This window comes from Oryza glaberrima, chromosome 9, assembly GCF_000147395.1.
Source record: "Oryza glaberrima chromosome 9, OglaRS2, whole genome shotgun sequence".
In the NCBI taxonomy this organism is placed as follows: Eukaryota; Viridiplantae; Streptophyta; class Magnoliopsida; order Poales; family Poaceae; genus Oryza; species Oryza glaberrima.
This window is the reverse complement of record NC_068334.1, coordinates 6574169-6713708: the sequence shown is the minus strand read 5'-3', so window position 1 is coordinate 6713708 and position 139540 is coordinate 6574169. Positions and strand designations below refer to the sequence as shown.

Below are 139540 nucleotides of genomic sequence, written 5' to 3'. Positions count from 1 at the left end.
AATTCCGATATACTTGGTGGAACAGCGTGCAGCATATAAAAATAATTCAATAATAAGCTAAAAAAATTTCGTCGGAATATATCCATGTGTGGTCTTGTTTTAAAGATTTAATTGCAACGAATTTAATGGTGCAATCATATCATGATTTGGATAAATAATTTAAGAGAAAAAATAGTTTAATGTGGTTTTGCATGTATGCGTTATGCTGACATCAGCACCCGATTTTTCTCTCTCCTCATCGGGCGCCCGATCCTGAGTTGCCTCAAAAATAAACTCATGAAGTTATCTGAAGGGTTGTTTGGGAAACAGGGACTTATTCTACATCAGATGTTTGGACACTATTTTGAAGTATTAAATATAGACTAATTATAAAACACATTGTATAACATTAGACTAATTCGCGAGACGAATTTTTTGAGCCTAAATGCGCCATGAATTAATAATATGATACTACATTAAACTTTTGATAATTATGGATTAATTAGGTTTGAAAAATTCGTCTCGCAGATTAGCTTTTATTTATAAAATTAGTTTTTTATTAGTCTATACTTAGTACTCTAAATTACGTCCAAATATCCGATGTAACCGGTACTAAAAATTTTAGCCCCGTATAAACACCCTCGTCGAAGGGTAGAGCATCGATTAACTTTCTTTCCTGTACTCCAGCACCATTACAAACTAAAGTTGATCGAGTACTACTAGTCACTATAGTACACTACTTTGTTGATCCATTAGTGATTGATGTAATATTCAAGCAAATCATTAATTAGTACTGATGCATCTTATGTGTGTGCGTGAGAAATTAAATCTCTCAACGAATGTTTGTATATGCAGGCGCATGCTGAGCTACCTAGTACTGGAATCTGAACATGCTGCTCCTTTTCTTTCTTTGATTCTAGAATACTGCTCATCTAGTTGTAACAGAAAAGTTTGCAATAACTGAAATACAATAAAAGTTGGTAGATATCATCGATAGTCAGCTGATCAATGAAGGGGATACTAAAATTTCCCAGATTTTTTTTTGAATTAATGGGTTTCTTTTGTGTGTGTGGTTAATTTCCCAGAGTACTGCTGGCTTAGTAGTACCAAATTTAATTTACTGACTACTCCAGAAAGATCAACACTAAACATACTCTAGATCAATTAGCTAGGTATACATCAAACCATATAATAATACCACTACTTTAACAAAACTGGCATAAATACATTTTTTGTAAGGCAAACCAGACGTGCCTCAAATCACTTTTGCATGATACTAGGTGACAACCACAAAAAAAAAATTCAGTGTTTGCTTGTGAAAACATTTTCACCTGTATAACAGGTATACACCTATATGGCACAGTGTATGTGTATGAACTGTTGTGTTTTTTTCTTCAAAAAGGAAAAAAGAACTGTTGTGCTTTGCTTTTCCATTTCATAAAAAAATCTAAAAAGAAAATACTCGTAGATAACCGTATTTAGGTATTCTTATATCGGTAACAACTACTCCCTCTGTTTTAGGCTATAAGACGTTTCAAACTGTTTTAAGTTTGACCAAGTTTATAGAAAAAAGTAGTAACATTTTTAACCCAAGACAAATTTATTATGAAAATACATTCAATTATTGATTTGATGAAACTAATTTATTTATTATAAATATTATTATATTTATCTATAAACTTAGTTAATCTTGAAACAGTTTGATTTTGACCAAAATCAAAACATCTTATAACCTGAAACGAAGGGAGTAGACAACATATTTTGCATTCAATATATATTACTCCATCCGTTCCAAACATAAGTAATTTTTGCATAGTGTCAAGTTAAATATTTTTAACTTTAACTATTAATGGCAAAAAAATAAAAAAGATCAATCATGTAAAATTGATATTACTAGATCTATCATTAAACAAACTATCATGTAACTCTTTTTATTTAAAACATTTTATTTTTATAGAAATTGTTGGTTAAAGTAGTATGTCCAAGTTAAAAATTACTTATATTTTGAGATGGAGTATTTTGAGATGGAGGGAGGAGGTCACTTCTATTTTCTTGTAGGCCTCAACATTCCAACGTCGCAAAGCATGCACGATGGGCAATCATCAAGGACAGGGACCTTGGATCCACCATGCAATGTGCCATGCACCTTTTGACCTTTAATTTGCATGCATGATTGCCAAGCAAATCCCCATATAGAGTTTCATCCGAAATAGTTTAACCAGTGGGTGAAATCATATGCCTACGACTAATTACCATAAATAAAAAATAATTTAACATAGCTTGTAAAGTCATGTACCGATAATCCAATAGCTCTGACACCACGTCAAAGGTGATTATCCTCGGTTCCTCACAGTAAGTGATTTTTGCAGAACTTTATAAGATTCAATTTAGTTTCTCTGGGAAATTGGAAAAAAAATATAAGAGAGTGTGTGTTTAGAGACATGCCTAATCTAGAAGAAAAAACAACAATGGCGTTATATGGGGCCTAATTGTTTTCCCAATTTGTGATCTCGGACTTGCTTCCACGCAAGCAGGGTATGGTTAGGTGGGTTTTTCCGTTTTCACAAAATTCTTCCAAAATTAAACTATGTAAGTTGGTTAGTAGTATACTAGATTATGTGAACTAAAGTCATTTTTATGGGAGACGCAGATCAGGGCCCTACTGATAAACTATTCTTGGAATATGTGTCCCCCCTGATTAATTATAAGAGCAAGTGAGATTATTTTAGTAGCAGGTGCAGCTAAGATATAGCCAAATCTGCTTGAAAAAACCGTGCTTTCAGCAACCTTTCTGGTTCAACACATGATTAAAATAGAGAATGCATACTAATTTAACTTTTCTAGTAGGAAGATTTCTAAACATGACTTATTCTGTCATTAATGGAACGGATTAAATTGCTTCTTTTTCATGATGCTTACAAAGCAAAAGGTCAGGTAAAGACATTTATTGGTGCGTCACAAAATACAGAGTTAACTTACCAGTTACCAGCAAATTGCCATAAAGAACATTGAACACTGAATTGACCAGTTTTTTTACAGGTGAACATTTACTTAAAGCATGCCAAAAAGTGTACTACTTGCTTAACATAACACCTAACATAAACATGCAGCCCCATTGTTTAGCTTATTCGAGAAATAAGCGAAACAACATATTTGCAGACTAAAAATAATTTGTTAATAAAATTTTTATATATGTGTTCTTAATGATCTAAAATCAAGGTTGAAAAATAAACTTCGATGAAAAAAAAATCCCAAAATCAACTCCAAATTTAAGTATAAAAATTCAAATTTTGGTTGATAAACATAAGCATAAGCGAAAAGATAAGTCCGATGGTAACATTGTTTTCACTAAGGGTTATCAGCTCCAACAACTCTTATCTAAACTCCTCAGCAAAATCGGGGAAAGGCTGAAAGAACCACTTAAACTCAGACAGATTAACACATTTCTATCATCGTATTTCCAAACTAAAATCCAACTACTGCTCATAAGTTCCTATCACCTTTATTATTAGTGGTGGAGTTTGAGCTAACTTTTTAAAGGGACCAACACTTAAAAGGAGAATGAAATACATAATATTTATGGGACCATTTTACAGTGTCTCCATAATCCTTTGTCCCAATTCAACTTGGCCTTTATACATTTTATTTTTTTTTTCACAATGCACAATTGTTTCATATACTTGTAAAATGGTTGCAACTAATCCAACAACTTCACTTCAATGCCTGCACCATATCTTCTGCAACTTTTAAGCCACTTCTGCTGCCATTTGTCTCCTTCCTGTGACTGAAGTTCTTGAACTGAAATAAAGAAAAAGAAAGTGTTAAAGATACAAACAAAAATACTCCTACTCCTAGGCTACTACTCCAAGTAGTAGTAACAGTAAAAGTAGAAAAATAAAAAAAGAGAGGAAGAAGTTAAAGCTTGAGCTGAACATTTGGGGCATTGTGCCAACTCTGACTGCCTGCCTGAGACTGACTGACTGGTTAATTGCTCTCTGTGATGGTATGGGCGGCTGTGATTTTGCCAGGGTCGTTGATCAATCACCGTCCGATTGTATGGTGTGTGTGATTAGTCCAAGGTAGTCAAGCTGGGCAGGAGTGAGTTGAGGCTTGTACAAAAAAAAAAGGGTTTTTAAATTGTTCCTCCCTTGTCCAAAGTGAAAAGGGGAGGGGGAGGGACCACTTTGAAAGAAAAAAAAGAGCAGCTCAGCAAGCAATGGCATTTTGCATAAAGGCCCCTGGAGGAATAATTGGGGATACACCCCCAAGTGTGTATTTATTTGGAAAGGACTCTACTTTGGATGAAATGTGCATAGGTTTAGCATACATTACATCTTTTTTTTAATATATGACGCCGTCGAGTATTTATAAACGTTCGTCTTATTCAATTTTTTTGTGCAAATATAAAAAACTTAAATCATGCTTAAAGAACATTTGATGACAAATCAAGTCACAATAAAATAAATACTTCCTCCGTTTCATATTATAAGATTTTCTAGCATTACCCACATTATTTTTTGTGTGCCTAGATTCATTAATATCTATATGAATGTGGACAATGCTAGAAAGTCTTATAACCTGAAACGGAGGGAGTAATACTTATATTATTTTTTGAATAAGATGAATTTTCAAACGTATCTTAAAAATCAACGGCACCATATATTAAAAAGGGTGGGAGTATTGGTTATGCTCAACAGAACATGCGGAAATAACTTATAATTTATCCATTCTATTTGGGAATTTAAACTTTTGTTTCTATGAGAACCATATAAAATTATTGCAAGCTAAACAATGCTAAATTGCTCAGTTGATCAGGAGTTACCCATGGGCCATGAGTAAGTTATAATCCATATTTCATATCATGCAATGATCTAAGTTAATTAATAATATAACATAAATTGGGAGCTCGGTTGGAACACATGATTTCCAAAACATAAGGATTAAAAAAGCATAAAACTTGCTTGACACCTCAAATTCTATGGATGAAAAATAGAGAAAAACCATGAATCAAAAGAGAGAGAAATTTTTTTTTCTAAGAGATTGGACCTCATGTTTAAAAAAATCCTCCAAAATCCCTATGCTTGAGGCAATCTTAAGGAATTTCATAGGATTTTGGAACAAGTATTCCATTGTTTCACATAAACATGTACGTAAAAAAAATTCATAGAATTTGAACCCTATATAATTCATCCAAAATTGCTTTGCTCCAAATTAGCCCTAAAAGAAAAAAACACTAGCACATAACTACAGATAATGTTAGATAAAAGATTATGTTGGCGAGAAAAGTCACATTTACAGCTACTAGCAATATATTTGTACATCACAATGGACCATAAAGCCGAGGATAGAGCCAATGCCCAGGAGTGTGAATCGAGCAAAAGGTTCCAATCCAACCGTTTGTTTTAACCAACTATTTCTATTTAGTTTTCTATCACTCAATAATTTTCATGGTCTTCTTCCGTGGAGACGTGTTACACACCTAAGGGAAGGAAGACGAATACGCTTTTTCAGCACGAGAGAAATGACCCTTGTGCTATCATCATTCCTTCCACTTGGATGGACCAGAAAATCCAAATGAGGAAAATGACAAGGGCTATACTGCAAATCTGCTCACCTCCTACCTAGAGAGACAGAGAGAGAGAGAGTCCCTCAGCTTTGCTGCGTTGTTCTTACTTCTTCCCATGGAGTACAAAAGGCAACAAGCAGAAAACGTTGCGTTCACACCACCACCACCAAGGAGGCCAGGACAGCAAGACCAGGCCTGGGCTGTAGCTAGCTGGCTAGCTTGTAGAGAAAGAGAGAGAAACACTGGAGCTTTAGAGAGAGAGAGAGAGAGAGAGAGAGAGAGAGAGAGAGAGCAAGAAGAGCTGAAGAGGAGGAGGAAGAGCTAGCTATCCTATGGTGCTAGCTGTAGCTAGCTCCGACGACTGAGGTGAGGAGACGCAATGGCGGGGAGATGCGCCGGCGGCGGCGAGGGCATGCTGGCGCGGCTGCGGAGGGCGGCAGCCAGGCGGATCGGGCTCTCCTGCGCCTCCTTCTTCTCCCACGCCGCCACCTCCCCTTCCCCGCCTCCCAAGACCGTATGCATTCTCTCTCTACATTTCATAGAATTTCTTTTCTTTTCTAACGGTTCAGATATAATTTAGCAGCAATTTGTTCTTAAGAAAGAGTCCAGCTACCCAAAATGCCTCATTTTTTTTTCTGCATTTTGGGGTGTTTCTTCCCAGTTGGTAGATGTTCAAGATACACTAAGAAGGGAAAAAAATGAGGCTGTTTTTTTTCTTTTCTGTGGTTAATTAAGTTTTGGGATTTTGTTTTCACCATCAATGTATCGGTTTCTGGTTGTTCTTGGCTTTCAGTTTCTTGCTATGTTTTGGGACTGGGCATTTTTTGTCTCTCTACTACCATCTGCAGGTGATTTTCAAGTTCCTTTCCTTCTAGCAGTAAAACTCAATGAGCTGTCACTGCCTGTCCTTTTCACCTCCCACATTGCAACCCTGCTTGATTCTCTCCTTCCATTTCAGATGTTGTTTCATCAAAAGCAAAAAAGAAAAAAAAAGGTCTCCCATTGCCACAACTCCTTGCATTTTTTTCCAAAAGAGAAAAATCTCCTCCCCTACTGGCCTGCTGCATTGCTGTTTTGCATTTTCCAACAGAAAGATATGTCCTGGTTTGTTTTGGTGATCTTGGCCTACAAAATTTTGTGGTTAAAGTTACATACGTTTGAACATTTAAACTTTGCTTCTCCTTTTTTATACTTTTCTTTTGGGCATTCTAGAAATGAGTATCTTGCATGCCCTTCTATTTATCTGTATTCTGTACTGAAGTTCCAACCAGAATGAGGTGTGTACTCCTTTTGCATTTCCCCCCTTTTCTTGAGTTTGCGTTGTGAACAGTGTGCTAACAGTGGCTGTGTGTGGCCTACCTGGTTTATTTGATACTGATCATTCATTTATTGGAATTATTGTTCTAGGAGTAGCTCTCATCCATCCCATCTTGTACTAGTATCCTGAGAAAAAAGAATTGCAATAGGGGGGGGGGGGGTACCATTCTTGTGGTTCGGTCCATGTTTATGGTCCCTTCATTTTTCTCCCAGAGATCTACTTTGGATCTACAATTCTAGACATATATAGTAGTAGTAGTAGTTTGATGTTAAAAGCTGTGAACAAGTTGTATTTTGGGTTTATTTATACTTGAGATATTTTTTTTTTGTTGTTGTTTCAGTTGTTGGTGAAAGTTGTGCATTCTCTCTGGTCTTCGTACATTTTCCACGTAGACCGTCTGTTGATGGTTGTTGCGAATTGGGCACATATTTCCACGGAGCTTTTATGTCTTCCCTTTTCCTCAATTTTTTTTTTAAAAAAATGGGCACTTATATTTCTTTATCCTCCCGAAGTTGTGTTTTCTTGGAATTGGTTATCATCTTTACATATTGTCCACTTATCGGTGCATTGTACTACCTTGCTAACAAACTCTAGATTAATATCTTTCTTCAGTAACTTAACTGTTATTAGTGTTAATGTGTAGGCACTAGGCAGTACTGTTACTGTATGAGATCAGTGTGTGGGGACTGAATTGTGTGTCTAGATTTTCTCGCTTAACAGTTACCAAACATTGTCGACGCCCATGTGCATTTTATCATATCATTGATAGGTAAATAGGAGGGGAAAGTACCAAAATACACTGGAGGAGACAATCTTGTTTTTCATTTACTTTTTCTGATGTAGAAGCAGATTATTCTACTAGTCAAGAACAGTAGGTATTTTGCCTATTAGCTGTATTGCAATGTAGTAACAGATTGTGGTGTGTATGCAGATCTCATGCTCAGCACTGAATGCGCCTGCAGACAGCACTGATGAAGACCAGGAAAAGCTGGAGGAGCCCACTAGCACAAGAATGGCTGACAAGGTGCCATCCCTATGTCCATTTTCCTCCTTTTCATGTTCTGGACCACAACTGCATGGATCCACTATGGAGTTTTCTATATGTAAATGTGCTTCTCTAACCAAGTAGTATAATTATGTTTATATTTAACCTCCTATTAACTTGAGAATAAATCAGAGTTATGCTTGACTGCCATCAGGAATTAACAACTGAGCAAGAAGACAGGCTAAAAAGAAGAATTGGGTTAAGCGGTTGATTGCAATAGGAAATATTATTGTTTATATAGATTCCTCAGCGTTGAAGGTTGTTGATGCTCTAGATGATTACCTCTGAAATAACCTATTCTGGTTAGCCAAAGTGTATTGTCAAATGTTGAATCATGATGATCTAGCCAATGTGGTTAGCGTTTTGCCATTTCCACGACTACATGTTTTGTTTTGAAGAAAAAACAGTGACGCTATTGTAAGCATTTTCTTAAAAGAGTATGTACCAATTTATTTAGTGAAAATGATGGGTTGCATGGCCATCCACTAGCATCTACCATTGGGCCATATAAGCGTTATGTTTTTTTGTTAGTTTCAATAAGTTGGGAGCTTTAGTACTTTTTGGTGGCAATTGGTGAACAATTATGTGGTCTCCCAGATAACATGATAATTGTTTCCCTAGTGCCACATAAAGGTACAAACAATAACAGGTAAATACCTTACGACACATTGCAACCAACATGTCAATGCATCAGTATTACAGAAATCTTGAGGAAGACATATTCTTTTTTTATTTGTCTAACAGAGAATTTGGAATGTCGGGGCTATTGGCCATGCATATTATGCGTGATGCCTTCTGCATGAATTAATTCATATGTAAGTCATGATGCATATAAATATAATCAGCTTGTTTGTTTCAGTAGTACAAGAATAGTTCTGCAAAGATTGAAATGTAGTTTGTGAAGATTAGCTTCGATTGGATGCATGTTTTTGGAATTTTTTTTGTTTGCTAACAGACCATGAAAAATTCATACAATGAATAATTAAAAAACAAAATACGTCCGCGTCGTAATAATCGATGAATAGTTCTCTGTCCAGGAATTCGCTCTGTAATGAGTAGTTTCCATTGTTTTATAATAAGTGTAGTGATTCTTTTATGGTAAGTTATTTGATATGCGATTTTACTTTATACTCTCATCTGATGTGTATTCTGATAAATAATACCATTAATTGTAATATTTTATTCAATTCATTTGCAGAATCTCTGTGCAATATGTCTGGAGCCCCTCAGCACCGGCAGCGTTGATATTGACAATGGTGACAGGCCAGCAATCTTCACATCACAATGCTCCCACTCCTTCCACTTCCTATGCATCGCCTCCAACATTCGGCACGGCAATGTTACATGTCCCATCTGCCGTGCACAGTGGTCTCAGCTGCCGCGTGACTTGAAGGTGCCACCATTGCTGCAGAACAACCAGTCTGACCCAATCCTCCGCATCCTTGATGACAACATCGCGACATCTCGCTTCAACAGAAGGTCATCCATCCGTGCTGCCCGGTACAACGACGATGATCCGGTTGAGCCTTACACCTTGACCGAGCATGTGGATCCATGCCTTCGCTTCGCTCTGATCCCATCCCCAGTGGCGGCTCACCATCATGCTCTCGGACATTACCCTTGTGGCCGTGTGATGCCACTGCAGCAGCATTGCCAGTACAGCAGCTCCTCCATGCTCTCACCGCCACAGATTGCTTCACCAAGTGGGCAGAGGCGCGCTTACCTCTCCGTCAGTCTCGCGCCACAGCCAGCCATGGACCTAGTTCTGGTTGCCAGCCCTAATGGGCCACATCTCAGGCTCCTGAAGCAGGCAATGGCGCTGGCTGTCTTCTCCATGCGCGCAATTGACCGGTTAGCCATTGTCACAAATGCCACCACTGCAACCCGCGCCTTCCCCTTGCGCCGAATGTCATCCCATGGAAAGCGAATGGCATTGCAGGTCATTGAACACCTCTGCTGTGTTGGTGGTACTGATCCTGTAGGGGCATTGCAGAAGGGCCTGAAGATACTAGAGGACCGGGCGCACCAGAACCCAAGCAGTTGCATTCTTCACCTGTCAGACCATCCAATCCGAAGCTGTTTCGGGGTCGACATGAACCGTTTCAACATCCCGGTTCACCAGTTCCATGTCGGCCTCGGTTTCGGGGTGCAGAATGGCTTTGTGATGCACGAGTTTGAGGAGCTCTTAGCGCGGTTGCTTGGCGGTGTCATAAGCGACACCCAGCTCAGGATTGGCGAGCACGGTGGAGTGGTGAGGCTAGGTGAGCTGAGGGGTGGCGAAGAGAGGAGGATCCCGCTTGACCTGGTGTCGGACTGCGGCTTCATACTTGTTGGCTATAGCTATCTGGAAGGTGGAAGGGAGGATCAGTTCAGGACAGGCGAAGTCGCTGTCGGTTTCGAAGAGAAAGGCAATAACCGGTACTGCGGGGTCAGGGATGCCGGTGGTCTGAGTATCGGCGGTGAGAGGAGGAGCAGCTGCTGCGCTGAGAGATGGGACTACCTTGATCCGTTCATGGCGCGGCGATGGGCGAAGCATTTCAATGTGTATAGGGCCTGAGTTAAAAAGAGGGGGAGCTTGGGGCTTTGAAGTGATCAGCTCAGCAAGTCTGGTTTACCAGTTTGACAGCATATGATTCTTGTTGGTTCTTAATTTTTTTTTTCCTCTCTTAACATTCCTGCAAGCATCTCATGATCATCAGAGGAAATGTTTGCTTTTTTGGCTTTTGTTGTGGATCAGGGATCCATTTGTAAGATGTCTGGTTTTGCATCAGATGTGTGCAATGTGCACAAGGCTTTCTGTTGTTCTCAATCTGTATGTGTGAATCGGACTGTGAACAAAACTCAGCACAAAGAACGAAATATGGCTGCATTGGAGTGAGTTATTTTAAAAAGAAAGTGACATGCTGTTTTTCAAAGAAATTTAACAAATATGATGCGTTATACTAGCAATTTGCAGGTTTACTGGTCTCTGATATTTCATTGTAATTATTGAGCTGTCATTTCTTAAATTTGATTCATATTTTTTTAAGAGGTTTGGTTTCATATTTTCGTGCTCCCTTGTACTCTTACAAAACATTGATGGGTTAATCAATCATCTTAATCGAGTTGCCCGGGCGATGGACGATCGACTCCTTTGGATTCCGGATTAGAAGGCAGTTATCATAATTTGAGGAATCAATTACTCAAAATTACATAGAGAATTGTGGCATGGAAAAAGGTTAAAAAAAAAGAGGTGCCACGTTATATTATTTTGGATTTAAAAGAACGTATGGTCATAAAACTTTGCGCCCATAGCACCTGAGGCTCAGTGCCACATGATGCAAACATGCAGTTGTTTTTTCCCTACGTAGACAACAAAACATATAGGATTTCTGAAATTTACTCTAACAAAAATATGGGTCTCGACTCTCGAGTCACAAAGTACAATACAATTCAGTTCAAGCGGCCAGGACATTAATAAAATTGAAGTTACAATCAGGGCCCAAACTGCTGTCAGAAATGCAGATCAGAACTCCGAAATCAATCTACAATGAATAGTTGGTGATGGTAATCTGCTAACCATCAGTTATGTGCTTTCAAAGCCAAATATTCGGAAAACACCTGCAAAAAAAACAATAACCGGTAAGAGGGTTAATTGAAGCTATTTTTATAATTAATACCACTTCCATTTTGGTTTAACTTTCTCTCTTGTTGTGTACTGAGCAGTTGCAGAATTATATACTATAAATGAAACGCAAGTCTGAAACAAGTGTATCTGAAGAAAATGAATTCACTATCTTGTAGCAAGTCAAATGCCAAGCTAGACATTTCTTTCATTTGGCCGAACTAAAATGAGTGAGCAGCAGCAATTGTACCTTCATCAGCCTGGTACTTGTTCTTGTCGTCTCCTGCGTAAGCCAGGAGGTTGTACTTGGGGTTCCATTCAACACTATTCATAGCTGCCTTGCATGGAATCTGATGAATCGATCGTCCAGTTTGAACATTGGCCTGATCGAAGGATAGAAATGTAAAAGAATTATTATTTTTGGTAACAGCTAGCTTAGGATCATATTAGAATTACAGTATGTTGAACTACTCACAATGTCAATGAAGGGATCTTCGCTAGCATATGCAAGAAACTCTCCAGTATGATTGAAGCTAACTGTTCTTACAGGCCACCTGGAAAAAGAACAAAAAGAAAAGATGAAGAAAGTACATGTTTCTAAGCATCTTGCAACTGAAGGTATACTCTAATTAATCTTTGTTTCTTTGAATGACTATTTCCAATATGAGGTGTAGAGAAAATAGCAAAATTAGCTAAACATAACTTTTTGTCCAAATATTCATGGCTATATTTTAGATACATTGGAGAGAAATAAAAAGGTATGGTTTAAAAGCAGCGAAACATACTCGAGTTTGGTAAAGGTTTTAATGCAAAGGAGCTCTTTGACATCCCAAAGACTGACAAGTGAATCTGCACTTCCAACAGCAAAATACCTGGCATCAACACATTCTGTAAGTATCCTTGTCAAAATCATTTTAAGCTCCAGTTAGGGCTCAAAGAAACAAAATATTCAGCAGATAATTGAGAACAAATGTACAATACTTTGGCATAGCTACACTAATGCATGAAACATGTTTGTATACCACTATATCCATGCGAACAAGAACATGATACTTTTCCACAATAAATTTTGTTGAGGTTCATGTAGCAGCTCAAATCTCCAAACATTAACATGAAGACTTGCAATGGTGTATAGCAAACAATCCATTCTTTTACATGGAGTAGAAGGCAACAAGTGGCAAACTATTTTGCACCCTTTCTTTTACATGCTAGTAAAGGTGCCTGTTAGTTGCAACGGGAGCTGGGGGAAGGACGTGCTATTCAGTTTTTCTATCCCAGTTTTTTACCAGTGGGGCGTTTTTATATGTGGGTCCACTTCTTTTGGAGGGCTGTTTTTTTTTTCTGCGGGTAAACGAAACTTCACTCCTGATAGGAAGCATGCACAGACGAACGAAACTTGCCTTTCAGAGTAGTAGAGAAACACTGAATTCAGTGTCCCATTTATATTTAGGCATGGGTCATCATAGAATCACTTATGGCTAGGTGCTATCACAGGTGAGATTCACTTAAAGGTAGCTTGGACAGAAAGTTCTTTTTTTTACATATACCAGTATCACTATCAACTGTCAAAAGACCGAGATAGAATACAACATTAGTAATACCCAAAATATAATATGTCAAATAACTTCACTCATGCCTATGCTTTATATTACCTTGAAATAAAAAAAATCGTTAACTACATAAAACAACTAGCATCAGTATAAGGCATTAAGAGAATTAGAGTTCAAAGCGAAGTCAAACAGCATACAGAGAACCTAATGATTATAGCATAAAGTTCAAAAAATAATGTAGTTACAATGAAATGTCATTGGCTGAGATGTGAGTTGAAGTTGAACAAATGAGCGAAGACAGAAAAAATCATCACCTATCAAGGGGATCCATTCCAATGCAATAACAACCCGCTGTATGAGCATTCAATTTGCCAACCACATGAAGGGTGTCATCAAGGGAAGGATCACCAAATACCTCAACATTTCCTACATAAACAGCAAACAATGTAATTACACTGATACCAACTGGTGTGATATTGAAACTTAAAACAACATATGGGTTTTGTATCTTACCAAGTCCAGTAGTGATGAAGAATAAATCTCCAGTTTTGTTCCATGCAATCTCATTTATCTGAGGAACAACAAATCAATAATTTACTTCAGAAAAGTTAACTGATCTGAGGAGCTATATGATTCATTTTTATCAGTAGCAGGTGTACGGGCATTTAGCTAGTTGAAATAGAAAATTTACAAAACTGCAACATAAGTAATGCAGCAAATGAAATCAAAGTACATCGAACAGTTAGGTAATTCACACTCAGTAGTCAGTACTAATTCAAATACCAGCAGGCAATTTTCCTGTTCCAGACAAAGATGCACATGCTGCCGACTTATGCCCACTCTACTTTTTCTCAAAAGGTATATGACTATATGTGCATGTTCATTCAGAGCAGCGAAAGATTCCAAAAGGAAGAAGAAAATTGCTAGAAGAATGTTTCAACAATTCAAACCTTCAAGTGGAAAGTACCTCATAATTAAACTTAAATTTGTGAAGGGCTTTTAGCTTCCGAACATCCACTATTGTCAACTCATCCTCCTGCAAATCATAGTGACAGCTGTTACTACACTTGTACAATTTTATTAAACTAGAACTCACAAAGTAAACACATTGGTGTACGCGGGACCTTGCGAACTAACTTGTAAACTTTATAAAAATAGGTTTACTACAATTATTATAAAATTTACACACCACTCCCCAGTCCCCATGCTCAATAACACTTTACTAACTTTGCATAGCAAAAAAAGTAAATAATTCCATCTAATTTAGGATCAATATGTATATATTCAAGTGTGTCCATACTGAGCTATGTTGTATTGATACTTATACAGAGAGCATGTCAAACACAAGAATGAACATTGCAATTTAGATGCTAATTTGCCAAATAACTCATCACTCAATCTAATATAAATCAGATTATAGTTACACATTTCTCTTTGGAAAGAATTTTATAAATTCCTTTCAAAATATTGTAACCCTCTTCTGGCATGATATATGCAAATTAAAACCAGTTCCTTAGTCATAAATGACTACCGTTCTTGAAGTTAACAGGGATAACAGCCTAGGCAATACATACCTTGTTTCCAACAGCTATTTGAGTACCACCATGTTTATAAGTGATATTGATGTTTTCTCCACTAAGTTCGACGACTTGACATTTTCCACCTGGAAAAGAACACGTCAAACAGTTTGAGAAATAGCGGGTCAAATAAATAATATAATTTTAAAAGGCAAACTGCAGGCCCAAATCTTGTAGAGTTATAAATAGAGAATCAAAAGTATGATGTACAATCCTATGAAAAAAATCGAAGTACAACTAAAAAAATTCTGAAACTAACTTTCAGGTAGAGTCACTACACAAAAGAATAAGACATCTTGTCTGGTAACAACAAGTTCATTGTAAATGGAACATAGGGATTGAACAAAGTGACGAAAAGGGATTCATCAATTTCAGAGAGAAGCTGAGAATGCTGAACACAACTGTGGATATCTTAGTTCTTTAACCTTCAAAGATGAAGGGAACCACTTACTCCGTGCATCCCAGAGGCGAATTGACTTGTCAGCAGCTGCTGTAGCAACTGTATCAGGATGCTTCGGATCCCAGCAGAGCTGATCTACACAATCTGTGTGGCCTTTCAATTCAATGTCTTTAACCTTGGACTGTGCAATATAAAAACCCTAATCAGCACAGTACTGACTTGGTACTTCCAGGGAAATAGAAACCATCTGGGGTTTTTTTCCCCTCCTACGTTCCAACCAAAAATGTCTTAGTGTTCTCAAAACAATATAATTTAGCTTAGAATTTATTTTCCTCAAAAGCGCAGGAGGGCTGTGCTTCCTTTCATTAAGAAGAAGAAATAAGTACAACTGAGGGATCCAAAAGAACCCCTAGCTAAGAAATCATTCACAATTTCACATTAAATAGCTCAAACATATGTCTCAGAGACACAGGCTATGGTATGCTTAAGTGTGATTACTGTCTGAGTTTCTATAATTTTAAATTATACAGCGGGAGATATTTCCAATTAATCATTATGCTTATCTTTCAAATTTATAGAAATGTTCATAAAAAAAGGGTGACAGTTATTCATAGTGAATGACAATAAATGCGTTTATCTAATAATTCCATAATAACAATGAAGGTTATTTTGTTTGCAATCAGGAAAGGAGAGAATGTTTACATGGCCATGGGGATCGATACTCCATACACGTGCAGTATGATCAATAGAGCCTGAAGCAAGCTTCGTGCCTAGGCAGTTCCATGCTACAGAGTGCACCTAACAGTAAAACAAAAGATCAGAATTATACAAAATTTAAGGCTGATTATGTATGTAAGATAGATAAAAAGGAAGGCAAAAAGCGACAGAACCAGTTAAATGCTGCACCTCCATGTGTGGAAGGATTATTTAGAAAAACAAGAAACAGAATTCAAGAAAGAAACAGAGAAATATCGTTGTACTATGAATCTTTCTGCAAGTAAGATTTTTTTTTTTCCCTTTGAATTCTTCCCCTCATAGGAGTAGCAACTTTACAAAGTCAGACAAGAAGTCCCTTTTCGTGAAACCAAATTCCTTCAAAAATTAGGAGTAATTATGACCAGGAATCATATTTGACAATGCGCTCATTCACCAGCTCCCAGAAGGAAAGCAACCAACCAAAGCTTCATTCAATCTCAACATGGCTTAGCCCTAGAGCAAAAGAATCAGCATATATACGGCATGAACGCGAGGAATCAATCACTATATCCTGCTCTAGAATTAGAAACAAAACCGTACGTGTGAACCAAAGATGGATGCATTTTCGTCCTAATTTTTGCTTGTAAACATCCGGATTTTAGGGCTTCCCCCTCGCAGGACTTTTGAGGGTTTAGGACCTCATGAGAAAAAAACTTATCCCCGCGTAGGATTGGTGAGGGGGGAATCGAAAAGGTTACCTTCTTCTTGTGGCCGAAATACTCCCTCGACACCAGGTTCTTCAGGTTCATCCCCGGCGTCGAGCTTCCGCCACCGCCGCCCCGCCGTCTGTCGTCTTCTTTCCCCTCCATTGTCCCCGCGGACTGGGGCACGGGTCTGGTTGTGCTATTCCCCACTCACCGCGTCACGAGGCGCAAGGCGGCGGTGGCGGTGGCGGTGGCGGCGGGCGCGAGACGGAGGAGGGAGAGCCGGGGACGGCGTCGGCGGGGGAGAGGAGAGGGTTTTCGCAGAAACGTCCTTCTACTTTTTTGTTTATTCATGCTACAAGTTCATGCGTTATCCTTAGCATGGAGCCATGGACACATCCTTTGGTTTTTGTTTAATTGGATCCATGCCATTGTAAATATACCGATAAATGTTATTACAATTCGTCTTTTTTAATTGTGACATTGAAATTTTATAAAATTAGAACCGTGCCACTATAGTAATATTTTCCATCCATCTTCGTCTTCTTAGATTCATCTTTCCCCTCTTTTTTTTTTCTCATCTCTATCCACCACCTCTGCGGAGGGGACAGCCGCTGCGGCTGTTGGCAACTTTTTGTGACAAGTCAACAAGCACGATCGCAGCACCTAAACGCCTTGTGGTGATATGGAGTCGCCAACCACCTCGATCTAGCCAAACGGCCAAATCAATATGGTTTTGTAGAAAAACAGCTAAACCAGCTAGCGAAGCCGATTTAGAGATCAAAATCAGCCTCTAAGCCGATTTAGATCGATATGAGGATAACTAACCCGTCTCGTGGGCAAAACGGAAGGCTTTCAGGACAAACCTACAAAGAGGTGTCGCACTCTCGCAGCGGCGGCGGACGGTTTACGGCGCAAACCGACAAAGATGGATTAAAACTAGGGTAAAATAGAAAACATGGTAAAAGAACAATTCAAGTAAATTGTATTCGGGGGTTTTACAATGAACCGGCCTTGTCCCTTAAATAGGGGTTGGTCTTGCCCTCTACAGGCCCTTCTCCACGTCCAACTCGGGATAGAAACCAAAGGAAACACGAAACCTACCTTCCCGAGTAAGGAAACCCAAGACCCGATGAAAACAAACTCGGACTCGGACCCTGACGGTCTGACCGCCCACATACCTGCGGTCAGACCGGCCCTACTAGACGGTCAGACCGCCCACACGCCTGTGGTCTGACCGGCCCTGTGAAGGAAACCCGTCACTTTCCAAACTTTGACAATTTTCCTCTATTTCGTCCATAGGTGCCAAATTTGGGTGTAAACACATGCCCCCCTGCCTTTTTGGTGAACATACGTGAATCTAAAAGCATAGAACATGTTATCTCAGGGCGATAATCCAATTACCGGCCATAGGACTTCCTAAGCATCTTGCCAAATGCTCGGGAAATATTTCTTCAAGTATTTCCCATTAATTGCTCTCTGAAAACACCGTCTTGAAGTGTCTTCATCTCCTTCAAAGTCTTCAAACGCTTGTCGATGACGTCTTCAAAATTGCTTCCCATTAAGGTCTTGTAATCTTCAACCGACAAGTCGTCTTGCTTGAAATACCGAAGAGAGCCAAGATTTACCCCAACTGGCAAAACGGCAATTTCAACAATGTTTTATTACTCGACTCGGCTTATCCATTAGCCTGAGCATAGTAAAGAGAAGAACTCATCAACTTAATAGCATAAGATTCGGCAAAACTTCTCACTCCGTACAAGTAATATTCTCGAGCGGCACGGCTTCGGCCCACTTAGTGAAGTAATCCATTGCAACTAGCACGAACCAATGCCCTTTTGATGACGAAGGATAAATTTGACCAATGAAATCCAAAGCCCAACCTCAGAACGACCATAGTTTAATGATAGGATTCAACACAGCGGTAGGCGCTAATTGAACATTGCCGATCCGTTAACAAGCTTCACTCCCTCTATAACATTTGAAACAATCATCAATTATTTTCGGCCAATGAAACCACACTCTCCTAAGCAACCAATTTATCTTACAGGCTGATTGATGAATTTCACAAATCCCTTCATGTACTACTCTCCTAGCAACTTTGGACTGATCATTATCTAAGTAATACTCCATCTATTTTTCGGCGATATAGTATTTGAGCGCTTGCCGCCGAATCTTCCGATCAACCTTAAGTGTAGGATCTTTCAAATATCTAATCAAAGGAATTCTCTAAGCTATTTCTAACTCATAGGCACAAATGTCCGAATTCACAATTAATACAGCCTTTTAATCAATTGTAACGTGCCCCTAGCTCTCTGCCCGCTATCGGTCAGACCGGCCACGCAATGCCGGTCAGACCACCCTGTCTGTCCGGTCAGACCGGCCATGTAGAGCCGGTCCGACCGGCCGTGCAATGCCGGTCAGACCATCCCTAGTCTATGACTTTGCCAATTTCGTCCAAACTTTTGAAATCAAGCATCGGCCTTTAGTATATAATTTTTCTTCACATAATAGCCAGATGCTTGGTGTATCAAATTATTGGACCAAAATTCCTTCTCTCTAGACATATGAAAAATTATAACATTCAACTAATATGTCTAGATGAATACTAATTCAATTGGCTTTTGAAACAATAATCATCATGGCATCACAACACTTAGCCAATTGAAGTATGATCAATAATAAATCACCAAAGTCACATGTGTCACATGCATAGATTCCAATAAACTAAAAATGTAAGTAATCGGCTTAAGCATGTATGCAAAATATTAACAATGCCAATGTTCCTAAATACAATAACTCTAGAACAAATCATGACACTGACCATTGACATTAGCCGAATTACTAATAGGCAAAACTTTCATGGTGCAATAAATATGAAATCTATATCTTATATGGTGATCCATAAAAACACATATGATTTGGCTTTAAATAAATATCAAAGAGTCATGAGCCAAATCATACTTCAAACAAATTATATGCCAACCTACCAATTCTACTACCTAGAACTGGCATTTGCAACATGTATGTATAATATCAATTTGATAAGCAAAAACACACATGTGCTAGATAGCAAGTAATGTTCTAACATGGCATAGGCATATAATATAACATTGAACACAATAAACCCATACCTTGCCTTAGCATCCAACAAACGGCGGCTCAAAGATGTGATGTTGTATCCATCGCCGTTCATCTTCTCTTGGTTCCCTCATAAACATAATAATGTCTTGCCCCCTAAGCAAAATCGGCTTTCTCGACTGCACGATTTCGAAGGCAAGACGAACACTGCACCAACATCCACAGCATCATGTGAAGGAGACTTATCTCTAATGACCGATGATTCTTCTCTCATGAAATTGGATTTAATACTACTATGGGAAATCACCGGTCTCTTAACTTTTACTTCTTTAGGTCTGCACACTCGCTTAGGTGTCATTTGAGGATCTAAATTGTTACATGTTTTGTTCTCCACATTTTCGGTCTACTTTTCCTTTTGACCTATGGCCTAAAGACGTTGTAGCCTCCTCTTTTGAGAGCGAGATAGGCCAGAAGGTATCCACTTCGGCTGTGGTTGTTTTCCAGGAGCTAAGCAATGATTCTTCATATTTTTGGTCGAAGTGGAAGCTCCTATGTTGTTCTCAATTTTCCCACTCTTCTCCAATGCTCCCCGATCAGACCGGCCTCTAGGCCCGGTCGGACCGGCCACAAGCCATCGGTCAGACCGGCCAGTAAGGTCGGTCAGACCGGTCGGAGACTAGCGATTAGACCGGCCAGCTGTCTCGGTTAGACCACCAATGTTGACAGTCATGGCGTTGACTTCGATCTCCTTTGCTGAATCGGAGGTTACCTTTGGTGAAACTACAACTTGAGGTAGCGAGATGTTTCCTTTCACGACGCCTTGATCGGTCCTAATGTATTGTGTAGTAATATTGTTGAACCCGTTCCCGCTCGTCATAGTTGATGAAGAAATTCCTTGATTAAATCCGGTCATATAGCTTATAGCCAAAAATCGTTGACAGAACAGATTAATATACGGTCTTAGTTTTCCTTGTAATGCTACTGTACTTAGCAAAAGATTGGAGAAATTGAACCTTCACAGAAATAACCGATACAGTAGGAATCGGCTTTGTTGTTGTTTTTTTCTTTTTTTGTTTTTATGTGAACAGAAGTAGATCGGCTTGGATAGCCTGATCTTTTTTTAGCACGTGCACAGTACCAGCTTTGATCAATCAAATCTTTCTGTTGCCGTGTGAAGCAAAAAGGAAACAACGTTGCTAATCCGGCTGCTGCTCCCTGTGTGAACACAGTTTAACGTCTAGCCGTGACCGAACAGAACAATTAAGCTTGAAGACAAAACCAATGTCGGCGACAATAATAATTACAGTGTAAGTTAATTCTGGCTGTTTAGCCGAAACTAATTCGATGATTCGACGAAAGAGTAATTATTAGATTAAACGAAATTCGGCCCTAGTATGGCCGATTAGATCGTTCCCCAGCGGAGTCGTCAAAAATCGTGTTGGTAACTTTTTGTGATAAGTCGACAATTACGATCGCAGCACCTAAACACCTTGCGGTGATATGGAGTCGCCAACTACCTCGATCTAGCCAAACGGCCAAATCAAGATGTGTTTTGTAGAAAACAGCTAAACCGGCTAGCGGAGCCGATTTAGAGATCAAAAATCAGCCTCTAAGCCGATTTAGATCGATATGAGGATAACTAACCCATATCGTAGGCAAAACGGAAGGTTTTCAGGACAAACCTACAAAGAGGTGTCGCACTCTCGCAGCGGCGGCGGACAGTTTACGGCGCAAACCGACAAAGATGGATTAAAACTAGGATAAAATAGAAAACATAGTAAAAGAACGATTCAAGTAAATTGTATTCGGGGGTTTTATAATGAACCGGCCTTGTCCCTTAAATAGAGGTTGGTCTTGCCCTCTACGGGCCCTTCTCCACGTCTAACTCGGGATAGAAACCAAAGGAAACACGAAACCTACCTTCCCGAGCAAAGAAACCCGAGACCTGATGAAAACAAACTCGGACTCGAACCCTGACGGTCTGACCGCCCACATACCTGCGGTCAGACCGGCCCTACTAGCCGGTCAGACCACCCACACACCTGTGGTCTGACCGGCCCTTTGAAGGAAACCCGTCACTTTTCAAACTTTAGCAATTTTCCTCTATTTCGTTTATAGGTGTCAAATTTGGGTGTAAACAACGGCCATCTCCTACTCCCCCCACAACCACAGGGAGCTGCTGCGAGAAGCAACAATCATCATCTATCACCAGCAACAAGTTGGCAGATACGTAGATCAGGGCACATTAATCGTCACCAGATCAGGTAAACAAAAACAACAGAGAGGAGGGGTGAGGGATCATGTCGGCTACAAGAGAAGGGAAGAACCAAATATTTTTCTCCTTTCCTCTTTCTCCAACGACGGGATATGTTCTAGCCTTAGCTCGTCGTTGTCGTAGACAATGTTGAGATTATAGGCATATAATGATTTAATATATTCCATAAATAAATCATGGCATTGCAGATGTAGACTAGCATTAACGCATCATTAGATCTACACATGTAAACTAAGCAGTAAAACATGAACAGATCAAATATGCGCAACATATTGAACACGTACCGAGGTGGTAGAAAGACCGGCTGCTCGGCAGGAACTTTTCGCGGTTGCGAGCGTTGACGAAGTCGCGAAGCATGCGAGCGGAGAGGAAGGCGAGCCGTCGCTAACGAACAGGGAGCAGTCGCACGAAGCGCTTCCCAAAAACCTTATTGCCGCCTTCTCCCGGTGCAGGACGTCGAAGGCAGAGGTTCCGGAGACCTGCTCTCCCGATCGCCGGTGCACGCCGGCGAGCGGGATGGAGGAGTCTACGAGCGACGGCGCAGTACAGAGTAGGAGGCAAACCCTAGATTGATTTCGCGTGTGTTGCGTGAAGACGGCGGGTCGGTTTATATAGAGAAGGGTCGCTTGATCAGGGCGCCCGCACGATCTCCACTGCGCGTAACTGAACCGGATAAGTCGCGCGTAACTTATCCGGACTCCACGCCGTTTTCACGCACCGGATTTTTCGAAATGTTTCCAAAACAAAACAAATCCAAATCCCGCAGCAAAACAAAACTGCAAAAGGAGGTTGCATCTGCGCAAGGATGAGGAGCCAATTTTGCGGACCATTCGACACGTATGTCGTACACGAGCGCCACCTGCCCTGCCCGGCGAGGCAAGCGAGCGCGCGCATGTGTTTCCCCTCTTCTCTCCACCACACATGCTTCAAGTGGCTAGGAGGGCATCCTCCCTTTTAAGGAGGTCCCCCTCTCCTAGAATAAGCAAGGTGGTACTAAACTCCACATGCATGCCATCCCATGAGGTGGGCTTTTGTGATTTTCCAAAAATTAATCTTCGAGTGGGCTAAGGCCCATCCATTAATTCCAACAGACACAACCAACGTCGCCGATGCCAACGCCGATAGGCGGCAAGTTGAGGTTAAACTGAAATGTGAGCTGACACGACAGTGAGGCGGTGGCGTCCGTGCAGTCCTCATCAACCATCGACGCCGACAACCCGCAATCATTGTGGCAGTCACCATCAAGGATCTACGATGGCGAAAGCCGTGGAAGGAGCACCAGTCGCGGCCTGGTGCCGAATGACTCAACGGTGGAGCTAAGGCTGGTGGTGGCTGGCCTAGCTAGCGATGGCAGCGGAGTAGGGTGGGTAGGTGAGGTGGTGGTGGTGGTGCTGATGGTGGTGGAGCTGAGGCTGGGCGTGAGGGAGGGAGAGAGTGAAGTTGGTCTTGGCCTTGGGACCCGGAGCGCCCGTGCTGCCACATCGTAGGCCCGCGCAGCGTCGTAGGCCTATGTGTCTTCCTCGGCGGAGTCATAGGTTTCCAGCCACACCCGCACCTTCTTCACTGGGTCACAGATCACCGCCACGTACCGCCCCCATGGCCACTTCTGCACCCCGCGAAACCGCGCGCACCTCCCGCCGGTGGTGGAGAGAGATGAGGAAAGAAAAAAAAGAGGATGGAGAAAGAAGATGAATCTGATGAGTGGGTCCCATTTGCAGATGAGGAAGAAGCCGGAGGTGGATGGAAAATATGATGATAGTGGCACGGTTCTAATTTTGTAAAATTTTAATGGCACAGCTACGAATAGACGAATTATAGTGGTATTTATTTGAATCGGCATATTTACAGTGGCATGGATCATATTAACCCTTTGTTTTTTCAAAGCAAGAACCAAACATGAGAAATATCTGAAAATGGTTGGACCAAGAATTGTCATAGTCCACCTTAATTAGTACAGGTGGGGACTTTAAGCATTAGGCAAAAATAAAAGCCACAAACTATATACAACTCCATGATGTAGATACATGTACAAAACACTACAAGCACTGGACACTAGTACCTAAAAAACATGTTAATGCATTTTTTGAAATATTTTAACTAAGTTAAAGTTGTTTGGAGGTGTAGCCTTAATATGTTTCTTGGTGACATGCTGATACCTGGCATGCGTCATTACGATGTCTTTGCAAAGTCATCAAATCATCTTGACCATGACCTCATGTTCTACCAAACCACTATCAGGGACCTTCCAAAACTGAACTGCAAGTCCACAATAAGAGCTAGCTACGCCTCCCACAACTTTAACCATTTACTGAAAAAAAGAGATGGCATAGTAGAAACAGAAGCTAGGCTATGTTGGAACCTGTGGGTTCCTAACCCACCTCTCTTGCACGAAAAATGAGGTAGTTCATTAATACATGATTAATTAAATACTAGTGATTTTTTAAAATAATAGATTAATATTTTTTTTAAAAAAAACTTTCATATATAACATTGTTAAAAAGCACACCGTTTAGCGGTTCGGGAAACCGTGGAAAACGAAAAAGTAGAAGTTGGGAAATGGGATGTTTGAACACGGCCTAATCCAAGTTTGAGTTGCTCATGGTAAGGGCAATAGTAGTGCGCCATAGTTTTTTTTTTTATTGCTGGTCCTCACATACCACGTAGACTAAGAACCATATTTGCTACATGCTCCATAGTGCAGGTCACTTGTGGTGGGTCTCAGCACTATCTCTCCTTCACTTTTCATCCCCTCTCCTTCATTTTTCATCACTTTGCATGTTTGCCTTTTCCAGTTTTCCCTAGCATAGAGGAAGCAAGGTGGTAGCGCCGGATTGTCTCTGGCGACGGAGCCAAGCAGAGCGGTGGCGGCATGGCCGAAGCAGCGACGGCGGCTCCACCTCTCCTCCTCCTCCGACCGGTGGCCCAAGCGGGGGACAGCGCGGCAGGAGCTCACTGGCGCGAGGGGGGGATGGTGCAGCGGGAGCTCAGCGGGGTTGATCTGGCGGCGCGGTCGAAGATGTGACAGCGCCGGTGGAGCTCCACCTCTCCTCTTCCTCCTCCGACCGGCAGCCCAAGCAGGGGAGGGCGCGGCAAGAGCTCGCCGGCGCGTGAGGGGGGGGACGGCCCGGCCCTCTCCGTCGAGCTGCCGTTGCTGTGGTACTCAGTGGCACGGAACGGCGACGACAACGAGGTTAGGTCATCAGATCCACCTCCTCTTCTTCCTTCTCCGCGCCGCCGCCCCGACAAGCTCGCCAGATCTAGCCTTGGGTTCGCTGGATCTAGCGAGCGGCACCACTTTGGGGGCAATGCACTTGCTCGGGGTGGTAGCCTCATCGGCGACCGGCGCCACCTTGAATAAGATGTGGGGGCGCGCATTGGGACACAGCATCTCTCAATGCGCCACGCCACCCGTGCCTTCAACTTCTAACGAAGAATGAGTGACTTGTTTTGACCCCGCAGTCTTGACTTGAAAACGCCATGCACGCAGCTGGGGAGGAATCTCCTACGTGGACGGTTGGGGCAGAACGACACATCAGTACACTGTGAACGCCCTTACAGCTCAACCCCCCCCCCTCCCAAATAGGAAACTACTGCTTCCCCCTCTTATAGTTTTTTCTAATTAAGAAATTTTTTTCTCGATTCCCGTTAGTACGCTTTTTAAACTGTTAAACAGTGTATTTTGTGTGAAAACTTTCTATATAGAAGTTGCTTTAAAAATATCAAACAAACTCATTTTTCAAATTTATAATAATTAAAAATAAATTAATCACACTTTAATGGTTTTCTCGTTTTGCATGTCCTAACTTAATATTCATCTTCATTAGATTCAAACAGGACTTGTCCTCTTTGCAACAGCTCGGATTTAGATTTTTCTTTAGGGCTGGGTATTTCTGTTTTTATATATCTATGGATTTAGATCTACCATCTACCATCACATTGATAATATTTGAATAAATTATTTTATACCCATTTTATGTGTAATTTAAAATTTTATATTACTATAATCTAACCTATAAAATTCAAATTTACCGTGGATCCAAGATCTAGAGTTGTACCAAATAGGACCTTAAAGAAAGAAAATGTAGGAATTTTAGGTATGGGAAATAAATCCTATGAAAGTCCTTTTGAAACAAATGGGTTGATCCCTACCCAAATCCTTAAAAATTTCTATGTAATAATATACTCTAGAGGAATGTTGAAGAAAAATAAATGTGGTTTTACCTCTTGTTTTCTTCTTATTGTGGCTAGAGTTCATGCATTTTTATGGAGAGAATCCCTTATACACCGCTCTAAATTGGCCAGTTCCCTTATATGCTACTCAAAATTGGCTTCTTACTTTTATGCTACTGGTTCAAGTTTTTCATCCTTTTATGTCACTCCCAGCACGGTAGCGTTTGTTGACGGTAAGTTAGATGTTAGTTTTTTTTCGTAAATGACCAATATGCCCTCTCAACTAAATAATATGTAAACTTCAAAAATTCATAACTAATTTATTTTAAATCCTTTTTGAGTGAACAAAATTTTGTCAGAACTAGTGAAAAATTTGCTTTGTATTAAAAATATTGTTGGAAATATGCATGTTTCATGCTTATATTGAAAATTCATTTGTGATGGTGATGACTAAAATTGTACTTGATTATAAAAAAAAATCAATTTTCATATGTTGTATCTAGTAGCTATCTTGGTACTAAAATGCTATACATATATCAACCAATTTCTCTATCAAATGAAAAATACCTATCATTGGTTGTATACCAATTCTCAAGGGCAAATGCATCTTTTTACTATGAAGTTAACGGTCAACTAGCGGTGGAGTGACAACAATGGTATAAAAGAGAGGACAAACTTAAAACGGTGGCATAGAAGGGAGGAGCCAATTTGAAGTGGCATATAAGTGATTCTCTCGTTTTTATGTGTCAATCAAATTACAATTATGAAAAATTATTTTGCTATGAAATTCCATGGAAATGCAACGGTCATGACATTTTATCCTCCATTCTTTTCTATCTATATGTTTCAATAATATTATGTTTCAAAGGAACCCCCCTAATCATTGCCTTTATGATGTGAGAAACTATAGGGTGTTATGAGAAATCTTTTGTTCTAATTTGAAGTTTTGAACGGGCACCAGAGTTTGCAACATTCAAATATTTATGAAGTAGAGTTTATTTTGTCACATAACTAAATTTTTAATTAAGTGTAGATAGGCCAACGACCTCTAAATCAACATGATGCCTATTGTTTTTTTTCTAATCCTTCGATAAAACTATCTTTATTTATATAAATATGCTATAGGACTATATAAAGTAGGCTCTTAGCTAAATTTAACTCTTATTGCGTAACCATCACCATTGACATGTCCGGGATCGATGATAGGGTTATTGGCATACTAAGAGTAGGATCAATGTTACCATCCATTGTATAACGCTCCGCTTTTCGTGAGACGTTAAAAACTAGTTTGAGAAAAATCCTATATGCGAAAATTCCGTTCTCTGTGTGAGAGTCTAAGTCGTGCCGTGGATCTCAATTCAAATCCGTCCTTGTTCCCTGTTATCGCCATCAAAAATCATCCACCTCAAGATTTCAACTTCCGAAATCAAACATCGGAATTCAATCCCGTCCTTGAACTCCTTGCCAATATTTCTCCCGATTCCGAGAATGTCAAATCCGTCCTTGAAATCCTCCCTGTCCATCGATTGATCTATCCACTTATCTAACCTATCTATCTATCTATCCATCTACCTATCTGTCTACCTATCGATCTACCTACCCAGCTGTCTATCTATCTATTGATCTATCTAACTACCTTTGAATCCTTGCCAAATATTTTCCCTGACTCCAAAAATAACCAAATTCCCATTTTGAATTCATTCTCCAAATCCAAATCTCTCTAAATCAATCTTTCAGAAAAAAGTCTATTTTGCCTCCCTCTGGTTTGTGGACCGTTTTCCTCCTCGGCCCATCCCCTCTCGGCTGCTCCTCCTCCTCCTCCCCTCGCTCGTGCGTTGCACACAGCCGAGCCGAGAGAGAGCGCCGCACTCGCTCTCTTCTCTTAGCTCGTCCTCTCTCTCTCCGTTTCTCTCTCCCGTCGAAGCTCCCCCCACCGGCGCCGGTTCCCGCCGCCGCCTTTTCGAATTTCGCTGCGCCCTCGCGTCGCGCGCGCGCTCGCTCGTGCATGTCCGACTGCCCGGTCGCCGCCGCGTCAGCCCTGGCCGCTTGCGCCGCGCAGCAGCCCATGCCGCCCTGCCACTCGCTCCACCTGTGCGCGCGTGCATCCAAGACATGGAGGCAGAGCCTCGGCTCCCCTCTCTCACGCGCTCTCCCTCCTCCCTCTGCTCGCCCAAATCGGCAAGGAGCCGAGCTCCTTTCCCCTCCCCTTTTGCTTTTTCCCTCTCAGCCCGGCCGCCTGTGACCACCTCCTGCCGCTCCTTGACCGCAAGCGCCGCGCCAGCCGAGCTCCCTTGACCACCTAAGTCGGTTTCCTCCCCCAAAACCGACTTCCCGTGCCTATAAAACCACAGCCGAGCTCCTCCTCTCAACCCCTCTCGCTTCACTCTCCACGCCGCCATTGTCGCCCTTGCCCTGCAGTCGCCCTCGCCGTCCATCGCCAAAGCACCAGGGAGACCGGTGCGTGCGAAGGACGCGAGAAGAGGACTCCGGGCACCATCATCTTCCCCTTCCCCGGCCCGAGGCCGGAGAGCTCGCTCCCGCGCCGTCGGTCACCCATCACAGCACCCATCTCGACTCGGTAGTGCCTCTCTCCGTTCTACCTTCTCGCTCGCCCTCTCCCTCTTTTGGCTCGCACGGTAGCTTGGTAGCCCTCCCGAACGCGTGTAGACGAAGCCCCAATTCCTGCCGCCGCTTGGCATGGTCTCGCCGCCATTGCCGCCCGTTCCGGGGAGCCGCTGCTCGTTGCCGGCCTCCCTCGAGGCCCCTCCGTCCCATCTGGCACCGGAAATGAATTCCTTGCACCCCGGAGATACTCTCGCCACCTTGAATCGACCTCTCATCGCCCCGCCGCGATTTCCCCTTTTGCTCGCCGCCGGCCGCCGCCGTCGCAATCCGCCGCCCTTGACCTCTGGCAGCGAAATCCGAGCCGTTGGCTCGCCTCCTCTCGTGTCTATCTTCGCTCCAGTGGTCTCCCCTCCTTCCGCCGTGCCTCGCGCCGCTCCGCCGACGCGCGCCGCCGCCCGCTGTCCATCCGGCCGGCCTTCGTCTTCCTCCTCTCGCCATCCGACGCGGCCGCCACGTAAGCGCCACGTCGGCTAGGCCGAGTCAACCCGTCGGCCTCCCTCCCCCATCCCGGTGCGCGCGGTCCACGGTGCGCCAGCCGCCGACGCGTGGGCCCGCCTCTTCCCGGTCCATCCGGCGCATGCGGCATGAGCCGAGCCCACTAACCCTAGCACCGCACCCCGCGTGCACTCCCTCCCCCACCGTGAACCAGGCCACCGCCAAGTGGCCCCCGTCCTAGGACCCCCACGCGATGGATCCGGTCCACCAGACCGCCTCTCTCTCCCCACCCAAGCCCTAATGGGCCAATCTCCTTTGGGCCATGCCTCACGCTCGGCCTAAAAAGTCTATATTTCCTCCCTCCACCAAATCAATTCTCATACACAAAAGTCCATCTTTCCCCCTTTTTGGCCCCACATATCAATGAGTAATTAAAGAATATTCTTGGGAATATTCTTTTCCATAAATTCAATAGATCATTTCTTTATTCCAAAAATTCCATAAACCATTTCTCCTATTCCAGAAATTCCAATTAAGCTTCCGAAATTCATATCTTCTCAACCGCTCATCCGATTGACTCTGTTCCACTTCCAATAATTCCGTAAAATTGAGATCTATTTAATGGCACTATTATTTAGTCTAAATAGGGTCTTTTTCTTGGTCTTTTGTCTAGGTTTTCGATTGTTTGCGTATAGTTGCGGTTACTGGATTTTCGTCGATCGTGGATTTCTCGAAGATTCGTGAAGCTCAGTGAAGACCTTGAGCAAGGCAAGTCACCCTTTGATCAATTGCTCCTATAATTGAAAAATCATTATTATTTTGTTTGCAACTTGCATTATTAGAATCACACACTTAACTTGCTTGGCCTCGGTTTGCATGCTAAACCGACGGACCTACCAAGTAGTCGCACTACTTCCTGTAGGCTGACATACCCAGATCCCTTGTTGCTCCACCATTGTGGTACTTTGGTATCCGTGCTCTCTGAGCACGTACACCAATTATCCCACATACACCGTTGTTTGTCGAAAATTTGGGAAATGGGTTTGAGAAGCCTTGAAAACCCGACATGTTGTGTCGGTGTGTTTGAAAATAAAATGAATTGTGAAAACTCGTGATGCGGGGGTTGTGCCTATGTGGCACTGTCCTGTATTCGCATATAAGGACCAATTCCTATGGGAAACTCATCGAACATAATCAAAGTGCAACCACAAGGTGGAATGGGACACCCTGGCTAAGTAACTAGTCGGTTCAGGGAAACATCGCATGCCAATAGTTGGGAACGCCGAGGCGGGGTCGAACAAACCGGGTTCCTGGTAAGGCAAGGACGAGAAGCTTGCTCACTTACCGATCAAGGTGGTTGGAGTTGATTTGTGAATGCCTAAAATGGCCTATATTTATGTGAGGATTTGATCCTTCTATATGGCATGAGGTAACCCTGGGTCGGCTTGGGAAAGGCTTTGCCGCGAACCTCTGACACCGGCCAGTGTCTGGGGTAAGTTCGTGTCTTCTGGGTAAAGTGTACCCCTCTGCAGAGGTTAACTAACTGTTCGAACAGCCGTGCCTACGGTCATGGGCGGATGTGAGGTGGTTCCCGTTGCGTAGATTTGATTGCCTGTGCTTTGTGAAAAGTTGTTGTGGTGTGGGAATCGTTACCAGAATTAGCCTATGTGGCAGATGGATGACCTGAGTTGTCACGCCTGGAATTTCTATCCAAAACTCCAAACGCTTACATGTGTGTTAAACCCTCGTCCAGGAATCAGCCGAGGCACATAATAACAAATTGATAATATAGTACGAATAAACAGCTATTTAATATTCGCAAATAATAAATTATTACAGAGGTAGATAGTTCCTCTCAAAGAATAAAATTCTACGCAGCGGAAAAATAAAACAAACTACGGAACAGCTATGGCGACTCCACTTCACAGGCAACTCAACCCGGACCAAGCCTAATCCTCCAGACCATCACCTTCACTGAAGTACTCCTCCTCTGATGAATGAATATTGCAAGAATGAGCATATGACATACTCAACAAGCCACACAGCAAATATGCAAGTGCACAGGATAACAAAAGATGGCATAAGCCACACAGCAAATATGCAAGTGCACAGGATAACAAAAGATGGCATAATAAAGCTCATTTGCATAAACAACATTTAACAAACATTTAAGAGTAGTAAAACAGTAGAGTAATTAATCATCAATTTTAATCAACACTGAACAGCACACCCATACTGCTCAGGCCCAACCATTCTGAACAACCAACCCTGGTTGTACCAAACAAACCTCCATACCAGGAGTATACCACTCCAAACCAGGAGTCAAATTAATTATCACAATTACCATTAATGAATAGTGTAAGACTAATCACGAAAAACATTGTTAAACTCACCCAAAACCGCGGGCACGGCTATTTGAATAGTTTTACTCTGATCAGAGGCGTACCACTGTACCCACAAGACATAATCCCACAACATGTCACCATGCGCCTCAGTACCACCACGGTACCTTGGAAAGGAACTGTGACATTACCCCTCGCACAACACAACTCACCACAGTGCACCGTTCTTGGATCATAATCTCCCCCTCAAAACCAGAGGCAATGGACTCCCCAGCGACCCCCACGGACTTCTCGCCGCTTCACAGTCTGGCACACCATAATGAATCATGCTATACAAAAGATAAAGCCGTTGCCCATGCTGGCTTGTGGTTGGCACGGTAATTGTTTCACAACAGTAGCTCGCGAACCGGTCCTTAATTGTCATGAGCACAACCATCAAAACCATATGCTCACAACCCACCTTTAATCAGGTTTTAGTTATCAATTAATTAACATAACAAAATTAACCATCGTGAGCTTCCATTAAATATAACCATAATTAATAATGTAGTATGATTCATCCCATTAATGAGCTAATGTTTCTAAGCATGGCTAAGCAATTATACATATAGCATCTAGCTGAACCAATCCAATATATAAGGTCCAAGCTAATCAATTTATTACCCATAGGAAAATAAAGTCATCTTCGGCCATGAATTAATTGGGAAAGGTTCTCCACCCGATGACATTCGAAAATAATGCATAAGTTGAAATAAAACAATAGCTTTAAACGGGTTCAACATGCTCAAAGGGTTGTTTGGGATCTGTGTGACTTGCCTTGAGCTTCCGCAAACACTTCTGAACCTTCCTCAACGAAAACGCTCTCCTCCGGAACGTCGAAAACTAAAGCAAATAAATAAAATCAATAAAACAGTACAAAAACAAGCATAAACAGTACATGTGGATATTTTTAATATGTAGATCTCAATTTTAGAAAAATTTAGCAACTTGAACCACTCGAATCGGAGTTACGATGAATTAGTTATGAATTTCCGAAGTTTTAATCGATTTGCATCTAAACAAAAATAAAAAAAAACTGGAAAAAGGAATTATGACGTCATGCTGACGTCATCATCGCCGGCATGACACGGGCGACAACCTCGCCGGCGATAGAGAGGTCGGCCGGGCTATCCAAGGGCACCTACGCGTAGAGGACGACGACGCGAACTCACCGGTACTAGCAAATGCGACAGACGATGATGAATGGCGGCCGACGGCGAGCTCTAGCGGCAGCACAGCTCGGGTCGTCGGCGACGGCGGCTCTCCGGTGACCGGCGACGGCGGCGAGGGGGCGGCCGAGGTTCCCCACCTCCGTGCGCACCTAATGGCGGCGACGGGAAGCGGCGGCGATGGCTAATGCGACGACGCGGCGCGGCTGGACGTCGGCCGCCGGCGGCGGCGGCTTGGACGGCGTGGCGGCGGTGCTACGGGGGACGAGAAGGCTCGGGAGTTGGGGCAAACGAAAGAGGGCGACTAGGGGGTGCTATTTATAGGCTTGGATCAGAGAGATCGGACTCCAACCGAGAGGAATCGAAGCCAGAAAATCTTCGGGTTAGTTTGGAAAGATAAACTCAAAATGAACTCGATTTGGTTTATCCGGGCGAAAATGGCCTCCGAAACCTTAGGTGAAAGGAAAAGGATAAGGAGGAGATGATTTCTCCTCAACTAATCGGACTGGGGGGCGACCAATAGAGGCGGATTTGGCGGAGGGAGGCGGCAGCTCGGGCTCGGCTTGGGTGGCCGGCCGGCTGGAGGTAGGGGATGGCCCCAACATGTGGGCCCCACATGTCGGCGGCTAGGGGAGAGGAGGGGCGGGCGGGTCGGCTGGGCCGACTTGGGCCGCTCGGCGCGCGCGAGGAGAGAGGGATGTTGGGCCGAATACGGCCCAACGGCTTAGGGGAGGATTTCTAAAACTTTTCCAATTAAAATAATTCGCGAAATGATGTTTCATTTATTAAAAATACTTCCCTTGCTCAAATAATTCCCAGAAAAATCTAGAAAATAGATAAACAAGCAAAGTATTTAATGAAATTTTATCTAGCTCAATTTTATGTTGAAATTTTTCCTAGATTATTAGAGTTTAACTTGTAGGCTTTTAAAGTAATTTCTAAAAATGATTTAAAATATGGATTATTAACTTAGGTGATTTTTAGGGCGTGACATGAGTGGTCGGAAACGAATCTGTGTGATTCGGGATATCTGCGGGCATCATAGACTAGGCTTCCTGAGTGAAAGCGGATTGTTGTGCTGCTGGGCAGCTGGACTCTGGGAGTCCGAGAAAATGAAAAAGACTCTGGGAGCCGATTAATCAAGTGAAATGGCTCTGGGAGCCGATAAGTAATGATCTGACCCGAGAGGTCGGTACATTACCATTTGAATTGTTGAAAAGCATCTCTTAAGTCGAATCGAGACGCAAGTCTCTTTTCGATCCAAACTCAAAAAGAAATAAATCACTTAGTGACTTCAAAAATGATTTCAAACAAAGAATTTGCAAAACAACCTTGCCTCTCTTCCAAGCTTGCATTAAACACCTAAATTCCCGTGACTTGCTGAGTACGAAAGTACTCACCCTTGCTCTATATAAATATATATATATAGTTCCTCTGCCTTGAAGTGAAGATGAAGTGAAGTGAAGATTAGGGTTTCGTCCTGGTCCCCAGCCGTCGCCCGTGGTGTTGGGTGTTAGACCGTTGGTTTCGCTGCTGCTGCTGTTGTTGGTGTTTCCTCGTCCGCATCGTCGGTTGCATTCTCAGGCTATTCTGAGTTGCAACCTAAGTTAAGGTAAATAAGTCCTCTATTTATTTTAAGGATTGCAATGATTCATATTTGTCACCGTGGGTACCAGCGCTGTGTCCTGGGACTAGTACTGAGATCGCGGTTTCGTAGGAAGCGGTTTGCGCCATTTTCCCTATGACATGCTCCTGTCAGGTGCCGTTGTACGGCGGTACCAGATTGGGGTGTGACACATTGATGGCTGAAAATTTTGCCATATCATCTAGTGGGCTATGGTATGTAGTTGTAGCTTGCTTTTTGCTCCTTGGGCAGGCCAAAATTTGCATGCACAGACAGCTTGTTGTCCTCTCTGTTGGAAATTTGTTCATAATTCGGTATATTTTAATCCAAAATATTAAGACAATAAACATGACATTTACAATTTGAGTAGATCTAGTGACAGTGCTAGATGTGTACAACATGAGCGTGCTTAATATAAAATAAGCACCAACATAGATAAGGCAACGCCCAATAACATTGCGATTGACAGTAGTAGAAAATTAAGAACGAACGGTAATAGTAAATCATTATACCTCGAGAACGGCCCTCCGCTGGAGTTTGAGGTAGTATTGCCTCCGTTGGTGTTGATGGGAGCCTCCTTCTCCTTGTCTCCAGTGTTATTGTTGTCGCCGATGTTCGACATATTGGCGAAGACGATGCAGAGGAAGACGAACAAAAGCAGTCACGCATAGCGCTCCCTAAAAACTTGATCGCCTGCCTACCCGTGCAGGTTCTCAAGCAGACGGAGTTCCGGAGGCACCTGCTCGTTCCGATCACCCGTGCGTACGGGATGAACAGAACCGAGGAAATAGAGAGACAACGTAGGAACATAAGGAGAGTAGGAACAGCAGCAGGAGGAAGACTCGATCTTTGAGAGCCTCTGCCTTGCGTTATATATAAAGAGAGATCTCCATTACCACACAAATAAATCTCATTTGTTGTGAAGATTACCACAAAATAAATCTCATTTGTTGCGAAGATTACCACACGATGAATCTCTCATTTGTTGTGGAGGTTACAACAAATAAATCTCTCATTTGTTGTGGATGTTACAACACAATGAATCTCTCATTTGTTGTGGAGGTTACAACAAATAAATCTCTCATTTGTTGTGGAGGTTACAACACAATGAATTTGATTTGTTAATAGTGACTTTATTCTCGTCTGTTACAAAATGGAAGAGCAACAAGCAGGCTCGGCTCGGCCGGCCGTCTCGCCTTGCCACGCCCACAGCCGAGGCCAACTTGGCGCGCGCGCGCATGTGGCAGTCCAACCATCACCTCAACCGGTCAATAGGGAATCTCCAATATCACCCTATTTAAGTTGAGGTTCTTCCACCTAAATTTTCAAGGCAGTATTATTGTCTCTAACATTACTTGTGGGCTCTTGAGATTTTAATTGAATTAAATTGGGCCTACCCCATTTATTCCAAGACTCTCACCATTCATCTTGAACATCTAGAACCCCAATCGTTGTGCGCAAGCAAGGGTCTAGCACAATTGCAACAACTTCATCTAGTCTTGGAGGTTGGGAAACAAATCCTCTATTGTAGAGCTAATACTGCACAGGTGTTGTAGCGATCAAATCAAGCCATCCGATTAGATTAAGCGGCTCTGATTCCGTCCTTAAACACTGAAAATATTTTTGATAATTTGGAAACTAACAAACTGATTTTAAGGAGGAAAGGTCAAGATCACCTTGATGGAGGGAAAATCACGAATCCTCCAGAGTACTTGGCGCCAAAATAATACAGGTTCTCCTTTTGCTTTCTTCCTCCTTGGGACTTGGTGCCAAAAGGAGATACAGAGGTTTCACTTTGCCTTGTTCTGTCCAGAAACTTTGATGATCAGATAAAGTAAGCCATCAGTCTCCAACGAACAGGTATGTATGCCATGTCTTGTACTCTTTTTGTGATCATGTCCTCACAAAAAAACCAAAAGCATTGTTGTGTGATTCTTATGATTGGAGTGGATACACTCTACACTCGTGTAGCGCTAAACAGAGTATACATACAGATCTGAGGCCTTATGGCGAACGACTCAAACTCCAACCATCATAATTCAAATAGGTGCGATCAATTTCATTCAGGTCAACATAGTTTTATCATCTACATTTTTTCTTTTCTCTGACTATGTTGTTGATCTCATTACTGAATAGGATCTTAATAATGACCACATAGCAATCCATATTTAACACTGTATTTCTTTGTTGTAAAAAAAAAGAGTTGATCCCTGTTTCTTTTTACAGCACAAATATGATTCCTAGTTGGATTCCTCAATTTGGCATGAAATTTAAATCTACAAAAGAGGCATGGGAATTTTGGACTTATTGTGGAGGTCGTACTGGTTTTGATGTTAGGATAAATTATGAAAATAAGAGTAAAGTTGATGGAGTAATTACTTCTGCAAGATATGTTTGTTCCAATGAGGGATACCGGGCAATAGACAAAAGAGATCACAACACCAAGCGTCCTCGTGCTGAAACAAGAACAGGTTGCAAAGCTCGGATCCGAATCACAGTAGATAGAGAAGTGGGCGATTATTCAGTATATGATTTAGTTCTTGAACATAACCATGAACTTCAATTGCCTTCAACATGCCATTTGATGCCATCACAAAGAAAAATATCGTAATTGCAAGCATTTGAAATTGAAACAATGGATGATTCGGGCATTGGACCAAAAGCTGCACATGAGCTTGCTAGTCGGCAAGTTGGTGGTTCAGTAAACCTTGGTTATACACGTCGTGATCTCAAGAACCATTTACGAACCAAGCGTCAAAGGGAGTTGATGTATGGCGAAGCCGGAAGTATGTTGAAGTACTTTCAGGACAAAGTTGCAGAGAACACTTCATTTCATTATGCCCTTCAGTTGGATTGTGAAGAACAAATAACAAATATTTTTTGGGCTGATGCTAAGATGATAATCGACTATGCTCAGTTTGGAGATGTTGTTACTTTTGGCACAACATTTGGACAAACAAAGAATACAGGCCCTTTGGTGTCTTTGTTGGATTCAACCATTTTAGAGAGACATTCATTTTTGGAGCCGCTCTTTTGTATGATGAAACATAGGGTGATGGCATGGAGCAGAACATATTTGATACTACCTGGAATTTTGGGTTCAATGCAAATTTGGATGGGAGATAGCTAGATGCATGGGTATCAAATTGAGAATAACAAATCAGGCCATTGAACATTTACTTTTGAGAACATCCATTCATTTTTTTTTCAATGCCACAGAAAATTTATGCTATGCATTCTTCTGTCAGTTTCTGTCAGTGTTTAGTACTGAACTATTTGCACACATGCAGTTACCTTTGTACATGTTTCCATCAGAGCATTGTGTTTAATCTTCCTGAAACCTTTTCATCAGAGCACTATTTTGTAGAGGGTGTAAATGAACGATGCAACTTTTTTAGTGTTACACTTTGGAATAAGTGTAGGCTTCACAGTGAGGCGATGCTCTGCTTATGATATTTGTAGAAGATGTGAAATGGCAGGCATATCGTTAGATGAACAGCACAGGACATATGTATAAACAGAGTCCAAAGCTTTCATGGCCTTAGCCATGTAACTGTCAAGTAAGTGGTGGGCAGATTGAGCAGGATCAGAGCCATCCAATGTAATCTGATGACTTGATTTGATCGCTACAGCACCTGTGCAATATTAACTGTACAGTAGACGATCCGTTTCCTGGAGGTTGCGTACAACCGGAATTAGTATAGTCGCCTGCTCAAGATATCTCTCCTTAAGTTCTTTGTTTCAATATGGTACTTGCTCTAAGAGGCGTAATAATTTTAAGGATACCTAAATAGTTGCAATATCTATACTTAGTGAAATTAGTAACTTTCAATATATAATAATAATATAGATATAATCATTTTTATGCATTAATTCATGGCACATTAAGTTCTAACACCTAAAAAACAAGGAGGAATATATACTCCTATGTAATAAAATAATAGAGTTATCATAGTCGAGTGTATCCATAGCATAGCGAAAATCCACCGTATTGCGGTTTTGGTGCTAGTGTCAACAGTGTACTCAAGACTATTATATTCTTGTAACTTTAAGTGATCTATAGACATGTCAGCATGATGGTGATAATAAGATAATCGATACATGCAACACGTTTAAAGATTACATATGGCTATGTCACTTATCTTATTTGGTTGATTTTGTAAAATAAGCTACAAAGAACATAAAATTTATATGGATGTTATATCTTGGAAAGGCTCTATCTAAGAATGGGTTTTCCGAGAAAGCATGTGACAATAGTTATAGTTAATTATCATGCATAACACGAGTTGGTAATGGTAAAGGATGTCGACTAAAGTTATATACTTAAATTTTAAACTTTTGGTTAGTTACCGACGAGTCTATTTCACAACTATGGAATCCAACAAATATATTTGATTATGTTCAATCATAGCAAATCATGTCATCTGTCACACATTAGCTAATAACAAAAAGAAATTTCACCTAACTCACAGCACAAAAATTCGCTAGCCGTGCAAGATCATTTCTACTTTTCCTTACTTTTATTTCTCGTTCAGGGCGACCGGCCGAAACGTGAAATTTGCATATCAATCATTTGTCATTGTCTATATATAGATCCAATTCTGATGACATTGTGTGGTCCACTCAAGCACGTTTCCATCTCCCTTGATGCAATTCACTAAACACAAAATTCTTTTCCTACTTGTGCTGCTAACAAACAAAGTTTACTAGTAACAAATAGCCAAATCAACGGTGAGGAGAGCACACCATCTCTCACTGAATAGACACCTGTCATCCATACACCCATCTAGCTAATTAACAGCTTAATCACTTGATAAACAACTCACTCTGTTTCAACATCTAGTGCTTCACGTGATATCAATGTGACATTACACCTGTCTATTCTCAGCCCTCCAACCTAATAAACCCCGAAATACCCCTCCATGATTGATCCTTGATCCATAATCACTCACTTAAGATTCTAATAAACAGCTGGCAGGTTTCTAGTTTATTTTCTAGATTCTACAATTACAACATCTCAAGATCTGGATTGTTTAAGAGGATTTTTAGCAACCGAAGATTAGAAGTTGCAGCTGCGAAAAGCTCCTCCAAACATACCCAAAGTTTTCCAAGAAAATTCTTAAGGGCATTATGGTCATTCGACACACACATAGTACCATCTCTGTGGAAGCCCAGAAAGTGCTCTATAAATTCAGACAAAAATCGTCCTCTGTACCGCACACATCATCCCAGGGACAACCAAAGAAAAAGAAAAAAAAAAGAGAAAAAAAAGAGGGAACTTTTCACGGCCGCTGAAGCCTCTGACACTCCACTGTAGTGTGTCAGTACTCCGGCCACCTCTCTCGGCCGTTGCTCTCCCATGGCGATGATGGCGATGGGCGCGGCGTCCTGGGCCCCGATCCCGGCGCCGGCGAGGGCGGCGGCCGCATTCTATCCCGGCCGCGATCTTGCGGCGGCGAGGCGGCGGCGTGGGGCGGCGGCGGCGGTGGCGGCGGTGGCGGCGAGGAGGCCGTTCGTGTTCACTCCGCGGGCCGTGTCGGACTCCCGGAGCTCGCAGACGTGCCTCGATCCGGACGCTAGCACGGTACGCCGCGATCTCGCCGCCGGTGCCCAAAAAAATTCTACTCTTCCAGCTCTCGCTTTTTTCTTTGCGTTCACGTGGGGGAAAAGGTCGGATCCTTTTGGGTTGGGAAAATCGAAGGGTCGTTCTTGGGATTCGATGTGTTTGCCGTTATTTAACTCTACCCATTTGGATGAACAAAATGTGTTTGATATGTTTCTTGTGGGGATTCCTGCGAGTGCGAAGTGTTTGTTTTTTTAGAGTGTTTTGGTGTCGATTTCTCGGTGATTCTATCAGCTGTTGCGTTCAGTACACTCTCTGTGATTCAAGAAACGGTGGAAAGATGATGGTGACAGTATCTCTAGTTTAGTTGTTGGATGAAATATTGACATATCTTTAACGGTGGAAAGGTGATTGTTAGTGAGAACCCCGTAATAATTAATTAGTGGAGGATCTATCGTGGTCCATGGCTTGAATGTAATAATTGGCTCCAGATCTGTTGTAGTACTTTTGAGTTTATAATTTATTAGATTCTGTGGTAGAACTAGAAGTACCGAACTTGGAACTCAAGAGCATTTCATCTGTTATCTATATATAGTCTGATGATGATTTGTATTATTATTTTTACATCCGATTTTATTCCTGCAGAGTGTTCTTGGGATCATCCTTGGAGGTGGCGCTGGGACAAGGCTGTATCCGCTGACAAAGAAGAGGGCGAAGCCGGCGGTGCCGTTGGGTGCCAATTACAGGCTCATAGATATCCCGGTCAGCAACTGTCTGAACAGCAATGTGTCGAAGATCTATGTCCTGACGCAGTTCAACTCCGCGTCGCTCAATCGTCACCTCTCGAGGGCCTATGGAAACAACATTAGTGGTTACAAGAACGAGGGGTTCGTTGAAGTTCTTGCTGCGCAGCAGAGCCCAGAGAATCCTAACTGGTTTCAGGTATCTTGGTTAATCTGTATGAACTTGCCAAATATCTAGAGTAGTACTGTATTAGTTTGAATTGACTCGGTAAGTGGTAATTTTTGTACTATGCAGGTACTGGATGTTTCTGCTTCTGTGTATTATTGGTCTCGTTTAGCTGCAAAGATGCATGAATGCCAGTTAAAGTTTATACTTTAAAGGGTACAAAGAAAAGAAGGGGATAAATAATTAATATGAACATACACCCTGTTTTACGGAACAAAAAAAATATTAGGGTTAATGTTCTCCTGGTGATTCACTCTTCCATATTTTCTCACATTGATAGTTAAGTGAAACTGTTCACTAGTTTAGATGTTCCAATGATTTCTTTGGAATTGCAAACTAGAGTTAACATTGATAGATGAGCTCTTAGGTTATCAACTTTCATGTTATATGGTTTCTGTATGACAATACCTTAAGGACGCTGCCTAATTTATTTTGTTTCTTTCTGTCTCAGGGTACTGCAGATGCTGTGCGACAATACCTGTGGCTATTTGAGGAACACAATGTTATGGAGTTTCTCATTTTGGCTGGAGATCACCTGTACCGTATGGACTACCAAAAGTTCATTCAAGCCCACAGAGAAACAGATGCTGATATAACCGTTGCTGCGCTGCCCATGGATGAACAACGTGCTACAGCATTTGGCCTTATGAAGATTGATGATGAAGGGAGGATCATTGAATTTGCAGAAAAGCCAAAAGGAGAGAAGTTGAAATCAATGATGGTAATTGATGAGTCATCCGTTGAGACCATATGCAACCTGATCTGTTGAAGCATACATTTCAGTGATTGTCTGCATGTTTTGATCTTGCAGGTTGACACTACCATACTTGGCCTTGATACTGAGAGGGCAAAGGAATTGCCTTACATTGCTAGTATGGGAATCTATGTTTTTAGCAAAGATGTGATGCTTAAGCTTCTCCATGAAAATTTCCCTGCTGCAAATGACTTCGGAAGCGAGGTTATTCCTGGAGCAACAGAAATTGGAATGAGGGTACGCTATGCTCTTGAAACTTGTAGCATGTAGGGAATTTTTATCCTTCTCTCAGTTCATGCTGTAGGTTTTGTGAATTTTGGTATGTAAACTGCAGTTACATCATTTACTGTGAAATGTTACTTTACTTGATTTTTACTTTGAATGTTTGCTTATGCTGCTAATGTATTTGATAGGTTCAAGCTTACTTATATGATGGTTACTGGGAAGATATTGGTACTATAGAGGCATTCTACAATGCCAACTTGGGGATAACCAAGAAACCTGTGCCAGATTTTAGGTAAGGTTTACATTTTGCACTATGAAAACAAGTTACTTTTAAAAGGGTGCATTTCTGCTGAATTTTCTTCCTATTTTTGAGCAAACATTATTGTGTGCAGCTTCTATGACCGTTCTGCCCCAATTTATACGCAACCTCGATACTTGCCTCCATCAAAAGTTCTTGATGCTGATGTGACAGACAGTGTTATTGGTGAAGGTTGTGTTATTAGAGTAAGTATCCTTTTCAGATGAATTATCATAGCGTTCTATGATCTGTGGATAGTATTAGATCATAACATATTAGCACCTTGAGTTATTACTTGTTAGTCGAACATTTCTTTTTCATTGCTTCAAAACAGAGACCCTAAATTTGTTGACATGCCTTTCCCCCTTTATTTTGGCTAGCATTGCACAATCAACCATTCTGTGGTTGGACTCCGGTCCTGTATATCTGAAGGCGCAGTGATAGAGGACTCTCTGCTAATGGGTGCAGACTATTATGAGGTAAAATAAAACAAAACTATACTATATTATGGTGTATTGGTGTTGTGGGAACTTATTGCGCTTTTTGTTCAGACGGAGATGGACAAGAAAGCCCTTTCTGAGACTGGTGGCATTCCCATTGGTATTGGAAAGAATGCACACATCAGAAAAGCAATAATTGACAAGAATGCTCGTATTGGAGAAAATGTTAAGGTATTTCATATATATTTTTACTTTTGGTTGTCAATCAGATCAAGTGTGCCTTCTGTATTAACTGATCAACTATTCATTACTTGAAAGAAAAGAGAGGGACAAGCATATTTGTTTGAATACAAACATGGTACTTTCTCATGCTTTTTGTTAAAGGTGGCCTTTTGCAAATGTGCATCTTGCATCACTGGTTTGAAAGCCCTTTATCATTAAAAAATACTAATGTCATCATACTTTTTCCCCCTAAATTATCTTTCTTTTCAAATGCTGTCTTTTCTTGCCATGAGTTTTTGCCTTGTTGAGTATGGATCTTTAATTATTTACTTACTAAGCACAAACTGATAAATCCAGGCAACCCATATGGATCGATTTACATATTGTTTCTCTCACTTTTCCAGAGATGACCAGTTGATACGGAACTGAACAAAATGATGTGCAATGTTTATTGCATTAATTAATGATCAATCTTATATGATCTGTTGCTTGTACAGATAATCAATGTCGACAATATCCAAGAAGCTTCAAGGGAGACAGATGGATACTTCATCAAAAGTGGCATTGTCACTGTGATCAAGGACGCCTTAATCCCTAGCGGAACAGTCATATAAAGGCAACATTCACCAATCACCACTGTACATAAGGTTCTCTCAAATTCTCATATTTATTCTATTTAGAGCATTTGGACATTACCAATTCACCATGAAATGGGAAGCTTCTTTTTTTCCCTCTTACAAACAATTTCTACCAAAATTGGATCGACTGCCTTGCTTAATGCTAGAATTTGCTTAGTAGCTCGTAAGCCTCATATTTATGCTTAAATGACTGATTCTTTTGTTCTGTAATGCAGGTTGGGCCTTGCAGCATATGGTGATCTGATCTCCAGTGCACATCAAGCAATCAACTTTTAACGCCGTGGTTTATTCCATGCTGCCAGTTCACCAAGCTCTACATCAACTTGCAAGGATATCATAAAAAAAATAAAAATAAAAAAAAACAGGTGCCACTTAAAGGCACCATTTTACTGTTACTAGTATGAGCAACCGCTCTAGAGCCTAGAGGTGTTGTAAGTCCGAAAACCGTGTCTGAAATGTGGGTATTTTGATGTGTATAATCTTTATCCTTTTGCATGATCAGATTTAAATAACCTGAGCTTACTTTCTAGGGGCAATTGCAAATTTACCACTGCTTTGAATCGTTATTGCAAAACTGCCACTAAAAAATTGCACAAATGCCACTAGAACTGTCATTCAAGTGGTATCCTTGCAAAATTGAAAAAACCGGTGGCAAATTTGCAAATGCCCCTTTCGTGTCATGGATTTTGTCCTTGAGATTCACATATCTCAAACCAAAATGCTACAGAAGCAACCTAGATCTAAGGGATCGCCTGAATATGATGGTGTGATTTAGAGGTTTAAGTGTGATTCTGCAGTCACAGATTTTGGTATCTTGGTGCATGATGCTGTTGACCATTAGCATGCACTTCAGAAATCAGAATTTATATTTTCCAATGTGTGATTTGATCTGGCAGGAACTATTCATGCCTATATTGAAAATAGAAACATCAAGATGGATATGCAAAATAACACAATACTGAATTTCTACAGTTGAGCTATCTGTCAAATGAACATTTGATTGTAAATCATTTTATAGTTTGTTTCGCTAAGCCCTCACTTTGTTGGATCAAATTTACAGATGTTGAAAGCAGCTAACATGTAGGAATGACATGTCTTGATTATTGGCTAGGAAGCCACTGCAATTTGTACTTATTCGTATCCACTAGCTGGTCATATGCACGGCTGTGCAGTGTTTACTGACATGAATGGTAGGGTTCTTCACTTCTTCCCCTCAAAACAAAATAAAAATGAATAGCTGGGTTTTGTTCATATCACAAACAGAACAGAACAGCAAACAAAACAGCCTACCTAAGATCAGTAACCACTACTCACTCATGATTCTGATCCAATTCTACTAGATGGACTGATGTCATATGATGAACCCAATGACTAACTGACAAAAATTTCTTGTCTGATGAAGGTAACTTTCAGTTGAGATTGAACAGAGGGAGCTCTGCATAGAAGGGAGCCGACATCACCTTCAGCACATCCTTCACTGACGACATCGAGCTTATCGCCGCCTTCAGGATCTCCCTCGAGCATCCGGGCTTCACAATGTTCCTCACCTGGGATATCAGTTTGACAAGCTTCAACTACAGGTACTGAATTTTTTTTAGCTTTTATGAAGTTAACAGATTCAGATTTTGTTGACAAACCTTCTCCAAGTAGTCTTGCAGTAGCTTAATGTCACCCAGGTAGTCTTGGTCTTCAACAGTCAGTGTGATTGGCTTAACATCTGCTCCAGATCCATCAAATTGAATGCCCCCTGGAGTTCTGTAGAAATCATCTAACAGGAAGCTCGAGGCTTTCTCTCTCAGGAGCCTAGAGTAATGAGAGAAACAAGAATTAGTTTATAGTTTTCCTCTGCCTTATAATCTGAAGAGTCACTGTAAAAGATCAATGATATTAACACAAAAAATGATGCATTTATGTGTCTACATATTATGCAGAGTTAATCTAAACTAATTCTATATCATCTTACTGTTGCCTCATTAACTAAAAACTTTTGTGGCAATATTATTAACATTTTACCGGAGGAATCAACACATGATTTTTTATGACAAGCCGCTGAATGAGATTCATGGATGTCATTGTTCAGTCTTTTGCCTGAAGCAGCAAATTAATAGTTTTAAGGCTGTTAACTATGGACTTACGCATAAGCCTTCCCTTGCAGGTCAACTGGAGAAGGATGGATAACTGGCTTTCCAGTAGGAACAGCTCCAGGACTGCGTGAGTGCCTCTTCACACTCATCATTGCCTGGTAAGATTTAGAAACAGTGTATCACGTCACAAACTCGAACATTTAAAATGAGCATAATTAATGAAAACAATACAGTCAACTAAAAAGCATACTGTTAGAGGAACGGCAGCGCATCGCCATTTGTTTGTTGGTTCCTTCATATTTGTTGCAAAAGCCATGTAGCCATTCAGCCCAGCTGCTAGTATGTGCATGCAGATATGACCAAGAACCTGCATTCTTCAAGGTTTAGAGCCTATGGCATGTATATATATTTTTTATTTGTGACGAACATAGTTCAGGTTTACTACTTACATAGGCATAATCACAATCGAAGTTTGATGGTAGGGATCCCCGCGCTTGATACCCGAAGAAGTGGCAAACTGAGCTGAATTTCCTTCCAATGTATTTCCCCTCTTTCTGAGAATCAAGCACAATCAAATACAAAAAAGAACTGAATACTGAAATGGCACATAAAGCTCAAGTTTTAACTGAACTTACCATTCGCTTGTTCATTTCTGCTTCTACTAAATGAGCTAAGAGTTGCTCAGTATCAATCTGAAAATTTCAATGAAAAGTTTGACATCAAAAATTGTATTTTCATGAATAACTGAGTGTTGAGCATTCCAGAAAGCACAAACCTGGGATAATTGTGCTGAGTTATCGGAGTCTTGATGTAGTAGCAACTAAAACAAAAAGTTTTAAATCTTCAGACCACAATTTTTATTAATAAAGTAAACTATGTTAGTAATTTAATACACCAATACCTCTCTTCTTATGAAAGGAGGCAAGTAATTATACAAGGCAGTAGCCCATGGAGAAAGTTGAGATGGAATGTTGTTCTCAGGAACTTTATTGCTGTGGAGAATATTAATTTCCTACAATATGCATAAAGGAAACCAATAAGATTTCATAGAAATGAGATCTGTCGCTGCATTATATTGTAGTAACAAGTATAAACCTGAATAAGTGCAAACATTTCTGGAATGCTTTCGATTAGTCCCTCCGAAATAAGTAATACACCATGGTACTTCTCTGAAAAATTATATCCAATATATTAGATTGTCACAAAGTTACCTCATGTTTCTATTTAATTGATCTATGCACAATTCAGTCTTTAGTGAGAATTCATCAACTCAAAACAGCCAATGAATTGTAGAGACCTTGTGCTGCCCTTGCTTGCACTCCATCACATATCTTGCTTATAATTTCCTTCAAAGTGAGCTTGGAAAATGCCACTTCTTCCCCTAAAATAACCTGCATGCGAAAATGTACAATTATAAAAATAATTCTACAACTGTTCACTTATGCTAGATTTTACGATGCATTTGATCAAGGCGACAAGGCAGACCATATTTGGTTGTGATTGAAGTGCACACTCCAAGGCAACATGAGATGCTTTCCAACCCATCACACGGACAAAATGGTAGTACTGCAGGGAAATTATATAAATTAGATAAATAATAAGTGATCCTAATATGCCCAATTTATTATGATAGACTATAATAGAATTTACCTTCCCAGCTGAGATTGCATCGAGGCAAACATTACTTATAAGTTGGGAATTCACCTGAAAAGACATTTTCATAGAAGACATTTACATTAAAAAAAAACATGTCATGATGTAACTTTGTATCCTTTATTTAATTTTTTGGGGGAATCATACACTTGTATCCTTCATTTAATTTATTTTTGGGGGAACTGTAAATACTGTCTTAGCTTTAAATTGGAATTTTATTTGCTACATAGCCTGCAAGACTCACCTTGCACACTGTATCAAAACCAACAGTTGTCTCAACAAACTGATTCTTGAGATCACCATTTAATGAAACAGGCACACCTACAACCTATTAAACAGGAGAAAGATCTGAAAATGGGAGTTATATTCCAAACATGTGAGGATGTGGAATTAACAATATGTATATACCTTTGTCTTACAGTTGTGATTGGCAAATGTTTCTGCAAGCTGAGCAGCATCTGAATTGGAGGTCACCCCTGAAGACAAGATAACATCAAGAATTACTCAAGTCCTAAAGGCAGAGAATGTTTTTGAAATAAGGTTGATTGCTTGGTCCTTATTTTCATGTAACCCCAATTTTTTCACAGCTCTTTATTCACTCTAGATTGAAATGGCATGGAAGTGCTCATGTAAAATCCATTGTGATGTTTTTTTTTTCATCAGCAAATTTGCTGGTATAACCTATTAGTACCTCCAATGATGACGAGGCCATCCAAGTCAAGGTCACAGCATGTTGACATTGCAGCATTCACTTGCTCAGTTGTGTGGATTTGATCAACAGTTCTGCCGAGAAAATCAAAACCACCTTCAAGAAGGTAAAGACTTTCTTGTTATATAGGCCATAATATATTTAGAAAGCTAGCAATCAAGATCAATAAATTTAAACCTTGGTTTCTATATGCTGAAAGAGCATCATCTGTGATCTCCAATGTCTGATTTGCAAATAGGCCTTCTGTGCCACCTATTTAGAAATGCAAAGTTCTTCATGAGACTTATTTTTATCATATCTTTTTGCAGGAAATCAATATATATATACTAAGCCAATAAATGTCACAACAAGCAATCCAATAATGTAAATATCACACTGCTTCTTGTTAGTCCATTTAAAATCTAGAAATTGAAAGTATGCTCAACTACTCACCAATAAATCCAAGCAAAACACTTTGTAGATTTTGAGTTTTCATAGCATCATAGACGCCCCATATCACATTGTGCCCCCCTGGCGATTGCCTCCCAGAGAACACCACACCAACCCTAGATTCAAGTAAATATCAAGCCTGAGAATTGTGTGTTGATAGATCAAACATCAAGTTTTCAATGATAAAGAATTGACACTAGTTGCTATCACACTAATTCGGTGTTCAAGCCAAACTTGATTTGTTCTGATTTTTTTTCTCAACTGAAAAATGGATGGGGGTTTAGCACCATTCTGAAAAAAGGAAACCATACCTGATTGGTGGATGTTCATAGTTGGCTTGCGCGTCCATCTTGTTCGGCTTCAGGAAATGTACCAGAGGCTGACCAAAGGTGTTGGGAAATTCCTGCGCAACCATATTTGCACATGTCGGGTCGATGGTCGTCGTCGAATCGCCAAACTCCACTCTGATGGCCTTTCCCTGAACATGTTGGTTGAAAAACTTTGAGAGAATACAAATACAAGGACCTAAATACAAAGTGAAAATACTGTGTTCAAAACTTGCAACTTTTCGTAATTAGTGATGAAAAAAAGTAGCTTGATGCAGCTTGCAGGTGGTGAAGATGAAGGAGGGGAGCTTGCAAACCTGAAGGCATGGAGGCAGCTCCGGCTGATGCAGAGCCCTCCTCTTCTGCAATCCGGTGAGCTCCCTCGGCTTGCCGAGGTCCGCGTTCATGGACATCTCCCTTCTTGCTCTTCTTGCTGCAAAGAAAGTACAAAGTACAAACTTACTTTGCAATTTGTTCTTGGTGCAGTTTTTTTTTTCTCCTTGTGTTCTTGCAGCCCTTTTTGTAGGGAGACAATGGAAGAAGAAGAAGAAGAAAGTGAGACTTTTTGGTGCTCCTGCAGTTTCTTGGCCCTCTGATGACACCAACAGAAATTTGACCCCAGATTCCATTGTTGCATTTGTCTGTGTGTTTGATGTTCAAGGGTGCAACTGTGTGAATTGTGATTGGTCAAGTGGAGTGGCCTTCTAGGTTGCCAGGATGCAGGTGACCTTTTTATTTTTATTTTTTTAAGAAAAATAAAATCAACCTGCCTACACAAAAAAAAATATTTGATACATCTGACCATAATAAGTATCGCAACAGAAGTACAGAACCCTCTCTTGCGCTTTGTTTGTGAACATTTATCGAAATTCCACACAATTTTAGGGTCCTTTGAATTGGAGGAAAAACATAGGAATTTTGGAGGATTTCAATCCTATAGGAAAATTTTCTATTAAGCCCTTTGAAACAAAGGATTGAATCATATCCAATCCTTTGAAATTCCTATGGAATGGACAATCCTATAGAGATTTTGGAGGAAATTTAGCAAGAGCTTCAATCTCTTGGTAACATTTCTTTGAGTCTATCTATCTCATCCAATTCCTGCGTTTTTCCTGTGGTTCAATCAAACGGTCATTCCTATGTTTTTCCTGCGTTTTGTAATCCTCTGTTTTACACTTGCATTCCTATCCAAATTCTATGTTTTCCCTATTCCTACGTTTTCTCAATCCTACGATTCAAAGGGGCCCGGAATTGGTCTATGTGTTGGACTGTTGATGCTCAAGAGTTTTGTGTAGAGCTGTGATTGGTCAGGTGGAGTGACCATCTAGAACCAGGTGGTGAGTGACGTGTGCAGTCTGTGGGCCATCCTTGGAGAAATGTTCGGAGGAAAAAAAACAAAAGATTAAATCACAAACAAAATTAATCCCAGCAACACAAGTCCAAACATGCTATGTGCCATCAACCTTTTTTTAAAAAAAATCAAATCCTAGGATCGATTTCACGCGTCAATTAAAGAACTGAGTAAAGTGGGTGATCGATGCTAAATTCTTGTCTCCTTTTGCAAAAGCCAAATAATTGGGGCCACGGAGCCATCATCAAAGGCTAGAATTTAGTTCTCCCAATTAATTAAGATTTAAACAACCATTAATTCGATTCGTCGGCGCATTTCGTTGGTCAGCATCCACTTGTTGGAAACCTTTCACGTCGCCGGCCTCCTGGAAAGAAAGCAACAAAACCAAACCTTGTTTTTGCTCACTCGCCGTTTCGTGCGTTCTCTGTGGGTGGTTTTTCACTCGTTTCGCCGGTGTAGTCTTCTAAGTCGGACTTTCGAAGGGACGGTTGATTCAATAGTGATTCTTCTTTCTTTCTTTTTTTTTCAACACACACTACAGACACATGCGCTGATATAAATGCGTGAAGGCTCACTTTTATAAACGCACACAAACACATTTAGGCTCAGTTCGTTTGTCCAGGTTCCAACCTCTCCTTCTCGATTTCCGCGCGCACGCTTTTCAAACTGCTATTTCGGTGCGTTTTTTGCAAAAATTTTCTATACGAAAGTTGTTTAAAGAAAAGTCATATTGTTCCATTTTTGAAAAAAAAATAGCTAATACTTAATTAATCACGTGCTAGTGGATTGTTCCGTTTTCCATGCAAGAGGCAAGCGTTCCAAACCTGCTCTCTCGAATGCAGCCTTAACCACTATGACAACCTCCGAACTGAAGACTAGGACGGTACATCTTGATATTGACGAGGTTATCACGGATATCTTGCTATTAAAGAGTATGTCTCTTACCAATTAAAACACAACTAGCTGCAAACGAGAGTATCCATGTTAAGTTTATATCTTGGACCGAGATATATAAACAGGTTGCATTACAAAAGACCTAACTACTCCCACCGTTTTAGGTTATAAGATGTTTTAACGTTGGTCAAAGTCGACTAAGTTTAGACAAATATAGTACCCCTTCTAAAATATAATAACTTTTAGCCCTCAAGATTTGTCCCAAAATATAACAGCTTCTTCACCAACATTCACTTTCTAACCAATCACAACTCTCCACCATTTACTTTTCTCATATACTTTCACTACTCAACGTATCACAACCCCCTACCATTCACTTCTACCTACTTTCTTAATAACCATGTCCAACTCTAAAAAATAATTATATTCTGGGACGGATGGAGTAATAGTTACATTACCAAATTAGTTTTATTAAATTAATAATTAAACATATTTATATAATAAATTTATCTTTGATAATAAAACAGTTTAACTGACCAAAGTCAAAACATCTTGTAACCTAAAACGGAGGGAGTAGTTGATAGCTGTTAGAATAATTAGGCTAGGCCCAACTTATCCTATTAAATCTCAAAGGCCCATAATAAGTGTTAAGGATAATAATACCACCTCAGGATTTAAGCGAGGAATATCTCAACCTAAATAGGGAGTTATTGGAGGCCCCCTGTTGACTGGTTGAGGTGGGGGTCGGAGGCTGGGCCGAGGCCGTGGGCGAGGCGAGGCGTGGCGTGGCTGGCTGGCGGCGGCGGGCGTGCGTGCATCGTGTCGCTATTCTTTTGCAGCCACTAACCACGTTCCCACGACTCTCTCCGCAACAGCGCGTCCACGTTCCAACGGCCGCCTCTCTCTCCTGATAGATAAGGAGGCCGCGAGTCCGATCTGGAACGTATGCTTGCTTATTTCCCGGTGTTAGTTCCTCCTCCTCCGCGCCAGTGCTGTTCTCGCTTCCTCGCTTCTGATCTCTTGCGCGCACGAGAGATTGGAAGGAGCAGTGCCTCCGAAACCACATCTTCGCTTGAGATCTGCACCGGGTAGGTGGGTGATCAGGTTTTTGGGGAGTGCCTCCCGCATGACTGCTCGCCATGTCTAGAGTTTCCGCCGCCGCTGCTGGAGGAGATGGTGGAGGTGGTGCGCCGCCAGGAGCTGGAGCCGGAGGTGGTGCGCCAGGAGCTGGAGCCGGTGCCGCGAACGACAACATCAACGGAGGCAATTCTACCTCACAATCTAGCGGAGGGCCATTCTCGGGGTATATCCTTCTCCTGTTCCTGTTCCCTTTGCTAGCGCTATCGCTTTACTGTTATGTGCGCTATGTTCCTGTTCCTGACATTCATGATGCCTCTAGCATGTTATTGCGTTACTGTAATGTTCTTGTTCCTGACATTCATGATGCGCATAGTATGCTACTGGTTATATTGAGATCACCCTACACTGCTTATGCCATGATTATTGCTTTAATATTTTGGATTAAAATATGCCGATTCATGACTATATTTCCAACAATCTAAAAACCTAATAGGTCATTTTCGGTAGTTGGCTTTGCTGCTGCACTGAAACCACATGCTTTTGATGGTTCTAACTATAAGAGATGGAAAGCACGTGCACTATTGTGGTTGACAGCGATGCAGTGCTTCTATGTTTCACGGGGCAAACGAAGTGAACCACCTCTTTCTCCTGAGGAAGAGGCTAAGTTCGAGACTTCGGATTGCCTGTTCCGTGGAGCATTGATCAGTGTACTCGCTGACAACATAGTGGACGTGTACATGCACATGCCTTCCGGGAAGGACATGTGGGATGCACTTGAGGCCAAGTTCGGAATTTCTGACGCCGGCAGTGAGCTGTATGTCATGGAGCAGTTCTATGACTACAAGATGGTCGATGACCATTCTGTAGTAGAACAAGCTCATGAGATTCAGATGCTGGCTAAGGAACTTGAGAACAACAACTGTGAGTTGCCGGACAAGTTTGTGGCGGGTGGCATTATTGCCAAACTGCCACCTTCTTGGTCGGACTTTGCCACTTCTCTAAAGCACAAGAGACAAGAGTTTAGTGTTTCTGATCTCATTGGCTCTTTGGGTGTTGAGGAGAAGGCGAGGGCAAAGGACGTCCGGGGCAAAAAGGTTGAGGGAGGTTCTAGTGCCAATATGGTACAGAAGAAGAACCCTCATGCATCCCACAACAACAAGAAAGTCAAGCCTGATGTTAAACCCAAGGCTGCAACCAACTTTAAGAAGAAAGGCAAGGGAAAGGCAAAGGGAGACTGCTTTGTGTGTGGCAAGTCTGGGCATTGGGCCAAGGACTGTCCTGAGCGCAAAGACAGGAAGTCTGCCAACATGGTTATTAGCGAGGGCGGAGGAACGTCGGGGTACGGTAAAATATTACCTACAGTTCTCTCTGTTCTTCACTCACCTGATTGGTGGGTGGACACTGGTGCTAATATTCATGTATGTGCTGACATTTCTCTGTTTTCTTCTTATCAGGTCGGGAGAGGTTCCTCCTTGTTGATGGGAAACGGGTCGCTTGCGGCTGTTCATGGTGTTGGTACGGTCGATCTGAAGTTTACTTCGGGAAAGACTGTGCAGCTGAAGAACGTGCAGCATGTCCCTTTAATAAAGAAGAATCTTGTTAGCGGCTCTCTATTGTGTAGAGAAGGTTTTAGACTTGTGTTTGAGTCCAATAAATGTGTCGTATCTAAATATGGGACTTTTGTTGGAAAAGGTTATGACAGCGGAGGCTTGTTCCGCTTTTCTTTGAATGACATGTGTAATAATCATAATGCTGTGAACCATATTAGCGAGAATGATGAGTCTAATGTGTGGCATTCGCGACTCTGTCATGTGAATTTCGGTTGTATGACGCGCTTAGCTAACATGAGTTTAATTCCAAAATTCACTTTGGTCAAAGGTTCCAAGTGCCATACTTGCGTTCAATCGAAACAACCTCGCAAGCCTCACAAGGCATCTGAGGCGAGGAATTTGGCACCTCTAGAACTCGTTCATTCCGATTTGTGCGAAATGAACGGCGTGTTGACTAAAGGGGGAAAGAAATATTTCGTGACACTGATAGATGATTGCACTAGATTTTGCTATGTGTATCTATTGAAAACAACGGATGAGGCATTGCATTACTTTAAAATCTATAAAACTGAGGTAGAAAACCAACTTGAAAGGAAAATCAAACGGTTGAGGTCTGATAGAGGTGGGGAGTATTTTTCCAATGAGTTTTCATCCTTTTGCAAAGAGTTTGGAATTATTCATGAGAGGATGCCTCCCTATTCACCCCAATCAAATGGGGTGGCCGAAAGGAAGAACCGTACTCTAACTGAGATGGTGAATGCCATGTTAGACACTGCGGGGCTTTCCAAGGAATGGTGGGGTGAGGCAGTTTTGACCGCCTGTCATGTCCTGAATAAAATTCCAATGAAGCATAAGGAAGTAACACCATTCGAGGAATGGGAAAGGAAGAAATTAAATCTCTCATACCTACGAACATGGGGCTGTTTGGCCAAGGTAAATGTACCTATAGCCAAAAAGCGGAAACTTGGACCAAATACTGTTGATACTGTGTTCCTTGGTTATGCTATTCACAGTGTGGGTTATAGATTCTTAATAGTAAACTCTGGTGTACCCGACATGCATGTTGGTACAATTCTTGAGTCCAGAGATGCTACATTCTTTAAGAATGAATTTCCCATGAAACATACACCTAGCACTTCTAGTAAAGAAACCGTCATGCCCCATGAGCACTTTGCACCGATAGAACACAATGATCAAACGCCTGAGGAAAATCCTGAGGAGGACAACATTGTAGATACTTGCAAGAGTAAGAGACAAAGGGTTGCAAAATCCTTTAGAGATGACTACATTGTATACCTCGTGGATGACACCCCAAGAACCATAGAAGAGGCATATTCATCTCCTGACGCTGACTACTGGAAGGAAGCAGTACGCAGTGAAATGGACTCGATTATGTCTAATGGTACTTGGGAAGTCGTTGAGCGTCCATATGGGTGCAAGCCCGTAGGATGCAAATGGGTTTTCAAGAAAAAGCTTAGACCTGATGGTACAATTGAAAAGTACAAGGCAAGGCTTGTGGCCAAGGGTTATACCCAAAAGGAAGGCGAGGACTTCTTCGACACATACTCACCAGTTGCTCGCTTGACCACGATTCGAGTACTACTTGCTCTGGCAGCCTCTCATAGTCTTCTCGTCCATCAGATGGACGTTAAGACAGCTTTCCTAAACAGAGAGCTGGAGGAGGAGATCTATATGGATCAACCAGACGGGTATGTACTAGAAGGTCAGGAGGGAATGGTGTGTAAATTGTTGAAATCCTTGTATGGCCTCAAGCAAGCACCTAAGCAATGGCATGAGAAGTTTGACACCACGCTTACATCTGCAGGCTTTGTTGTGAACGAAGCTGACAAATGTGTGTACTATCGCTATGGTGGGGGAGAAGGAGTGATCTTGTGCCTATATGTCGATGACATATTGATCTTTGGGACCAGCCTTAATGTGATTAAGGAGGTCAAGGACTATCTGTCCAAGAGTTTTGAAATGAAGGATTTGGGAGAGGCTGATGTTATTCTTAACATCAAACTACAAAAAGGAGATGAGGGTGGGATTACACTTGTGCAATCCCACTATGTGGACAAGGTTTTGAGTCGCTTTGGATATAGTGACTGCAAGCCAACTCCTACTCCTTATGATCCCAGCGTGCTATTAAGGAAAAACCAAAGAATAGCAAGGGATCAACTGAGATACTCTCAAATCATTGGTTCATTGATGTACTTGGCTAGTGCAACGATGCCTGACATCTCATTTGCTGTAAGCAAGCTGAGCCGGTTTGTCTCAAATCCGGGAGATGATCATTGGCAGGCTCTAGAAAGAGTAATGCGCTATCTAAAGGGCACTATGAGCTATGGAATTCACTATACCGGGTATCCAAAAGTACTAGAAGGGTATAGTGACTCAAACTGGATATCTGATGCTGATGAGATAAAAGCCACAAGTGGATATGTGTTCACACTTAGAGGTGGCGCTGTTTCCTAGAAGTCTTGCAAGCAGACCATCTTAACGAGGTCAACAATGGAAGCAGAACTTACAGCACTAGATACTGCGACAGTTGAGGCCGAGTGGCTTCGTGAACTCCTGTTGGATTTGCCGATGGTTGAAAAACTAGTGCCAGCTATCCTAATGAACTGTAATAATCAAACAGTGATTATTAAAGTGAACAGTTCAAAGGACAACACGAAGTCATCTAGGCACATCAAGAGAAGACTGAAATCTGTCAGAAAGCAGAAAAACTCCGGAGTGATAGCATTGGACTATGTCCAAACGGCTAGAAATCTGGCAGATCAGTTTACCAAGGGGCTACCACGTAATGTGATAGACAGTGCATTGAGGGAAATGGGCTTGATACCCACCTAAGGTTGCACAATAGTGGAAACCTGTCCATTGTGATCGGAGATCCCGTGAATTTGGATGGCGAAACAAACTATTGTGTGACTGAGAGAAGAGACCCTTGAAAAGGGCTCATTTCCATGGTGTGCTTCTCTTCTTTCCTGCATGGTAGGATGGCTCATGCCTTAATGTGATCCGAGTGGCTTCTCCAAGCAGAGATGTTGACCTGCAGAACATCTCAGAAGGAACACACCTATATGAGTTCGACTGCTGGTCACAGTCTATGAGGTTTGGGCGATCTCTAGATACTCATGAAAGGCCTGGAGTTTGACTTATATGCTCCAACCAGAGGGGATGCGAACGGCAGCCCAGTACCAGTCAAGGTTCTGAGTGAAACCTGATCACACAAAACTGACAATTCAAAGCATAGTCCATTGTTCAGTTGTGGTCTGATGTAGCTCATTTCCTAGGTGGAAGTTCAACTTAACAGTCTCCACCAAAACCCTGGTATATCAAACAGGCACAACATTGAGAACATTTCTTATGAGCCTTGAAATTTGATGGGGATTGTTAGAATAATTGGGCTAGGCCCAATTTATCCTATTAAATCTCAAAGGCCCATAATAAGTGTTAAGGATAATAATACCACCTCAGGATTTAAGCGAGGAATATCTCAACCTAAATAGGGAGTTATTGGAGGCCCCCTGTTGACTGGTTGAGGTAGGGGTCGGAAGGCCAAACGCGCGCGCGCGTCGGGCCGGGCCGGGCCGTGGGCGTGGCGTGGCGTGGCTGGCGGCGTGCGTCACGTCGCTATTCTTTTGCAGCCACTAACCACGTTCCCACGACTCTCTCCACAACAGCGCGTCCACGTTCCAACGGCCGCCTTTCTCTCCTGATAGATAAGGAGGCCGCGAGTCCGATCTGGAACGTACACTTGCTTATTTTCCGGTGTTAGTTCCTCCTCCTCCGCGCCAGTGTTGTTCTCGCTTCCTCGCTTCTGATCTCTTGCGCGCACGAGAGATTCTGCTCCTCCGAAACCACATCTTCGCCTGAGATCTGCACCGGGTAGGCGGGTGATCAGGTTTTTGGGAGTGCCTCCCGCACGACTGCTCGCCATGTCTGGAGTTTCCGCCGCCGCTGCTGGAGGAGATGGCGGAGGAGATGGCGGAGGTGGTGCGCCGCCAGGAGCTGGAGCCGAGGTGGTGCGCCAGGAGCTGGAGCCGGTGCCGCGAACGACAACATCAACGGAGGCAATTCTGCCTCACAATCCAGCGGAGGGCCATTCTCGGGGTATATCCTTCTCCTGTTCCTGTTCCCTTTGCTAGCGCTATCGCTTTACTGTTATGTGCGCTATGTCTGTTCCTGACATTCATGATGCCTCTAACATGTTATTGTGTTACTGTAATGTTCCTGTTCCTGACATTCATGATGCGCATAGTATACTACTGGTTATGTTGAGATCACCCTACACTGCTTATGCCATGATTATTGCTTTAATATTTTAGATTAAAATATGCCGATTCATGACTATATTTCCAACAATAGCTATGCTCACTTTGCTGATGATGTTTCTTCTTCACGCTGAAGAATCTGTGTTGCCTGCATATGGTTAGATTTGAACAGGAAAGATGATTGCGCAGAATCTCTGGAAGTCTCCCATTCCGCCATTCGATTGATGAATCCAGGACATTCGTAGCTAGGATCCCACGGGTTTGGACAATCGAGGTTGATACGATCGATCGTCGTTGTCGCGGGAACATTTCGCATAGCTAGGCACCGTCAGAATTGTCAGGCTACACGCCTACACATAGCCCACATAGGCTCAGCTCCACATTCCATCTGCAGACAGGCACAGAGGCTTGCTCAAAACTTGGCAGGCTGGAAACAATTTGCATTGCAAACAGTATTATGTTCCTCCTGAATCCTTATTAGTTACTGTCTTGCTTATTTTTCATGTAATGCAAAATTTGATGTGATGTCTGTTTTTTCATTTTGTTAGTATGTGAAAGCAGTAGCCAACCCAGAAAAAAATCATCAGAAGTCACATACATATCATAACATATGGAGTATATTACTATAATTTTGAACTAATAATATGGTAATAGGCTAAAACAACTAAAAATTAAAATTCTACTCGGGATTCGGAGATCCAGGTAGAATAACGTAAGAACGCCCCTGCCTGAAAGTTCTTTCAACAGTAAATACATTGGATTACATCTCTCGGCAAGACAGTCCTTGGCCATCTTTCTTTTTCTCTTTTTTCTTCGTCACAACAAAGCAAATTGGCTTTGCCATCTCATTCTAATGTTCCTTTTCGTTTTCTGCAAATTAACTATCTGAGTTTCAGATTATGGCGTGTATCACGAGCTGGAAAATAATTTATGGCTAATGAATTTGTAGGATTGAACAAGACCAAACAAAGCTACCGGGGGAGGAGGTGTTAATGGTAGGTAAACCAAAAACCCAAAATCTTTTGCGGAATAAAAGATTTTCCTCGAACATTGTAGATGACGAACCCCTGTTGCCATCAGTCGATCCGCTCCCAAGCCGCCGATCAGACTGCCGTAGCCTCGCCAATCAGACTGCGCGCACACCTGCAGTTAGATTAAAACCTTGGGGAGACTAAAATCAAGGAAAAGCAAAAGAAAACTGAAAAGAAAAACTCAGCCAGCTCACCCACAAGCCAACCACACGCCGACGGTACCACCACACATCACTAGGGAGAAAACCTTGCACCAAGCTAGCTACTGCTATGCGAGACCGGTCGCTGCTAGGCCTACAACATCGCGACACCGCTCAAAGCTGATAGAGCCAAACAACTGAAGGACACAAGCGCTCGCAAATGACATCCTGATATTAGATTGCATAGGGAGAGGGTGAGAGAGTAGAAAGATCTTCCCATCCCCCTATAGACCCACCCGTCAACATAGAGCCAAGAGCACCGCAAACCGCCCAACCAGCACAAGCCTTGCTAGGCAGCTAATCACCAAAAGTGAGGACTCCCGAACATCATCACAATTTAGAGCTTTGGAGGAAAAATGTGAGAGAGAAGAAAGATGCGCTCTTCCCCCACACAGACTCGCCACCATCATGACAACCAAGCACCGTTGCAGTTGAGGACCAACAATTCAAAGCGAAAAAGGCATAGGTATCTCCACGGACGACGCCTCCAAGGAGGTTGCGACACGGGAGCATCACCATCACCCGCCCAAGGACTCTTGAGCGAGGTTTTTCCTCGGGGAAACTCGTCGGAGAAGGAAAGAGGGCACACCTCAGCACTGCCTCCAAGGAGGACTATGCATGGATGCATCTCTCCAAATATATTTTTAAAACAATTTTCTCTTCTAAATTATTTATCTGATATATGATCTGCTAACGAGTTCATTGTAATTAAATATTTACAATAATATCTCATGTAATTATATTCCGATTGATAAATATATATGTTTTAACAAATAAAATTTGATGTTTCATACATCTATTGCACATTTTAAGTTTTGATTTTGTAATATTTTTGGATGAGTGTGGTTGGCGCTCAACATTTCATACAATGGTTTGTTGGTGTTGCAACCAATATTTATTAAATGTTGCATCCTTTAAAACAATTGATGAACTGAGCTGAAACATTTAATCCAGGGATGAAACAATTTTCCCCAACTTACGAAACAACGACTAACGCCTAGCTCTATCCAAAATTGTGCCAAAATATTTCTTTTCTATGAGTAATTTTATTTTATTTTTCCTTATTTTTGAAGTTTGAAATGTATGGTTATTACATAGGTAGGTCCGAATTTTTTTAACAAAGAAGTATGAGTGATTCTATATTCGTCAAAGGGTGTATTTGACACTCTACTTTCTCATCTTCTACACTCTTATTTTCTACACACGTGTTTCCCCAACTGCTAAACGGTGTGGCATTTGTAAAAAAAAATCGATAGAAAAATGTTTTAAAAATTGTATCAATTCATTTTTCAATTTGTTTAGCTAACTTAATTAATCATACGCTAATGGGCTACCTTGTTTTCCATGTGGGGAACGAGTTGCGAACCAATAGGTTCGAACCAAGCCTAAGAGTATCTCCAATAGCCTCTCCATCTCACTCTCCAAGTCAAAATTTAGCAACTTTATTTTGAAAGAAAATCGTACTCCAACAGCCTCTCCATTCCACTCTCCAAGCCATTCGGATGGCCAAACTCCTTCTCTCACTTGCCAAACTTGGCCAACCTATCCCACTTGCCATCCATGGGTCCCACAACCTCCTATTCACTTTTTCTCCGTTCGGGAGCAGAGTGGCCAAAGGGGAGAGGTAGTGGCTGACGGCGGAAGCTTGAGGATGGCGAGATCTCTGATGACCATACGGAGGCACGGGACCTGGTCCCCTCGGAGTGGCAAGCCAATGGCAAGATCTCCGTAGGCGGCGGCACCCTGCAGGAGAATCCGAAGAAGAAGCAACGCCCTACAGGACCACCGCCTTTGTTTGTTGGCCCAGTGCCGCTACCGCCCTTGCCGGTGCGAGCAAGAGGTCCTGCACCACCCATTTGCCTGAATCCACGTTGTCGCCGTTTGCCCAAATCCACGTCACCGCTTCGTCATCGTCACGCCCATGCACAACCTCACCGCTTATGCCCGAGACGACGAGGATAGTGGTGGCGACGGTGACCATTGCCACCGCCTACGGTCCCGCGGGGATTTGGCCAGTGGCATGACAGAGAAGAGGAGAGGGTGGAGAGAGAGAGGAGAGAGAGGGTGAAGAAGTGGTGAAATAGTAGAGAGGCTAATAGGTGAGACCCACATTTAGATTCGATAGTGTAACAGAGAGTCTGTTGAAGTGAAATGCAAATTAGACTTTCCATTTGGTTTGGCAAGTTGGACAAATAGTCATTTGAAGAATGAGATTTGGAGTTTCTGTTGAAGATGCTCTAAGAGCTATGCTCTAAAACAGGCAACATTTATAATGAAAACTGTCAAATTTGTACGAAAGTTCAATATTTTTTCCCCAAAAGTTGATTCAAAATTTTGAAAATGGATTGAGATTGTGTTCCTCGGTTTCTAATATGTGAAAAAAATATTACTAGCACCCCGTACGGAATGCAAGAATTTCAGATAATCTTCGGTCAGAGTTAGAGGCCAAAAACAGACCAACAGTTTAATATCAAATACTCCCTCCATCTCAGGATATAAGACGTTTTAACTTTGGTTAAAGTCAAACTGCTTTAAGTTTAACCAAGTATGTTGAAAAATAGTAACATTGTCAACCCAGGACAAATTTATTATGAAAATATATTTAATTATTGATTTGATGTAACCAATTTAGTATTATAAATATTAATATATTTGTCTATAAAATTAGTCAAACTTAAAACAGATTGACTTTAACCAAACTCAAAACGTAAAATAACCTAAAACGAAGGTAGTAGAAAAAAAAAGTTCACATGTTTTCGATTGATGCCTAAACTAAACTGAGAGGGGTGAGTATCCTCTTCCATGCGGTTTCTTCCGTTGCAACGCACAGCACGTGCGAGCTAAGTTTGCATCTTAAAAAACGCGCGGAGGCATGGCCCACGCAACGCGCCAAGCCACCACATCACGTTCGCGCCCAAGCGAGGGCGGCGACCGATCGTCGACCATGGCGCGCCGCCGCCTCGCCGCGGCGACGACGACCGTGCCGGCGATCGGCGTCCTCATCCTCCTCCTCGCATTGGCGCCGTCGCCGGCGACGGCCACGGTGCCCGCCCGCCGCAGCGCCGTGTCCTACTACGCCTCGGTGGAGAACCGCCTCCCCGCCGCGGCCGGCATGGAGCTCGTCTGCCGCGCGCTCGGCCCGGGATTCGACGTCTACCCGGAGCTCAGCGTGGTGCCGCGCGGCCGCGTTCCCCGCGGCGGCGCGCGCGTCGCCGAGGTCCTCATCGAGCCGGGGCCCGAGCGGGTCGCCTGGGTGCTCTGCAGCTGGGGCTACGAGGGGAACTACCTCGCCAACCTGAAGCTGTTCGACACCGAGTGGCCGGAGGCGGCGGCGTGCCAGGACCCGGCGGCGAGCGGCGGCGAGCTGTGCCGCCTCGTGTTCGAGGACGACGCGGTGTCCGTCGTGGCGCCCGGCGGCGAGCGGCGCGTCGTCGGCGACCTGCCGGTGAAGCGCTGCCGGCGACACTGGCTGCTGTTCAGCACCGGGTGCACGTACCCCGACCACCCAAACCCGTACGCCGGCCGGCTCCTCCGCAACGCCTTGGAGTTCTTCGCCGTCTGAAGAATCTGACGGACTGATCAGATTTTTTTTTGTAATAAATTTCTGATTAGTTTTGTTAGGATTTAGATCAGAAGCATCCCAAGGTGTCGATGTTTGCGAGATAAATCAACCAATTTCGTATGGATTTTGGTGCCTTTTTTTTGCTGGCAAATCTGGCATTCTCCATGAATCTTGCAATCATGCGCGCACGCCGAAATCTTGCTACTTCCTCCGTTTCACAATGTAAGTCATTCTAACATTTCCCACATTTATACTGATGCTAATGAATCTAAATAAGTATACATGTGTAGATTCATTAGCACCAATATGAATGTGGGAAATGCTATAATGACTTACATTGTGAAACGGAGGGAGTACCAATGAAACAAGAAACGAACAACCCGTTGAATTAATCCAATTGCCAATTCAAATTTGCTCAAATTTTACTACACCGTCACAAAATTTCAAGCGAATAAAAATTCTATCAGAAATATTTTTACGATTCTCGCAAAAACCAGTTCAATTCTTCGAAGAACAACAAAAAAAATTCTCTACATTTCATAGGAAACCTGAACTGCAGTTCTTCATAAATCGGCCAAGATGGAGCGATAGAAACATAGGAGATCGAGGACACTCATGTTCAAAAATTCAAAATTCAAACACTCGACATGTCTCAAATTTCAAACTCTGAAACTGATGAAACTCATAATAACTCTAGCATTAGATTACTGTGAGGTGTGGTCCTCGTGACCGTCCAAAAACCGTTGGCTATTTTGAGCGCTCTTCCCGCCAAATTTGGCTCGGCCGCGCGCGCCCGCCGCCGCCGCCTCCGCTCTCCTCTCCATCTCTCCCGCCACCGCCACCGCCTCCTCCCATTTCCCGCACGAGCCACCACCACCTCCACCTCCGCCGCCACCGCCGCCGCCGAGCGATTAACTCCTCTCCTCCTCCTGCACGTCGTCGTCGTCGTCGTCTCTCTGAACGCGAGAAAACGGGAGAGGCGGCCGGCGCGGCGCGCGGCCACTAGTCATCCCGCCAGGGCGCGCGCCATGTCTCTGCACGCTCGCGTCGCGCTCTTCGCCGCCGCGCTCGCCGCCGTCCTCGCCGCCTCCACCGCCGGCTTCATCTCAAGTCCGTCCTCCTCACCGTCGTCAAACGCAACATCTGGAGATCTGACGAACACTGTATGCATGTATGTGTGCAGATGAGGCGGTGGGCGCATCGTCGGCGGCGAGCGGCGGCGCGGGGCGGAGCTTGCTGCAGGCGAAGAAGGATTGCCCGGTGAACTTCGAGGAGGCGAACTACACGGTGATCACGAGCAGGTGCAAGGGGCCGATGTACCCGCCGGCGCTGTGCTGCCAGGCGCTCAAGGACCTGGCGTGCCCCTTCACCGCCTACATCAACGACGCCCAGACCACCTGCGCCGCCTCCATGTTCAGCTACATCAACCTCTACGGCAAGTACCCGCCGGGCCTCTTCGCCAACACCTGCAAGGAGGGCGCCAATGGCCTCGAGTGCCCCGAGGACACCCCCCAGATGAAGCCCGGCGAGGACAAGGCCGCCTCCTCCGCCGCCACCATTGTCGCCGCCGTCGCGCGGCCCGTGCTCGCCGCCGTGTCCGCGTTCTTGATGCTTATCGTGTCCTGAATGATCGACCCCATCGATCATATGTATATCTGAAATTAATTAATTTCTGCACTGCACAGGGTGGTACGACGTAATTAATCTAATTAATTAATTAATTAACCTGTTCTTTCCGCTCTTGCAGTTGCTTGTGGATGTGGTAGTCAAATTCGGAGCTCCTGTAATCCGAATGCATGTGTTTATCATTATGCTAGAGATCCCAGAAGATTGCCACCATTAACATGCATGTTTTAAAAATTCATTTCCAATTTCAATCCATATAAGAAACCATATCTATGTACCTATCTCTATCTCTATTCTCTATCCTCTTAAAAAAAAAGAGATGCTTCCATCGTCCGTAAAAAAACCGATGAAAAAAACCAAATATGTCCGATAAAAAAACCGGGCGAAAAAACCAGAAAAAGAAAAGAAAAACAAATCTGTCCGATCTAAAAAGGACGAAAAAAGGGAAAAGAAAAACGAATCCGACTCCGTCAACACGGTAAAAGAGGGCGAAAAAAATAAAATTAAAAAAAAACAAATTTTCCGATCAAAAACCGGGCGAAAAACAAACCGTGCGAAAAAAACGGTGGAAAAAAATGCCGGCTGTAAAAGAAACTAAAAAGACGGGAAAAAAAAAGTCTGATCTGATGCAACCGAAAAGAAAACAAAGACCCTAAAAAAAAGCCAAAATAAACGGAAAAAACAGAAAAACGCTAAAGTCCGTTCTGGATGCAAAAAAGAAAAGAAAAAGAAACACCGTCCAAAAAAAGTCAAAAGAAAAGGAAAAAAACCATCTGATCTCTATTACCTATCTCTACTATTATAAATTAAGGATGTTCTTACCGGAATTTTGGTACGTCATCCGTATTTGAATCGGTTTCAATTTTATGTTTTGGTTTTAATCTATATATCTATATCTATATCTATATATTTATATCTATATCTCTTCTCTATCTCTACTCTCTACTATTTAGTTTAAATAAAAGAAGCTTCCTTCGTCCGTAAAAAAAATCAGGCGGAAAAAACCGAGCGGAAAATACCGGGTGAAACAAAAGTCCGATCCAAAAAAGGGAGCGAAAAAAAGGGAGAAAAAAAGTCCGATCCAAAAAACCGAGATAAAAAACAAATCAGTCCGATCCAAAAAAATACGGGGCAAAAAAAAGGAAAAAAACGAAACGAATCGGTAAAAAAAGGGCGAAAAAAATTTAAAAAAACTGTCCGATTCCAAAGAAAAAGAAATTATATGTGACATGGTAAAAAAATCGACTGGACAAAAAAACCGAGCGAAAAAACCGGGCGAAAAAATAAAAAAAATCCGATAAAAAGAGGGGCGAAAAAGAAAATCTGTCGATAAAAAAAAGGGAAAAATCGAAACGAATCCGACTCCGTCGCCGCGGTAAAAAAAAGGGCGAAAATATAAAAAAAATATCCGATTCCAAAGAAAAAGGAATTATATGTGACTCGATAAAAAAAATCGAATCCTATGAAAGGTCCGACACTAATAAAGTGGCAAAAAAACCGTTCGTAAAAAAAATACAAGAGAAAAAAAATAAAAAGGGCGGAAAAAAGAGCGGCGGAAAAAAGTCTAATTTCTATTCGTTGTTTTAGTAGTCCTTTTATATATCTTCTTTATCTCTAATCTAATCTAATCTAAATATTTAAAAAGAGAAGTTTCTACCGTATATTAAAAAAGAAAAAAAAATTGCGCGAGAAAATAAAAACGGTTTAAAAAACGCGTGAGGAAAAAAATGCCAGAAAAAAGCGCAAAAGAAAACGCGCTAGAAAAAAAGTTCCGTGGTCAGTAAAAAAACACGCGAGAAAAAATATTTCCATTGTCTGTAAAAATAAAAAAAAGCATATGAGGAAAAAACTGCTAGAATAAAAGGCTAAATTGATGGATACTTGGTCAGATAGGCTCCATCGATTTTTTTTCCATCTCCTACACGACTTTTGTTTCGTCATCTATTCTCCTGTATTGGAGACCCTGCACATCTTTATAGTCAATTATCATACTATTTTGTGAAGTATAGCTATTATTCTTGATAACATAATATATGGAAATAATCTTAGAAAATAAACATATTTTAATTGTTATTTAGAGAAGAGTGCACAGTGACTCTATTTTGTGTAGACTTGATCATACGAGGCAGTGTAGGATTTGATTGGTTGCAATAATGAGATTAAAAGAATATTTTAGGTTATATGCATGTTGTCACATGAATAATCCAATTATTTTAGGTAAAACAAACATCGTAAGGTTGCCATCATCGAAGTTGGGATATTACATTTAAGATGTTCCAATTTTCTGATTTTCTGATTGTCATATATGGTTATGCATGAAAAACATATATTATCATTATGTTTTTTTACCCGTTGCAACGCACGGGCATATTTGCTAGTATAATAAAAAAAATACTACATAATAAGGATTCTGGTAGAGGATTTTCGTCCGTCTTAGTCCATCATCCACATGGCATACACCTCTTCAAATCCCAAACCATCACAAATCAAACTCAAAAACTAAATCCCAATCCAATCGAAATCATCACAAAATCATCCAGATAGATCACAGGATATGAGAATTCAATTGAAAATCACAAAATAAGTCACACAGAAGATGAGAGTAGAAGCAGAAATGACAAAATAAATCACAAAAGAGATGATAGGAGAGGGAGGGGTGAGTGGGAGGCCGTCGTTGCTCCTCGCTGCCTCACTGGCATGGAGGTCTCGAGATCAGGGCCAGATCCTAACTCGCCATTGTGTCGGGAAGCCGCCGACTCGCTGCTGCGCCGGGGAGATGCCGAGAGGGAGAGGGAAGAGCCAGATCCCGAGCCACCGTGCGGCCACTGCACCGGGGAGATGTTGAGAGGGAAAGGGATGAGGAAGGCAATGACGACAAGGCCGAGGAGGCTGGCGGAGGTAGGTTGGGGGGGTGGGGGGGAGGCGGATGCGGCAGGTGATGGGGGTGGTGGTGAGGAAGTGGGCGTGCAACTGGGATCTGGTTCATGTGCAGTAGCTAGTGTGACTGCAAGTTAAGCAGTCACACAAGCACCACTGGACTTGAAATGGATGACTGTAGTAAGTATTGTAGCGCTTTACTGTAAAAAATATATATATTTCTGAATTCACTATAGCAAGCGATTTGGAACATTGGATCAAGAAATAGAGGGCTCAAATTATGTGTAGTTGCTATTGTGCAGTCACAATAGCAACTGCACTGGACCTCAATCTGTGCAGTGGTGGTGGGGTGGGTGAGAGTGGGGCAGTGGGAGCAACTATGGAGGAGGAGGAGATGGTGGTGGAGGAGGTGTGGGGGGAATCGGAGATAAGGTTGATTGGCTTCGATCGGTTTTTTCATAGGCATTAGTTTTTAAAAAACCAGCACCTATAGTATAAATATAAGTGCTGGTTCTTAAAAAATTGGGATCTTAATTATCGGTGTCAGTTCTTCTGAAAAGACCGACACTAATATTATAGGGGTCGGTTTTTATTTAGACACTAATATTATAGGTGTCACCAGTCCACGTAGCCAGCTCATTCGACGGACGGGCTCACTTACACATACCATCACATTTACACTTTTTGTCATCGTTTTGTGTAAAAGGGTTAACTCAGGAATAGTATGGTTGGAGGGAAGATGTCCTATAAGTTGGCTCCACTATTACTAAACAATAAGGTGGTACTAAACATGCACACATCTCTCATGGACCACACATGCTATATCTTAATTAGGCCAGAATGTCACATAATGGGTTAGGTCGAGTGGAAGGAGGTAGGAAGCAACGGATTAGGCTAGGGGGCGGGGGGTTGAAAAGGAATGAAGGAATGCTTTCGACCCAAAACCAATGAATGATTTTAGTTAATTTTTTCCAATTAAAGTGTATAGTGATACCAATGTTTTAATTCGTTGCTTAGCTCCTAATAGCTGTTATAGCATTGGAAAAAGTCTTGCTCATTTCAACGCACAGACATTTTTAGTTAAACTACAAAATTAGTGCATAGTACAACTTTAGAGCAGTGTAGCACATGAACTCAATAAAATTACAAAAGGGGATTAGTTTGGCTTATATACTAACAGGATTTCCAAATGAATAATTACTCAACCTTCATTTAAGATCTGTTATAGCATCGGCGTCAAGAATATTCTGCCCGAATCTGCATTCCACGATGAGCTAGCTGGTCATCGCCGTCGCCGCACCTATGCCAAACTTGGGCCCCACCTCACAGTCTCACCCTCGTACTCGTCGCTGAGCTTGCTCCACCACCCATCTGACAACCACACCGTCACCGACAAGTGGGCCCCGCAGCCATTACCTACAACTGCCCCTCGCTGGACCACCGTGCTCCCGGTCCACCCAGCAGCTGGCAAGCGCGGGCCCAGCCAACGTCACAGCCGCCAACACACTGACATGTTGGTCCCACAAAATCAGCGGGGCCCACGTGTCATTGAGCATGCAGATTCGGCCGGTGCCAGCTCAGCTCGGCCGCGTCGCTGCTTAAAACCTCTCTCCCACTCTCACGCTCTCGCCATCCTCGAGCACTCCGCCGCCGCCGCCGCCGCCGCCTCGACGCATCCGCTTCCCCCCACGCGAGCCGAAGCTTCTAGAACCTTCGAGGCCGCGGCTCCCACGGGCGGCAATGCAGAGCGCGGCGGCCGTCGGGCTCCTCCGGCCATGCGGCGCCACCACCGCCGCCGCCCCGCTCCAGCTCCGCAACCCTAGCCCCCGGGGCTTCGGCGTCGGAGTCGGGCAGCCGCTGCTCCCGCCGAGGGGGCTCCGCCTCTCCGCCGTGGCCCCGCGCGCGGGCATCTCCGCCCGGCGCATCGGGCTCGTGCCGGTCTCCCCGGAGCAGGAGGATGAGCGGCGGCGGGGCGCACGCGACGTGGCCGTGGCGGCGACAGCGGCGGCGGCGGGTGAGGCAGGGGCGGAGGAGGGTGGAGGGCTCGCGAAGACGCTGCAGCTCGGCGCGCTCTTCGGGCTGTGGTACCTCTTCAACATCTACTTCAACATCTACAACAAGCAGGTGAGGCGGCTTTAACTTTGATCCATTGCCGTCGCCAATTTGGCGGAGATTTGGGGGAGACTAGGATGTTTCATTTGGGATTTATTACATGTGATTCTGTTAGTGGTGAATGGTTCGCTGATGGCAATCTGATCTTGGATCGGGCATTCGCCTTTTAGATTCAGCAAAGATCTACTCGCTCCGTTGAGATTGTTGAGCAAAAGAGGGAACTATTTTGAAATTGATTTTATTTGTCTTGTGAATCACTTCTAATTATAACCTTTTTTGCCTCCATATGCTGGTATATGTCGTTTTCTGTAAATGTTTCTAACCCACTTACTGAATGGGTGCAAGAATTTGCTCAAGCTCGTCTAGATCTTGGATTAGTAAAAACTCAAAATGTATATTGTGGAAAGAAGAGCGATTTAGTTTATTTCGTTGGGCTTTTAGAGATGTTCCCCCACGTTACACCTTTTCTATCAAACTTTTGTCACAACTTTCTAAAAGGTACATTTGTGGATAGTTTATGTTTGTATCTGGTATAAGATGTCGAACGGGTAATATTGCTAAAATCATGTCTTCTAGTGAGTGCAGTAGACAATTTCCATGTCTTCTGGTAGAAATATAGAATATAGAAGGAAAAAGAACAAACCTTTCTTCAAAGTTGTCCAGACTCATATGTATCCATGTCTTATAGTGAGTATATCCAATGTTCTACCAAAACAAATTGTGCTAGGGATGGAATTTTGTTTTCGTTCATTATATATGGTGTCACTTATGGTTAATCTGTTGAAATTTCTTGATCTCCTCATTGGCTTCGTGTAGATAAAACAACTTTCCTTTATTGTTCCTATGTGTGACAGGTTTTGAAGGTTTTTCCATACCCCATAAACATCACAAATGTCCAGTTTGCTGTCGGCACTGTCATTGCTCTGTTCATGTGGATTACCGGTATCCTTAAAAGACCAAAGATCTCCGGTGCGCAGGTAATTATATTTCTCTATAAGATACATCGTGACAACATTCGATACACATGTATTGCACTATGAAGCCAACTATTGTAACTGTCCTTATTTCAGCTTGCTGCTATCCTTCCTCTCGCTATGGTCCACACCATGGGCAATCTTTTCACGAACATGAGCCTTGGAAAGGTTGCAGTGTCATTTACACATACTATCAAGGCTATGGAGCCTTTCTTTTCAGTTCTGCTTTCAGCACTTTTCCTCGGAGAGGTAATTTTTTAATGTTCTGCACTGGTGCCCAGTGATAACTATGCAACCGCATATAATCTTAGAAAAACCATCTGTTTCTTGGTTTGGTTCTCATACATAATCACTTTGCAGATGCCTACTCCTTTTGTTGTATTGTCTCTTGTTCCAATTGTTGGTGGTGTGGCATTGGCATCTCTTACTGAAGCTTCATTTAACTGGTAAGGGATATAGCTAGCTATTTTTGTCTTCGCTGTGGAAACTGCAAATATAACATAAGCCTGCTGATAGCAGAGCTAACAAAGTGCTATATGCTTGATTCGTCTGTAATTTATATGATATCAGGGCTGGATTTTGGAGTGCAATGGCCTCAAATGTCACCTTCCAGTCAAGGAATGTGTTGAGCAAGAAGCTTATGGTGAAGAAGGAGGTAACTGAATAATTAGAGTGCGGTCATCATAGATATTGGCAACTGAATTACAGAATTAGTACAAGTGTGTGTTTCTCTTGAATAGTCTGCTTTAGTAATATTCATCAGTTATTTTAGGATGTGTCACTTCATAATGTTCTGTTTCAAGATAAAATTTGTATTTTAACAGAGCTTTATTTATGTCCACACTTGCCTATCTGTGGCTTTTTCCTTGAACCTCTATTGTTTGTCACCATGGCTCTTGCATAACTTAATTCTAATGATCTTCTTTCCCAATTTCTGATCAGGAATCTCTGGACAACATTACCCTCTTCTCAATCATTACAGTGATGTCATTCTTCCTCTTGGCCCCAGTAACCTTGCTAACAGAGGGTGTCAAAGTCACTCCGACAGTTCTGCAGTCTGCTGTGAGCACCTTGATATTTAATTATAGACAAATTGCTCCTTACATATTGTTTGGTGCAATTTTTGACTATTTTCTTTCTTATGTAGGGTCTGAACTTAAAACAGATATACACAAGGTCACTGATTGCTGCGTTCTGTTTCCATGCATACCAACAGGTCAGCCATCTAATTGATTTTCAAAAAGTAGCTTGGCCTTTTGAAATCTCTGGATGCGCTTGTTCATTTCAGATAGATTCTATGTGCTGAATACATTACAGTTGTTACATTGATGAATCATCATACATGTGCAAAGCCCATGTCTTGCTGATCTCACATAATTTCTTGAAGGTGTCGTACATGATCCTGGCAAGAGTGTCCCCTGTTACTCACTCGGTGGGTAACTGTGTCAAGCGAGTGGTGGTCATTGTGACATCCGTTCTGTTCTTCCGCACCCCTGTTTCGCCTATCAACTCTCTGGGTAAGAATCATTTTCTGTTCACTTCTGTATCAAATTGACTGCATCGCACCTCCTTTACATATCCAAATATTTGCCCCCTGCAGGAACCGGAGTTGCTCTTGCCGGAGTTTTCCTGTACTCACAATTGAAGCGGCTTAAACCCAAGCCCAAGACTGCCTGATTGTGTCTTGGTATCTATCCTGAAGAACCGTAGAAGCATTGCCACACGCCATCGGAATGAGTGCCTTAGCTTAGAATGATCCTTGGAGAAGCTCCATCCAGTGAACTGATGCTGCTGTGTGTATCGTTTGTAGTTGAGTTACTAGCGTGCTAATCGTGGCAAGTTTTTTGTGTCTTCTTTACCACCTTATGCTTGAACAGTCAGTTATTTTGTTGTATCAATAAATTTCGTGCAATATAACGTTATATTATCTCTGTTTCTTTATGGAAGTATTACTATCCTTGTATTATAAATTAAAAAGTAAATTTCATAAAACTATAGATATCTTGATCAAACTATCATTTAAGATGTATGCAAACCCAAAACTACAGATTTAGTAATTTATCATAAAACCGCAGATAGATTTTATATTGAAATTATAGTCCCTAGTACTACCATTGTGTTGGAGCTATAAGTGTTGTGGTTTTGTGATTAAATTGGTGCTAAATTTGTAGCTTTGTGATAATTTTGTGACTGAACACGTAGATTTATGGTACTTCGTCTTATCTTAAATCTGTAGTTTCATAATAAATTCAATGCTAAATCTATAGTTTTGTAAAATTTACTCTAAATTAAATTATTAGAGTTGGACCGTTGTTGATGATGCGTTGGAAATGGGAAAAATCTTTTAGGTACACTGTTAGAGCCCTTTGTAATTGTTTGTGTAAGATCACTTAACAATTTGTCCATTGCAAAGTTTGGAGAAGGCAAAAATCACTTTTAAAGCAAAGTCTTTATGTGACTTATTTTTGAACCAGGGTGGGGACTGGGGAGGGTGTTTAAGTATAATTTTTTGAAAAATAGATGGAATGCAGACTTAGTGTATCGCTTCTGTCAACAACATGAGGGTGTTTTATTTGAATACGTGCCTTCCGTTTTTGTTTGTGTAGTTGGAATTCGGAACTGCTATTGGAGTAGGTTGCTGCCCGATTAATTTTGGTCAATATTTTGGTTGGATATGCATTTATCGGCCTAACTATAAGAAGGTTTATATAGTCGGCTCGATTGCAGTTTATTAGGCCATTTAGAACGTAAGAAAACTTGCTTTGAGTTAAAATTACCAATACTCTTACTGAAATTGTGTGTTTGTATTTGTTTGTTGTTCGATATTGGCCAGGGTTGCAGAGGCAGATTTGGAGAATGCAGTTAGGAAATACTATGCCAGCAACAGAGGCGCAATGAAGATGGAAGCATAAGTCAGCTCATAAACCGAGAATGAGATTTGAAGCCGAGAGATATCTCTCCAAATATTCTTTTAAAAAGAAATTATGAGCATGTTGGGGAAGCACCAGCGGTGTAGTGATGGAGTCGTGGGTGCATGAATTCACTCACTAGGATTCTGGTGCCCACAAATACTACGCATATGCAAGTGGATTTTCAATAGGACTTTAGTGAGATTAGGAATGTGCTGATAGTTTCCGTCTCTTAGAGCATGTATTGGATATACATTTGTAGGGGTATGAGTGTGGTGTTACGTATGTAGTGGTGTGTGTGCGTATGCGTCTGCCGTGTAATTAAAAAAGGAAAATTATGAGCGTGTTGGAGATTTAACACGAGATATTGGAGTTGAAATCATACACTTCTTATCATTGCACGCATCTTGAGATCCAGTTAAAATGTTAGTGTATGTTAATGACAAACAAGAGAAGGAAAAAGAGTGTCGTAAAGGTTCTATTTCGGTGGTGGTTTCTTTCGGTCTTATTGTTTTCAAAAACTTAAATCAAAATTATTCCAAGAGATATTAATGGTTAAAGTTTAAACGTGTTAACTCGTTTATGATCCCATAACTTCATATGTACTTGGCATACTCAACTCAACACAAATATGTAATCCTTGTTACAACATCTTCACTCATTGAAATTTAGTAGTAATTAAAGAAAATCCGCATCTAATAATAGCTGAATAACAACAAAAGAAAAACATGAAGTGTAGTACGGTGCAGTGAGTAAATTCTACTACTACTTGTGTCCCATCTCAATGTCTCCCCGGCGTCGTGCGCCGTCGCCGTCGCCGTCGACGAAGCGCTTCCAGTACCAGTGGTCGCTCCAGACGGCGGCCATGTCCTCGATGGGGACGCCCTTGGTCTCCGGCACGAAGAGCGCGACGAAGGCGGTCATGGCGGCGACCCACCCGGCGAAGAAGACGAAGAGCACGAACCTGAGGCGGCAGAGCAGCGGCAGGAAGGCCTGCGCGACGGCGAACGTCATGGCCATGTTCACCGCCACCGTGATGCTCTGCCCCGCCGGCCTCACCTCCAGCGGCATCACCTCGCTCGGCACCAGCCACGCCAATGGCCCCCATGACCACGCGAACGCCGCCACGTACACGCACATGGCCGCCACCACAGCCGCCGCGTACCCCGCCGGGATCGCCGCCGTCCCCGACCACCCCAGCCTCGCCCCGATCAGCGCCCCCACCGCCGCCTGGCTCGCTACCATCTGCGCGCCGCCCTCCAGGAACAGCGCCCGCCGCCCCACCCGGTCCACGGCGAGCACGGACACCAGCGTCGCCGCCATGTTCACGCCGCCGGTGATCACCGCCGACATCAGCGACGCGCCGCCGCCGAACCCCAGCGTCCTGAACAGCACCGGCGCGTAGAACATGATCACGTTGATGCCGGTCAGCTGCTGGAACAGCGGGATCGCCACCGCCATCACCAGCGGCGGCCGGTTGCGGCGGCGCAGGATGTCGCGCCACGGGCTCGCCACGGCGTGGGACGCCTCGCCGGCGGCGACCAGGTCGTTGTACTCGTCCTCCACGTCCACGCCCTCGCCGCGCACGCGCTGGAGCATCCGCCTGGCCTCGCCGCGCCTCCCGCGCTCCAGGAGGGAGTTGGGCGTCTCCGGGAGGAACAGCGCGCCGGCGGTCATGACGGCGGCCGGGACCGCCGCGAGCGCCAGGCTGAGGCGCCACCCCCACCCGCCGGCGATCCTGGCGGTGCCGTAGTTGATGAGGTTGGCGGCGAGCACGCCGGTGGTGATCATCATCTGGAACCCGTTGTTGAGCATCCCGCGCATCCTCGCCGGCGCCATCTCCGACAGGTACACCGGCACGCTCTGGTTGGCGAACCCGATGCCGACGCCGAGCAGGACGCGGCCGACGATGAGCATCGCCACGTTCGCCGCCGCGCCGTTGAGCGCGCACCCGGCGAGGAACACTAGCCCGCCGGCGAACATGGACCACTTGCGCCCCGCCACGCGCGTCACCGTGGCGGCGCCGAGCGACGAGGCGAGCGCGGCGAGGTAGAGCGACGAGGTGAACATGGTCAGCAGCTGGCTGTCGAACCTGCAGTACTGGTTCCCGCCGGCCGCCGCAGCCGCCGCCGACTGCGCGCGGTACACCGACGGGAAGAACCTGCTGAGGAACGGGTCCATGGAGGTGACGCCGCCGGAGACGCCGATGTCGTAGCCGAAGATGAGGCCGCCGGTGGCCGCCACGAGGCACGCCATGGACACGAACATGGTGAGCCCGCCCGGGTACTCAGGCCGGCCGGCGCCGCTCGCCGCCACCATCGCGCCGCCGCCCGGCATGGCGAGCTACAAGCTAGCTAGCGAGGTTTTCTTGGTGTGAAGCGATCGAATTCGTAGGACGTGGTTGGTTTTGTGTTGAGGAGACGAGGCGCGGAAGAGCGTTGAATTTATAGCGATACGGTCACTTCGTCTACTTCGACTTGCACTACCTGTGTGCGTGTACAAGTCTGTCTCGGAGAAGGTATTCCGAGTCCATTTCGTCGTATTTCGTAATCGTATTCGTATTCGGAGACGCATTTGCAGACACTCCGGTGTCTCGATCGGGCTCGGCCTGAAAGGTGTGCAAGTGACCCGGTTTTTTCTCGCTCTGTTGCTGTATGACAGTATTCTAAAATGTAAAGGCTTTTTTTTTAGAATTACCTATGAACACATGCACACAAACCTTATCCATATGAGCATTTTTGAAGACTGGATCGGTAAATCCTGGAGAGATTGACGAAGTCACCACAGCGAATCCAAGACCTCAGGTGCTACTGAGGTTCTTGTAACCACTAGGCTACAGGCCATTTCACACAATGTAAAGGCATTTGTTTGTTTTCTAAAATATATTTGTATGGAAAAATTGTCCACATACATCTATTATATACTAAAAGTCCATTAAATTTCATATAAACACTCCTAAGCCGCCACATATCTTTCTACAAACGCTCTTGATTCGACACGTGGCACTTTTAAATAAGGTGGACCCACCAATTTTTTTATTTAACAAAGTACCCACTATTTTCCTTCATTGCATTTACTTTAATAATAAAAGAAAAGGCCCCTGTACATGTACATGTGCTGCAAACTGCACATACGTACACCCATAACCGGCCGGTGCATCTCCTCTTTTCTATTTTCATGCCTTATTAGATTGAAACATATTTTGTTGTAAATTTTTTCTTGAACAACTATAACATCTACATCATATATATAGCTAATTTTTTTTATCCATGTATACTATTAGATCATTTATAACAAAACTTATAATTCAAATCCCAAATTAACTGTATTTAACAAGTAAAAGAAATACATTGCTTTGGACCAGCTATTGGCCACTCAACACACATTTTGAATGGAAAAACACATAGATTTTTAAACCATGTGATTAACAACACGTAGTTTACACTAGACAATATAAAACACATAAAACTAATTAATAAGATTAAAATAATAAGAACTTAATTAGAAAATACATATTCCCCCGTCCCAAAATATAAGATATTTTTGTTGGATGCATGGACATGGATTTAGATTCGTAGTAATAGGATATCCCATTCAACCAAAATCACTTATATTTTGTGCCACTACAAATATGCCATTTTAGAAAAATGCCACTACTATTCACGATATTGCGGATGGCGTCAAGGATGGTGGCAGCGACGGCACCCAAGACCTCCCATCGTGGATGCGATCGAGGACAGAGACGGCGGTGGCGGCTCCCGAGCCCTCCCACGCGGATGGCGTCAAGGATAGCGGCGGCTGCATGTTCCGAGCCCTCCCGCATGGATGGTGTTGAGGACGGCTGCTCCTGAGCCTCCTGCTACAGATGGCAGCGGCGGCAATGGCTCCCAAGCCTCCCGCCGTGGATAGGGCCGATGATATCAGCGATGGCTGTGGCTCCCGAGGCCTTCACGGAGGTGGTCGATGACGGCGGCAGCGACAGTGGTGGTCGACGACAGTGGTGGTCGACGACAGTGGTGGAGAGAGAGGAAGAGGAAAGAGAAAAGATGGGAGGGAGGTGAACATGAAACAGACACTTAGGTCCCACGTGCAGTTGGGGCTAACGGAGATTTTTGACAGATAACGTGATGGAATGACATGGTTCTAATTTTCTCAAATTCCAGTGGTACGTAGCCAATATCGTGAATAGTAATGTTATTTTTCTAAAATGGCATATTTGTAGTGGCATGGATCCCATTAACCCTTATAAAATATCCTCATACTGCATGCACGCAACCGACCCTCCTCACCTTCTCTTCCTTTTCCTTTAATCTTTTTTAATCTATTTTATAGTAGTTGAGATAATATTTGTTATTTATCATAATAAATTCTAAACAACTATAAATTCAAAATTACGCATACAATTTTTACATACATATAATGTAATAGTTGAGACAGGATTAAACTGGTGCTGACATATTTTAAATTATAATAAATAAATAAATGTTTTTTGGGTCGTATATTGACCCTTTTCATCATATATGACAAACAAATGGCGACATATATTATTTTATCATATATCACTTTTACAAACATGCATAACTAAATTTGCTCTACAATTGAAAATGAAGTTTAGACCATCATATTATTTACCATTAAATTATATTTTACTATCTGTTTTGAATATATTTCAACTTATAAAATAAAATTATATTTTAGGTCACATTTTGATTCTTTTCATGTAATCCAAACATACATGAAAATTATATAACAAATGACAGTAGAAAGTATATCATTATATATCTGTTATCAGTTGACAAATATTTACAACCAAATAGGATGACAAAATCCAAAAATGCTATTGACCAATGCCCAATTTCAACAAATGTCATCAACAATTTTATTTATAAATACTCTACACATACTAATTTTATTTATATAATTACTCTCTTATTTCAATTTTAAATTCATTTTTCCAAGAACATAGTAAGCATATGAAAAAAGGAGGTAGTAGAAGTAAATATAAATTTGTCATAATTGGATACAATTTTCCTCTTACCATATATCTTAATTGAACGTTTCTTCCATTAAAATATCCTAAATTCAATAAAGATATCTATAGTACACAAGAAAAGCTATTACTTAAAGTTTAGAAACTCCAAAAATAAGTTATACTAAATATTAAAAACATGTATAGTACAAATGATAGGTCCATGTGAATCAACTCCATTTCCACGATACGATATTTTCTCATAAACTCAACATTTTACGAATTCAAATAATTTTAGTGTAGAATTTATATGTTCATATGGTAGTTAGAAGAAAATCATGACCAGCATTCAAAGCAATCCTAAACAAATCATGGACAAAAACAGATTTAGAATATAATAAAAAAATATTACCAAAAAATGACCCACATGTTAATATTATTCATAAAAATTCAAGCAACATTAAACAAGGTGTCGGCAATGTGCCCGCGCATGTGCGTGGGCTACCTTTCTAGTTTTTTTAAAAAAATACGTGAATATATACATGTATTATGAAACGGAGATGATACATTTGAAACTTTCACTATCGACGATAACCGACGGTTATCGGACATATACATAGATTTGTTGCAATATGTGAAATAAACCGGCTAAGTTCAACCAAATTTCAATTTTTTATGGTAAAAATTGTTTGAATTTTTCCGCGATTTGTCGGGATCTTATATAGAGCGGATAGGTTTTGTCCACTCTTAGACATAAATGAATATAGATACAATTGAAGTGAACAATCTTCAAATAGTGTGAATACAAATTTGAATATGAATAATGTTTCCCGACTACAAATTTAAGTACGATGTATAAGTCATAAATAGATAAAAAAATATTTACATATATTTAGGAATTGTTGCTAGGCGAATCCCTGCCAAACAACTATACATCATTTATGCCCTCTTAAGTCTGTGCGTCCAGTCTACTTCTTCGGTCCTTTAATTATAGTCTGGCTTGCCAACGGTCCAACATTACTCAGTGCTATAAGCATATTTACTAATTAGAGTATAAAACAACATGCATTTATACAGGTCATATTGTATTGTTGGACTCAATGAACATAGTTTGATCCATTAAATGAGCTAATTATGTGTTAATCGTGATAGTGTTTGTCGCAGTGAGCGATTTCGATGTGAAAATGCTACTACCTACCAAATGTTCGCACATGGTATACTCGCGCAAACACCTACATTTTTTTTTCTTTTTTACATTTGCATCTTTCCTTTTTTTTAAAAAAAAATACACCAAAGCTTTATATACCTAGAGTTCTAAAAGTTTGTACAAAAACAAGCTAATATATATGTCGATTCGGATTTAAAGTTTATGTACGAAGTTTACATATATGAAGTCTTTTTTTTATTTTAGAAAAGTGAATGGCTAGATCCACGTGTGATGGGTTGTGCCTCTTGTCACGCTTGAGCGGTGCCCATTTAGGCTTATTCAATTCATCTCTATGTTAAAATTAATTTATATTGGTTTCATATTGAATATACTTATTTACCCATATAAACAATAGAGCGAATTATAGCTTAGAACATATTTTATTGTTAAAGTTTCACTTTAAATCACCTTTAAACCAATCTTTTCACTTTGGACTGCATAATTTTGTCTCGGTTTTTTTTCCAGTTTAGACTATCCCAAATAACTTCTTTAGCACCCATCAACAACCCTAATTAAATCGGTTTTGGTACACCGTTAAACTTCTCCATCTATGTGCAAAGCCATATATTCACTAAAATCACCAAAATGAAGGGTAAACATGAATAATAAAGAGAGTTGGGTGATTCAAACCGAAAAAATAACCACAAGTTACCCAATCCAAAATAAAAAAAAAGTTGATTTAACGGTGGCTCAAAGTAAAAACTTTGGCAATAAAAATGGGTCGAAACTGTAATACAATATTTTAAAAAGGAATATGAAAACAAATATAATATCGACATTATTTCATCCGTATATAGTGTCCGATTTAACCGCAGTTGAGGCCACGGCCGCAAGGAATCCTCCTCCGACTTCGCCTGCCTTTCCCCCCGTCCCCTCGCCAATCCCCAAACCCTCCTCCTCCTCTCCGGCGATCCACCCATCGATCGGCGATGACGCTGGGGAGCTCCGGCGCCGGATCGAGCGTCGTCGGTGAGCGATCGATCGAATCCCCCCTTCCCTTCTTCCCTTCCCCCCCTTTTCTCGCGAGTGCCTAGGGCCTTCGGATCGGAGGAGGCGGAGGAGGAGAATCCACGCGGGTTTCGCTCCGTTCCGCGCCTCGTAACTTTGGCGCTGTGTCCCGCCATGGCTGTGCTGTGCTCGATGTGGTTGGTGATCAGGCGAGACGCCGACGCGTTGGTTTGTTTGTTGGAATTAGCGATCTGCAGTTTTTGTACCATATGGGTTCCATCCATCTGGTGATTTAGCTTGGTTTGCATGCGTGCAGCGGTCATGGGATCTCTCTAGATGGCCTGGTTTGCTCGGTTTGCGAATTTATTTACGGCATGTTGATGATGGTTTGGCTTTGGCAGTAAATTTGTGGTATCCTGAGAGGATGAAATTGCTCCCTTTGCTAACAAGTGGTCCTTTAGCTGCTTGGGTGTTACAAGGGGAGAGCTGAGAAGTGCCTGGGACCATTAGCTCTAAGTGGACTATGAGGCATAATTATCAGCGGGATTATTAGTTGTATCACTTGACTTTAAGTGGAAATGTTTTTAATGAAGATAGATATGCTCTTCTGATCATGGTTTCCTTAGATAGCTGTTGTATAGGCCTCGTCGCGGCTGGATGAGACTGCGTTGGTTTCTTTTTGCTGGATCTGTTTTTTCGTGTGGGCATGCAGGTTGTGTGCTTTATAAAAACCTGGGTATTGAATGCTATATTGCGTTTTTCTTGCAGTGTTAAGTTCGGTCTTCTCTTAATATTTTCTTTCCTAGATGGAATTAAATAGCTTTTAGCGTCTCCGGTTTGGAGGTTTGAACGTAATGCCTTTTTTGTGTTCTAATCACAAGTTGGAACTTTGCACCATTCAAACAATTGTACTGAAATTGTTTCACCTCGGCGGCCTTGTGATTCAGACTACTTGCCAAAGATCATGTTATTTGTTCATTATGTTCCACTGATGAACTTTGTGTGTGAAGTTACACTATTTCTGTCTACTATTCTGTTTTGAGATAATACATTGTATAATCAATCTCAAGTCAAAGTTCAGGCTTCAATCTGAGAAGTCAAAACCATGATTGCCAGCCACTGCACTCTGAGTGTCTGTGCACTAGATAAAACAATGACTTGCGTTTAACAAATGCCGACATATCTGTTCTGGGTGTATGGTATTCGAGTCACAAGATTCTTCATCGTCTTGCAAACAGACCAATACATTTTATTTTTTTTTTGCATTGTTGTTAACCCCCCATGCCAATGGCAGATATATTCAATTTTGTTTTTTGCTTCACAAGAAAACAACAGCTGAGCTGCAGTGCTCTTGTCCCTCATTCGGGAGAATGATACATTGGTGTTATTCTTTTTTTTTCTTCAGAAAATAGTAATCATCTACAAATCCACTAAATTCTGAAACTGGGAATCGATATTGCCATTTTATTTATCTCGGTTGTAGCCGTCTTTGCTCTGTAATTCAGTACTTGATGCATGGGTATGAAAACTTCTCATGCTGTTTCTAGGTTGATTTTGTCTTCTTTTGTTCTGTGCAATGATATCACCATTATGCAATTTCTATATAAGTAGATTTAAGAGGGTAACTGCATTATATCCTGAGGAGTTGACTAATATGTAAAATGCCTGCAGTTCCGCGAAACTTCAGGTTGCTAGAAGAGCTTGAACGTGGTGAAAAGGGCATTGGAGATGGAACCGTGAGCTATGGAATGGATGATGCAGATGACATCTACATGCGGTCTTGGACTGGCACCATCATTGGTCCACATAATGTGAGATTATGGACTCTATCCTGATACACTCACAATATATCATATTACTCATATGGAAAATCTTCTCCTGTGGCTTTATATCTTTACCGTCGTACTGTGCTTCATCTTGGGTTTTTATTAGTGGAGAAGATGTCTTTATTAGTGGAAAAAGGCTATTTGAATGGCATTAAGATATGTGTGACAAGGTTATGGAATTATATTTCTGGGAAGAGGCACACTTGAGCTTTTCAACTTCCTTATGTTGACCATAAAGGCAGGAGAATCACTACTACAAGCTAAAACTTACATATATTAGCTCTAGATGCTTTCTCATGTTTGACAGTTTGAGAGTCCACCTAGCTCCTCTTGTACTGCTTATATAAAATATTATTAACTTTTACTAAGTATCTGTTTCTTCCTCAATCTGGCAGAGTGTCCATGAAGGTCGCATCTACCAGCTGAAGCTGTTCTGTGACAAGGACTACCCAGAGAAGCCACCATCTGTCCGGTTTCATTCAAGAATCAATATGTCGTGTGTTAATCATGAGACTGGAGCGGTATTCTCCTCCCAAATGTAGATGCCAAGTTTATTTATTTTGTGCAGGCTACTCCCTCTGATTGATATTCATTTGGTGCTGTGATCCTATAGGTTGACTCGAGGAAGTTTGGTGTTCTAGCAAACTGGCAGCGCGAGTACACCATGGAGACTATCCTTACCCAGCTCAAGAAGGAGATGGCAACCCCGCAGAATCGCAAGTTGGTGCAACCTCCAGAAGGGACGTTCTTCTAGAGGAGTATTTACCTCCTGGCTCATCTCCAGAATTCAGATTCAACATCATCAACTTGTATTTATCTGGCTCCCGCGCTTAATTGTTTTCTAGTTCAATTTGATATATGCCCTGCTTTCTGTGTACCAACAACCGAGTCCAACTTTGCGCCTCGTGATTTGTCGGGTGGCTGTTGATTAAGGAGATGAGTCGGATGAAAAGGGTGATCTGGTTTGGCAAAATTGGCAGTATGAGGGATGTAAAATTGGAAACAGATGCTGTGTCAAGAAATGTGTAACTGCAGGTCCTTTATATTGCCTACATGAATATAGTCCGTGCATGCTTTTCTTTAAGCTGGCGGTATGAAATATCGCCTGAATTTACTTCATGCTTCTTATACTGTTATATGCAGCGATCAACTTTTTGAACCAAAGCACAATGGCAGTACCAGGCACTAGCATCCTAGAGCATAATAAGGTGAGGTTAATTAATATTGGGGCCTGCGTATAGTGCGAAAATTTGATCGTATACCCTTACGTCAGATTGAAATTGAGGATTTATAATCTAAATGGAGGTTATATGATCTATTCTCCCGCATGTACTGAGCCGGTCTCGGCAAACATTTGCATTTTTCTTGCGAATTAGAGAACCTTTTGCGAGTTTTCTCATCATACCGTACCGGTATCATCTCCTGGCTGTAACGATCTTTACATACGCAGAACGGCAGAAGTTGAATTGGAAAAAAGGGGGAAAACATGATTAAACGAGGAAAAATTATGGTGTGTATGCATTAGTAATATATCAATGATGTTTTATCAATGTGCTCATGTAACAAAAAGAAAAAAAAAGAAAAAAAAGGATAGGCTTGCCTTGTACCAGCACAAGAAAACTGGTACAGACTGGCAATTTACCCCTAGAGGCTCCTTGCTTAAAACCACCACTTAAGCTACCTTGCAATGACTTCATGCATATTACTTCTGTAAAAAAGGGGAACTTTAACCATCACTATTCACTATCATCCCACGAGCCTGCCTTTCTACTTACTCAAGCCAAACCCCTAGTGCAAAAAACCAAACAAAAGAAGCCACCATCACCTACAACAGGGTGTTCCGGAAAGCGGAAATCAGCCTTGGCGACAATAGGAGGACGAACGCCAAGATGGAGCCGAAGAACATCTTGCTCAGGTAGTGCATCAGGTCCATGTCGGAATCGCTCTCGTCCACCTTCTTCGTCACGAGAGCGGAAGCGGAGGGCAGGGCTTCGACCACGGCATCAGCAAGGTCGGAGATGAAGGATGAGGTGCATCCAAGAGCTGGAACCCTTCCCCAGTTCTCGATGCCCGATTCTAGAGCCAGCTCCTTGTACTCCATGTCGATTTCTTCCAAGGTCTCGATGTGCTCGCTCACAAAGCTGATTGATGATAAATTAGTTAGGACTAGAAGGTAATCACAAGGTGATGTAGGGAAGAAAAATGCAAACTGAACAAGCCATTCTTGAATGGTTAATGAGATGAACCTAAAGGGCAGTTTCCAGTTTTACGTTGTAAGTACTTGATGGATAAGCAAATTAACCATGCAGTAAATAGTGAACATGAGAAAAATTCAAAATAAAACACACACACACACACACACAAGCAATGGCATATGCCTTCCATCAACAAGAAACTTATGCCATATGAAACAAAATTTCTACGTTGATAATGATTTTATACCAGAAAATATTGCTGGGTTACAATAATATATGTGCATCAAGAGATAAGTGCAGGCAGAAGATTAAACTATCATAAAGAGATACAGGTTTAAGTTGCTGTTCTTAAGGAAATACCAAAGAAAAAAAAGAAAACGCTGAATCGCCAAAATATGAAATATGTGCAGTTATTATTACCTTACTGGAACAGCCAGGAGGCTCTTTACACCCTGTTGACCTAGTTCAACTAGAACTTCATCAGTATATGGTTTCAGCCACTGAACTGGCCCCACTCGACTCTGCCATGTGTGCACACAAAGGTTAATGATGTGTTAACCAGTAAAGCAAAGGAATAAAACACACTAGTACAAAATTTTCTAGATGGTGAAAGTTCGGTTGATACATTCAAAGTAAAAATAGCCATTTAAAAAGAGATGAAATGAACACTTTATATATCCTAGAAATATCCTAAGATGCTTTCCTCATTCTAAACAAGATGGCCTCATAAAAATAAGTATTAATTTGTCTTATACCTGGTAAGCCAGAGTATGGCTGTTTAAGATTCCTCTGGATTTTAACTCTCCCATGATCAAAGCAATGCAGTCCTCCATCTGATCTCTGTAAGGATCTCCAGCATCCGTAACATAGGTAAGTGGTACTCCATGTGCACTGAAGAATATCATAACCTAAAGATTACAAATTTGCAATCATGATTAGTATATCAGACTTATTCTATCTATTCAATTTCCAACTTTTTGTATAATTCTGGTCAGACTTACGTTTACGTGTATCATTCTAAAATGACATGTACCTATAACAGACTGAGTAAACAACAAAGTAACTAGATACTTGCACTGTCTATTGAATCACCCTGAATCATACATTAATACTCATTTACAAAATTATAGTGTTAATTTCCCTTCATCAATTGACGTAACTAGAGTGGATAACTGGATAGTCAAATATACAGTAGGCAGGTAAGCACTACAATGTAGCATTTCAGAAAATGCATTTTTGTGGTTCAAGTTTCATGGTATACTCCCTATATCCACAGTCTAGTACAAAAAGTTAGCTGAAAATGGACAGTGCATTTTCTTAAAAGTAGTTGGCATTAAATAATTTAGTTTCTCTGATGTGGTTGTCACAACGTACTCATACATAATTGAATAAACAGTGATACTGAAAATTAGTTGTAGACAAGATTAAGGATGTATCTAATGTCGAATTTTGTCCACAGGCAAATACAAGAACTATGTCAAACTGTATCCCTAAGGAAATTTCTACCAAAAAAGGTATACTATGATTGTGTTCACAGTCTGCAATCCAAAGGTGGGAAACTGTAGGGAGAAAAATAGAAGGAAAAGGGAATGGTCAAACCTCTTCAGGATTGGAAAAAATTGACAGTTCCTTTTCAATTAAGTCAGCCATTGATTTCACATAACCGTCACGTTGGTACCATGATTCGATAATGGAAATTGGCAATCCAGCAAAATATGAATCCTCCCTGCATGATGCCATCATATTAATATTTAATGATCTACAGCATCTGAAATATTATAATTTAATGATCTACAGCGTCTGAAAGATTAGAATTTAAATATCTAGTAATATGGAAGATGACTAGATGAGAATTCAAATGAGAAAGCAGCCTACATGACAATGTTTTGGAGAACACGGATACTTGATCCACTTGTCGATATGGAGTATTGAGGGTACAGTGGAAGAACGACAAGCTTTGTAATCTTATCCTTCTTAATCTATGATCAACCAAAACTTAGAAGCAGTTATAATCAATTGGAAACTAACAAAAAAAATCAGGGAACAACAGAAATATCTAAAGTTTACGATGCAGTATATGCGTTTGAGTGCTGAATACTCAACAACAGATGAAAAGAAGATACTTAAAATAACATTGAGTAGCAATATCTAAGTAAGTTAGAAGAAAAACAATAAAGTAATTACCATGGAAAACGAATTGAACAAAAATGGCAAGGCACTGTTTTTGAGACTTAACAAAGAAATGAAGGATTTAAAGGACTTCTAGAGACAGGAAGTTTCACCTGATCAATGGCTTCTTCTGTAAAAGGGTACCAGTATCGCATTCCAACATATATATTAGCATTCAAATTCTTCTTTTTCAGTGCCACCTTCAAAGCATTTGCCTGTAACACAGTTAACTGAGTTAGGAAACTCAACAATACATTTTTTTTTCATATCACAAAACTTATGAGTAGGCAAAGCTAATATTTAACTAAGCTGATAAATTTCTTTTGACAAACCACACATGTTTGTGATTAGGATGGCAAGATTTTACCTGCTCATCAGTAATTTTCCGCAAAGGTGATCCTCCACCGATTGAAGCGTACCCCTCCTTACTCTTTGGAGCTCTAAAAGTGGAGATAAGCTTGGCCAATGGTCTTTGAAGAAACCTGAACAGCCTTGGCAAACGGATGATATCCTGAACAGTACAAATATAAGTAAATCATTATATACTAAATAAGGAACAGATAGGAGACAAATTCTGAATCCAGACATCATATCATAGTGGCATACACAATAAAATCAAATTGACATGTTTTTGTTTGGTTCAAATAGTATGATAAAATAAACTGAACCATTTTTTAATGGTCAAGAATTACTAGACCATTTTAGTCAACGTTACGGGACTACATAATGATAAACTAAAAGGAACACACACATACCAATATACAAATAGTGAAAATTGCCGAATAGCATTGACAAATCGGCTACAAATAGTCAGTAATGAACAAGTATAAAGCATGTGGTATGATCACTTACTGGGTCAGCAAACAGGTTGAATAGAAATGGCTGAACATCATCCAGTGTCTCTGGGCCACCAAGGTTTAATAAGAGTACTCCAACCTTTTCTTCAGCAGCATGTGAAGATACAGCTCTGACATTTTCATCAAAAGTAGTATATACATCTGCAGAGGTAGACCTAGCAGAAAGATTCTGTCTCTGCTTAAGCACTGGACTTCTGTGAACAGAATAAGAGGATCCACTTGCTGCTAACTGTGAGGGTTTAACATTCCCATGCAAGTTTTGCTCGTGTTTGGTACAAATGGCAAGATTTGTAGAAGTGGCTTTACCACATGACCTGTCAATGGTAGCAGCTATCAAAATCAATAACAAGATGTATGGTTTGATGGTTAAAAAACCTAATGATATTCTCATAGAAACATATAACAAACCATGGTTGTCAAGTTGTAAAGTCGAGGTACCCCTGGACCTACTTATCGATTTGGTCGACTAGTCCATGACTTGGTCATGCAAAAACAGGATATACAATATATAGTCTTTACTACTATTATACTGTATTAAGCACTGTTTATAGTATAAACTGTGGACTATGAAGTAGCAAGCAAGACAATAAGTCAACAAGAAACAAAACTGAAGTACTAAACACAATAAGCCAATTGGCATAGTGAATTGGTGATTTGCTATGACTAATCACAACTAATCTACGCGAGTAACCACGACTAGTCATGCGACTTGCTATTTGGTTGAGTCATAGCCCTCTAGTCGACTAGCTTGACCGACTTTACGACTAGTTTACAACTAATCGTGACTAGTCGGGCAACTTGATAACAGTGGAATCAACACATATCAGAAAGCCTTGTTAACTTAGCAATAACAACATCAAATGTATTGTGAATTCACGTCAAATCTCAACTGACAGAAAATTTGATTTATAACTTTATTGATATATATAACAGTAAAGTGCCTAGATTGAGCTTCACATCCTTCAGTGTTGTATACAGTCAATAAAAGATATGTCCCTTCTTCCAGACCATTTGTACCTTTAGCATTCCTCTCAACCATTTGACAGACAAAATCATAATACTATGGCTTACTACATCTAAACATACTAACTCAATAACACATTTAGTTTTTTTGAGTTTTGTCTTTGCCAGATTTGTAAGGAATGGAACCGCTCGTTCAGGAGATCCAAATAGTTCATTAGTCCATGGATTCGTTACAATATTTTTTTCAACTAAAAGAAAAACATTATGCATCATGTTAACTACAGACTGGTAGATATCAAGGTGATATGCTATGGTACATGGCACACCAATTAAATTCTAGAATTAATTTTCGTTTTCTGAATATTTCCTACCAAATCATCACAAAAAGAGAACTAGTCATTGCAACGACGTCTGAATAAAACACCAGCCTCTACAGCACCTATCCCTCCGTTGAGATTTCAAATCAACACTCCCAATAAAAAAAGGGGGGAAATCACATATGCAATTAACTTTCTTCAAGACAAATTGAACATTCAGTGTTCCTCCCACCCAACCATTTGATAGGCAAACCCATAGTACTATGTCTTACTGTCTCTAAATGGTATCAACTCAAAAAAAAATACATTTTGATTTTGGAGCTGTAGACAGTAATCTTAGTCCAGTACAAATATACTAAGTTTTGTGTTCACCAGATGCTCAGAACTCACAAGGGAAAACTGTATTTGTTGAGAACAAAATTGAGCTAACATAATTGTTCGTTGAGGAGATCCAAATAACTGATTAGTCCACGGATTCATTGCAATGTTTTTGAACTAAAAAAAAATCATTCTCCATCATACTGACTACAGACTGGTAGATATACTAATTTGCTTTCACTGAAAATTTAATCGTCACCCAAAAAAAAAAAGCAGTGATCTCAACAACACGCCTGAATAAATAAAAACCCCAGCAAGATCCAGTCCGCACCAAACCCCCCACCGAGAGATCACAGATCACCACCACTCACAAAGAAGGAAAGAAACAGGGGGAAAAGGCAGAGAGCGCTTGGGATCAAGAAGCACTCACGTGAGCGAACCACCCTTCTTCCCCAGGAACCGCGGAGAGCACCTGGGATCAAGAACCCCGGAGCCGGAGCGGACGCACTCCATTGATCCTCCTCCCTGCAAGAAAAAGAAAACAAGAAGAAGGGGAAAGTCAAATCAAATCAAATCACACGGCAGGAAACATCAAGAAACCCCTCAGAAGGAAAAAAAAAAAGAAGAAAAACACGAACCAATCAATCAACGGGGGAAGGGGGAAGGCGGCGGCGCGAACGCGCGAGCGAGGAGAGATCCGAGGGAGGAAGAGGGAAGGGGGTTCCAGGAATGGCGGTGGTGGCGATGGCAAAAGTAAAAGCAGTATACTAGGAGAAGTAGGTTCGCATTCGTTGCCCAACCAACTGCCACGCCTCCGTTTCTTGGTTGGAAATAATAAATTAAAAGGAAAAAAACAAAATGGTCGCCTGCTTCGCTTCGTCTTGGGTCAACGACTGGGTTGGTCAAAAGACGCAGCGCACAGGCACACACCTACCTCCCACGATCTGGCACTAATCTCAAAGCATCCATGAAGAGCTTCGCAAAGAGCGAAGCACGCAGATGGCTATGGCCACGGTTTTTCTTGACAAATTAGCCATTTTCAAAAAATTATTTCAAAAGACCGTGTAAAAAAACTTCATCCAAAAATAAATCACGGACTCAGCGCCAATGTTCTTAGCGCTAAGATAAGCCGTCTCGGAGCCAACCGCCTTGGCACTGACACTCTATCGGCGTGGCGGCCGAGCCGTTCCCCCCGCCGACATGGCAAGGATGTCAGCGCCAATTACCCTCACGTTGAACCCTTATCAGCGCCTTTCCTTCCCACGCTGATCTTCAGCACTAAGCACTCGTGCTTGGGTCGCCCAACACTTCTCCTGTGTTAGGCAGCCTGCAAGCACTGAGCCGGCATAGGTCAATGCCAGATGGAATGGCGCTGAGGTCCGTACATAGCGATATCTAAGCGGTGAGGGTTCAGCGCCAGCGTAATGGCACTAAGGTCATATAGCTCGGCACCATTTACGCTATAGCTAAGGTTGTTCCCCAAGCGAGGTTATGGCCACTACCTCAATATCAACGCATGTAGTGCTGAGGTTAGTTGTCTCAGCACCAAGGCTGAGGTTAGTTGCTCCACGTTGACGGGGGATCGGCTCGGCCACCACACTGGTAGACGGCTAACCTCAGCGCCAACTGCTTTGGCACTAAGCCCCCATCCTATTTTTGGATGAATTCTTTTGTATGGTTAGTTTCGAAATAAGTTTTTAAAATGGCCATTTTGACAAAAATAAAGGGGGTGGAATTTTGGAGTTTAATCCTATATTTTTTTTTTACTATGCAGCCTTTTGGATTAAAAAGAATAGCTATCAAAAGTCCTATAATTTTCTTTTGATTGACTCAAAACATAAGAACTTTTAGAAAAATTATAACATAACCATCAACCTATTGGGAAAATGGGTCATTTGTGTCTACCTCTCTTCTTTCTCGTTGCACTCCATTCAAATTATCATTCTTACTTTTTTTTCTTTTTACGTTTTTCTATCCATATGATTTAAAGGGCTAGAACACTATAATCCTGTACTCCCTCCATTCCTTAATATAGGGCGCAAATGCTCTGGACGGCAATACCACGGAGGCTTAACTGATTTTTTCAGGGTGACGCCTGCGACGCTTCGCTTCTCCGTGTGCATCGGCCTTTGCATGCATGCATGCAGCTCTTCGCATCCTTCCCCGCGAACAACCTGCTATTTGGTGGGTGAACGACCCCGCGAACGCAAGAAACGAAGAGCTAACTCCACGCATTGAAAGCCTTTGCATGCATGCGCACGGAAGTCGACCAGATTTCATACTTTTGTTTTAATGCTGCTTGCTTGCATGTGTATAGACGCCTTATATTCTGGTACACTTCAAAAAAACCAGTTGCACCCTATATTAAGGAACAGAGGGAGTACTTTTTTTCTTAAATTTCTTATATCCAAAGGAGCCTCAAATTCATCACTCGCTAATCATAGTCATTCACAAGTGAGGAATAAGACAACAAAATCCTCAAGGCCTGTTTGGCAAATGGTTATGAGATGTGGGATTGGGAAAGAAAAAAAAAGGATGAATGACTAAGATTAAACGAGGTATAAAGAATGGATGGTTAGAATACAATATTACCCTTTAATGGATGGGATATTATTTCCCTATCCTATTTGTCAAACGAGCCTTTCTAATTAATCTTGAAGTGATATGCGATGACATCATGATACCCATTTTCTCGCATTTACTAATGTGGTTTTGGGATTCATTTGCCCAACATACACCAACCCCAGTCCATATACCGGCAGAAAAAAGATTTGCATAACAGCAAATCATGTTAATAAGAGCGTATGTGCTTCTGATTGCAGCAACATCCCATTGTTACAGTCCATTAGGACAACGTCATGCAGAGCAACATGACACATTGACATGTATGCCAATTGCTAGATTTCATCTGCTACCCCATTTTCTGGCTAAGGCAGCATCAATACACCAGCATCCTCCTGCTCTACCTCTAGCAATGAAATTAGTCAACCACTAACTTAAGTCACATATGCTGCCACCGGGAGCGGTTTCCTTGACTGTTCTCTCACAGCTTGCTTCTTAGTTCTTACCCGCGTCACTGTTACCTAGGTGCAGAGCGAAGTCTTCATGATCGTCACAAAATGTTTTCCGGAGTCTCAGTGCAATCATGTTGTGGATTACTCAGGAAGGCGAACATCTGCATGTTGGTCCTTCAAAATTGACCACCATGATTTAGCTAGAATGGGATATGATTCATTGGGCATATGAATCTGTGGAGATAAGTTCCTGCGAAAAGAATTAGCATTGGGTTCACTCAGAAGTAGAACCAATCAAACTGGCCTAACTGGCTATACCAATCAAACAATAGATTAGAATCCTCGGCACAACATTTTCTTAAGCATTGAACCCTAGTGGATCCTAGCTCAGTATGAATTCATTACCAGTAATGGAAAAGTTGAATACCAGCACCTCACATTATACAGAAAAATGATTAATATAAAACACCATCTGTAGCCTTAGAATTATCTAGAATGAGCGAGACCCCCAGCAAAGGTAGATTGGAATTTGGACACAAGGAAGCTCAAGCCAAAAGGGTTGATCCTCTCTAAAAATCTGAAAGCCAGTCCATTTTCTATTAATACGATTGGCAGTGTGCTTCAAAAAATAAACGATGTTAAACTGTTCGATCAAGACCAAATGCACGGTATCTCAAACTTGTATTCAGGACAATACCAAAAAAAAAAAAAATTCTGCTTATGCTTGGCAGACTAGGTACCAGTTTGAGCACATTAAAGACCTAAAAGTAAATACGGGTAAGTAGTACCTCAAGAATATTTCCCCTAGTAGTCTGCAACATTGTGTTGAATTATCCTGAGCTTTCCTTCCTGTGATTCAACATAAGCATCAGATATACCAATATTCATTCCATCTTTGATATTGACCTAACTTGTCACTCACCTTAGTCCCATAAACAAGACCTGCACCAGGGGAAGGATGAAAACATGCGACATTGACTTCATCTTCAGCACTAGGGATAACTCTTACAAGCTCCATGTCTGAAACTCTATACACCTATGGAAGTGCAATAAAGAAATAGTATTAGCCCATAGCCTTATATCCTGAAAGTATGAGGTCATTAGTCATTACTGCACATAAATCGTAACCCCACAGTTTGGTTCCATTATAAACTATTTTAACGTCAACTAATAATATCTTTAGCAATGTTCAGATTAGATTTATAACACAATGGTAATACTTCGTTCATATGAAAAATATATTTTCACGATATTATAATTTTATTAAGTCCTACAAAAAGAATTACAATAGAAGCTAGTGGTCACAATTAAGCTTTGTCAAACTTATGTGTAGTAGAGTAAAAAACAAGAAGTATATTACATCCAATACAAAACACAGAAACAAGTATCATGAGAGCATCTGTATCAGCCTTCCTGTAAAATGTTTAATGTTAAGTTGTAAATCATATCTACCTCCAAGACAGTGTACACAGGGATTGTGGTCTTGCCATCCATGAAAATGCCCCTCAGAAGTGAGTTATGACGACGACCATATGCCAGTAGTATGTGCTCTGATGTAGGTGAAAACTGCAGCGAATAAAAATATCATCATGCAGAACAGATTTCATATCACATCAGTCCAAAATTAAATGATCAGAACTACAGAATTGTCCACCAAAAGGGTTAGAGAACACGTCTTCTCTGAACACACTTAAGTTCGATACAAAGTGTTAATGCTCTCAGAATGGAAGTCACTGCAGAAACTCATATTTGCCACCTCACACAAGCAAGTACACAACTACCTCAAAAGTATTAATGGTCACACCTACAAAAAAAATTGGAAAGAAAATGACCTGAATGGAAGTTAAGCAATGGGCTGCCCTTATTGCCCGGGACACAAGAACTGTCCCAAACCTACAAGGAAATCACAAAAGCAATAAATGACTTCACTAGTCAATTTACAGACACTGGCAGATAAAAATCAAATAATAAAAAAAATAGCATCGAGAAAACATACGTTTCCTCCTCAAGAGAATAAACACGAAGCTCATAAATAACTCGACGAGAGGGGAGAGGGTGGTGAGTTGGTGATGTTCCAGCCCCAGTTGAATCATACTGTACAGGTGATTGGCTTACATGCTCACCAACTTCTGTTTGAGGCAGTAAGCATGCAACACAAGCCACCAAAAAACGCCCACAGGGGGAAAAATGGGTGCCCATTTCACTGCAGCAATTAATAAGTTCAGAGTCTCAAATCTCAGCAGCAGCACAAAATTTATCAACCATGATAAAAGCGCAACTCAAATGCACCAATTCAGATAAATATACATTTGTGCATTAATTGTTTTATTAGTTACTGTCACATGGTTGTTGCTGCCTACCACTAGCACAAGAAAATAGCAACGAGTTTTAGTTTAATACATCAAAATCATTAGCAAATAACAACAGGAAAAGATTGGCAATTTGTACTACACAATAAAGCAGAGGAAAAAGGAGGAATGCCAAAGTGTACCTGCAAAGAACAGCATGAGAGATTGTCAAGCAGCATGCCTCAGGTGCTAACACAGCACAAGGGTTGTCAATGTTATGCCGCCATATTCTAAGTTTCACTGTACAGGGTAATTCAGCACCGTCACCAGCAAACAGTGACGTAGCAAATTCTGACCCAACACCTAATGAGACAACATTAACATGAGCTTCACCATTTTGAGCACCTTGAAGCGAAGTCCCTGCTCCACCAGGTACAGAGGCCAGCATATGACGATGTTTACTTAGCACTCTCAAACTGTCCATAGTAATTGGAATTGATGATGAAGGCCCTACACGTTCAAAACTGTACATGTTTGATGATTCATTCATCACATTATCAGTCCCAGCAGTGCCACTGATAGGTAAGTCTCCTATAACCTCATTGTTAGGAAGTGTTGCACGCAATCCTGTACGGTTTTGTGCCATCAACCAACCCTGGAGAAAAGGCAGTTCCCAGCTATGTGATCCACCAGTGTAATTATTATGGTGATGTCCGGCCTCTACGTCTCTTAGGAACATTTGAACATCTATTGTATTTGAAGAGGCGAACAAATCCATTGGCATACTATTTGGAACATCAATTCTTGAATGTGCAGGCATTTCTGGATTTGGCGTATCACTGCTCAGGTCAGAAACTTGTCTTATATCAATCCTGTGAAGATCAGTAGCAGCACTACTGTTGTGAAATCTTGAGCTATTCTGCCAACTGGGAGTATGCATTTCTATTCTATTTGATAAAGATGCAGAAACTTCATCATCATAATTATTCACCCCAGGTTCTCCAGGGCATACATCCATAGGTGTAACCATATGGCCAGCCTGTTGAGTTTCAGAATCTGATGGCTGCTGCACATCGGATGAACCACTAACCCAGTCATTGCGAAGCAGACATATGCTTCCATCATCTCTGACATATGCAGGCCAGATCAAGCACGGTGATGAAAACCTAGACTCAGAGTATGGACAACATGCGGAGTTCATGATTGCAAAAAATACAGCCGAAGGCGAGTTTGAATAGCCAGAAGATGTTGCATGGGTCAGTTCTGAATCAGCAGAATCAAGATTGTTAACCTGCAAGTGAACCTTGGGGTGAGATTAAACATCAACACTAGGACAGGGAGACACGGAGAAAATTAGAAAACTAATATAAATAAATCATCAATTCAGAGAGACAAATTCTACCTCTGCAGTCAGTAGATACGGAGCCCCATTGGGATGAAATTGAACAGCTCTCAGTGAACGGCGAGTTCTTAATATCATTGGTGGGTCAGAAGCTTCATCTCGTTTATTGTAGTCCCATATGAACAGCTGAAATGTATTTCAAAATTTAAACTTTAACAGTTACTGATGAAGTACAGAACAGAACAATCCATAGAAAGTTCATTTGTTTAAACATCTCACTTTGTGCCCTGAAGCAACCGCCAGAAGCTCCCCCTTTGCATGAAATGCAATTGATGCAATTTGCTTATCTGCCAACATAATGTAAAAAATAATTACAATTGTTGCTTTAGAAATGTTCACGAATAGAGAAGAAAAACAATGAGTCCATTAAGAGATATTACAGAAGAAGTGTGATCCAATGCAACGGGAGGTTTTAGCATCCCATAGACAAACTTCATTATCCAAACTTCCGCTAGCAACGATATCAGGATGTAATGGATGATATCTAACCTACATTGCAACAATAATTTCTTATGGCAAGCAATAAAAAAGTGAAACAAAATTCAACATTGTTTTTTTTTTGTAAAACATTTTTCTGAATTAACAGTTTGTACATAGGGGGAAAACAGCAAGAAGGACACATAGATAACAAACTGTTGTTATTTAAGCAAGTGATCGTTAAGGAAACACTAAAAACCAAACTAGTATTAGTGTTAATTCTTTTAGAAGTGCTTAAAGAGCATCTCAGAAAATGAAGTACACTAGGAAAAACAATTGCCAGTTTTAATAGACATACCACCCATGGAGTGCGCCGATGTCCAAGCAACACTTTCAAACATTTCCCAGTTTGGCAATCGATTATTTTAACAGTATGGTCACCACTAGAGAAAAGTGTAGTTAGTCTAAGTTTTTTTCCGTTCAGAACATATATTCAGCATATCCTTTAGCTTACTGTGTGGATGCAAGTGTTCTCCCATCCGGACTGAATGCAGCTGCAATGGTTGACCTTGGAGCAGGCAGGAGAAGACAATACCTGGCAGACCACCGATGCAAGGATTGTGATTCAGCCCTGTAAAAAGGTAAGGTTTAGGATGCATGCTCAATCAGATAGTAGTAGTAAAATCAACAGTTCAAGTTTATCTTTAAATATAAAGTACTCATCTTGGTTAAAAAAGAAATCTGCCTTACCAAGAAAAAAGATCATGTCTAGCATCTGTAACCCAAAATGCTAACTCAATTGAACCAGTAGCACAATCTGGAGATCCAGACCAAATATTTTTAGCTTGGTGTTTTGTCCGAGGAGAGATCTCCCGTTGAGCTAATAGATGATAAATATTTCTGGGGATAGTAAAGAAAATAAAAGTCACACTCTACATCATGCCCCACAACCTAAAATAAATAAAAAATAATGGTACATTAGCATTTAATTACCTTTTCCCCAGTCTTCTTGGCGGTGATGATTCATATCTAGAAACTGAACAAGAAACTGATTCTGGAGCTGAAGTGTTTTTTGAGCCTTCTATCCAACTTTCAGTCATTTCAAGCATTAAAAATTCCTCACCTATTGTAAATTAACAAAATGAATTAAAAATAGATACAACTCTAATCTGTTAATTTTTTTAACGCGATGCCATATAAAATAAAGCAAATTTGAAGTAGCATTGGAAAAAAAACATGATACAGTTGGATTGGACCGTACATCGAATTTCACAGTTACACCAAAAGTGTGCTTACAAAAGCATACAAACATTTCATAGTTCAAACAGAAGGCGTTAAATACTGTTCCATATGAGAACATATTGCAAGGAGTTCAGTAAATAGTTTCTAATTTCATGTGATTAAAAAAGCAAATAGCAATTGAATTTCCATTTTGCATTGCAGGCTTTTCAGAAGTACTTATGCTTTTAATCGCAGACATCTCAGATATACAGTTAGTTAGAAGGATACTCTTAGGGTGATAAGACTAAAATGTTTAATACATATTCTGCCAATGATTTGTTTACATAGCATATAGTCCCATAGTCTCACATCTATAAATGTGCCCCTCACATTGTACTAAGTTCATTTGATTCTGATACATTCAAACACTGATACACCATGGCACATACAAATCATTAACATTTAAGAGATAAAACTATTTTATACACATCTACGATAAGATTGTAGCAAACAATATACAACAACTATTATCCTTGGTTATACACCGGTGAAGGAGTCCTTACATACATGGTAAGAGAGGAAGCTTTGAACAACAATGTAGAGTGAATGTCTGCAAAATTTTAGGAAGGCATAACACACGAACTTACTTTCACAAGTTTATAAGTCCTACAGATTACCATATATAGGAAAATAGCTCCGTCACATATACTGGTCCGCACATATGAGAGACGAACTAAAATGTGGAGAACCATTTATCAACAACACCGACGGAATCAGAATATTGATGGGGGTATGGGAAACCTATTGAGATCTGCATAGAACTCTATAGCAGGTCATAATGCTATGCCTATTTAGCTGCACGTGTAAGCAGGAATGACCTAACATGGGACATGGATGTTCAATTGAAAGGAACCTCCAAAATTTCTGAACAGCAAACGGCAGTTCACCGTGCAGAAACCAAACCGAATGGGGGTTGGAGCATCTTGTTCTCTCCCTATCAGATGCAGGATTTTGTCACCAGAAACGGCACCGAGCATATGTCCTCAACGAGAAACCCCACCTCCAAACTCAAAACGTTGGCATTCCTTTCCCCAACTTTACATGACATCTTCTCACCGAACCCAATTCTTGCCAAATACTACGACGCTAGGATGGTTCATGCATCAGACACCCATTGTCATAGCGCCATTCTACAGATGGCCAAATTCGATTCTAGAAAAACTGACAAAATCCAAATTCGAAACTACATGCGCAATCGACACCCAAGGATAGGCATGAATTCCCGAATCAACAAAAAAAAAGAAGTTGCATAGGATTGAACCATACGTGGAGCCTGGAGTGGGTGGGGGCGTCGCGCCGCCGAGCCGAGGCCAAGGCAGCGCCGGCTGTTCCCTCACCCGCGCGGTCGTGCGAGCCGTGGCCGAGCAGCGGGGGCGCTAAGACGGGCGGTGGGCGCGGCGCCGTGGCCCTCGACGCAGGGCGAGGATGCAGCCGGCGGCGGCGGCGGGGACTCGGTTGGGAGCGGAGGAAGGGGGGCGGAATAGGGAAGCGGAAATGGCCGGTTTGGTGGCCGGCGGCTGTGTTTCGGTGATTTGCCTGTTAATAATAAGGCTATTTTTGGTAACTGTTTGCTCATGTGATGCACACTGTGTTTCTCTTTTGTTTTATGTTGCAAACCACTATTGAACTCTGTACCTGATATTTTAACCCTTTTTTTTTAGAAAAGTTCTGTCACACTTGTAAAACTTTGACAATAGAATAAGTTTATGATGTTATAATAAGTTTTTTTGAGAAATAAATTGTGCACATCATTTTTTTGTGTTTTTAAACTAATACTACCTCCGTTTCAGGTTATAAGACTTTCTAGCAGTGAATGTGGGCAATGCTAGAAAGTATGAATCGAAGGGAGAGTATTTGAGAAATAACTGGTTATTGATAGTTAAAAGTTTTAAAAAATAAAATAAAATTCTGTTTTAAAACATTTTAGATACAACTATTTTATCAAAACTATCAAATTGTTGTAACTTTTAATTAAACATTTTAGAGAACTGCAACAACAATGTATATTTCTATTATAAAGCTGTAAGCCCGAGCCTCCATGTCATATAAAGATGTAATAATCATGCCATTGCATATCGGACTTACATGTCACGCGTATACAGGGAGTTAAAGTTGTAATTTTCTGATAAGAAAATGTTTGTTGTTGTTGCGGTATTGTGAAATACTTAGTTTTTCTTTAAATAATGTTGTGAAATTAGGTAAAGCTTATAGCAACTGATAGTTTTGACCAAATAATCGCAGTTTTGTGAATTTACTCAAATATTAATGACCTGTAAGCTACAACCATCATAAGTTTTTAAGTTTCACCATAAAAAATAAGCATGGCATAGCATAACAGAAACCTTGATTTGATATTGTAGAAGTACAATACAGATGCAATCTACGATATAGGTTGTAGGAAAATTTTTGTTCTTCCTCTCTTTAGGTTCCTTTGTGACGCAAATACTCCCTCCGTTTAGGTTATAAGATATTTTCGACTTTAGTCAAAGTCAAACTGCTTTAATTTTGACCAAGTTTATAGAGAAAAGTAGTAACATTATCAATCCAAGATAAAAAATCATACATTTTTTCTCCATTTCAAAGGAGGCCCAGTTTTGGCTCTTTGAACGCCGTCTTGTTTCTTTAGGCGAATCAATTTTGTTTTGGCTCTCAATTGTACTAGTCCCTCTGTCAAGACAAAACAAAAATAACAAAAACAAAATTAAGTGTTGAAAAAGATTGCTTTCTAAATGTTTTAACAGTAAAACCACATATTACACCACTCTGGTATCTCAGCGTGTGGATACCTGATCTCAGTAATTTTGAGCTATGTAATTTCAGTTGAACAGATCCCAATATATCGAACAAAGTCTAAAAAAAGGAATCAATTTAGTCTTATTGACAATGTGGCCGATTTCTTGCGGCGTGTAAACTTTGTTTGAAGACATGCCATTTACAAACCCCACATAAATCTTCTTATCCAGTGTTACATATTTACATGTGTAAATAGCTAACTAGTGTTCAAAACCAGTAAATATAAACGCTAGCTGCACATAAGTCCTACTGTTCATGTGACCAAACAGGACACATCTGCTATGTCCATTAAAAGAAGGCTCAAACAAAAGAGGACAAAATGTTGTTATGCAGTGGGTCCGACAAGTGTTCAACAAGGTTCTGAATAGGACCCTTGCCAGTTACAGCTGCCTGGATGTAGAAGCCGAGCCATGCAACCATTGCCAGGCGACCGTTCTTGATCTCCTTCACCTTTAGATCTTCGAACGCGACTGGATCTTTGGAGAGCCCCAAGGGATCGAAGAGTGCTCCTCCCGGGTAGTTTATGTCTCCCGGAAGATATAATCCCAAGGGTTCTAGAGCCTCAATCCCGCAGTACCTTGCATATTCTGGACCAACCTAACAAATCATGGGGTGAAAAAACCGTTATCAAATGCGCTGAATAATTGGAAACAAAGAACTAACAAGAGAATGATGTAACAGCAGAATAATCCTACAATACTGATGAATATACGTGAGGTGACTGTTGACAACTCCAAAGTGTTTGAAGAAGTACACAAGGAAGAGAAAAAGAAAGTACATGATTAAAAGAAAAAAAAACTTTATGTTACCATCAAAAGGGCTTGACAGATAGCGATGACAATGACACCCTGACCACCAGCGATTCGGAAACCAGGAATTCCAAGGTAATCAAGAGTGTCACCCTGTAAAATTAACTCATTGGTTGAATGAAACAAATTAACACAACTAAGAAATAATCAATTTCCTTATCCAGCTTGCCATTTTTGTTGGTAGAGCATGCAAATCTGTTCACTGGCAGCAAGAGTTACATATCTAGTTTGTTTCCAAGCTGAACTGTATGTCAAAGGAACAAACAGAAATTCCAACAAAAAAAATCTGAAAGGTCCACATGCATGGCAAGTGAGAACAATTGGTGGGATGTTTAGTCCTATATTGCTAGTCTAGATGGAAGGGGTGCAATCTATAAGGATGGGCTATTAGACATGCAATTAGCACTGATCTGATGGTTTGTTTTGATCTGACGGTCAATTGTGTGCTAAATGAACTGAGGCATGGATATTTGAGTAGTACAACACTGAAACTTACATGAAGTTTTGCGTAACCAACTTTCCACCAAACAGGCTCGACAAAATGGACTACTCCAAAAAGATCTAACAGTTCAGGAACAACAACACCAAGAGCAGCAAGCATGGCCCACCGACAATGCAAGATCTCAAAGCTGCAGGCAAGATCATCAGTGAAAATGAGGAGTTGAAATTGTGAATAGGAAGAAAGACACAAGCTACAACAAGAGAAGTTCAGATCACGATGTCACAAGAAACTTTGGGTTTACAGGAGCTACTGCAAACAACATTACAAAAAGACTTGATTCAGTTAACTCACTGTTACAATTTAGAAGGCATAATAATATTGCTACTTTCAATAGTCCTAGTACCCCAATTATCACCTGTCAATACCAGTTTCTGGTACACAAAGGAAATGATTTACTATTATAAGCTATATACGCACTGGAGCAGCTTAACCCTGAAAAAGAGGCATGGACGTCACCAAAAACAGAACCTTATCCATTATTGAACAGATGCATTCTATGTACATTCAACAGTACGAGTCTCTATTCTAACATAGAAGATCCTCGGGGAAAATGAAACTCAAAGACACAGATAGCATATTTTTATGCAACTATTTTAGTCTAAAGTATGAGGAGCAAAGTGGAGCACAAAGACATGAGTGTATAAAAATTAAATCATGTGAAACATGTTTTTATAATTTTTTTAAAAAATGATCTAGCTTCTACATAAAACAAAGAAGTTTTATTTGTATATTGTACATCTGCATGAGCAACCTCACGCAAAGCTATCAAACAATCTTGTAGACAACGAGTTCTTTGTACACGTTAAAAATAAACCAGGATTGGTGCATGGAAAGCTATTTTGCAGTACTAAAGGAAGCGTGACAATTGTTGGCATTTAACAATTGAGTACATTGCTACCATCTAGAACAGACAAACTAGATAAGTGCAATCTGCAAATTGACATCAGATACTAACTAGCATTATTTTACTTCCTGGAAGGAAATATACAAACACATAATCAGAAAGAACAGTGAACAGGAAGGTGCACACCTGATTATTTAGCATTTAGGACTGAATACAATGTGGAGCAGACAAACTAGATAGTTGCAATTTGCAAGCTGCCATCAGGCCCTAACCAGTACTCTTCTACTATCTTTTTTTATTTGCAAAGTAATATAAATTCTCAAATGTAAATGGATCAGAAAATTGCAACAGTGACATACTTGAAGTAGTTTGCGAAAGCAACGGGATCCCTGCCCAGGCCTGCAATATCGAACCCGTAATCGCCAGGGTACTCTCCGGTGAGATGCGCCGGGTACTCGTACGGCACGGGGCCTAGCCACCGCGGCCGTTCATCCCCATACCACGAGCTTCAAAAGCAATCGAAATATTTAGCAGCTTGAGCTTATAGCTAGCTGATGCAAGGCCGGTAATCTCTGCGAGTGTAGTTGTACTACCTGGCGGTGCGGGCTTGGCGCGCGGCGGAGCGGAGGGCGTCGGCCTCGGCGGCGGCGGCGGCCTTCCGGTCGTCGAGGCGGCGGCGGAGGCGGGCGCCGAGGGGGCTGTTGGCGAGGGCCTTGACGGCCGTGAAGGGCACGGCGGAGAACACCAGCACCCCCGCAAGCTCCTGCCACGACGCTCGCACCGGCGCGAGGCCGGCCCTGCGCCGCCGCCGCCGCCGGGAGAGGGACCCGGCGGCGACGGCGGCGGGTGGCGCGGGTGAGCGGAGGCGCAGGAGGAGTGGAGGAGGCATTGGTGGGACCCACCTGTCGGCGTCGAGAAGGTTAATAGCGAAAGGAGAGCGAGAAGAGGTGGGACGGACACGTGGCGCGATGCTGATCACGAGCCGTTGCACTGTCTTGGCTCGCGGGATCTTCTGTGCTGGCGGCAGCACTGTTTAATGCACAAATTTTGATAATTTGACTCTTTGCAAAAACTAATTATACAAATGAAATGAACCGTGACTAAAACTTAATTAAAAAATGACCTTTTTATTCAGCGTCAAATCTCATGGTGCTGAATTTAGACATCTCAGCACCAAATAGCACGGCGCTGAATGCACGTTGGTACGTTGACTCAGACTTCCATCCACGGTGACACGGCATTTAGCGCCAGTTGACGTGGCGCTGAGGTGTCTTAAGTTCAGCGCCATGGGATTTGGCGATGAATAAAAAGGTTATTTTTAAAATAAGTTTTAGCCACGATTCATTTGTATAATTAGTTTTTGCAAAGGATCAAATTGTCAAAATTTGTGTGTTTACTTTGCCATTTCTATTGTAGTACCCTGACTCATATAAGTCGTTTAATTTTTTTATTAAGTTTGAGTAAAATTTTGTAACATATAAAATATCAAATTAGTTTTATTAATATAATATTAAATATATTTTATATTTTGTTTCTTTTTATTGAAAATACTACTATATTTTTCTATATATTTGGTCAAATTCAAAAAAGTTCGATTAAGGAAAAGGTCAAATGACTTAATATGAAACAGATGGAGTAGTACTTATACTTGTAGATACCACCTTCCTTCGTCCCAAAATATTGGGTGTGTTTAGTTCACGCTAAAATTGGAAATTTGGTTGAAATTGGAATGATGTGATGGAAAAGTTAGAAGTTTATGTGTGTAGGAAAGTTTTGATATCATGGAAAAGTTGGAAGTTTGAAGAAAAAGTTTGGAACTAAACAAGGCCATTGTTACCTACTCCCTCTGTCGCAATAAAAAACGAATCTATGATTGGATGTGACGCATTCTAATACAACGAATCTGGACAGAAGTATGTCCAAATTCATAGTAGTAGAATATGTCACATCCAGTACTATGTTAGTTTTTTATGAGACGGAGGGAGTACATGATAAGCTACTTTTAGGCCCAGTTCGATACTTCGATCTCCCATTTTGGAGATTGATTTTTGTTGCTAACAAAACGATAAACCTTATTAGCACATGATTAATTAAGTTTTAGCTATTATAAATTTGAAAAGTTGATTTATTTTCTTTTTTAAACAACATCTATATAGAAACCATTTTATAAAAAAAACATCATTTAACAGTTTGAAAAGCGTGCAAACGGAAAACGAGGAAATTGAAGTTTGGAGTTGAAGAATAGAACGGGGCCTTAGAGTTTATTCAGATTCGTAATACTAAAATAAAATCACATCCTATACTATGATGGTGTTTGAAACCTATGTTGATAAAGATGAAGATTAAGTGTTTTACGTAAAATGAGATGGTATTAACGTAGGATTAATTGATTTTTAATTATTATAAACATGAAAAATATATTTATCTGATATTTTAGAGCGACTTCCATATAGAAAGTTTTTACACGAAATATACCATTTAGCGGTTTGAAAAGCATGTCACGAATATCTAAATTTTCATTCAACTTTTATGGGAGAAAAAAAGGGGCCTATGTAGCAATATTTAGAAACAGATGTAATAGCGTAGAAAATAGATCCTTTATTTTATGATGCGATACCTTGAAAGTTGAGGGAAATCACATTATGGGGCATTTGCATAATATCAATATATCAAATTAAAATACGCGCGACATGTGATTGAGTCAGTAAGCGGCTAAAGATTGGAACGTACCTCTCCGGCTCTCCGTACCAAGAAAAGCTAACTTGTGTCTATGTTTATAGCTAAAAGTTAGTTTTCTCTATAAGATAGATAGTGTATATCACTCCCAACCAAAGAAATGTTGATGCAATTGGATGAAGCTATGAGAGCAGAGAGCAGTATAACTAAAGTTACAAACTAGGATGCTATAAAGCAGCGTGGGAGATTATATTTTGCATCGGGCTTTAATTTTTGAGAGCAAATATCACACACAACATGCTGACGTAATTGCACATGGCATATTTTATTTTGATATATTGATTTATTCTACAAATGGCGCATTAATGTGACTTTCCTCACTATTTCAGCTTCTCTCTTAATTTCAACATAACATAAATCACGTAGCATTTCATCTTTGGATTCAAATGATAAAACTCTCATAGCTTCATGCGTTTGTCTCAACATTGCTTTGGTCAAGAATGTGTTGTGCCAATTTCCAGCCACCTGAGGAGACTGACATGGATACAAACGTTGAGTAATATATGGGCATAAAATGTGGAGTAGAAATTGTCTGGGGGCGTCCATCTTCTTATACATTGCACCCTTTCCTCTTATTTATGTGTTGATTCCTATGGCTGCTACAGTTTCAACACTGTGCAGGTTGAAGCTATTCCAGACAATAACACAAAGAAGAGGCATCGGATCAACTCGGCATATACATGTAAGTCATTTGCATTTAGTAAAAACAAAGGATGCATATTTCACGCATGGATGTTTGAATATTTCATCCGACAAGTAAGAAAAAAACTCAAAACTAATTACAAACAAAAGAACAATAGGAATTTGCAATTTCACACCAGAGGAAAGTGTTGTGCATCTGAACAATGAACATATATGATGAAAGAGCAGGCATGCATACTGCATTCACTAGGCATGAAAATGAGAATATTGACATACCAATGCAAAGGTCACCAGTGTGGAAAATATCAATATACTATCCCCTCGGTCATTTGACATATGGTTCTCAGGCTCATATATAATGCATATATTGGATACAATTTTCTAGTCTTGAATAAATAATATTGTGCTGGAAACTCAAATTAGTATTTGCAGGCAGACATTGAACTGAACTTTAAACCGCTTAATTTGCTTACGGTGCACTAGAAGAGGCATACTCGAGCAATTAGTCTGTCTAGTCATGGCATTATGGAAAGAATAAATAAGGAAAATGCTGTGCAAAGTTGATCAAGTACAATGTCTTCCATGGTTTTCTATGACCTGACCGAAAACAACATATAACTTAACAAGCTGGATCAAGCAATAGTCAGATAATTCAAATGTCTGGATCAAGCAACGACCAGATAATACAACTGGCTGGTTCAAAACTACTCCCTGTGCTCTCAACTCTGTGATGATTTCAGCTGAACCAATGTACCATGTATATTTATGAAAAGGATACCTAAACCTTTTATGAGGCAGGGCCCAGCTGAAATTTAAAATGTAACAGACTCTCTAACAAATCTGTAGAAATACACCTAAAAGTGATTCATAAACTACAAGGACAAGTAATAAAAATCATGCAAAGGCTGGGCTGAATAGCCTCATCCAACATTGAGTTCTTCTTGAGAGCATTAAATTAATTAAGACACTCACAAATCACAATGTGAAGCCATAACATGCTTTGAGAACATTTTACATTTCAACTCATGATGGCATAAAGGCAAAAATAAACACAGTCGCCACTCATCTCATTATTGCAAGAAACAGATATACACAAGTACGTAACTCCTATGAAAAAGCAGTGAGTAGTGAGATTGTCATACGTACATGAGCGGTGCATGATATACATCCACTTTCTGGTTAGAGTTTGTAATCACATTTCAGTTATCCATCTACTAAGTACTGGCAAGCGCCTGTTGTATCTTATCAGCAACAATCGTTGCAACGATTGCTGGTGAAAACCTCTCAACCATATTCTCCCTTGCCTCCTTACCTTTTCTCCTCGCTTCTTCTCGATCACTGAATACATGTCTCATCAAAGTCCTCAGCCGATCGACAGATGGCTCAGCACAGAGATGACCCTTAAATGGCCCTTCTGTGACCTCAGTCAGCCTGTCAATGTCCAATGGGTACCCATTCTCCTCATTCAAGTACTCTGTTGGACCTGACCAATTCGTCACAATCACCGGCAGTTCCATGGACATGGCTTCGACCACCGGCCTGCCCCACCCCTCACCACGGGATGGTAGCACAAAGGCATCTGCAGCCTTGTACAACCTTGGAAGAGCAGACTGTGGGATATGCTCATCGATCAGCCGAACTTCTGCCCATCCATCCATAGGCTTCTCAATGCTGGAATCTTTGACGAAGCTACGGATTTTCCTATCGAAGTCTGTGTCAGAGTGGTAAGCACTGATCAGTAGGTAAAGCACAACATCATCGGCTCCAGAGAACTCCTGCAAGAAAGCTCTGAGCAGCACATCCCACCCCTTCCTCTGCTCCCATTTGAACACACTGAGGAACACAAAGCCTTTCCCTTTGGAGTTAACAGGGTCCAATCTTGAATCATCAGGCACCATCACAGGCACACCGATCGGCAAAGGAATGGCGGCGTGCTTCGCCGGATCGAAGAATCCTACATCCACAGCCTGCACAACCTTGACGACCTTGGAGGGATCCACCCCGCTCTTCACGAACGTCGACACGTGGAATTCCGTCGGCACCCAGACGGCGTCCATCTGGTTGCACCGCCTGACGTGCTCCGGCGAGACGCGGTCAGTCTCAAACATTGTGCGTCCAATGACGAACGCCGGCTCGTCGTAGCCGGTGGGCGGGCAAGGCAGGGACTCGTACATCGGCGGGTACCACGCGCCAGGCTCGCTGTGGCACACAACCACGGCGCGGAAGAGCTCGCACCGCGCGGTGGCGAGCCTGTAGGCCATGTTCTTGGACTCCTCGGGCAAGCCGAGCCAGAACTCCGGCGACTCCAGGTCGCCGTGGTGGGCGATAGCGAGCGTGAAGTTCACGGCGGCAGCGTCCGCGGCGTGTTCCTCAAGCGAGGCGACGTAGGACCACGCCTCGGAGCAGTAGCCGCCGCCGGAGGCGAAAGGGGCCATCCATAGAACACATGGTGGGCGTCGCGCGTCGGGCGAGGTGCCGGACGGGGGACCTCTCTCTTTCGAGCGGAGGAGGGAGGGATTTGGCCCGAGGAGGGAGCGGAGGAGGCGGGGGAGAGGATTGGGGGAGGTGGCGAGGAGGACGGCGACGACGACGGCGAGGAGAGCCGGCACCGAGAGGAGGCGGCGGCGGCGGTGGGGTTTGGGTTCTGGAGGGGGCGTTTGGATCGGAGAGCCTGGCATGGCGAGTGGGAGGAGGAGGAGGAGGCGGCTGGGTTGGCCTGGGTCACCGGCGGCGAGCTCACTCCTCTCGTCGGCGGCGTGGCAGATCGGCAGGTGGCGAGACCCAGCACGAACAGTAGAATGCCATCCTATGAGACTGGATCCAAAATTGGGTTTCGTCAAATTTTGCATACGTGCCATCTTTTTTTTTAAAAAAAAACTTGGCTAAAATACTAACACCGAAATTGGTTTCGATAAAATAGTACTCTCAGTTAGGACGTCTTCATTGGAATGCTATCCTACTTCCTCCTCCCTTAGAAACCGGAAAAGATTGTCGACCACCACCAAACGCCATGTCCATCGCCAACTGCTCACCTGCCCCCATCGTTTTCTTCTATGTGTCGTCTTACAACATCTCGGGAATCATCGATCACCACCACACTAAGCACCAACCCACATCATTGTATTCCCCTTGAAACGATGTTCTGGTCTCCTCCATCTCGTCGCACATTGCAGCAGCGTTAGTGGCGTCCTCGTTGTCTGCGGAGGCATCCGCAAGTGAGGCCGGCGCCATTCCTCGCCTTGCAGCAGCCGCAATAGATGTTTATGCCGTCCCTCGCATCGCTGCCGCTGCTGCAGATCGTGTGTTGTCCTTCGCCTCGTCACCTCCGCTGCGGATCACGGCCTCGGCGTCATCCCCGCCTCGCCATTGCTACTGATCTCGGCATTGGTGTTGTTCCTAGAGATGGCAATGGGCCCCCGTTCCCCGTTTCACCACGGGGAATTCACCTATTAGCAGGAGGGGATGGTTAGAATTGGTTCTCCATGGGAAACTAAATGGGAGGAGACATGTCCCCGTCAGTTCTCGCCGGGGTGGGGACGGTCCTCTATTCCCCGTCCCTACCCCTTGAGGTGACCCGCAAGTTTAATTTTTTTCACTTATCTTATGTAATTATGTTACTTGATAAGTGATAATCTCGTGTTTTTATCATAAATAAGTAGATATATTTATATAAAGTGTGAATATATGTGTTACATTATAGATAATTTAACATGTATATATTGTTCTACGCAGGGATGAAGACCCCACGGGAATTAATTCCCCGTGCAGGGGCGGGGATGGGAACCAAGTTTCCCCCGTTGTATCTTGTGGGGACGGGGATGGGGAAAAATTTTCTCACGGGGGCGGGGCTGGGGATGTATTCCTCGGCGGTGAATTCCCTGTTGTCATCTCTAGCTATTACTCACGACTTCGTTGCTGCTGTGGATGGATCCCAACTCCGTCCCTCGTTGGTAGCCATCTAGAAAATGTTGTGTCTGCTGCAACGGGTGAATGCCATGGTCACCGATGAGTTGCTCTGATGTTGAAAGGAGGAAGTAGATGTACTTAGAGGAAGGAAGAATCAGTCCAAGGGGGAACTTAGATGAGTCTGAACTTCCTTTTCTAGCTCAAGAAATCCTCTCAATAGGGATTGGGCAAGCAAGTTGTTTATTTATTTGATCGTACGCGGTTGTGAGATGGGACGTGAGTCAACCAAGTACATGTGTGTTCATAGTGTCCCCGGCACCTTCCTCCTAGCCGAGTATGGATGCTAAAGTTAGCTGGAGTGTGGGGCGAGCGCGTGGTAGATGGAACTCCTATTTACCGCATTTATTCTTGCACTTCCAACTTGAAGAGGAAGAAGCATCTGTTTTTGCATGTTCAATAGATGGGACAAATGATCTTGACCTGAAGCCTTTAACCAAAGAAAGGGAGAGTTGGTGAAGTCAGAGGTGTTCCCTAGATTCATGGAAGGACTTTTTTACTCTAAGGTTTCAAATTGATCGAGAAATGAATGATGAGTTGTTTAAGTTCCTGTTGAATCCGCTATGATCGATGTAGGTAGAAAGGGCATAAAGCCTCAGAATGCGGAAGGGAGCAGCAGGAAATATATTTTGCAGGGAAGTGGGGCATAAAGTGTCTATCTGTGCCAAGCAAATGCCATTGAAGCTGGCCTAGAGAGAAAAAAAATGGAAAAAAGAATGTCCTTTTATTCTCCCAAACAAGGCGATCAAGTTTGAAAAGAAGATAGATAAGTTCCTTGTGGTCAAAGCTTCGGAAAACCTCATGGCAGCCGGCCGACGTGGAGTGGGAACTTTACATACCTAATAGTAGTTGACTAAATCTCGGCAGGACCCACCACATACCATGTCCTATACGGAAACAACCTTCGGATATAGGAGGAGTTCCGATAAGGAAAGACAACCAGAGTTCTACATGGAAACGACAAGGACTACTCGGATTATATCCATATTGGTTTCCCTAGTTCTACTTGGACAAGGGGACACCTATGGGTATAAATACAAGACCCCCTAGGAGGGGAAGAGAGCAGACACCTACCAGGGAGAACCAACATAATCAACATACACCCACCAGAAGCCACAACATACAAGCCAACATACGCCAAGACAAGTCGCCGGATATCGACATCAGAGATACGCCTAGATCGACCCTATCCGGTACCTTCAGAGGCCGGCTGTAGGGATCTAGCACTGTCTCTGATTCCGTCGGGCGCGAGCTCGAGGAGGAAGGCTACCCTATTGTCGACTACGAGTCAGACCTTCAGACCGCCATGTCGACAACAGTTAGATAGGCTACCCCATATATTGTACTGGTGTGATTATGGTGAATAAAAAGCAACATCGGCTCTGGCCAACAGGATGTAGGGCTATTACCTGATAGCTCAGGGGCCTGAACCTATAAAAAAATCCTCGTCCCCATCTCTTTTACCTCAGTCTCGCGTATATCCTAGCACCGACGATCCCCATACTATGCAAATACTAGAATTGCGACATCAAACGTCGATAGTGGCGCGCCAGGTAGGGGGATTTTGATACTTCAGGATTTCGACGAGATGGGTTTAAGAGATGGACTTCGGCAACAAGCTACTCGACGACTTCAGCTGTGGGGAGATCCAACCTGTCCAAGTACATCTTCCGACTAGATCGGAACCATCATCGTCATCGACAACTTGGTCTATCGAGATCATCCAAGCCTCAAGCTCCGCGGCGTACCAAAAGATGTCAGATCGCCTGATATCGAACGAGTACGCAGCAAGGTAATTGGTAGATTGGTTTTTTAAATTGATCTACTAATTTCGTAGATACATCCGGCATGTATCTACAAAGGTACGCAATATTTTATCTGCAATTTATCGTACCTATTCAGATCATACAGTATTGTCAGATCCATAATTTATTATGTTTACCCAGAGCATGCTTTTTATACAATAATATCTATTGCGCGGGTGTCCCTGATGTTAAATGGACTACGATCTAACGCTGGGGGCTCGCTCCGTCTTCTTCTGTATAAGTCATGCTTGTTTACGGTTTACATAATGCCTGATATTTACATCTGCTCGTTATATCCTGATAATACTAGAAGATCCATGCAGTTTTTGAGTACATACTCGATATTATCTGCTATATGTCTTGCCTTCTAGAAAATAATTTTTAGGAACAACTGAGCACTCGAGTAGGTTGTGGTCAAGTATACTCCATAATCGAGAACATTCTCGACAAATACGGAGTTATCGCACCCAACCTACCAACGAAGACCGACGACCTATCTGATAGCACCGGCCATCGCTGGACTACTCGAGAAAAGGTTGTTAACGGATAATTCCTCGTGAACATCATCGGCTTGATCACCCGACATGATTGCGAGCGGACATCCGGATATGCTATAAGTTGGGTATGTGAGTCATGCTGGCCACATGATATGCACATGTAATAAACCAACTTTAGCGCCCCTATAGGTGATTAAGAGACTCCTACTCCTGGTTCTCGAACCAGTAAAACGTAGTGATCTCTCTCGCCTCACTTTAAGTGGTCGAGTTACGACTACTGCCTGGTCCTCGACCAGCGATGTAGCGTTTCTCCCACTACTTCCACTTTAAGTGGTCGAGTTACGACTACTGCCTGGTCCTCGACCAGCGATGTAGCGTTTCTCCCACTACTTCCACTTTAAGTGGTCGAGTTACGACTACTGCCTGGTCCTCGACCAGCGATGTAGCGTTTCTCCCACTACTTCCACTTTAAGTTGTCGAGTTATGACTACTGCCTGGTCCTCGACCAGCGATGTAGCGTTTCTCCCACTACTTCCACTTTAAGTGGTCGAGTTATGACTACTGCCTGGTCCTCGACCAGCAGTGTAGCGATTCTCCCACTATTTCTACTTCTAGTGATCGAGTTGCGACTACCACCTGGTCCTCGACCAGAGGTGTAGCGATTCTTCCATTACCTCTACTCCAACAAAGTTGACATCAGATACACAATATCACCAAGTGTTTTACCCAGAGATCCCTTACCACAAAAGACACCTAGCGTTGAAACCTGTCCTAATGTCCCTTTACGCCGTCTTGAAAAGGCCTCCGAGGAACCTAAGGGAACTTCTGCTGGGGACGCCCAGAGCCGATAAGGCCTTGTCGGATCCTTCAGAGACGAAAGACCATGTAAGATCTGGTCGTGTAAGAGTTCTCACCGTGCGTATTAACCAAGCCGTGTAATCGGAAATTGAGTTTTCCAACTTCATGGCTGGGGGCTAGGATCAGTGCTTGTTCAACCGAGGCAGGTCAAAGGTCCAAGAGCCTTATCTTCCGAGAATGATTCTCCGACGATAAGGCTGGGGGCTAGGGAGAGTGTATGACTCTACAAACTGACTGATCAGAGTCGGTAAGAGAGAAGACGCTCATATACAAAACACTGGAAAATTCTATTCGACGTTGACGAAGGCTCCATGTCTCTATGGTTCTACACCAAGATCGACTAAGTCGAGTACGACAAATGTTGACAAGGCTCCGTCGCAGACTCTACGCCTTCTCGATCACTCGAGAATGGTTTGGTGGATCTCGACAAGGAATACGGAATGAAGAAATGGTGTACCCGCCGAGATAAAATTTCTTGACTTCAATCCAAATTCTCGATTACAGCAAGACGAGAGACTTAGTCGCACGCTCTGTACTTTCTCGGTCGACATCAGAGATTGACTTAGACAAACCCTTTCGGTGCCCGCACGAGGCTGATAAAGGAAGTCTAACATTATCTCTAAACTCACCGAGAACGGTCATATGAGCTTGATAACAGTTCCTCCGAAGTCTGCGGTTGAGAATATGAACTCGTTCATTTGCATTGAAGTCGGGGGCTACTGTCAGGGTTATGGATACCACATACCTAATAGTAGTTGACTAAATCTCGGCAGGACCCACCACATACCATGTCCTATACAGAAACAACCTTCAGATATAGGAGGAGTTCCGATAAGGAAAGACAACCAGAGTTCTACATGGAAACGACAAGGACTACTCAGATTGTATCTATATTGGTTTCCCTAGTTCTACTTGAACAAGGGGACACCTATGGGTATAAATACAAGACCCCCTAGGAGGGGAAGAGAGCGGACGCCCACCAGGGAGAACCAACATAATCAACATACACCCACCAGAAGCCACAACATACAAGCCAACATACGCCAAGACAAGCCGCCGGATATCGACATCAGAGATACGCCTGGATCGACCCTATCCGGTACCTTCAGAGGCCGGCCGTAGGGATCTAGCACTGTCTTTGATTTCGTCGGGCGCGAGCTCGAGGAGGAAGGCTACCCTGTTGTCGACTACGAGTCAGACCTTCAGACCGCCATGTCGACAACAGTTAGATAGGCTACCCCACATATTGTACTGGTGTGATTATGGTGAATAAAAAGCAACATCGGCTCCGGCCAACAGGATGTAGGGCTATTACCTGATAGCTCAGGGGCCCGAACCTGTATAAAAATCCTCGTCCCCATCTCTTTTATCTCAGTCTCGCGTATATCCTAGCACCGACGATCCCCATACTATGCAAATACCAGAATTGCGACATCAAACGTCGACAACTACTATTGGCGCGACGAATGGAGATCACTGGTGAGGAGCATGGGGGAAAGTAGATTCTTGGTTGAATTTCAACGCTCTAGGCTCTTGAGATGGGTTCCCTTGAAACAAATAGAAGGTTTCTTCACTTTGACACCGGACCCCTGGAGATGGAGAACCCTAAGGATATGTTTGAGACATGGCTCATGATGAAAAGATCTCCGTTCAGTTATTGGACGTGGAGTCTCAATAAAGATGAGTATTCTGTTCTCAATTCCGATTGAATGGACATCTGTTTTATTTAAGAATTAGATCCCCAAGTAAGGCACTAGTCTCATATTCTATGAATGCCCATAATCGCTTGTGAAAGAATCAACTCTTCTTTGCGTGTTCACAACTGTCTTATCTAGTACTGTTACAGATTTCCTCATTTTCTTAATGCATAAGAAATCATTGTTACACAAGTATTCACCCTTGCTGGCTCTCGTAAGCAGTGTTTGTTGAGATTATAGGCATATAATGATTTAATCTATTCCATAAATAAATCATGACATTACAGATGATCTCTAGCATGAATGCATCATTAGATCTACACATGTAAACTACACAGTATAACATGAACAGATCAAATATGCGCAACATATTGAACACGTACCGAGGTGACGAAAAGACCGGCTGCTTGGTCGAAACTTTTCGCAGGCGTCTACGAAGGCACGAAACACGCGAGCGAAGAGGAAGGCGAGCCGTCGCGAACGAACAGGGAGCAGTCGCGCGAAGCGCTTCCCAAAAACCTTATTGCCGCCTTCTCCCGGTGCAGGACGTCGAAGGCAGAGGTTCCGGAGACCTGCTCTCCCGATCGCCGGTGCACGCCGGCGAGCGAGATGGAGTAGTCTACGAGCGACGGTGCAGTACAGAGTAGGAGGCAAACCCTAGATTGATTTCGCGTGTGTTCCGTGAAGACGGCAGGTCGGTTTATATAGAGAAGGGTCGCTTGATCAGGGCGCCCGCACGATCTCTACTGCGCGTAACTGAACCGGATAAGTCGCGCGTAACTTATCCGACTTATCCGGACTCCACGCCGTTTGCACGCAAAAAGAGGCTGCATCTGCGCAAGGGTGAGAAGCCAATTTTTTGGACCATTCGACGCGTACGTCATGCACGCGCGTCGCTTGCCCAGCCCAGGCGAGGCGAGCGAGCGCGCGCGTGTGTTTCCCCTCTTCTCTCCACCACACATGCTTCAAGTGGCTAGGAGGGCATCCTCCCTTTTAAGGAGGTCCCCCCTCCTAGAATAAGCAAGGTGGTACTAAACTCCACATGCATACCATCCCATGAGATGGGCTTTTGTGATTTTCCAAAGAATTAATCTTCGAGTGGGCTAAGACCCATTCATTAATTCCAACAGTGTTATAGTTGGAATAAGAGCTGCTCGAGAAAAAGCTATAGCTGTGGTTGAGCTAGCTTGCCATTGTTGGAAGAAGGATGACCGTCGTCGCCGCCGTTAAGTTACCCCTACCTCCTCTCTCTCTCCCTCATGCATCCCGATCCTGGAGGGAATGGGCAAAAACTTGAGAGTATTTTAGTTACCTGAAGGCTAGCAATCCCATGAAAGAAATCACCAAATCAAAAAATTTCACCACCTTTACAATTTAAATTAATTAATTCGTCAAAATTCAAAGTACATCGACCGTGATCACCTTCTAAGGCTTAATCCTCTAGAAATTAATTTGACAGGAATCAATCAACATACATACACATCATCGAAACCGTCCGCTGCCATATATACGTACGTACATGTGTAAGAATACACATATACGTATTAGTTACTCCCTCCGTTTCATAGTATATAAGATGCTTGATCTTTTTCCTAATTAATTTTTTAAAATTTTTTATTGAGTTTATAGAAAAAAATAGCAACATCTAAAACATCAAATTAGTTTTGTTAAATCTAACCGTAAATATATTTTGATATGAAAAATGTTGCTATGTTTTTTTATAAATTTGATCAAACTTAAGATGGCTAGTTTGATATGAAACGGAGGGAGTAATTGTGTGTGCATGCATGGGTGCTACGCCATGAGGTAGTCGGTGAGGCCGTTCATGGCGCGGCCGACGTAGGGGTGGCGGTGCGACTTGAACCAGCAGCGGCGGTTGAACACCAGCAGCATCTTCTGGCACTCGTGCTGCGGCAGGTCGCCGAGCAGCCTCCTCCCGCCGCCGCCCGAGCGGCCGTCGACGAACATCTCGTGCCCGTCGAACACCACGTTGCAGCCGCCGCCGCGGCGGCGGCACTCGCCGGAGGTGGCCTCCCGCCACGACGAGCTGAAGAGGGTGACGCCCTTCAGGTAGTTCCCCGCGCACGCCCACTTGCAGACGAGGCGGGCGTTGGGCGCCGGCTGCAGGTACGGCAGCTGCACCTCCCTGCCGGGGTCGGCGCGGAAGCTGTGGTAGAACTCGCTCCGGCCGCCGCCCTGCACGGCGTAGCAGCTCAGGTGCATGTTGTCCGACATGCGGTTGTCCACGAAGATGTGGTAGTCCTCGTCGGAGTTGGACTCCCAGCTGGACACGGCGCCCTCCACCGCCGCCGGCGCCGTCGTCGCGGCGGCGAGGAGGAGGGCGGCGGCGATGACGGCGGCGTCGACGTGGGCGCTTCGCCGGCCGGCCATCATGGTGGCGTCGTCGATCGGCGCCGGGTTTATTTTTGGTCAAGCTAGCCAGCAGGTGGCCAGCGGTGGACGCCTTAAGTAAGTAATTATTAGCGAGTTTGGGTTAAGGCATGGGTTGACCTTTTTTAGGTTTTGCTTATAATAGGTCAAACCTTTTATTATTTCAGGGCTTTATGAAGGCTTACCACGTGTGTGATTTTCAGTTTTTGGCTTAATTATATTAATCTTAACTAGTGCTTTGCTTATAGAAATTAAAGTCTCACTATTAAAAGCTCATTTTATATCTCAAAATATTTACTCCATTATCTATGTAAAAAAAGAGTTTGTCGCAAGTAAGTTTAATTAAACCTCATATTTTATGGAATTCGTAATATGAGAGTTTAGCAAACTCCATGAAAATTGTCTAAAATGGAGTTGATTGTCCAAGCACCTAACAATTTATGAGTCATAACCACACATCATGGATTCAATTAGGAGGAATCTACGAATCAGGCTTCCAATTTCCTCCAAAAATCTTAGACAATCGATGAAACATTAAATTATACGCGGTGAAAAAAATGAGCGATTAAAACATTTAATTTTTTTTGAAACACTGTGAAAACACGTTGAAACATATCGCTATTTCATATGAAACATTAATTTTTAATGGTTTGAAATATATGTTTTTTTCATCAGAATATAATCATACGATATCTTATTATAAATATTTAATTATAACGAATACAACAGTATAATCGAATCATAAATTGAATAAGTAAATATTTTATAGAAAATATATTTCGTATGAAACATGTGGTTTTAACTAGTTAAGACATGTTATTCTTTCATCATAATATAATTATGCAATATCGTATTGTAGAGATTTAATTATATTAATATATAATATCATATAATCAGATAGTAGAATAAATAGTTTAAGAAAAAATATTTAAAGTGAGTAAAAAGGAATGAAGAAAGAAGCTACTAGCTTGCTGCAGCCACCATACCATGCATGCAGCACAGCAGTAGTGAACGACCGATTTTTTTTCTTTGATCGGATACGCGAGCGTGAGTATTCTCCATTCAATCTACATGTACAAACGGGCCAAAAATCCACACATTCGACGAATTGACAATTTGACATGCACTCAGGGGCTCAATCATGCGAATCACTGGCCGAATTCAGACACACCGACAGGCTGAAATAACGTGAACTGATCGGCCGAATTGACGGATAATTACGGGCAGAAATTATACAAGCATTCACAGGGCAAATTTTGTGCCTGATTAATGTCTGCCCATATGGGACGTTTCACCACGTCGGGCTAAATAAGAAGCATCGGATTTTTTTTACACCATTATTTTTGTGAGCACCAAGAAATACAATGGAATTTCTACCTCCGTAAAAGCCATTTGGGTATTGGGTAAAGATATACAAAAACTGCCTCAATTTTTCTCTACCTTGATGATCATGCAACAAAAGCATAAAAAATTTCAACAGAAGACCTTTGATACAGAATGAACATTAGATGTGGAACTCTAGGGACATGTGATCCAGACCCTAGGGATGCCGACCAGTTGGATCTCCTGCTTCCACATTCGGTGAAAAATTGCACATTCAACACAAGATACCTGAAATCTATCCCGACCAGTTGGAAGAAAAATAGTCAATGATTACGCCAGTGAATAAACTTAAATGTGAACATGGAATCATAAATCATCGAGCATACTTACAGATGCAAAAGTCAGTCCGTCAAAATCATGTCAGTTGCATATGCAATGCCAAAATTGATAAAGGGCTCCTGTCCTGCTCCATTGAAATCTGTTGTTGATGGAACAGTATGCATCAGAAATGATCTAAACAGCAAATAAAGTAAAAGATCCTAAATCCTAATCCTATTGCAACAAGGCATGAGAAAAATTCTCATGTACCTCTACTTGTAGCCGACTTCTTTCATCAAGTGTCGATAGCTTCGCCCACGTATCGCACGTTGCCATAAGAATGCTATTGATTCTTGAAAGCTCAATTGTAACCTCTGCTGAACAAGCCTAGAGAAATCCATATAAAAGAATAATAATGACATCAGGTCACAAAATATATCTTACAGCATGCACAGTGCACAGAGTACAGGAACAAACCATCGAGCAAGGCAACGCTGAATTCCTCGAGTGATTGGCCGCATGAAGGATGGATCTCTTTGTTGATAAAGTAAACCAACCTAGTAAAATGCAATCATGTAAGGCATGCATCGTACCACTAGATCAATATTGAATAGCAATTAACCAAAATACCTCTGACATGGCGAGTACAGCAGGATCATCAAATATTTCCAGGCTGTCATCTGCTAGATAATTCACCTGTAAAATACAAACATTAAAGCCACTGAAGTTCTGGAATTCCATAATAAATTGATAATGCAAAATGCTGTAAAATAGATTCTGTAAAAACTAAAAAACATATTATTTTCTCCATGCAACCGAAACAAGAGGAACTTGTAACTCTCAAATACTGTGCCATGCCTATGTCTACTGCTAATAATCAAGAAATGCAGTAGAAAGAAGAGTTTTATTACCCCGAACTCAGTGTTTACAAAAGATTGCACGAAATCCATTAGTTGAATCTTTGCCCACTTATAGGATGCATCAGGGTTATCCCCCTGAGGCGGATGTCTCCATGGTGCACCAAAAGACAATCTATTTTCTGGTACTTTTCCCTCACGGACATCAGATGCGAACTTCTGTACCATTCCTAATGCTGCCTCCATTGCAGGATTCACAACAGAAACCTGTTTATAAAAAATGAAACGATCATGTTTTTTTCGTTCCTCTTGTTTTATCTGAAGTTTAGTAATTCTGATATTCATACACAATGAGTCAACGACGATGAAAGATTATAAAACTGAAACTAACTACAGTTTCCAAATTGGAACTAACTCAGATTTGATTTAAACTTTACTTACTTGCAAGTGTGCCAGGTATATGTCGATAATTTCCTCGATATTTTGATCATGCAAAACCCTGTAATGCAATAGATATTAAATAATGATAACAGTAATATGCAACATGGTACAGTTCAAATAACTCAGATATATCATGGATCGTTTTATTATGAAAGTTTTTAAAACTAATATTTATGGTAAAACTGCTCTAACAAACAGACTAATCTGAACCAAATCCGCTAACAAATATAAGTTTGGTAGAACAGAAAAGACAGACACTGTCGAGCTCATTGAGTTTGTTGCAAAGAATAGAAACATCCACATTTGGTCAGTTAGCCTTTCCTGTGATTCCATGAAAAAAGTACACCAGCTATATATCAAGCAAACAAGCATAAAAGATTTCATGTATAAATCAAAGGAGACCTTAAGAAGTAACTGCATTACCACCAGTGAATATCATAAATTAAGAACAGATAGTCTCAGTATGAAATAAAACACAAGAGAAATGGAAGATGAGGTGGATGTTGCTTACCCTGTGCTATCTGCATTCTGCTTCAACATGTAAATCTCAGATAATTGCCGTGGGTTTGTCCCAAGAACCTCATCCACAACTTTCCACTACAACTTCAATAAACACCATAAAGAAATTATGCATCAAGTTTGCAGATGATTAAAATAAAATAAAAGGAATGGATGAATATATCTTTAGCAGACAAAAGGAAACCTTAGTAGGCCTAAAATCTTACTACCTCCTTCTCACTGAAGAATTCAGGGACCATATGCAACTTAGCTTCCTGTGGTGTCCAACCAAATGTCTGTACCATCCAATTATCATTATGTAAGTAAATAAGGAAAATGAAAAACAAAACAGCAATACAAAGGTAAAATGAGCATACCTCACGAGAAATGAATATATTAGGAAAACCAAAATCAACAAATGCTTGTGAAGAATAGTAGCTGCAAGGATTATAAGATAAACATGAATCCATTAGTTTACATGTGGAATGTCCTCGGCGCTGTGCATCAAATTATTTAAAGAAAAAGTTTAACATCGCCCTTAAACTTTGATTGAAAGTCCATGTCCATCTAGCACCCTGAAGTTTGAAACAGGACATCCAACCCCCCAAACTATGCAATACCATTTATACAACACCCTAAGTTGGTTTTGCAAAGTGGTTTTTTTAATCTAATTTGTAATACATTGGACGGGTTTGATTACATGAATTATGCATTGGACATGTGTTAAAATCTCCACCAAAATATTTCGTTTTTACCATTTTTGCTCTCACTTACAAATGAATGTTGATATAACATTTAGTATGGCATCACTATGGAGCATAAATTGATGACCAAATTATTGATGATATGTAAATATCTTATATTAGTTACTCAAAACCACTCTTTTAAGCTCCCAAATATGCAACCACTATCCAAAACCACCTAAGGGGGTAATATCAATGGCATTACAGTGTTTGGGGTGTTGGATGTCCGGTTTTAAAGTTCAACGTGTTAGACGAACTTCTATCCAAAGTTTTGGTGGGTATACGGACCTTTTTCTTTATTTAACTTATAGACAAAAAAAGAACTCCATTAGACAACATGGCACAAGATGAAGAAACTATTCAAGTCAGGGACCAAAATGAAAACTATGATCATGTAGTTCTGGAATCTGGCTACCTTACTGTATTTATGGTACACTCACTTGTCCACGAAAAAGATCATTAATATACAAGCATATAGGTCGGAGTTCATGAGTTAAAAGAGTACCATCGACTGTTCTGTGCTGTGCTATATATGCGAATGGATAACTACAATCAGACACTCACCCATCTGAGGTAGACATAATGACCGGCAAGCACTGTTCGTTGGCACCGAGTGCAATCACCCTCCAAATCAAGCTATCATGATACATTGCCGCAGGCACCATCGTATCATCCTCGCAAGTCGCCTTCCTCAGCACATCCACATTGTTCAGCACCAGCTTTGGCTACAAATCACATCACCAATACAATACATATTAGGAAACAATAGTTAAACCACATTCACAACCAAAACAGATACCGAATTTACCTGAAAGAAATCCACCTCGGCCGCACCCGAGAGCACATCCAGCAACAGGCATGGCCAGTCGGTTGCGGAATTGGCCAGTGGCCTCGAGTACCGTCCAGTCCGATTCATCTCTCGCACCGCCTCCTTCCTCCACCCCTCTTGCATCCCGAGCACCTCCTTGGCCACACGCAGCGCCGCCATTGCCTCCTGCATGTACGCCTTCTCCTCCATGGAACAGTTGGTCGCCTCCCCCTCACCAATGCAGAAGGTGGAGTCGTCGCCATGCGCCGAGGAGGATGCGGCGAGGACAGCCCTCGCCCACAGCGTCGGGACTGGGTAACCGCCGCCGCCACGACCGCCGCGGCGGGCGGCTGGCCCCGCGAGGCGTGTCAGCGCGGTGTGGAGGCCGTGGGAGCGGGAGAGCGCGGCGAGCACGTCCTTGGACCCGACGGCGCCGCGGAGCACGGCGTCGCGCGCGAGGCCCTCGAGCGCGGACTCGAGGCGTAGGCGGAGGTCGGCGAGCGACGGCGCCGCGCCCTCGGCGGCGGGGAGGAGGAGCGACCACGGCGCGTCGGAGCCGGGGCGGAGGAAGTCGACGAATGCGGCGGCGTGCGGGGGCTCGGACCACCGCGGGAGGAGGCGGCGGAGGAGGAGGGTGGACTTGCCGACGCCGCGGGGCCCGTGGAGGACGAGCGGCTGCGGGACGCGCGGGCGGAGCGCGTGGTTGTGGAGCACCGTCTCGAGGACGGGGCGCGGGATCACGCGCCACGCCCGGCGGCGGCCGGCCGCTCCGGCGGACGCGGCGGCCATGGGCGGCGGCGGCGGGAGGTTGGTAGGGTTTTGTGGGAGGCTGCGGCGAAGGAATGGAAGAGAAGCAGGAGTGGAGACGGACAAGGCCACATCGCGGTGTGTCCCTTCTTTGCAGGCTAGGCCGGGCCGGGGAATACGATCTTCTGTTTGGTCCAGCCCATCCAAAACGAGGATGTTGGCTAGTGAAGGAAAAAGTACACCGAAGGTCCCTCAACTTGTCATCGAGTTACAAAATAGTCCCCCAACCGCAAAACCAGGTACTGGACGTCCCTCAACTAACAAAACCGTTCACTTTAGATCCTTCGGTGGTTTTTGACCTCGGTTTTATCCTATGTGGCGGCTGAGTCAGCGTGGGCCCCACATGTCAGTGTGACCACATCATCCTCCTCTCTCTTTTCCTCTCTTCTCTCCCATCCTCATCTCTCTCTCTCCATTCTCTGCTACGCCGGCCGTGCGAGGCGGGAGAGGCGTCAGGTGTCAATGGCCGGCGACGGGTGACGCGGCAGCGGTGGGGGGAGCAGCTGTGGACGAGCGGCGGGGAAGAGGCGGCGCGCTGGCGGCGAGGGGAGGAGCGGCACGCGGGCAGCGGGAGAGGAGGAAGGCGCGCCGACCACATGTTGACGCTGACGACCACCATGCCCGCCGCCTCCACCGCCTCCGCCACCGCCGCCTACTGGCTCACCGAGCCTTCGACGTCGCGCTCTTCCTCGCCCTCCTGTGCCGCCGGAGGCCGCTTCTGTTGGGGCCCATGCCCACGGCAGACGCGCTCCTCATGGCCGTCGTCTCCTCCGTCATCTTCGCTACCATGCTGCTCTCTGTACTTGCCGAGATACGTGACACGCGGTGGTTGTGGCGCGGCCGGAGCCGTCCCACGCCGTTCCCCTGGCTCCTCTGCTTCCCGCCGGGGACGCGCTTCTCCGGCCGCATCTTCTTCTAGTCCTACGCACACTACCTCTCCCGCTACCTCCACGCCGGGCTCTTCGTCGTGCTGTGCTGCCGCGAGGGTGTTCGCGCACGCAGCCTCCGTCGCCATGGCCTTCCTCTGGCGACGGCGGAGACGGAGACGGCTACTCCCCATCCGCAGCCGCGCTCAGTTGCCGCCGCCGCTGCCGCCTCTCCACCACTGCGCGACGGGAGCGGTGATAGGTGGAGCGGGCGCCGCAGCAAGCGAGCACGCGGGAAGAAGTTGGGCGGCGGCAGCGCCGGCCCGTGCTCCGCACATCATCCTCCTCGTCGCCATCCTTCGTGCTCATCCACGCATCGGCCTCACGTGTGCGACACCGAGGACAATGACCACCGCCACGCCCGGGCAACTTCATCGCGGGCGCGGACGCAGCCAGTTGATGCCGGGGGAGGAGCCACCCGGTGTCGAAGCAGCGACGCCGACGCCCTCCCTTCTCCTTCGTCGTCGGCCCCGCAGCCGCCGCCGACAGCGGCGGCCGCCCTCCTTTCCTGCCTCGCCCAGCGACCTCCTCCCCCCCACCCATCAGCCGCTCTGCAGAGAGGAGAAATGTGAGAGAGAAAGAGGAGGAAGAGAGAGAAGAGGGGAGAGAGATGACCTGGCATTCTGATATGTGGGGCCCACATGGGTCCCACGCTGATTTAGCCGCCACGTTGGACGAAACCGGGGTCAAAAGCACCGAAGGACCTAAAGTGGACAGTTTTATAAGTTGAGGGATTTTGCGGTTGGGGGACGATTTTGTATTTCGACGACAAGTTGAGGGACCTTCGGTGTACTTTTTCCGGCTAGTGAACAATGAAGGTGCGGCGGGTTGCTGGCACAGCCGCAGCGTCCGCCAGAGGTTCTGCGGCAACCTGCAAAACCTACATCCTGTCCGCTAGGGTATTTGCGGCCAGCGATCGTTAAAAAAAAACACCAACACATATCGCTGTTTTACTGTCTCACGTTCACTACTATGCACCAAGCATGGTGTTTATATATTGGTACGAATAGGCTGAACATTTGTCTGTTAACACACCAGATCGAGAGGGTAACCTACTGTTCATCGTCTGACACAGGTGTTGGAGAATTCTCCAATGGGCTAGATGAAGGTCAATTCAGACGCATCGTTTAATGTGACAAATTTAAAAGGGAGTACTGGTGTGGTAGTGAGGAATGAAGGAGGCGTCTTGCTAGGAGCAGCATCACACTTTAAAGAGAGAATTCCTTATATACCGCTGAAAATTGGTCTGGTCCCATATATGCCATTCGAAATTGGTTTCTCCCTTCTATGCCACTGGATTAAGTTTGCCCTCCCTTTCATGTCACTACCGTCGCTCCACCGTTGGTTAGCATCTAGTCACATGTCAGTTTTTTGCATAAATGACCAAAATAACCTTTGGCCCAAACTTCCAACTGGCCCAAGCCCAACATCCAACAACAAAGCATCAGCTTGGACAAGCATACAGGCGTGGGCGGCGGCGTGCGATCGTGGCGGCGCCCGGAGAAGGCAGGCGAGGGGGTGGCGCCCGGAGCAAGCAAGCGAGGGCGGTGGCGCCCATTCGTGCTGGGAGGGGCGATGCCCTGTAGCGACGGGAGGAGCAGCGCCCGGCCGCTGCAGCAAGGGCGATGCCCGGTTGCGGCGGGAAGGGTGGCGTGTAGCAGGCATGCGAGGACGGCGGCGTCTAGGGCAGGAGGGCACGAGGCGAGGGCGGTGTCTCCCATTCGTGGTGGGAGGGGCGGTGCCCGGTCACGACGGGAGGAGCAGCGCTCGGTCGCTGTAGTGCTGGGAACGCCAACGCGCCGTGGGAGCTCGAGGGCACACCCAGTGCGCGGCCGTGGCGTCGAGCTCGTGTTCCGGCCGCCATGGACCATCTCGAGTCGAGCTTCCTCGCCAACACATTCAACTGCCTTTGAGGTCCAAAACCCCCTAAATAGCCCCAAGATCCATGCAGTGTGGTGGGAGATCGGCGTCATCTTTCCCAGCTCTGGCTGAGCTCTGCCTCACACGATTCTAACTACGGCCGCCGCAAATTGAAGTCGCCCGCGAGCCTCTAGCCATATCCGGCGACAACACCACCACCGGAGCGAGCGCCTTTTTCCCTCCGTGTTTTTTCTTTTGGGACCAGACCGAGCCGCGTCGCCGTTCGTCGCCGGCGCCGACGATAAGCACCGGTGGCGAAGCTTTCCCGTGCTTCATCTGTTCTGGGCTGCTGACGAGTGGGCCCGGACAGGGAGGAAATTAAGCGAAAAGTATATCCTTTTTGAGTGAACAATTTTTTTTAGAACCAGTGAAAAATTGAAGGGCAAATACGTCTTTCTGTTGTGAAGTTAACCGTCAACCAACGGTAGAGTGACGGTAGTGGCACAGAAAAGAGGACAAACTTAATCCAGTGGCATAGAAGGGAGGAGCCAATTTTGAATGGCATATAAGGAGCAGACCAATTTTCAGTGGTATATAAGGAATTCTCTCCACTTTAAATGTATAGGTGACGCTACAATGGTCGAAACTCTAGCTTGTAGAAGGACGGTGGAATTAGCTATAGAGGTCCAAACTTTGAAGCTAATTATACACTACTAGAACTCGCTGGATCGACCCAAAATCACAATAGTCTTGGTTCCAAAAAGGATCGGGACTAAAAATGATCTTTAGTCCCGGTTAAAAACCCCACAGTCATTTTATGATCTTTAGTCGGGACTAAAAATCATCTTTAGTCCCGGTTCATCCCCTGTCAGTAGCATGTCAGGGGCTGAGGATCTTTAGTCCCGGTTGGTGACATCAACCGAGACTAAAGAATATCTTTATAGTGCCGGTTATCCTCTCCTCCACAATCGCAACCACATCCTCACATATCCCTTTCCCTTCTTCTTCACAGATCTCTCTCCTCTTCCCCCTCCTCCCTTCCCCTCCCCTCTTCACTTCCCATCCGGTGGCCAGCTGCGGCGGCCCGGTGGCCCGCGGGGCTGCGGCGGCGGCGGCCGTGGTGGGCGGCGGCGGGCGGCGGGGTCGCGCCCGGCGGCGGCTGTGCCCTCTCGTCTACCGGCTGACATCCTTTTTTTTTTATAATTTGTGATCGATTGAGATGTATAATTTTGTGATTCATTGCATGGATCTGAGATGTATAATCTGTGATGTATTTGATTTGTGTGTATTTTTTAGGATTTGTGATGTATTTGATTTGAGTGTATTTTTTTAGGATTTGTGATGTATTTAATTTGTGTGTATAAGTAACTTAAGATTTGGGATGTGTCGACGGGTGATACTCGTAGACCGGATATAGAGGGTATTGGGGTATGTTGGTACAAGGGTCTACGTAATACGACATCAAGCAAACAGAAGACGAAGATTATACTGGTTCAGGCCCCTTGATAGGTAATAGCCCTAATCCAGTTGATGTGGGATTATATGATGGAAAACACAGGTTACAAAGGGAACGATGGAACTCGATGTATCCGGCGAGATCGTAGTCGGGTTGGTTCGACTAGATCTCCGGCGATTTGGCTCCTGCAAACTCCGACTTCGTAAACTGTGAGGGTTGTGTTGGCTCTGAGATCCGATGCCTTAGGTCCTCCCCGGGGTCCCTTTTATACCGCAGGTCAAGTGGTTTCCAAGTAGAACTCGGAGACATCAGACCCCACATGATACATTGACGACCCAGTCTTGTCCGAGTAGGACTCTTTCCATCCGTAATCTCCGTGAAGGATTTCCTTAGTGTATGCAGAGAGTATCCGTATGCGCATAGGTATGCTATACTGATATGTGACGTATATCAAAGGGTAAAGGGTATACCTAACCCGTAACCCTGACAGTAGCCCCCGACTTCTGCTTAAATGAACTCGTGTAACCATTCGCGACTTCTTGTGTCAAGGCTGTTGTCGTTCCCGGTGTGAGAACCATAGAGACAGGACGTAGTCGAGAACACCATGTGAAGCCCAACGGTCACGAGTGAATTTAAACTGAAGTCCAAAAAACTTCCGCGCGTAACGGACCCAAAAATTTCCGGCGGCTATCTCTCTCCTTTCCTTGGAATTCGCACTGTTGGAAGTGTGTCACACCCTAAAAAAATCCCTAAATATATAAATTATTGTTTAATTGGAATTATTAGAAATAATTGTAAAAGCCTAGAAGAGAAGATCTAATTTTAAATAATAAATTCCAATATAAAAGTGGGCCAGATAAAATTTTATTAAATACTTTGCTTGATTCTATAGTTCCTAGATTTTTCTGGTATTTGTTTGAGCCAAGGAAGTATTTTTAATAAATAGAATTGCATTTCATGAATAATTTAAATTGAAAAAGTTTTAAAAATCCTCCTTTTGGCTTTGGGTCGAAAGTCGGCCCAAAACCCTCTCTCTCTCCTCCCCGGCCCAAGTCGGCCCGCAGCCAAGCCGCTGCCCGTGCGCGCGCGTCCCGCTCGCTGACAGGTGGGGCCCACCTGTCGGACTCGTTGTCCACCTCCAGCCGTCGCGCCCGAACCCTAGCCGAGCCGCGCCGCCGCTGCCCTTCCAAATTCGCTTGTCCCTTTCCCGATCCGGTGAAATCGTTAGAGGGGAAATGATCCTCTCGATCTCCTCTATCTTTTCTCTTTTGGAATCATTGCCTAATTCGCTTTGGAAATCGCCGGATTCAATCTCGAATCGGATTCGTTTCTTTTCCTCTAACCCTAATGTTTCCATCTCGCCGCCGCCGTGGGCCTTCGTCGCCGCCCCCTAGCCGCTATAAAAGGACCCCCGGTACCCCCTCTACCCGCCGCCACCCTCGCCTTAGCCCGCCGCCGTCCGTAGCGCCCTAGCCGCATTAGCCCGTGCGCCGCCGTCGCCGCCACGAGTTCAGCCGAGCACCACGATCGCTCCGGTCGTCGTCGTTGCTCGGGAAGGACACCGCCGGGTTCGCCAAGCCGTCGCCGTCCTCGTCCACCCCTCCGTCGTCGCCGAGGATCGTCGGAAGACCGCCGTCGTCGTCAAGCCGATCGTCGCCGCCGCTTCTTCCTCGTCGCCGTCGTCATCCGGTCGCCATCCGCCGCCGTTCGTGCCTCAGTAAGGATCGCCGCGTCGTCCGCTACGTGCTGGTGCCCTCCGTTTGCGCCACCGCGCCATCGTTCGCCGGCGAGCTTGCGCGCTCGAGTCGCCGCCGGTGATGACGTCATCGCCGACGTCATCGTTGCCGTTCGCCGTGGACTCGCGGTAGACCTAATAGATCTCGGCCGTTCGTTTTGGATTAGATTGATCCCGGCCGATCGTTTCCGTAGACCGCCGCCATGCACACGGTCCACCGTGAACCCTAGCCGCTGACGCAATAATCCCCTTTTCCTTTTCAAAAATAATTCTTTATTGTGTCATAATTCAATTAAAATCTATATAAATGATTTAATCCGATTTAATCTTTAAAAATTCATAACTAATTCATCTTAGCTCGGATTTAGTTGGTTCAAGTCTCTAAATTTTTCTAAAATTGAGATCTACATGTTAAAAATATCCACATGTACTGTTCATGCTTCTTTATGTGCTGTTTTGGTGATTTTGCCCTTTTCTCCTTAGATTCCGACGTTCCCGGAGAGTCCGAATTTGCAGGAGAAGACTTTGAGGAATTTCAAGGCCAGCAAGGCAAGTCACACAGATCCCAAACAACCCTTTGAGCATGTTGATCCCGTTTAAAGCTATTGTTTCTATTCAACTATTGCATTTATTTTCGAATGTCATTGGGTGGAAATAACCTATTGCCTTGTTATAGCCCTTTTGCTATTGATTCCCTATTCTTTGTCACTTGGTTAATAATTTGATTAGCTAGAACATTATATGGTTTTAGCTAAAGTGAATAGGATGCTTAGCCATGCTTAGAGACACTAGATCATATAAATGGGATAACTTATGATTCACTATTATTAAATGATGGCTTAATGATAGCTCATGATGGTTGATCGTGATTGGTTAATTAATTAATTTGCCAACTAAAACCTGATAATGGTGGGTTGTGAGCATATGGTTTTGATGGTTGTGCTCATAGCAATTAAGGACCGGTTCACGATTTTCGGTTGTGAAACATTAACCGTGCCAACCACAAGCCAGCGTGGGCAACGGCTTTACTTTCTGTATAGTATGGTTCATTGTAGAGCACCAGACTGTGAAGTGGCGGAGATAAGCCCACGGGGGTCGCTAGGGAGTCCATGCCTTGTTTACAAGGGGGTGATTATGATCTGGGAACGATGCACTACTTTGAATTGTGTTATATAGAGGGTATTGTCACAATCTCTATTCGGGTACTTGTTAAGTATTGCGACGCATGGTTGACATGATGTTGAGGTTGTGTCTTGTGGGTACAGTGGTACACCTCTGGCCAGAGTTTAAACTATTCGAATAGCCGTGCCCGCGGTTATGGGCGGGTCTAACAATGTTTTTCGTGATTAGTTTCACACTTCTCACCATATTAATTGATGCTGTTAATAACTTGTTTAGCTCCTGGTTTGGAATGGTATATTCCTGGTTTGGAGATAGAACTGTGCAGCCGGGATTGGTTGTTCAGAATGGTTGGGCCTATGCAACAGGGTATGTTGTATAGCGTTGGATTAATACTGTTTAATTAATACTTTACTGTTTTATTAAATTCTAAAATATTTATTAAATGCTGTTTATGCAAATGAGACTATACTATGCCATCCTTTATTATCCTGTGCACTTGCATATTTGCTGCATGGCTTGCTGAGTATGTCATATACTCACCTTGCAATCATTCATCAGAGGAGGAGTTCTACAGTGATGCTGATGGTGTGGAGGATTAGGCGTAGCCCTGGTCAAGCTGCCTGTGGAGTAGAGTTGTCTGCGCTGTTTCTTTTATTTTCCGTTGCTTAGAACTTTATTGATTGAGAGGAACCATCTACCTCTGTAATGACATTTTATTCGCTTATTAGTTAGAGTAATAATTGTACTCTATTATCAATTTGTTATTTTGTGCCTCGGCTGATTCCTGGACGAGGGTTTACACACATGTAAGCGTTTGGAATTTTGGATAGAAATTCCGGGCGTGACAAGTTGGTATCAGAGCCTCCTTGACCCTAGGTTATGCCAAATGGTTACCCATAGAAGCCCTCTAAAAATATTGGAAAAGTAGAACTGTTCTCCCCTCTTCCTCTTTGAATTAAACCAAACTAATGGCACATGCAGTTTATAATCCCTTTAATGGTTCTCATTCAAAATTTATTTATGATTCCTGTGTTGTTAGTACTGTACACCTATTACTGTACTAATGGCCCATTTACCAGCAAAAGATTTACAACATTGTTTTATTTAATCTTGCTGCAATGAAATAAGCTTAGCATATTGATTTTATAACTCCCTTTTATTTTGTTTCTTTTGAAACTTGTTATTCAAAAGTGCAAAATCTGTGATCCCGTTTCTAACTGTTTCAACTTATCTTGCAAGATTGGTTTACTTTATTTATTTACCTTTTACTTTGATTTTCTAACTTTATTCAAATTAATCCAAAAACTTGTGCTATTAATTGGATAAATGTCTTAACTCCCTCCTTTCACTTGTCTTTAGATGCCGCGCTACAAGCCTGAGTACTTGTTTGGTACTGAAGGATTTGTCCAGGAGTTGCGTACGATGTCCTTTGCCATAGGATTTGGGACTGCCCCTTTGTATGCCCAGATTCCTCATGATCGTGATGAAGAGAAGTGCCGTGTCAAAGTCACCTTGAACAATAATCGTGAAGACATCCCATCAGTGATGTTCGAGGCTGGAGGGGGAAACTACATTCATGCTTGTCAGGAGGTGGCAAGGATCGCCATATTAGAGCACCGCGAAAGCTACAATGATCGGTTGGCCGACACCGAGTATCGCTACCATCCTCGTCAACCCTAGGGAAGCGACCGTGGCAGCTACCTTGAACCTGCAGGGATTGAGAATGATGCTACCACAAGGCATTTGGTTGAGATGCTGTGGGCCATGGATGAGATCCGCGCTGAGATTGTGATAGCAGCTCAAGATCGCGAAGACCGGAATCGCGGAAAGATTTGCAAGCTGGAGGACAAGGTGGATCGTTTGGAGAAGGAACTAGCCGCATTGAAGGGAGAAGCACCACCGCAAAAGGCCAGGGTTCGTCTTACCGCAAGAAAGAGAGCTCTATTCATTCCTCGCTACCAGTTGGCGCCAAAGGTTCGTGTGGTGGAAAAAGAAGCTACCCCAGCCCCAGCGGATCCTCCGGTCGTCAACGTAAGTGATGATGATGAAGAAGAATCCAAGCGCACCCATTCCAAGGTCGAGTGGGGAGCTACTCAAGATAATGGGGACGCGCCGAACGAGTCTTCAATCAACTCCGATGCCCGGAAGACCTAGACGCCTTGTCAAGTCGTTGCCTTAGATCGTTGTGTTAGTTTGCTTGTTTAGGTTTGGTTGTGTGTGTGGGTCTTGCATGTGGTTTACATCAGTGGTGGGATGTAAATGCATGCCTTGGTTTGCTTTCGAGTGTTAGGTAGTTGCTGAGTTAAGTGGTGTGAGAGTCTTCGGTTTTGTATTAATGAAACTCAGTTAAGATCAATAAAAGTCAAGTTAGTAAAAGTTAATTCCCTGTCCTAAGTAGTTTTTCCCCTGTTTCTCTTCTTGTGCTCTTGTCTATGCCAGATGGTGCTTACTCGCAGCAATGGGAATGGTCCCAACCCCAACAACAACAACAACAACAACAACAATGGAGAGAATCCCACGCTTGCCCAAGTCCTGGCTCAACAGGCACAGCTTATGAATCTGATGATGCAGCAACTCCAGAACCAGCAGAACCAGGGAAATAACCATGCACCTCCCCAGAATAAGCTAGCAGAATTCCTTCACATGAGGCCGCCTATTTTCTCTAGCACCACCAATCCTGTTGAAGCTGGTGATTGGCTGCACGCCATAGAGAAGAAGTTGGACCTGCTTCAGTGCACTGATCAAGAGAAAGTCTCTTTTGCCTCACATCAGCTGCATGGCCCTGCCTCTGAGTGGTGGGATCACTTCCGTCTCAACAAGACTACTGCTGAACCTATCACTTGGCTAGAGTTCACCGCTGCTTTTCGGAAGACACACATACCCTCGGGAGTGGTGTCTCTCAAGAAGACGGAGTTCAGGGCGCTCACTCAGGGATCTCGCTCTGTCACTGAATATCTGCATGAGTTTAATTGTCTGGCTCGCTATGCTCCGGAAGATGTGCGCACTGATGAAGAGCGCCAAGAGAAGTTCCTGGAAGGACTGAATGATGAGCTTTCTTACCCACTAATGACTAGGGATTATCATGATTTCTAGAAGTTGGTGGATAAGGCTATTCGCCAGGAGGACAAGTACAACCGGATGGAGCAGAAGAAACGCAGGATTGCTCACTTCAAAGCTCAGCAAGGGAATAGTCAGAGGCCGCGTCTTGCTATGGGACCTCAGTTAGTGTCACAAGGAGGGTCTTTGTTCGTCCGCAGCGTCAGTTCTTCAACAACAATGCTGGCAACAACAACCACAGCCAAGCTCCACGTCCCGTTGCAACTCCAGTCCAGCACCAGCCTGCCAAGAGGGAGCAAGGCAGTAAGCCCGGGGTGTGCTTCAACTGTGGTGACCCAGGACATTACGCTGACAAGTGTCCGAAGCCCCGCCGTGCGAAGGTTGTCCCTGCTCAGAACAACTCCACCGCACCAGCAACAAAGGCTCATGTCAACCATGTTGCTGCTGTAGAAGCCCAAGGTGCTCCAGATGTGATTTTGGGTACGTTCCCTGTTAACTCAGTTCCTGCAACAGTGCTTTTCGATTCTGGTGCTACGCATTCCTTTTTATCTATGAGTTTTGCAGGAAATCATGGGATGGAAGTAGAAGATCTTAGACGTCCTTTGATGGTTAGTATTCCGAGTAACCAAGCACTCTCATCGCAACGTAGCCCCTCTGTCAGAATAGAGATTCAAGGAGTACCATTTTTGGCTAACCTTATTCTGTTAGAATCCAAAGACCTTGATGTCATCCTAGGGATGGACTGGTTAGCCAGATATAAAGGTGTGATAGACTGTGCAAATAGAAAAGTAACTCTCACCAGCAATGATGTCACGCCCGGAATTTCTATCCAAAATTCCAAACGCTTACATGTGTGTTAAACCCTCGTCCAGGAATCAACCGAGGCACACAATAACAAATTGATAATAGAGTACAAATAAATAACTATTTAATATTCGCAAATAATAAATTATTACAGAGGTAGATAGTTCCTCTCAAAGAATAACCTTCTACGCAGCGGAAAAAAAATAAAACTATGACAAACTACGGAACAGCTATGGCGACTCCACTCCACAGGCATCTTAACCAGAACAAGCTCAATCCTTCGGATCATCACCTTCGCTGAAATACTCCTCTTCTGATGATTGAATATTGCAAGAATGAGCATATGACATACTCAACAAGCCACACAGCAAATATGCAAGTGCACAGGATAACAAAGGATGGCATAATATAGCTCATTGGCATAACAGCATTTAACAAATATTTAAGAGAATAGTAAAACAGTTGTATAATTAATCAATATTAAATAAACACCATACAACACACCCGTGTTGCATAGGCCCAAACTCATTTGAACAACCAACCCCAGTTGAACAAATTAAACCTCCAAACTAGGAATATACCATTCCAAACCAGGAGTTACATTAACTAACATCGTTACCATTTAATGTGTAATATGAGACTAATCACGAAAAACATCGCTCAACTCACCCATAACCGCGGGTACGGCTATTCGAATAGATTAAACTCTGATCAGAGGTGTACCACTGTACCCACAAGACACAATCCCACAACATGTTACCATGCGCCTTAGTACCACCACGGTACCTCGGAAAAGAACTGTGACAATACCCCTCGCACAACACAACTCACCACAGTGCACCGTTCCTGGATCATAATCTCCCCCTCAAAACCAGAGGCAATGGACTCCCCAGCGACCCCCACGGACTTCTCGCCGCTTCACAGTCTGGCACACTATAATGAATCATGCTACACAAAAGATAAAGCCGTTGCCCACGCTGGCTTGTGGTTGGCACGATAAATGTTTCACAACAGTAGCTCGCGAACCGGTCCTTAATTGTCATGAGCACAACCATCAAAACCATATGCTCACAACCCACCTTAACCAGGTTTTAATTATCAATTAATTAACATCACACGATTAACCATCGTGAGCTACCATTTATTATAACCATCATTAATAATCACAGTATAGTATAATTTATATTTAACCCCTTTAGTTAGCTAATGTTTCTAGGCATGGCTAAGCAAACATACGTATAGCATTTAGCTGAACCAATCCAATATATAAGGTTCACGCTAATCAAATTATAACCCATAGGAAAATAAAGTCATCTTCGGCCAATAACTAACTGGGAAAGGTTCACCACCCGATGACATTCGAAAATAATGCATAGTTGAAATAAAATAATAGCTTTAAACGGGTTCAACATGCTCAAAGGGTTGTTTGGGATCTGTGTGACTTGCCTTGGGCTTCCGCAAACGCTTCGGAACCTTCCTCAACAGAAACGCTCTCCTCCGGAACGTCGGAAACTAAAGCAATTAAACAAAAATCAACAAAACAGTACAAAAACAAGCATTAACAGTACATGTGGATATTTTTAGCATGTGGATCTCAATTTTAGAAAAGTTTAGCAACTTGAACCACCTGAAACGGATCTACGATTATTTAGTTATGATTTTCCGAAGATTTAATCTATTAGAAAAAGGGAAAAGGAAAAGATGATGATGTCATGATGACATCATCAATGGTGGCCGGCTCGGTTTGCACCCTCGCCGGAGCTAGGGTGATCGGCTGCGAATTTGGAGGACATGTACACGTAGAGGACGACGAGACGAACGCAACGGTGCTCACCAACACGTCTAACGACGACCGATGACGGCCGGCGGCGAGCTTGTGCGGCGGCGGCGGTTCGGTCGACGGCGGCGACGGGTCTCCAGCGACCGGCGACAGCGGGGAGAGGGCGGCCGAGGTTCCTCACCTCCTTGCACACCTAACGGCGGCGAGGGGAAGCGGCGGCGACGACGGAAACGAAGGCGCGGCGCGGCTGAGCGTCGGCCGGCGACGGCGGCGGCTTTCTCGGCGTGGCGACGGCGCTACAGAGCACGAGAGAACTCGGGAGATGGGGCAAACAAAAGAGGAGGACTATGGGGTCCTATTTATAGCCTTGGATTGAAGAGATCGGACTCCTCCCGCAAGAAATCGATCCGGGAAATCAAAAACTCGGTTTTGGAGATAAACTCGAAACGAGTTCGATTCGGGCAAGATACTCAACCATTTGCTCCGATTCTTGAGGGGAAAGATAGAGGAGGATGTGGGGATAAAAACCCCCCTAACAATCGGACTCGGGATGGCCGGATTAGACGCGGATTTGAGGGAGAAAAGGGGCGGCTCGGGCGACTTGCTTGGCTCGGCCGGCCGGCTGCTAGAGGAGGAAGAAGGGCCTGACATGTGGGCCCCACATGTCAGTGCCTAGAGAGGAGGGGGCGGCGGCGACGGGCTGGGCCGGCTTTGCCGCGCGGGAGAGAGGGAGTGTTGGGCCAAAAACGGCCCAACAACTTAAGGAAGGGTTTTTTGAACTTTTTAATTAAAATATTTTGTGAAATATTGTTCCAATTATTAAAAATACTTCCCTTGCTCAAATAATTCCCAGAAAATTCTAGAAAATAGAGGAACAAGCAAAGTATTTAATAAAATTTCATCTAGCTCCTTTTTATGTTGAAAATTTTCCTAGATTATTAGAGTTTAGCTTGTAGGCTTTTAATTTAATTTCTAAAGAATGATTTAAACAACGTATTTTTAAATTAGGCGATTTTTAGGGCGTGACAAACCTACCCCCCTTAAACGGAATCTCGTCCTCGAGATTCAGAAGAACTGGCGAAGAGATGAGGATGAGCTGACTTCAATTCATCTTCTCGCTCCCAAGTGGCTTCTTCTTCTGAATGATTGCTCCACTGAACCTTGCAGAACCGTATAACGCGATTCCTGGTATTCCTCTCGCTTACTTCCAAGATTCTGACTGGCTTCTCAACATAAGTTAAATCTTCTCGAAGCTCTATACGATCAGAATCTGCTTCCTCCGTAGGTACACGTAAACATTTCTTCAACTGAGACACGTGGAACACGTCATGTATTCCCGCCATTGACGGAGGCAACTCTAACTGATAAGCTACCTCACCCCTTCGACTAGCAATCTTAAAAGGTCCCACGAAACGCGGTGCCAATTTCCCTTTGGTTTGGAAACGATGAACACTTCGTAACGGCGTAACCCGGAGGTATACATAATCTCCTTCTTCGAAAGCCAAATCTCTGCGACGATTGTCGGCATAGCTCTTCTGACGTGACTGAGCAACGCGCAACCTTTCTTGGATAATCCTCACTTTTTCTTCTGCCTCTCGCAATATGTCTGTCCCAAAAACTTGACGTTCATCGGTTTGATCCCAAAGGAGCGGCGTACGGCACTTTCGGCCATATAATGCTTCATACGGAGCCATTTGCAAACTAGCTTGATAACTGTTGTTATATGAGAATTCCGCGTACGGCAAATTCTTATCCCAACTTCCACCAAAATCTAGAACACAGGCTCTCAACATATCTTCTAAAATTTGGTTTACTCTTTCCGTCTGACCATCTGTTTGAGGGTGATAAGCGGTACTGAAATTCAAACGGGTACCCATTTCTACTTGTAATTTCTGCCAAAACTTCGAAGTAAACTGGCTACCTCTATCTGACACTATCTTCTTAGGAACGCCATGCAAACATACCACTCTGGCCATGTATAACTCTGCAAGCTTATTCCCCGTGTAGGTTGTTTTGACCGGTATGAAGTGAGCGACTTTTGTCAACCTATCAACCACTACCCAAATAGAATCATGTCCTGCCGACGTTCTGGGTAGACCGGTTATAAAATCCATTCCTATTTCTTCCCACTTCCACTCTGGAATCTTCAACGGTTGTAACAGACCGGCTGGCTTCTGATGTTCTGCCTTGACCCGCTGACATACATCACATAGAGCCACATATTCTGCTATCTCACGTCGCATACTGGCCCACCAGAATTGTTGCTTTAGGTCTTGGTACATCTTAGTGCTTCCAGGGTGAATGGAATACAAAGTTTCATGGGCTTCTTTCATGATAGTATCCTTCAACTCCTTATTATCTGGGACGCAAATTCTTTCTCCTAACCACACAGTTCCTTGCTCATCTTCTACATAACCGATGGCTTTTCCTCTTCTCATGTTCTTTTTTATTTCTTGGATATCAGGATCATTCACTTGAGCTTCTCTAACTTGATCAAACAGAGTAGGTTGAGCTTCTAAAGTAGTCACAAAACCTTTGCTGACTATATCCAAGTTTAACTTTTCAAATTCTTGGCATAACTCCCAAGGTAAATGTCGACCTTCTGACATATTACAGTAGCTTTTCCTGCTAAGAGCATCGGCTACAACATTTGCTTTCCCTGGGTGATAGTGGATTTCCATATCATAATCTTTAATCAACTCTAACCATCTTCGCTGACGCATGTTCAAATCAGGTTGAGTGAAAATGTACTTCAAACTTTTATGATCCGTATACATCTCTGTACGGTTACCGAAAAGATAATGACGCCAAATCTTCAATGCATGCACCACAGCTGCCAACTCTAGGTCATGCGTTGGGTAGTTATTCTCATGAGGACGTAATTGCCTAGATGCATAGGCAACCACCTTTCCTTCTTGCATCAACACACAACCCAAACCGAGTCGGGATGCATCACAATACACTTGGAAACCTTTCCTCGAATCAGGCAAAATTAACACAGGCGCAGTCACTAACCTTTTCTTCAGTTCTTGGAAACTTTGTTCACAATCCTCTGTCCACTTGTACTTCACTTCCTTCTGAAGCAGACGAGTCATTGGTCTGGCGATCTTTGAAAAGTTCTCAATAAACCTACGGTAATACCCCGCAAGTCCAAGGAAACTACGAATTTCTGAAACCGTCTTGGGTTGCTTCCAACTTAACACTGACTCGACATTGCTTGGATCTACTGCCACTCCTCCAGATGAAATGACATGACCAAGAAACTTCACTTCGGACAACCAAAATTCACATTTACTGAACTTGGCATAAAGCTGATGCTCACGTAGTTTCTCTAAAGCTAGACGAAGATGCTCTTCATGTTCTTCCTTCGTCTTGGAGTAAATAAGAATGTCATCAATAAACACCACGACAAACTTATCCAGATATTCCATAAACACCTTGTTCATCAGATTCATGAAAAAGGCCGGGGCATTAGTGAGTCCAAATGACATAACGGTACATTCGAACAAACCATACCGAGTTGTGAAGGCGGTCTTTGGTATATCTTCCTCACGGATTCGAAGTTGATGATATCCAGAACGGAGATCTATCTTGGAGAAAACTGTAGCACCTTCCAGTTGATCAAATAGGTCATCAATTCTGGGTAGAGGATACTTATTCTTGATAGTAACCTCATTCAACGCTCGATAATCCACGCACATTCTCTGAGTATGATCTTTCTTCTCCACAAAGATGACTGGTGCTCCCCATGGCGAAGTACTGGGTCTGATGTATCCTTTCTGAAGCAAATCATCCACCTGTCTCTTCACCTCAGCTAACTCATTAGCTGCCATTCTGTATGGTCTCTTATGGATAGGGTTGGTTCCAGGTACCAAGTCTATCCGAAACTCTATGTCTCTCTTAGGTGGCATACCTGGCAAATCCTCGGGAAACACGTCTGGGTAGTCTTGTACTATGAGGATCTCTTGTAGAGCAACTTGGTTTAAGATCACACCATGATATTTAGGAGAGGCCACAAAGAAAGAAACGGTTTCCCCATTGCTACTGGTTAAAGTCACCTTACGGTTGGCACAATCTATAACTCCTCTGTGACGAGATAACCAGTCCATTCCTAAGATAACATCTAGATCTTTGGATTCTAGCAAGATAAGCGAGGATGGGAAAGGAACTTCTTCTATTTCTATAGTAGCGGAAGGACAATACTGTGTCAAAGATACTTGATTGCCTGGGGTATTAACTAGTAAAGGTCTCCCAAGACTAATAACTTCCATCCCATGATTGCTCGCAAAACTTTTAGACAAAAAGGAATGTGTAGCACCGGAATCAAAAAGCACAGATGCGGGTA

The 139540-nt window shown here is 42.8% G+C and overlaps 15 protein-coding genes, 1 long non-coding RNA gene and 1 pseudogene across 17 annotated transcripts; 7 read left to right on the top strand and 10 right to left on the bottom strand.

The window, feature by feature from the left end:
- The first annotated feature begins 5660 nt into the window (after positions 1-5660).
- LOC127785220 (E3 ubiquitin-protein ligase WAV3-like) lies at positions 5661-10910 on the top strand. The gene is made up of 3 exons (XM_052312651.1): positions 5661-6059; positions 7795-7887; positions 9107-10910. The coding sequence occupies exons 1-3, from the start codon at positions 5925-5927 to the stop codon at positions 10463-10465; spliced, it is 1587 nt and encodes a 528-aa protein (XP_052168611.1). The 5' UTR covers positions 5661-5924; the 3' UTR covers positions 10466-10910.
- A 111-nt stretch (positions 10911-11021) lies between these two features.
- LOC127785223 (THO complex subunit 3) lies at positions 11022-16788 on the bottom strand. The gene is made up of 11 exons (XM_052312653.1): positions 16494-16788; positions 15742-15837; positions 15091-15220; positions 14637-14725; positions 14030-14098; positions 13576-13633; positions 13377-13488; positions 12298-12384; positions 11988-12066; positions 11763-11895; positions 11022-11508 (listed from the first exon to the last, which is right to left on the bottom strand). Exons 1-11 carry the CDS (start codon positions 16602-16604, stop codon positions 11474-11476), a joined length of 999 nt encoding a protein of 332 aa, XP_052168613.1. The 5' UTR covers positions 16605-16788; the 3' UTR covers positions 11022-11473.
- A 6085-nt stretch (positions 16789-22873) lies between these two features.
- On the bottom strand, positions 22874-23965 carry LOC127784723 (ethylene-responsive transcription factor 3-like; annotated as a pseudogene).
- A 15456-nt stretch (positions 23966-39421) lies between these two features.
- On the top strand, positions 39422-43820 carry LOC127785222 (glucose-1-phosphate adenylyltransferase small subunit 1, chloroplastic/amyloplastic). The gene is made up of 10 exons (XM_052312652.1): positions 39422-39783; positions 40408-40704; positions 41183-41452; positions 41543-41722; positions 41899-42002; positions 42103-42214; positions 42389-42487; positions 42560-42679; positions 43168-43317; positions 43524-43820. The coding sequence occupies exons 1-9, from the start codon at positions 39559-39561 to the stop codon at positions 43282-43284; spliced, it is 1524 nt and encodes a 507-aa protein (XP_052168612.1). The 5' UTR covers positions 39422-39558; the 3' UTR covers positions 43285-43317; positions 43524-43820.
- Positions 43821-44347: 527 nt separating this feature from the next.
- LOC127785219 (pyrophosphate--fructose 6-phosphate 1-phosphotransferase subunit alpha-like) lies at positions 44348-49154 on the bottom strand. 2 transcript variants are annotated; one of them, XM_052312650.1, is made up of 20 exons: positions 49072-49154; positions 48827-48942; positions 48495-48661; positions 48187-48299; positions 47932-48006; positions 47737-47850; positions 47454-47521; positions 47290-47373; positions 47043-47096; positions 46878-46958; positions 46690-46783; positions 46488-46561; positions 46294-46404; positions 46168-46212; positions 46028-46084; positions 45842-45946; positions 45643-45759; positions 45444-45547; positions 44946-45111; positions 44348-44855 (listed from the first exon to the last, which is right to left on the bottom strand). In XM_052312650.1, the coding sequence occupies exons 1-20, from the start codon at positions 49136-49138 to the stop codon at positions 44718-44720; spliced, it is 1950 nt and encodes a 649-aa protein (XP_052168610.1). In that variant the 5' UTR covers positions 49139-49154; the 3' UTR covers positions 44348-44717. The 2 variants fall into 2 exon arrangements, with proteins under 2 accessions (XP_052168610.1, XP_052168609.1); XM_052312649.1 differs by having other exon boundaries at positions 46878-47096.
- On the top strand, positions 45446-48919 carry LOC127785226 (uncharacterized). The gene is made up of 4 exons (XR_008019689.1): positions 45446-45550; positions 47467-47585; positions 47709-47860; positions 48788-48919. It is a non-coding gene; the product is annotated as an uncharacterized LOC127785226 (long non-coding RNA).
- A 12562-nt stretch (positions 49155-61716) lies between the features above and the next one.
- LOC127785268 (uncharacterized) lies at positions 61717-62692 on the top strand. The gene has a single exon (XM_052312703.1). The coding sequence runs from the start codon at positions 61765-61767 to the stop codon at positions 62452-62454; it is 690 nt and encodes a 229-aa protein (XP_052168663.1). The 5' UTR covers positions 61717-61764; the 3' UTR covers positions 62455-62692.
- Positions 62693-63320: 628 nt separating this feature from the next.
- On the top strand, positions 63321-64625 carry LOC127785108 (GPI-anchored protein LLG1-like). The gene is made up of 2 exons (XM_052312532.1): positions 63321-63564; positions 63638-64625. Exons 1-2 carry the CDS (start codon positions 63483-63485, stop codon positions 64078-64080), a joined length of 525 nt encoding a protein of 174 aa, XP_052168492.1. The 5' UTR covers positions 63321-63482; the 3' UTR covers positions 64081-64625.
- Positions 64626-68595: 3970 nt separating this feature from the next.
- LOC127785350 (phosphoenolpyruvate/phosphate translocator 1, chloroplastic) lies at positions 68596-71970 on the top strand. Its single transcript, XM_052312782.1, has 9 exons — positions 68596-69081; positions 69924-70046; positions 70140-70292; positions 70404-70489; positions 70614-70698; positions 70986-71105; positions 71191-71259; positions 71431-71560; positions 71644-71970. Exons 1-9 carry the CDS (start codon positions 68698-68700, stop codon positions 71718-71720), a joined length of 1227 nt encoding a protein of 408 aa, XP_052168742.1. The 5' UTR covers positions 68596-68697; the 3' UTR covers positions 71721-71970.
- Positions 71971-73548: 1578 nt separating this feature from the next.
- Positions 73549-75339, bottom strand: LOC127785058 (sugar transport protein MST6-like). The gene has a single exon (XM_052312480.1). The coding sequence runs from the start codon at positions 75287-75289 to the stop codon at positions 73718-73720; it is 1572 nt and encodes a 523-aa protein (XP_052168440.1). The 5' UTR covers positions 75290-75339; the 3' UTR covers positions 73549-73717.
- Positions 75340-79934: 4595 nt separating this feature from the next.
- LOC127784463 (ubiquitin-conjugating enzyme E2 variant 1C) lies at positions 79935-83001 on the top strand. The gene is made up of 4 exons (XM_052311778.1): positions 79935-80097; positions 81748-81887; positions 82298-82423; positions 82516-83001. The coding sequence occupies exons 1-4, from the start codon at positions 80058-80060 to the stop codon at positions 82654-82656; spliced, it is 447 nt and encodes a 148-aa protein (XP_052167738.1). The 5' UTR covers positions 79935-80057; the 3' UTR covers positions 82657-83001.
- Positions 83002-83392: 391 nt separating this feature from the next.
- On the bottom strand, positions 83393-89536 carry LOC127784462 (ferrochelatase-1, chloroplastic). The gene is made up of 10 exons (XM_052311777.1): positions 89360-89536; positions 89152-89246; positions 87119-87437; positions 86634-86777; positions 86380-86481; positions 85973-86076; positions 85697-85823; positions 84853-85005; positions 84518-84618; positions 83393-84043 (listed from the first exon to the last, which is right to left on the bottom strand). Exons 2-10 carry the CDS (start codon positions 89232-89234, stop codon positions 83728-83730), a joined length of 1449 nt encoding a protein of 482 aa, XP_052167737.1. The 5' UTR covers positions 89235-89246; positions 89360-89536; the 3' UTR covers positions 83393-83727.
- Positions 89537-91418: 1882 nt separating this feature from the next.
- Positions 91419-98625, bottom strand: LOC127784875 (uncharacterized). Its single transcript, XM_052312282.1, has 15 exons — positions 98390-98625; positions 96836-96965; positions 96593-96742; positions 96357-96473; positions 96201-96285; positions 95806-95914; positions 95645-95712; positions 95426-95551; positions 94227-95314; positions 93732-93938; positions 93568-93628; positions 93188-93301; positions 92658-92771; positions 92524-92584; positions 91419-91985 (listed from the first exon to the last, which is right to left on the bottom strand). Exons 2-14 carry the CDS (start codon positions 96949-96951, stop codon positions 92540-92542), a joined length of 2400 nt encoding a protein of 799 aa, XP_052168242.1. The 5' UTR covers positions 96952-96965; positions 98390-98625; the 3' UTR covers positions 91419-91985; positions 92524-92539.
- Positions 98626-99976: 1351 nt separating this feature from the next.
- Positions 99977-102984, bottom strand: LOC127784005 (chlorophyll a-b binding protein 7, chloroplastic). The gene is made up of 5 exons (XM_052311175.1): positions 102665-102984; positions 102431-102577; positions 101222-101354; positions 100726-100818; positions 99977-100513 (listed from the first exon to the last, which is right to left on the bottom strand). The coding sequence occupies exons 1-5, from the start codon at positions 102958-102960 to the stop codon at positions 100217-100219; spliced, it is 966 nt and encodes a 321-aa protein (XP_052167135.1). The 5' UTR covers positions 102961-102984; the 3' UTR covers positions 99977-100216.
- Positions 102985-106495: 3511 nt separating this feature from the next.
- Positions 106496-108307, bottom strand: LOC127784004 (uncharacterized). The gene has a single exon (XM_052311174.1). It carries the CDS (start codon positions 108305-108307, stop codon positions 106664-106666), a length of 1644 nt encoding a protein of 547 aa, XP_052167134.1. The 3' UTR covers positions 106496-106663.
- Positions 108308-115753: 7446 nt separating this feature from the next.
- On the bottom strand, positions 115754-116720 carry LOC127785255 (uncharacterized). Its single transcript, XM_052312688.1, has one exon. The coding sequence runs from the start codon at positions 116661-116663 to the stop codon at positions 116064-116066; it is 600 nt and encodes a 199-aa protein (XP_052168648.1). The 5' UTR covers positions 116664-116720; the 3' UTR covers positions 115754-116063.
- Positions 116721-117608: 888 nt separating this feature from the next.
- On the bottom strand, positions 117609-122499 carry LOC127783526 (uncharacterized). The gene is made up of 12 exons (XM_052310716.1): positions 121649-122499; positions 121405-121565; positions 120475-120535; positions 120328-120393; positions 120111-120196; positions 119600-119657; positions 119213-119425; positions 118932-118997; positions 118779-118858; positions 118572-118688; positions 118374-118461; positions 117609-118278 (listed from the first exon to the last, which is right to left on the bottom strand). The coding sequence occupies exons 1-10, from the start codon at positions 122435-122437 to the stop codon at positions 118574-118576; spliced, it is 1695 nt and encodes a 564-aa protein (XP_052166676.1). The 5' UTR covers positions 122438-122499; the 3' UTR covers positions 117609-118278; positions 118374-118461; positions 118572-118573.
- Between the last annotated feature and the right edge of the window lie 17041 nt (positions 122500-139540).

Excerpts from the sequence above, each read along its gene's own strand:
- LOC127785268 (XM_052312703.1), top strand. The coding sequence starts at position 61,765 with ATGGCCCACGCAACGCGCCAAGCCACCACATCACGTTCGCGCCCAAGC.
- LOC127785350 (XM_052312782.1), top strand. The coding sequence starts at position 68,698 with ATGCAGAGCGCGGCGGCCGTCGGGCTCCTCCGGCCATGCGGCGCCACC. Across the intron at positions 71,106-71,190 it reads CGACAGTTCTGCAGTCTGCT|GGTCTGAACTTAAAACAGAT; the intron begins GTGAGCACCTTG and ends TTTCTTATGTAG. Across the intron at positions 71,561-71,643 it reads TTCGCCTATCAACTCTCTGG|GAACCGGAGTTGCTCTTGCC; the intron begins GTAAGAATCATT and ends TGCCCCCTGCAG.
- LOC127785222 (XM_052312652.1), top strand. The coding sequence starts at position 39,559 with ATGGCGATGATGGCGATGGGCGCGGCGTCCTGGGCCCCGATCCCGGCG. Across the intron at positions 40,705-41,182 it reads AGAATCCTAACTGGTTTCAG|GGTACTGCAGATGCTGTGCG; the intron begins GTATCTTGGTTA and ends TTTCTGTCTCAG. Across the intron at positions 41,723-41,898 it reads CAACAGAAATTGGAATGAGG|GTTCAAGCTTACTTATATGA; the intron begins GTACGCTATGCT and ends TGTATTTGATAG.
- LOC127785058 (XM_052312480.1), bottom strand. The coding sequence starts at position 75,289 with ATGCCGGGCGGCGGCGCGATGGTGGCGGCGAGCGGCGCCGGCCGGCCT.
- LOC127784463 (XM_052311778.1), top strand. The coding sequence starts at position 80,058 with ATGACGCTGGGGAGCTCCGGCGCCGGATCGAGCGTCGTCG. Across the intron at positions 80,098-81,747 it reads CGCCGGATCGAGCGTCGTCG|TTCCGCGAAACTTCAGGTTG; the intron begins GTGAGCGATCGA and ends AAATGCCTGCAG. Across the intron at positions 82,424-82,515 it reads TTAATCATGAGACTGGAGCG|GTTGACTCGAGGAAGTTTGG; the intron begins GTATTCTCCTCC and ends GTGATCCTATAG.
- LOC127784462 (XM_052311777.1), bottom strand. The coding sequence starts at position 89,234 with ATGGAGTGCGTCCGCTCCGGCTCCGGGGTTCTTGATCCCAGGTGCTCT. Across the intron at positions 86,482-86,633 it reads GGAAAATTACTGATGAGCAG|GCAAATGCTTTGAAGGTGGC; the intron begins GTAAAATCTTGC and ends ACTGTGTTACAG. Across the intron at positions 84,619-84,852 it reads GCCATACTCTGGCTTACCAG|AGTCGAGTGGGGCCAGTTCA; the intron begins GTATAAGACAAA and ends CACACATGGCAG.
- LOC127785220 (XM_052312651.1), top strand. The coding sequence starts at position 5,925 with ATGGCGGGGAGATGCGCCGGCGGCGGCGAGGGCATGCTGGCGCGGCTG. Across the intron at positions 6,060-7,794 it reads CTTCCCCGCCTCCCAAGACC|ATCTCATGCTCAGCACTGAA; the intron begins GTATGCATTCTC and ends GTGTGTATGCAG. Across the intron at positions 7,888-9,106 it reads GCACAAGAATGGCTGACAAG|AATCTCTGTGCAATATGTCT; the intron begins GTGCCATCCCTA and ends ATTCATTTGCAG.
- LOC127785219 (XM_052312649.1), bottom strand. The coding sequence starts at position 49,138 with ATGGAATCTGGGGTCAAATTTCTGTTGGTGTCATCAGAGGGCCAAGAA. Across the intron at positions 47,851-47,931 it reads TTCAGCATATAGAAACCAAG|GTGGTTTTGATTTTCTCGGC; the intron begins GTTTAAATTTAT and ends ACCTTCTTGAAG. Across the intron at positions 45,548-45,642 it reads GCGCTGCCGTTCCTCTAACA|GCAATGATGAGTGTGAAGAG; the intron begins GTATGCTTTTTA and ends AAATCTTACCAG.
- LOC127785223 (XM_052312653.1), bottom strand. The coding sequence starts at position 16,604 with ATGGAGGGGAAAGAAGACGACAGACGGCGGGGCGGCGGTGGCGGAAGC. Across the intron at positions 13,634-14,029 it reads AATTTAAGTTTAATTATGAG|ATAAATGAGATTGCATGGAA; the intron begins GTACTTTCCACT and ends GTTGTTCCTCAG. Across the intron at positions 13,489-13,575 it reads CTTCATCACTACTGGACTTG|GAAATGTTGAGGTATTTGGT; the intron begins GTAAGATACAAA and ends CTGTTTATGTAG.
- LOC127784005 (XM_052311175.1), bottom strand. The coding sequence starts at position 102,960 with ATGCCTCCTCCACTCCTCCTGCGCCTCCGCTCACCCGCGCCACCCGCC. Across the intron at positions 102,578-102,664 it reads CGCCAAGCCCGCACCGCCAG|CTCGTGGTATGGGGATGAAC; the intron begins GTAGTACAACTA and ends TTGCTTTTGAAG. Across the intron at positions 100,819-101,221 it reads TTGGTTACGCAAAACTTCAT|GGTGACACTCTTGATTACCT; the intron begins GTAAGTTTCAGT and ends TTAATTTTACAG.
- LOC127783526 (XM_052310716.1), bottom strand. The coding sequence starts at position 122,437 with ATGGCCGCCGCGTCCGCCGGAGCGGCCGGCCGCCGCCGGGCGTGGCGC. Across the intron at positions 120,536-121,404 it reads ATTATGTCTACCTCAGATGG|CTACTATTCTTCACAAGCAT; the intron begins GTGAGTGTCTGA and ends TAATCCTTGCAG. Across the intron at positions 120,197-120,327 it reads AATTCTTCAGTGAGAAGGAG|TGGAAAGTTGTGGATGAGGT; the intron begins GTAGTAAGATTT and ends TTGAAGTTGTAG.
- LOC127784875 (XM_052312282.1), bottom strand. The coding sequence starts at position 96,951 with ATGCTTGAAATGACTGAAAGTTGGATAGAAGGCTCAAAAAACACTTCA. Across the intron at positions 95,915-96,200 it reads ATCGGCGCACTCCATGGGTG|GTTAGATATCATCCATTACA; the intron begins GTATGTCTATTA and ends GTTGCAATGTAG. Across the intron at positions 92,772-93,187 it reads CTGTGTACACTGTCTTGGAG|GTGTATAGAGTTTCAGACAT; the intron begins GTAGATATGATT and ends GCACTTCCATAG.
- LOC127785255 (XM_052312688.1), bottom strand. The coding sequence starts at position 116,663 with ATGATGGCCGGCCGGCGAAGCGCCCACGTCGACGCCGCCGTCATCGCC.
- LOC127784004 (XM_052311174.1), bottom strand. The coding sequence starts at position 108,307 with ATGGCACGTATGCAAAATTTGACGAAACCCAATTTTGGATCCAGTCTC.
- LOC127785108 (XM_052312532.1), top strand. The coding sequence starts at position 63,483 with ATGTCTCTGCACGCTCGCGTCGCGCTCTTCGCCGCCGCGCTCGCCGCC. Across the intron at positions 63,565-63,637 it reads CACCGCCGGCTTCATCTCAA|ATGAGGCGGTGGGCGCATCG; the intron begins GTCCGTCCTCCT and ends GTATGTGTGCAG.